This window comes from Hordeum vulgare, chromosome 4H (assembly GCF_904849725.1).
Source record: "Hordeum vulgare subsp. vulgare chromosome 4H, MorexV3_pseudomolecules_assembly, whole genome shotgun sequence".
Taxonomy (NCBI): Eukaryota; Viridiplantae; Streptophyta; class Magnoliopsida; order Poales; family Poaceae; genus Hordeum; species Hordeum vulgare.
The window spans coordinates 506,051,063-506,195,241 of record NC_058521.1 but is presented as its reverse complement, the minus strand read 5'-3'; positions in this window follow the sequence as shown (position 1 = coordinate 506,195,241).

Genomic DNA, 144,179 nt, shown 5'->3' with positions numbered 1-144,179 from the left:
GCCGTCGACGCTACTTGCACATATCTTAGTCATCGCCGCCGTTGTTGATGGTGAGGCAAGAGTAAGTGGTTGTCCTAGAGGTAGTGGTGACCGACTAAATGGGTGGGGGAGGCTAGATTCGACGTCGTGTCGTCGTGTCATATTTCCATCTCCCGCCATCCCCACTCACTTTCGCCATGCTCCCCCGCGTGCGAGCTTGCACTGCACTTAGCGTGGCTCGCTAGAAATTGCCAATTCGACGGTTTCTAGCGAGCCAGGGTGTGGGCTGCTTTAAGCTTAGTGCGGATGTGAGCTAACCCACTGTGTTCGCAACCAAATCACATTTCGTGGCCCAATTGAGCTTGGTTGTGATTTTGTGGGCAACCAAACATGCCCTAATCATTTTGCCTAGCTCGGGGTTAAGTCGTAGTTTAGCAATTTGCCTAGCTTGGGGTTAACTTTGTAGCTTAGTATTTGGCCTAGCTCGAGTTACTTCCAAGTTACGCACATTTATTTTGCTTCATCGGGGCGTGTGGATCGATAATGACTTTGTCTCTTCTCGTTTATCGCATCTCGCCCTTGTGATTTTGCAAAGGTCAGATGTTCACAAAGAACAAAGAAATAACAACATCTAAAGCCGGACCTCGCAACCCGAACTCGTTATACGTCCTCATTCAACACCGTACGACTCCTCATATAGGTTGTCGCATATCCACACATTTGAAATGTGGAATCTTAAATCCATGCAATACATGTACGTCGATCATACGATATATTGTTCAAATTCAGCCATTCGAAACAAAGCAAAACAAATCATGGTTCAACAATACGGCATGACAAAATGAAATCAATGTCCGATCAATCGCTCGTTGGCTAGCCCAATCACTCACCGGGTACGAGCCATGCTCTCTCCTCCAAGGCCATTATCGTGTCCTACTCCGCGTGCATTGAGGCCGCATGCGCAGCTAATGTCAATGCCACCCTCGCCGCCGCATACTCCCTATGGTTTTGATCTCCTTCTTTTTATCCGCAAGACACTTTTTTGTTTGCTCATCGAGGGGCTTTCATCTGCCAACATGATCTTCGCATCCTCCGCATCCCGTGTGATTTGCAAACCTCTTCTTTTCAAGCTCAATCTTCTTCCTCTATATTTCCAACATCGATGGGAAATCATTTAATCAGAAGTGAACAACTACGCCAGCTACTATTCACAAGTGATTGGCCATCCTCAAAGTGAGACGGGAGTCGCAACTAAACCTCAGCATTGGTCGGGCCGGTCAGGTTTGGTCCCGGCTTGGCAAAGCCCGAAGTAAAAATCCCAAGCCTGATCCAAGCCCGGCCCGGACCGAAGAACATGAACACTAGCGTTTCTAATTAAATAAATATTGTTAGGAATATTATATTAATTTAGTATACCTATTGTTAGAACATATTTCTCCATATGTGGTTGTGGTAATTGATGACAATCCCTACAGACCAATGGTTGCCTTGAGTTATATTCGAAGGTTTTGTCCATAGGCACTTCTTGAAGTCCATCTGTTGGTTTCAAGGAGTTTATATGATGGCCAAGCTGGTACTCAAGGTTTTATCCAAAGATTGATCATAAAGACACAAGGTTGTTCAAGACTAAGTCAAAGAGTGAATCAAGTTTATTAACACACAAAGCGTACAAGATGTACCGAAAGGGATCAAGTGATCCCATGGTATGGTAATCATTGTCTATTACGCTTTATGTACTAACCCATGATCTTCATGAGAGTTCTATGTGGGGTTAGGTGTGTGTCCATGGGCTTGCGTCAAGAGGAAGATTTTAGTCAACCCATGCAAGATTGCGGTGTGCAAGTTCAAGTGAAGCATCACAAAGAGATCGTGCTTGATTCTTGCCGTCCATTGTGATGGAAATGGACTTGTGAATATATGCTGAAGAGTGACTTGCCTATAGTGGAGTATGAGGGAGCAATCTACTACTATTCATTGAGCCGCCACAATCAAGAAAGATGGTCCATCTTGAGGAGGACAACATCGTCATCATCTAGCTCAAGTGGACTATGCGCAATACAAAGGTTTGTCCTTGATATGTTTTCTATTTTACCGGTCTCACTATGTTTGTTCGGAGACCGGATTATGGGATAGATTGTTGTACTATCAAGGGGGGCTCTGAAGTGAGTAGCTTGATCGTATATGTTCGTTGAGGGCTCAAACAATCGCATTATTGGCATAATCATCTTTCTTGGTTCTTGGTTGTTTTTTCTCTATGTGGGTTCTTGAGCTTATGGTCATCTTCATGACAAGGTCGAGTTCATCGAAAACGGAGTTGATATGCATCTTCTATGATGTTTTTTATGTTGGAGTTTTTGCCCGCTCTTCATGCACACAGGTTTCACATCTCTATATCATTGGCATTTTCATAATTGCCTTTTCTTAAGATAACCAACAAGCTTGAGTTTGCTCAATTCGGAGCTCGTAAGGAGAAGTTATGGCAGTTGTAGTGCACGGACAGTTTTTCTGTGTTAAGAGGAAGTACCGCTGGGAGCGAATCGGTAGTACCGCTCGGGTGGTACTACCGCCCTCCACTTTCGGTCCCACTTCCGCTAATTTGATCACTCGGGTGTCCTCGGGTGTCCTCGGGTGCCCTTGCCCGTTTTCAACGAAAGTACCGCTCGGGCGTTACTGCAGCCCTCCACTTCCGGCCCCACTTCCGCTTATTTGAGGGCTCTAGTATTGGTTTTGCAACCTTAGCGGTAGTACCGCTTGGTCGGCCGGTAGTACCGCTCCGGTGGCACTACCGCCTCAAGATTTCTGCCGTTTGCATGCTTTTTCATGGAACTACCGCACTAAGCGGTAGTACCGCTCAGCTGAGCGGTAGTATCGCTTGTGCATGACCTATGCACATATCAGTTGGATTTGGGGAGGCCTAGAAAGGGGGTCTTCTTCACCATTGCTCCCTAACTCTTTAGCCCGTGTTCTTCCCCCATTGTTGACATTCTTCGAGCTTGCTAACTCTCAATCCCTCCAATGATTCTTGGTAGTTCTTGAGGGAAAAGAGAGAGGAGATCTAGATCTAAATTTGCACCAGTCACTTTCTCCTCTTTGTGAGGGGAACCCCTTGGATCTAGATCTTGGAGTTCTTCATGTTCTTCTTTGTTGTTCCTCTCATTTTCTTCTATAGCATTAGTTGTTGTGGTGGAATTTGGGAGACAGGACTTGTGCACTCCGCGTGCCCTTGCCATCGCATTTGGTGCATAGGTTTGAGTTTTCCACGGTGATACGTGGAAGTGAAGTTTGAGAAGTTTATTACTCTTGGGTGTGTGGGCACCCTAGAGCTTGTGCCTCTTGGGTTGTTTGGCGCCCTAGACGGTTGGCGGTGCCTCGGAGCTTAATCAGTGGTGCAAAGCTCCGGGCAAGCGTCGAGGTCTCCAATTAGGTTGTGGAGATTTCTCCGAGCATTTGAGATCATCTCGGAACCACAATCCATTGTGGTGATGCTTCGTGGTGTTGTTGGGAACCTTCAATTAAGTTGTGGAGATTGTCCCAACCTTATTTGTACGGATTCGGTGACCACCCTCAAGGGCCCCTTAGTGATATCACGACATCTTGCATTATGCAAGGGCGCGAGGAGATTACGATGGCCTTAGTGGCTTATTAGGGAGCATTGTGCCTCCACACCCCTCCAAACGGAGATTAGCATCCGCAAGGGTGTGAACTTTCAAATACATCGTCGTCTCCATGTACCTCGGTTATCTCTTACCCGAGTCCTTTACTTATGCACTTTACTTTGTGATAGCCATATTGCTTCTTGTTATATATCTTACTATCACTTAATTGTTTATCTTGCTTAACATAAGTTGTTGCTGCATATAGGCGAGCCTAGTTGTTTTAGGTTTTGTGCTTGACTAATTAAACATTAGTTTTATTTTGCATTTGTTCAAGCCTAAATTATCATTATTTTAAAGCACATATTCATCCTCCCTCTAGGCTATGTCTACGTACTTTCACCTATATTTTGAATAAAAATGTTTATACGTACTTTTCTGGCTTCCGGGCCGGGCTTTAGGTGAGAAAGTGGAGCCCAAGACCGGCCCGAATGTCAGGCTTCAGGTTTGGGCCTTCGGTTTGGGTCGTCTATGAACAAGTTTAGACGCAACTCACGTAAGATTTTTGGTTTCACCTTGTCATCATTTGCATATGCATGTTTTTGTGACATTATCAATTTTGCATATTTTGTTTGCTAGACGACGGTGGCGATGACTATGTATCACGAGACAAAGGAGAAGACATTTGGTTTTAGCCATTGTTGGATGATATTTAATGGCAAATCAAAGTGGAGACAACTTCTTGTCGATCTCAACGCCGACAAGGAGAGGAATGACGGCTCAAGCTCCCACCAATCAATTGGGTTGGACTGCAAGTACATGGATGTTATAGTGGAGAATGAAAGAGCCACGGCCAAAACATAACCAACAAGTAATGGGAAACAAATTGGAGGAGGCAAGGTCTTCCTGTGATGCCACGGCTAACAAAATTGTCCTCGAGATGGTAGGTCTTTTTTCGGTGAGGGAGAACAAGAAATAGGAGATGTACAAGCTCATGTTGGATGCATAGAAAGAGAGGATGGATTGGGACCAGAAGAGGGTGGAAAAAAGCTGGAAATTGAGAGGGAGAATATTGAGCTTGAGAAGGAGAGGTTTACAAATCGTACATGACGTGGAGGATGCATAGATCATTTTGGCAGACAAAAGCCTCTTGGATGAGCAAGCAAAGAAGTGGCTTGCAGACAAAAAGAAGGAGAACAACGACTATAGAGAGTACGAGGTGGTGAGGCCGATGTTGGCAGCTACGGCACATGCGGGCAAGGAAGCAAGTGGAGCGTGCGGTCCGGATGCAGGTGGAGAAGTCGGAGCAGGACACAATGATGGCCCTAGAGCAGGTCGCACGGTTGGCGTTCGACGAGTGATCCGGCTAGCGAGCCAATGACTAATCAGGCATTGATTTCATTTTGTCATGTTCGTATTGTTGAACTACAATTTGTTTGCCTTGTTTCGAATTGTTGAATTCATACAATTTATATGTTATGATCGACATGCATGCATTGCATGGATTTGAGGTTCCGCATTTGAGGTGTGAGAATATGGGGGATCCCATACAAGGGGCCGCCTCATGCTCTCCACGGACGCATCCAAAGGCATATAGGGGGTTAGATTTGCCAAGTCCGGTTATAAATGCTCTCACTTTTTTTGGGAGCTTCGAGGAGTCCGAGTGAATAAAAAATTGGATCTCTTTTCTTTTGTGAATACATAGAAAAGTTTTCAGATGTTTACTCTTAGGGAATTCTTATGTGGCTGACGTCAAATATTCGGGAATCTTCAGCGAACTAATCCCTTCATTTCAATGAATACGTTGTGCATGCTTTCCAAAATTCAATTGTGAACATTATTCTGAAAATATATTTTTATGATTTCAAACTAAACCATTGGAAACTCTGTTCATTGTGTATTCAACCATATATTTTTTACCACAAACAATCAACATTTAGTTGGTCTAATTCTGACTTTTTGGATGCGTGCACGTCTTATTCTTTGGAATGATGGGAGCACCTCCTCGCAATGGGATCAAATTCACGAATTTTAAAGCAGTCCAAATGGACACGTCAAAAAATCATACACGTTTGCTGGGTGGGAGGCCGTAGCAAACGCAGACACGTATACGCCTTGGGGAACCTCTCCTCCCTCTTATATTATACCCATTTTTTTTCCTCACCGGACCACACACAGAGTGAGGGAGAGAGGAAAGCAGAGAGACAAGGAAGAGGGTTCAGCGGCCACCCATGCACCGATGGGTGATAATACTCATATGCAAGGAATCGTTCTATTACTTTTCAGAGATGTAGATGGTAAGTATGAAATGTCGAATCCATAAATAACTAAAGATAAGATTGATATTTTCTCATGTCTTATCTAGCACTGATACAACTATGTACATAGAACGTTTGCTTTATTCAAGAAATAAATCTATGCTACGAGTAAAATGTTAAGTTTACTAGATACTAAAGAACATACAAATAAAATTTAGAAGCTACCTAAGTAACGCTACAATACAATACAAATAGCGAGAGTGAAAAAGCAACGGCAGAATTTGCAAATTATCCCTAAACAATTAGCTCAGTTACTAAACCAATTATCATCATTGAGGTCTTATTTGTGGGAGATGATCTGCTAACATATTGTTCGTATTTGAAATTATATATACCCATGATTGGAATTATTGAATTGTTAGCAAGCATCCACAAATACTAACTAGTTCATTAGTGTCACTATTGCACGAAGGTCCTAAGACGACACATGCATCCAAGACCCTTCGACCAAACTATGTGCGATCCATGAATCGCAAATGATATAGTTCTAGCTCCATCACCAGTGACAAGAACTATGTGCAATGGCTGGTCCATTAGGCACGATTCAGATGAGAATTGAGTGTGCGATACGTGGCAAACAATTGTTCCATACAAACTATTTGCGATTAGCCAAGATAACACAAACGGCTATGCAGATCCAGACGTGTGAGATAGAGGGCACACAGTTCACTCGGATGAACTGTGTGAGATGATACAACAGAGCAGAAACAATTTAGCTGGAGAAGGGGTGTGTGATAACCGACAAAGAGGTCAACAATGAGAATCGTGTGGACAGAACAATAATACATAGACGAGTCATCCTAACAAGTTGTGTGTGTTATGGGCAGATGGTTGCTGGTAAACAATTATCAACGATTGACAAAATCATCACCGACGAGTTCCTTAGTTTAATCGTATGAGATGTAATTTTCTCTGTTTGCAAAACATATATACCTTGTGTATACAGAACAACAACATATATACTTATTTGAACATGATTGCATAACAAAAAAAGAACACAATGCTATTTCAAACACTCTATCACAAATACCAGAAATATTACAAGGTTCAAATTCCAGCATTACAAGGCCCAAATTGAAAGGTTAGAAGGTTCAAACTGATATTAGAAATCATATACATCTTCTTCAGAATTTGAGTCATGCAATATTTCTACGAAGGGATCCATCATCGAGAAGTCATATATCAGCTTGATACGGTGACTTTCGAATAATGTGTCGTTTGAAGTTCCAAATGGAATTTCAGCTTCTGTGGATCATTTTTCATTCAGTAGTAGATGCCTTTGGTGATCACCAAACCATTCATTTTGGCCCACTAAATATAGGGCAAACCTCATTACCTTTGCACCCTTACTTTCTAAACAAGAACCAAACAATTAACAGGAAAGGAGCACAACCTCGATGTATAGCTTATCCGCGCACGGAAAGCATCTAAGGAATCTACCTATTTCATCGAGATCGGGGCCGATGGATGATAGTGCCAGGATCTTTACTGTGCGCATAGACAGGGTGAAGCCTGTGGGAATCAATTTTTGCATGAAAACTGAACATAAATCAACAAAAATTAGGTAAAATGTGACATACGGTAATAAGAAGGAGAAGAAGATTATTGTACCTGAACGGGTATGGATCCAACTGTAACAAGTTCGGAGAATTTAGCATCGAAATAGCACAACACTGTCAATTTTGATGCGTTAATGACCCTGATTCATGTTGGACCTTCTTTATCAAGTACAAACAATCTCTCAAGGAAAGGCGCATTCTCAATGACCATATCTTGAAATACCTCAATTGAGCGCATGTTGCGGCACCATCATTGCACATAAATGGTATGGGCATTGGTCATAGTGATGTGGAGGCTACTGAACCCAAACATCACATAAAGACAAAGATACTTGAGCGCAGTACAGCCACCGAGCAGGCGCTGCAAATGCTCCTTCAAGATGATAACGCCAATGAGCTCGAGGTCCTTCAGTTTAGGGAGATGAAGAGCGTACGTGGCATTAATCTGAGGGTAAAAGAACTCCTTGAATGTAGCAGAGCGCGGCATGGACACGAGGCAGAGGGCAAACGGAGGCAGCCAGCGCCGATGTCCAACTTCAAATCTGAGCTCCTTGAGTTTATCTAGGGCGGGGGATAAGAACCACTCATGAAACTTGGGTTTGACATTGCAGTTGGAATGGAACTTGTCGATGGCAAGGTGTTTGAGTGGCCCACTATGTGTGGCGAGGAAGTGGGACAAATGCAATGCGTACGACCAAGCTCAAGGACTCACCGGAAGATATCACAACACAACTCTAGACACAAATAAAACATACAAGCTTCATGTTACCAGCCAGGGGCCTCGTGGGCTAAAATACAAAAGCTCGATAAACACACGAGTGAGCGGAAGCAACAAATATCTGAGTACAGACAAGGAACATGATAATGCCTTAGAGAAGGCTAGCGAGGCCTCCTACCTGGGAACCTCCTAAACTACTCCTGGTCGTGAGTGGCCTCCACGTAGTAGTAGGCACTGTCGGAGTAGGAGTCGTCGTCGGCGGGATACGCCATCTCGTGGGCTCCATCATCCGGTCGCATCAATCGTATCGAGGGGAAAAGGGGAGCAAAGCAACAGTGAGTGCTCATCCAAAGTACTTGCAAGACGGACATCAGAACTAAGCTAAGTATGCATCCGTATCAAAGGAAAGGGGTTTTATGTGGACTGACTGCAACAATGCGAGAATAGAGAGAGGAGACTAGTCCTATTAATGACTAGCATCTTCAGGGATCTTGCATCAATAGACGAGAGTAGAGCAGGTAACACAAATATATAGTCATATTGTTGTAGCAATATTAATTAAGGTCACACCCAGAGATTCTTCCTCGACTCCGTGCGAGGAAGCAATCCTGGAGCAACATTCCAGTTAAGTAACAATTGTAGTTGTATAAGATCGGGACACAACTCTAAGTCGTCTTGTAACCATGGACACGGCTATTCAAATAGTTAATTTTCATCCTTGCACGGGTGCACCATCTTACCTGTCACGTTTGATAAACTCTGGCCGGATACACTTTCCAGGGTCATGCCCGGCCTCGAAACAACAACATGTCGCATCCCTACCTAGGCTCAACAGAGAGGCCAGCCCGTCGGCCTAACTCCTAAATGCGTAGGGTTGATGGGCCCATCAGCCTTTGCGCTCCTGCATGTTGAGTGGGCAGCCGGTGTCAGTCCTAGCACCTCTTATACAAGAACGATGTTTATCAAGACAACTCGGGCGTGCGTCACTACATTGCTGATGTCTGAAGAGCTTCGGATGATACCACGACGTGGAGTACCCACAACTTATCCCACATCGACGGTGAGTGCGAAAATATCTACAACCAACCCAGATCAAATACCCAAATCCATTAGCATTTTAATTAGCTCATCGTCACATCCACGCGGGAATCCACCCGCAATACACCATGCATCAAGTTCCTAGTAACAAGGTCAAGTAGTTGTGCGGCTGTAACATGAGAGGGATCCGAGGCATCACCCCAAAGGTGGCCAAGGAGGAATCACCCTCAATGGACCACGTCTGGTGGGTTGTACAACAGAGTCGTTATCGGAGGTGGTGAAGGAGGAATCACCCTCCGAGAACCACCACTGGTCAACTACACTATAGAGCTAACATCAGGAGTACGTATCGGGGTGTCACCCTCGGTACTCGATAGTACCTCTACAGTGTCGTACAACTAAGGGGGTGTGAGTGCTATGACGGGTCTTGGCTCGTCAATCAGATGATTGAGGCTTGATGAAAAAGCAGGAGCAACTAGATAAATGGTCAAAGGGGATCATCGCTGCACCTATATGAAGCAGTTTAAAGTACGATAGAGTAGAGTAACAGTTCATCAAAAACATGTTATGCATCACATATAGGAGCTAACTAAAACAGTAGCAAAATCTAATTCAAGCATGAAAGAGAAAGAAATAGGCGATATAGGAATGGTCAAGGGGGGTTTTGCTTGCCTTGTTGTCGTGTGTCAAAGGGCTGGTCGTTAGGAGGGTAGTCGTACCCGGTAGCAGCATCAGTCTCGGGGTCTACCGGTAAGAAAAGATGGAAGAAACAATAAATATAATGCAAAGAGCCAACACGATGCATGGCATGACAATATGCAGGTCTAGGCATGAGCTAACGCAATATCACCCGTCATGGAAGGATCGAGAAAATATCTCACAAAATGTCCCGTGTGTGTGGCTACTACTAGAAAAGCCAAACAGGTCGAAAAGTTCCATGTTCGCTATGATAGAGACGCGTGACAAATGAACAGATAGCGTATCCTGGTTCGTCTCATTTTTGTGATCTACTTTCATGTACAAATTATTTTCATCGAGATTACGGATTATTTTATATTAATTTTTAAAGTTTTATTAATATGCATAAATTAAATAAATTTATTTTAATTCAAACAGTCATTAATGACATCAGCATGATGTCATGCTCACATCAACAGTCAAAAGTGAGTTGACTGGTCAACTCTGACAAGTGGTTCCCATATGTCATATTCACATTTTAATTTAGTTTAATTAATAACTAGTCAGATTAATTTAGGGGGATGGGACCCACCTGTCATTCTTTATGATTTAACTAACAAAATTAGCTTAGTTATATTAGGTTTAATTAACCAAATTAATTAGGCAGAGTAATTACCCTAATTAATTACTTTAATTAGTTACTTTAATTAATCTAGAAAAAATTACTTTACGTACTACCTCTGTCACGGTTTAGAAGGCACGGTTAAATTTACGTGCATTTCCACAATAGACAAGGTTTAAGACGTATTGCATTTACTTCTAGCATCGAATTAGTACTCCTTTATACTACTTCTATCTGTATGCATAATGTGAATGCTATTTTTAACTCATTTGACAAACAATCAATAACCATCTAGGTTCTAGAGAATTTCCATGCACGCCTTCTAAACCGTGACAAAGGGAGTATTTAGTTAATCATCTAACTAATCTTGATTAAACTTAATTAACGAATTAACTAATTAATTAATGATTTTACTTATTTTACTTATTATTTTACATATATATATTTTTAATCCTAAACGTTTTTTGAGGTGGCCCCCCATTGTCATTCTCACAGGGGAAAGGGGTTATTGAGGGGGGGGGGTCTAATCCCTCACTAACCAGATCAATGGAGGCTAGCAGTTGCGGGCGGAAGGAACCGAGCCGATGGGGCTACCGGCGGCTGGGCAACGGGGCGGCCCCGACGGGCATGCGAGGGGAGGCCTGAGAGGGCGCGCTGGTGCGGGCGAGCTGGGCACGGGGTGGGGGGGAGGGGAGAGGCGTGTGCTTCGAGGGAAGCTGCGACAAGGGGGAGGCATTCGCTAGAGTTAGGGAAGGAGAGGGAGGAGTGGAGGAGCCCTGTGTGGCTCACCACAATTTGTAGTGGAGCAGCGGCCCGATGGAGTCGGTCGGGGTGGTGGCGAGATGGAGGGAGAGGTGGCCGGCGGTTGGGGCGGTCTGGAGGGGGGCACCGGCGTCGAGTTGGTCGACGGTGGCACTAGCACAGGTCGATGTGGGGGGGGGGCACGAGTCGAGGAGAGGTGGGGAGGGGCAGGCGCGCGAGCCGCGAGGCGAGAGGCACACGGGTTGGGGGAGGGAGAAAGTGTCACAGGGTTAGGGTTTACACGGGAGATGGGGAGGTTTTATACCCTAGCGGGTATAGTGGGCCGGTGAGGGGGGGGGGGGGTGACCAGTTGGGCTGGCAAGGTGGGCCGAGGCCCAGGGGGAGGGGAGGGTCTCCCCTTTTTTCTTTTTCTTTTATAGATTTTATTTAATTAATTCTGTTTTGATTATTTTGTAATAATAACCTTTTGTAAAAATATGGCACTTGGCCCAAAATAATTATAATGCAATAGAAGGCACACACACAAAATGTTTGAAATCTTATTGAAAATATTTGAAATTTTATAACTCAAAAGGGCATCTAATAATTGTTTTGCCGTGTGTTAAATTGTGTTAGAGGCACTAAACACTTTACAAAAATGTGGGTAGGAATTTCAGAAATGACCAGGGATTATCTAAAACATATTCATGATTTATATTTCCTGAATTGCAAAACTTTAAAAACCACCTTTCAATGATTTTGAATTGCAAAGAAATTCGAATTAGGGTTTGATTCCAACCGTGATCATTAAGAGATTAGCAAAATCATTAGCTTAATCATGGTTATTACTGTAGCTTAATTGCAATGATCACTGTAGCATAATCTCGGGATGCCACAACTCTCCCCTACTAACAAGAATTCTCGTCCTTAGAATCAAGAGGTAGAAGGAAAGAGCTCGGGGTATTCATTATGAAGATGATCCTCGCTTTCCTAAGTGGCTCCATCTTTAGAATGATTTGACCACTACACTTTAAGGACCTTGGTGACCTTGCGACGAGTCTGACGTTCAGCTTGATCGAGAATGCGGACAAGATGCTCTTTATAATAGAGGTCTTGTTGCACCTCAAGCATATCATGATCCACTGCTCGAATAGGATCTTTGAAGCAGCGGCGGAGCTGAGACACATGGAAGACATCGTGAACCTGAGAAAGGTTCGTCGACAGTTCCAATTGATAAGCTACTTTTTCACGCCGTTCAAGAACAGTGAATGGACTAATATAGCGAGGAGATAGCTTGCCCTTGATCCCAAAACGGTGTGCACCTCTCATTGGTGTGACACGAAGTTAAGCCTTTTCGCCAGGTAGATAGACCATATCTTTGTGATGACGGTCATACTGACTTTTCTGACGAGACTGAGCAGCCTTCAGATTCTCATGAATAATGCGGACTTGATCTTCATCATGTTGGATAATATCCGGACCGAAGAGTGATCGTTCCCCGGTTTCTGACCCATTCAGAGGAGTTCGACACCTTCGTCCATACAATACTTCGAAAGGGTCCATCTTCAGACTAGCTTGACAGCTATTGTTGTAGGAGAACTTGGCATACGAGAGAGATTCCTCCAATTTCTTACCGAAAGAAATGATACAAGCTCAAAGCATGTCTTCGAGAATTTGGTTGCCTTGTTCAACTTGTACCTAGGATTGAGGGTGAAATGCGGTGCTAAAGGACAGATGAGTCCCCATAGCTTTCTGAAAACTTTCCCAAAATTTTGAACTGAACAAGCTGCCACGGTCCGAGCTGATTACCAATGGAATATAGTGAAGTGAAACAATTCTGGACATATAAAGATCTGCCAACTGACTAGTAGTAATTATTTATTTCACAGCGAGAAAATGTGCAACTTTGGACAGTCGGTCAATGACGACAAGAATAGCATCATTACCTTTCTGAGATCTAGGAAGACGAGTGACAAAGTCCATTTCAACATGTCCCATTTCCATTCGGGAATAGAGATAGGTTGCATAGTTCCAGCAGGCTTTTGATGTTCTGCGTTGATTTGCCGGCAAATATCACATTCTACAACATAGCGTGGAATGTCTTGTCTCATATTTGGCCACCAGAATCTTTGACGGATGTCTTGGTACATCTTGGTACTACCCGGATGAATAGACAATGGTGTGTCATGAGCTTCTTTCATCACCTTCCCAGTCATTCTCAGGTTTCCCCTCTTATGTGGTACGTAAAGAGGACCCTTGAAGTACAAGGCATCATTATCAGCAAGAGTGAAGCAAGAGGGTTTACCTTCTTCAAGGTAGCTCTTAATCTTATTGGCTTTAGGGTCAAATGACCGAATAATTTTGATGCTACTCACGAGTGTGAAGGTTCAGCTTAAGAAATTCCTCTTGAAGACGGTCATGAACCTTATGAACCTGGAGGTGGTTGTAGTATGACTTGCGACTCAAGGCCTCAACCATTATGTTAGCCTTGGCGGCGGTACATGATATACCATCGTCAAAATCTGCTATACGCTCCATCCATCTCTGTTCACGTAGATTCAGATCCGGCTAAGTGAACAGGTACTTCGGGCTTTGATGATTAGTGTAGATCTCACAACAATTACCAAGAAGGTAATGCCGCCACTCTTTCAGTGAATGTACTACTGCAGCAAGTTTGAGGTCATGAACTAGGTAGTTCACTGCATGAGCACGTAGCTGACGAGAGGCATAAGCAATCACCTTGCGATCTTGCATCAGGATACAACCTATCCCTTGACGAGAAGCGTCACAATAAATGACAAAATTCGTCTTAGTATCCGGAGGAGCAAGTAGTGGAGCAGATGTCAGTTTGTCCTTGAGTGCTTGGAAACTTTCCTGACATGTATCAGTCCACTCATACTTAACACCTTTGTGAAGAAGACTGGTTAAGTCTGTGCAATCTTGGAGAAGTTCTCGATGAATCGACGGCAACAGCTGGCGAGTCTGAGAAAACTTCTGACTTTCTTGACATTCTTCGGGGGAGTCCAGTCAATAATAGCTTGAACTCGTTCGGGGGGTGACTGCAATACCATCCTTGGAGATCACATGATCAAGGTACGTCACTTCGTCCAGCGAGAAGTCACATTCGGAATACTTCACATAGAGTTGATGCTCCCGAAGCTTATCCTGTACAAGACGAAGATTTTCGGCATGCTCTTCTTTATTATTCGAATATACGAGAATATCATCCATATATACCACGACGAATTTGTCGAGGTAGTCCATCAATATATAATTCATCAATCGAGAGAAGGTTGTCGGGGCATTGGTTAAGCCGAAGGACATGACGGTGTACTCATATGATCCATAGCGAGTAACAAAGGCGGTCTTGGGGATTCCTCTTCGTGAACACGGATCTGGTTGTATCCCAACCTCAAGTAGAGTTTAAAGAATACTGAGGAACCATCAAGTTGATCATACAAATCATTTATCCGAGGAAGAGGATATTTGTTTTGAATAGTGGCCTGATTGATAGGACGGTAGTCTTGAACCAAACGATTTCTCCCATCCTTCTTCTTAACAAAGAGAGAAGGTACTCCCCAAGCAGAGGAACTTGGATGAATGAAACCCAGATGAAGGGAATTGTCAATTTCTTGCTTAAGTTCAAGAAGTTCATGTGGTGGCATCTTATAAGGACGCTTGGTGATAGGAGTGGTACTGAGTACCAAGTCGATGACAAACTCGACACCTTGAGCAAGGGGAATCCTCGGAAGTTCTTCTTGAAAAACATCTTGCAATTCTTGGACAATTGGAATGTTTTCAATCCCTTCAAGAGGCGACACATTTAATGCATTCAAGGCATATAGCCATGCCTTAGCATCTCGAATGAGATGTGCATGGTAGCTTATTAACTCCTCTGAAGGGTGTAAGAGGTGGACGGTTTTGGTGGCACAAACGATCGAAGCCATATGATCTTTTAGCCAGTCCATTTCCAGTATGAGGTCAACGTTGGAAGACTTCAGTAAAATGGGAGCGGCAAGGAATTCCAATCCTTCGATTTCAAAACGAACATTGCGGCAAACCAGAGAGGTTCGACATTGGCCCCTGGGGGTGTTTACCACTATCGGGATGTCCATCTCTTCGCTTCTAATGTCATGAATGTATGCAAAATTTTCTAACATAAAGGAATGCGATGCTCCGATATCAAACAATATAGAAGCAGTTACTGAGTTAACGAGAAGTATACCCATCATGGTAGCAGGCTGGTCTTGAGCCTGACCCATCTCAATGTTGTTGGCCTGACCATGAACATAAGCAGGTCTCACATTGTTGTTGCGGTTCTGACTATTGCTACTGCGAATTGAGGGAATTGCCGGCTGATTCGAATTCTACCTGCAGTCTTAAGCACGGTGACCTGGACGACCACACTTGAAGCAAAGCCAGTCCTCAGGACGGGAAGGAGGAACTCGAGGTGGTGGAGTTGGAAGCCTCAGATGCTTAGGTGGTGGAGGAGGCAGACGAGGTGCAACATAGGATAACCTTGGAGCAGGAGCAGGTGCATGGTACATGTTGTGGGGGAATCGAGATCTTCTGCTTCTGTGTAGATGAGCCCGAAGATGAACCCGTGTCATAGTTGCGCTTGCTACTATCTTTGTATTCCTGCAGACTAGTTTCAACTTGAATGGCCTTGTTCACCAAGGTGGCGAAATCAGCGTAGTCCTGAACAAGGAGCGCCAGCTTGATGTCAGGGTGGAGGCCATCATGGAACTTCTCCTGTCTGCGAGCATCAGTTGCAATGTCTTCATCAGCATAGCGGGATAAGTCTAGAAACTCCTGCTGATAAGCTTCCACAGTTTTCTTGCCCCGGGCAAGGTTGCGGAACTCATGCTTCTTCCGGTCCATGATTCCCTGAGGAATTTAGCGAGCACAAAAGGCAGCCTTGAACTCCGTCCAAGTGATGACACTTCCAGCGGGCTGAGAGCACCTGTGACTGTCCCACCATTGAGCAGCGGGACCCTTCATAAAGTAAGATGCAGAGTTGACATAGCTCGCCAGGGGCACATTGGCAGACTCCAACTCATAAGCAGTGTCACGGAGCCAGTCATCAACATCAAGAGGCTGAGTTGAGCTGCGGTAGATCACATGGTTGAGGTGGCAGAATTCTTGCAGGGTCACACCTTGCTGTTGATTCATGTTCGGCCTTTGGAATTGGTGCATGAGCCCTTGCATAAACTGGCGGTTCAGTTCAAGTTTTTGGATTATCCCAGCCATATATTCAGGAGGCAGAGTGGTGGATCGTTTGCGAGGCCACGCGGGCGACCACCTGGTCTAACTATCCTGCTAAAACTTAACAGGGATAGTTTAGCATAAACTAATTGCACATGCATTGTAGTCATTCCTCAAGCAATCAAGCATGACGAAAGGAAATGTGATAGATACTTCATAGTAGTCAAGTTCGACATACAGACCCAGATATAAGTTCTATTATAGACCATCGATTACAAATTCGAAATTTGGCAATAACATGGTCTCACTAGACGATAACCTGGACCCACTAGGTGGCACACATGCACGCAGTGAAGGGATACAACAATGAGACATAGCGATAATGCTACATCAACATCGGAGAAAACAGCTAAATCCACGTAGCTGACGGTGACCCTGATAGGAGAACCTAGGGGTGGGATTCTGCATCCCGTGGTGACTCATGTGCTCGTACCACATCGAATCGATGAGCAGAGGTCCAAGTGCAGGGGTACGACCTCCAACAGCAAGCCACTCAAGGCCGGGTGGTAGCTCTGTCCTGCACGGGTGGAGGATGAACGGAGGATGGACCCTCGCGTTGACTGCTGGCTGCAGTTGTGTCAACGCGTCGTAAAGACGGGTACGCATGGCGTACAACTCCATAGTCTGAGCTCGGAAGGCACGATCCATCGCCTCCATGTATTACACCAAAACCTGTGGGTCGTAGCGACGCCTCACGTAGGGGGTACATACATCGACGTAGGGCCGGTCGTTGCGCTCCCGAACGCGAGTAGTGTAGGCAATGAGATCAGATCCAGTCTCATCCCCAGCTGGTGTATACGGGATGTATGTGAAAGTAGTCTCCTCCACGCAAGGGAACGCTCCACGGAGGCGGGTGATAGCGATATGGGCAGCATCATGGACGACTATATGGATCGTCAACCCAACGCCGCAGAAGGTGTGTAACTCGGTGGTCGAGATGTCAGTCCGATGGAAGATGCGAACCTCATCCTGGTACACGTACTGGTTGAACTCGCGGAAGTCCTCATACACAGTGTACTTGGGGTACCAATGATATCCCAGCCTAGGTCAACCAAAATGGCCAGGAACCCAGTTGCATCGATAGCCATAGTCAAGCGTACGAGCTGTCTTGCGGAACATATTTGAAAAGAAAATATCAAGGATGTCAAATGATAACGTGTGTAATATTTTATCAGAAGAGCAGTAGTAGATAATCCAGATCTCTGGGTCGATGTGATTACGAGAACCTAATGTTAGAGTTAGCAAAATCTTTAACCCAAAAGAGAAGAGAGATTAGAACCCAGAGTATAGAAGAGGAGTAAAAGATACTAATACATCCGATTGGGATGTGGGCCCATAAGCCATAGAACAATGTTAGTAAAACTTTTTCAAGTACTAGACTCAACTTTGGCCAAGGAGTTGGAAAGGGGGCTACCAACACGCAGTCGGCTCTGATACCAACTTGTGACACCCTTGATTTGATCGTATGCTAATCATACACGCAAATGCATATGGCCAAGCTCAAGGGCTGACGGAAAGATATCACAACACAACTCTAGACACAAATAAAACATACAAGCTTCATATTACAAGCCAGGGCCTCGTGGGCTAGAATACAAAAGCTCGATAAACACACGAGTGAGCGGAAGCAACAAATATCTGAGTACAGACAAGGAACATGATAATGCCTTAGAGAAGGCTAGCGAGGCCTCCTACCTGGGAACCTCCTTAGAACATGCCTTAGAACATGATAATGCCTTAGAACATGATAAGCAATAGACAAGAGTAGAGCAAGTAACAAAAATATATAGTCATATTGTTGCAGCAATATTAATTAAGGTCACGCCCAGAGATTCTTCCTCGACTCCCTGCGAGGAAGCAATCCTGGAGCAACATTCCAGTTAAGTAACAGTTGAAGTTGTATGAGAACGGGGAATAACTCCAAGTCGTCGTATAACTGTGGACACGGCTATTTGAATAATTAAGTTTCATCCCTACATGGGTGCACCATCTTACCCGTCATGTTTGATAAAATCTAGCCGGACACACTTTGCAAGGTCGTGCCCGGCCTCGGAATATCAACAAGTCGTAGCCCTACCTAGGCTCAACAGAGAGCCCAGCCCGCCGGTCTAACTCCTCAACGCGCAGGGTTCATGGGTCCATCACCCTTTGCGCTCCTGCACGTTGCGTGGGCGGCCAATGTCAGTCCTGGCACCTCTTATACAAGAACGATGTTTATCCAGACCACTCGGGCGCGTGCTACTCCATTGCTCACGTGTGAAGAGCTTCGGATGATACCACGACGAGTACCCATAACTTCTCTCACGTCGACGGTGAGTGCAAAAAGGTCTACAACCAACCTAGATCAAATACCCAAATCCGTTAGCATTTTAATTAGATCAAATACCCAAATCCGTTAGAATTTTAATTAACTCATCATCACATCCATGCGGGAATCCACCCGCAACACACCATTCATCAAGTTCTGAGTAACAAGGTCAAGTAGCTGTGCGACTGTAACATTAGAGGGATCCGAGGTATCACCCTTGATGGATTCTAATTCATGTAACCGTCAAGGTGGCTAAGGAGGAATCACCCTCGATGGATTACGCCTCGTGGGTTGTATGAGAGAGTCGTTATCGAAGGCGGGGAAGGAGGAATCACCCTCCGAGAACCACCGCCGGTCAAATACACTATAAAGCTAACACCAGGAGTACATATCGGGGTGTCACCCTCGGTACTCGATAGTAGCTCTAAAACGTTGTACAACTAAGGGGGGCGTGTGTGCTGTGACGGGTCTGGGCTCGTCGATCAGATGATCGAGGCTTGACGAAAAAGTAGGGGCAACTGGACAAATGGTCAATGGGGATCACCGCTCCACCTATATTAAGTAGTTTAAAGTACGATAGGGTAGAGTAACAGTTCATAAAAAATATGCTATGCATCAGATATAGGAGCTAACTACAACAGTAGCAAAATCTAATGCAAGCATGAGGGAGAAAGGAATAGGATATATAGGAATGATCAAGGGGGGTTTTGCTTGCCTTGTTGCTCTGCGGCAAACGATTGGCCGTCAGGAGGGTATTCGTTCCCGGTAGTAGCGTCAGTTTCGGGGTCTACCGGTAAGAAGGGGGGGGGGAGAAACAATAAATATAATGCACACAACCAACACGATGCATGACATAGCAATATGTAGGGCTAGGCATGAGTTGACGCAGTATCACCCGTCATGGACGGATCGGGAAAATATCTGATGATATTTCTCGGGTCTTTGGCTACTATCGGACAAGCGAAATGGATGGAAAATTTCCATGTTCGCTATGATATAGATGCGTGACAAACGAACACATAGCTTATCCGGGTTCGTCTTGTTTCTGTGGTCAACTTTCATGTACAAATTATTTTCATCCGGATTACGGATTATTTTATATTAATTTTTTAAATTTTATTAATATTCACAAATTCAAATAATCATTAATAGCATCAGCATGATGTCATGGTGACATCAACACTCAACAGTGAGTTGACTAGTCAATCGGACGAGTGGGTCCCATATGTCATACTCACATTTTAATTTAGTTTAATTAATAATTAATGAGATTAATTTAGGGGAATGGGACCCACCTATCATTCTTTATGATTTAACTAACAAAATTAGCTTAGTTATATTAGGTTTAATTAACCAAATTAATTAGGGAGATTAATTACCTAAATTAATTACTATAATTAATTACTTTAATTAATATAGACAAAATTACTTTAGGTATTTAGTTAATCATCTAACTAATCTTGATTAAACTTAATTAACTAATTAAATAATTAATGATTTTACTTATTTTACATATATTATTTTTTATTAATTTTTAAAATCCTAAACGTTTTTAGGGGTGGGCCCCCATTGTCATTCTCACACGGGGGAGGGTTTAGTGTGTGTGTGTGGGGGGGGGGTATTTAAGCCCCCACTAACCAGATCAGCCGAGGCTAGCAGTTGCTGGGGGAAGGAACCGAGCCGATGGGGCAGCCGGTGGCGGGGCCATGGGGCGGCGCCGGCGGGCGTGCGAGGGAAGGCTAGAGGGGGCGCACTGGTGCGGGCGAGCCGACGCACGAAAGGGGGGAGGCATGGCGGGCTAGTGAAGGCGAGCCGGGGCGCGGGGGGGGGGGGGGTGGCGTAGGCTGCGGGGAAGGTTTGACAGGTGGAGGGAGGCATCATTCGCCAGTGTTAGGGAAGGAGAGGGAGGAGAGGAGGATCCCTTGGTGGCTCACCACCGTTTGTAGTGGAGCATCGACCCGATGGAGTTGGTCGGGGTGGTGGTGAGATGGAGGGAGAGGCGGCCGGCGATGGCACCAGGGGAGAGGCACTCGGGTTGGGGGAGGGAGGAAGTGTGAGAGGGTTAGGGTTTACAAGGGAGATGGGGAGGTTTTATACCCTAGGGGGAATAGTGAGCTGGTGGGGGGGGGGTGAGGCTGACCGGTTGGGCTGGCGAGGTGGGCCGAGGTCAAGGGGAGGGCCTTTCCCCCCTTTTTATTTTTTCTTTTATAGGTTTTCTTTAATTAATTTTTTAATTATTTTGTAATAAAAACCTTTTGTAAAAATATGGCATTTGGCCCAAAATAATTATAATACAATAAAAGGCAGAGACACAAAATGTTCAAAAGCTTATTGAAAATATTTGAAATTTTATAATTCAAAAGGGCACGTAACAATTCTTTTGCCCTCTCTTAAATTGTGGTAGAGTCACTAAACACTTCACAAAAATGTGGGTAGGAATTTTACAAATGACTAGGGATTATCTGAAATCTATTCATGATTTTTATTTCCTGAATTGCAAAACTTTTACAACCACCTTTCAATGATATTGAATTGCAAAGAAAGTCGAATTAGGGTTTGATTCGAACCGTGATCATAACAGATTAGCAAAAGCATTATCTTAATCATGGTGATTACTGTAGCTTAATTACAATGATCACTATAGCATAATCCTGGTAGGTATAAACCATCGCGCGATCCTGACTGCCACGCAAAGGATGACAATCAAAAGACTAATCATGCTCAGACTTCATCACATAGCGGTTCACCATACGTGCATGCTACGGGAATCACTAACTTCAACACAAGTATTTCTAGATCCACAACACCTTACTAGCATGACTTTGATATTACCAAAACCACAACTCAAAACTAATTGAGATGAATCAAACTTCTCTAACTATTCAATGCACATGAAGGTGGAAGTTTTCGTATCCCTTTGGATAACTACCCCTTTTGAGACTACTTTCAAAGCATAGATCAACTACCAAGCCACGCAACGCTGCGCTCTAAAAGATATAAGTGAAGAACAAAGAGAAAAAGTATCTAGCTCAAAAGATATAAGTGAAGCACATGTGAGCTGAATTGTCTACCAAAGGATATAAGTGAAGCTCGACAAAATCACGGTGAGTGCATGTCTCTCTCTCTAGGTGTGCAGCAAGGATGATTGTTACACAACAAAAATAAAAGACTCCTACGATACAAGACGCTCCAAGCAAAAACACATAACATGTGGTGAATAAAAATATAGCCGCAAGTAACATTACCGATCGATTGAAGACGAGAGAGGGGATGCCTTCCCGGGGCATCCCCAAGATTAGGCTTTTATGGCATCCTTGAATCTCTTGGGGTGCCTTGGGCATCCGCAAGCTTGAGCTCTTGCCACTCTTTATCTCTTTGTCCATAAGAACTTCACCCAAAACTTGAAAACTTCACAACACGAAACTTAAACAGAAACTCGTGATAACATTAGTATGAGAAAGCAAACCACCACTTCCTTAGGTACTGTAGAAAACTTAAATTCTACTTATCCTGATGTTGGGTTACTGTATTTTCAATCTTCCATGGCTAATACCCTCCGATACTATCCATAGTTTCATCAAAATAAGAAACCAACTCAACAAAAACAGAATCTTTTAACAGCAGACCAGTCGGTAGAAATCTGTATACTTCGTATACTTCTGGTACTTTAACAAATCTGAAAAATTACGACAGTCTGAAGAAATTGCATAGAAATCAGAAGAAAAAAGAATCAATTCAAAATCTCTTACATAATAAAAATGAAAATTCTTTTTGTGAGCAGAAAGTTTCTGTCTTTTTCCAGCATGATCAAACAATCATCACCAAGACTAATCATAACGGTTTTGCTTGGCACAAACACAAAAAGAAACACAAAAGACACAATCATAACATAATTATGTTGGTGTGGAGAAAACAAAACAGGAAGCAAAAACAAAAGAAAAATTTATTCATTGGGTTGCCTCCCAACAAGCGCTGTCGTTTAACGCCCTTGGCTAGGCATTGATTTCAATGATGCTCACATAAAAGGTAAGGATTGAAACACAACGAGAGCATCATGGAGCAAATGGCTAGAAAATTTAAGTCTAACCCACTTCCTATGCATAGGGATTTTGTGATCAAACAATTTATTAGAGCAAGAATCAACTAGCATAGGAAGGCAAAACATGCATAGCTTCAAAAATTTCAACATATGGAGAGGAAGCTTGATACTATTGCAATAAGTAGAAGCATATGATCCTCTCTCATAGTAATTTTCAGTAGCATCATGAATGAATTCAACAATATAACCAGAACCTAAGGCTTCCTTTAATGATCTACAAGCATAGAAATTTTACTACTCTCCACATAAGGAAATCTATTCTCAAGAATAGTAGTGGGAGTATCGTAAAAGACTTGAGCACTACAAATTGTGTCCACAATGAAAAAGAGAGGTTTAGCAAAGGGGTTTTCGAGAGTATGACAAGTTTTATTATCCCTCTTCTTTAAAGCATACTATCCTCACAATAATCATCATAGATAGGGGGCATGCTTTCATCAAAATGATTTTGATCATTCAAAGTGGAAGAACTAAAAAGATCATCTTCATCAAATATAGCATCCCCAAGCTTGTGGCTTTGCATATCATTAGCATCATGGGTATTCAAAGAATTCATGCTAAGAACATTGCAATCGTGCTCATCATTCACATATTCTATGCCAATCATTCTATTAATTCTTCTTTCAGCACTTGAGCACAATTTTCCTTCCCATCATCCTCACGAAAGACATTGAAAAGATGGAGCATATGAGGCATCCTGAATTCCATTTTTTTGTAGTTTTCTAGCGAAAGAACAAGAAACAAAAAGATTCGATTGCAAGATCTAAAGATATACCTTCCAGCGCTAACCTCCCCGGCAACGGCGCCAAAAAAGAGCTTGATGTCTACTACGCAACCTTCTCCTTTTAGACGTTGTTGGGCCTCCAAGCGCAGAGGTTTGTAGGACAGTAGCAATTTTCCCTCAAGTGGGTGACCTAAGGTTTATCAATCCGCGGGAGACGTAGGATGAAGATGGTCTCTCTCAAGCAGCCCTGCAACCAAATAACAAAGAGTATCTTGTGTCCCCAACATACCGAATACAATGGTAAGTTGTATAGGTGCACTAGTTCGGCGAAGAGATGGTGATACAAGTGCAATATGGATGGTAGATATAGGTTTTTGTAATCTGAAATTACAAAAACAGCAAGGTAACAAATGGTAAAAGTGAGCACGAACGGTATTGCAATGCGTGGAAACAAGGCCTAGGGTTCATACTTTCACTAGTGAAGTTCTCTCAACAATGATAACATAATTGGATCATATAACTAGCCCTCAACATGCAACAAAGAGTAACTCCAAAGTCACTAATAGCGGAGAACAAACGAAGAGATTATTGTCGGGTACGAAACCACCACAAAGTCATTCTTTCTAATCGATCTATTCAAGAGTCCATAGTAAAATAACACGAAGCTATTCTTTCCGTTCGATCCATCATAGAGTTCGTACTAGAATAACACCTTAAGATACATATCAACCAAGACTCTAATGTCACCTAGATACTCCGTTGTCACCTCAAGTATCCGTGGGTATGATTATACGATATGCATCACACAATCTCAGAATCATCTATTCAACCAACACATAGAACTTCAAAGAGTTCCCCAAAGTTTCTACCGGAGAGTCAAAACGTGTGCCAACCCCTTGCATAGGTTCCCAATGTCACGAACCCGCAAGTTGATCACCAAAACATACATCGAGTACTCACATGAATCAAACGTGTGCCAACCCATATGCATAGGTTCCCAATGTCACAAACCCGCAAGGTGATCAAAGTAGATAGACACGTGCAAGACATACATCTAGTGTTCTCAAAGACTCAATCCGATAAGATAACTCCAAAGGGGAAACTCAATTCAATACAAGAGGGAGAGGGGGAAGAACATCATAAGATCCAACTATAGTAGCAAAGCCCATGGTACATCGAGATCAAGACATCTCAAGAACATGAGAGAGAGAGAGAGAGATCAAACACATAGCTACTGGTACATACCCTCAGCCCCGAGGGAGAACTAATCCCTCCTCGTCATGGAGATCGCTGGGATGATGAAGATGGCCACCGGAGATGGATTCCCCCTCCGGCAGGGTGTTGAACGGGATCCAGATTGGTTTTTGGTGGCTACACAGGCTTGCGGCGGTGAAACTCCCGACCTTGGTTTCTTTTGGGGGTTTGTGAATTTATAGGAATTTATGGCGGTGGAATTACGCCGGTTGGGCCCATGAGGAGGTCACAAGCCTGCTCTGTGCCACCTAGGGGGGTGGTGGCGGCGTCAGGGCTTGTGACTCCCTCGTGGCTCTTCTGGCCTTCTTCCAAAGCTTCGGGGGTCTCTTTTGGTCCAAAAAAATCACCGTAAAGTTTCATTCCATTTGGGCTCCGTCTGAAAAAGGGTCAAAAACATGGAAAAAACAGAAACTGGCACTTGGCACTGAGTTAATAGGTTAGTCCCAAAAAGATATAAAATAGCATATTCATGCATATAAAACATCCAAATTTGACAAGATAATAGCATGGAACCATCAAAAATTATAGATACGTTGGAGACGTATCAAGACGCAACGAATGTCGCTTCATCCACAAAGGTGACACATTCCCTGTCATAACCATGACGCTTCTAGTGAGAAGCTCTAGTTTATAAGAAGCTTATGCCAAAATATTTTGGTTTGGATTTTTAGGAATTTAAAACCAAGCTTCTCAATGTTTGCGGCCGATCCACGACGCCAAGGCATTTGAAATTCCTTCCCATTTCTTGCATTGGAACTAAACATGCACCGAGGGACATTCATATGATTTTTCAACCCATTTTGGTGTGGTGGACCATGTGTGTGTAGTTCAAATTTCAAATATGCACACTAAATGCCTAGAAAACTCGGCTAATGTAAAAAAATGTCCAAGGAGAGCATGGATAATTCCAAAATTTAATATGCCACTCCTATAATTGCATGTTCATCAAAGAAAAATCTTCTAGCAATTCAAACACCGTCCTTTTAGATGTTGTAACCCGATTTTGTCTTTCAGTTTCAAAATGAAAAATCAAGTACACCGCAAATAGTACGGTAGCAAGAATCGTGTGTGATGCAGTATAAAATATCTTGTGGTGTGGCTTACTCCGTAAGATTGGTTTGCTAGAGTCCATCACCCATGCGTCAACCACACTTGTGTGAAAGTTTTCACCGCACCGAGCAAAAAAATTTGGTAGTCGCAAAAATATCTACCTCGCCCCTACCAAAATTCACATCTCCACTGTTTCCTCCTTTTTCCCAAGTTCAAACATGCAGTGCATGCTTGCAGCGCCACCTCCTCGTTGGTGATGCTCCTTGCTACTACACAACCTCATCGATCTTGTCAGGTAATCCACACCCCACCCACATCCTTCTCCTCCTTCTCCTTCTTCACCCTACATTCCCTGACCACCGACATGACACCTTCCACCCATATCGCCACCCCATCCTCCAAATAAACACCACCCTATTCTATGGTGCATGCAGTATAGCTAGGAGCTCAAGGAGCATCACACAACAGAAAAGCTAATCGTGGCCCCATGCATGGATGAGGTCGTGAGGGTTGCACTTTGTGTCGACTGCGAGATCTTGGAGGAGCACCTTGCCATAGAGGCCACCGCCGATGCCTCGTGCATGGACACCCCCATGCGGTTGGCTTCTTTAAATGATAGTTCGTGCTGTTTTCTCTAGGGCACCGCCAGTGCCTTGTTGTGATGTTAGTAACGCAATATGATCTTCTAGAATATATGCTATATATGATGTGCAATGTGGTGCTCAGTTAAATGTTTGTTTCATTCGTTGTGATGTTCAGTTAACTCTTTGGTTCAATTCTAAAATGCGATGTTCAATTCTTGTGGGTTTAATATTATATTGTTATCTAGTGAGAAATAAGTCAAATTTGGCTATACAGATGATACATTTCCTAGTTCTTAAGCATGCTTGGTTTGGATAACTATCTTTTCCATGTGGCTCGAATTAAGCTGCTGGATCTACAATGTGTTTATTTCTCATCAATATATTCTACTTAAAGTATGCAAACTCTCACTTAAATTGATCAATAACTACCCTATAGTGTTACATGCAAACAGTGGGAGACACCGAGGTTTATCATCGAGGTTTGCACGTGAATGGTCCTTTGGCTAATAGCACATTATTGTGAAATTGTAGCAACCATTCTAATATATAGGTTTTTAACTTTTTGGTCATGCACATGTATGTCCTGTAGTGAGAGGTTTACTGTTCGATCCATTTTTCATATATGGAAAAGAGATGTCCATGAATATCAGTCAAATCAAGAAACTCAGAAAGAGTCTTTGGATAAGGAAACTAGCGATGAATAACAAGAAGATCTATGTTTGTATAATGAAGAAGACATCACTAACTATAGGATGGTACTAACTCTTTTACCTAGTTTCTTTACTATATGCGTGATAAACCACAAGTATATGGGATCAATCGTAGTCCTTTCTGTTGGAAATATGCCCTAGAGGCAATAATAATTAGTTATTATTATATTTCTTTGTTCATGATAATCGTTTATTATCCATGCTATAATTGTATTGATTGGAAACATAATACTTGTGTGGATACATAGACAAAACACTGTCCCTAGTAAGCCTCTAGTTGACTAGCTCGTTGATCAGAAATGGTCAAGGTTTCCTGACCATAGACAAGTGTTGTTACTTGATAACGGGATCACATCATTAGCAGAATCATGTGATGGACTAGACACAAACTAATAAACGTAGCATGTTGATCGTGTCATTTTGTTGCTACTGTTTTCTGCGTGCCAAGTATTTGTTCCTATGACCATGAGATCATATAACTCGCTGACACCGGAGGAATGCTTTGTGTGTATCAAACGTCGCAACGTAACTGGGTGACTATAAAGATGATCTACAGGTATCTCCGAAGGTGTTCGTTGAGTTAGTATGGATCGAGACTGGGATTTGTCACTCCGTGTGACGGAGAGGTATCTCGGGGCCCACTCGGTAAAACAACGTCACCCACAAGCCTTGCAAGCAATGTGACTTAGTGTAAGTTGAGGGATCTTGTATTACGGAACGAGTAAAGAGACTTGCCGGTAAACGAGATTGAAATAGGTATGCGGATACTGAAGATCGAATCTCGGGCAAGTAACATACCGAAGGACAAAGGGAATGACATACGGGATTATATGAATCCTTGGCACTGAGGTTCAAACAATAAGATCTTCGTAGAATATGTGGGATCCAATATGGGCATCCAGGTCCCGCTATTGGATATTGACCGAGGAGTCAATCGGGTCATGTCTGCATAGTTCTCGAACCCGCAGGGTCTGCACACTTAAGGTTTGACGTTGTTTTATGCGTATTTGAGTTATATGGTTGGTTACCGAATGTTATTCGGAGTCCCGGATGAGATCACAGACGTCACGAGGGTTTCCGGAATGGTCCGAAAACGAAGATTGATATATAGGATGACCTCATTTGATTACCGGAAGGTTTTCGGAGTTACCGGGAATGTACCGGGAATAACGAATGGCGTCCGGGTGTTCACCGGGGGGGGGGGGCAACCCACCCCGGGGAAGCCCATAGGCCTTGGGGGTGGCGCACCAGCCCTTAGTGGGCTGGTGGGACAGCCCAAGAAGGCCCTATGCGCCATAGGAAAAAAATCAAAGAGAAAAAAAAAGAGGAGGTGGGAAAAAGGGGAAGGACTCCTCCTTCCAAACCTAGTTGGATTCGGTTTGGAAGGGGAGGACTCCCCCCCTTGGCTCGGCCGAACCCCTTGGGGGTCCTTGGACCCCAAGGCAAGGCTCCCCCTCTTCCCCTTATATATATGGAGGTTTTAGGGCTGATTTGACACAACTTTGCCACGGCAGCCCGACCACATATCTCCACGGTTTTACCTCTAGATCGCGTTTCTGTGGAGCTCGGGCGGAGCCCTGCTGAGATAAGATCATCACCAACCTCCGGAGCGCCGTCACGCTGCCGGAGAACTCATCTACCTCTCCGTCTCTCTTGCTGGATCAAGAAGGCCAAGATTATCGTCGAGCTGTACGTGTGCTGAACGCGGAGGTGCCGTCCGTTCGGCACTAGATCGTGGGACTTATTGCGGGACGGTTCGCGGGGCGGATCGAGGGACGTGAGGATGTTCCACTACATCAACTGCGTTCACTAACGCTTCTGCTGTGCGATCTACAAGGGTACGTAGATCAAATATCCCCTCTCGTAGATGGACATCACCATGATAGTTCTCCGTGCGCGTAGGAAATTTTTTGTTTCCCATGCGACGTTCCCCAACAGTGACATCATGAGCTAGGTTCATGCGTAGATGTCTTCTCGAGTAGAAACAAAAGTTTTTGTGGGCAGTGATGTGCGTTTTGCTGCCCTCCTTAGTCTTTTCTTGATTCCGCGGTATTGTTGGATTGAAGCGGCTTGGACCGACATTACTCGTACGCTTACGAGAGACTGGTTTCATCGCTACGAGTAACCCCGTTGCTCAAAGATGATTGGCAAGTGTTAGTTTCTCCAACTGTAGTTGAATCAGATTTGACCGAGGAGGTCCTTGTATAAGGTTAAATAGCAATTCATATATCTCCATTGTGGTGTTTGCGTAAGTAAGATGCGATCCTACTAGATACCCATGGTCACCACGTAAAACATGCAACAACAAAATTAGAGGATGTCTAACTTGTTTTTGCAGGGTATGCTTGTGATGTGATATGGCCAACGATGTGATGTGATATATTGGATGTATGAGATGATCATGTTGTAATAGATAATATCAACTTGCACGTCGATGGTACGGCAACCGGCAGGAGCCATAGGGTTGTCTTGAAACTAACGTTTGTGCTTGCAGATGCTTTTACTATTTTGCTAGGATGTAGCTTTAGTAGTAATAGCATGAGTAGCACGACAAACCCGATGGCGACGCGTTGATGGAGATCATGGTGTGGCGCCGGTGACAAGAAGATCATGCCGGTGCTTTGGTGATGGAGATCAAGTAGCACGTGATGATGGCCATATCATGTCACTTATGAATTGCATGTGATGTTAATCCTTTTATGCACCTTATTTTGCTTAGAACGACGGTAGCATTATGAGGTGATCTCTCACTAAAATTTCAAGACGAAATTGTGTTCTCCCCGACTGTGCACCATTGCGACAGTTCTTCATTTCGAGACACCACATGATGATCGGGTGTGATAGACTCAACGTTCACATACAACGGGTGCAAAACAGTTGCACACGCGGAACACTCGGGTTAAGCTTGACGAGCCTAGCATGTGCAGACATGGCCTCGGAACACATGAGACCGAAAGGTCGAGCATGACTCGTATAGTTGATATGATTAGCATAGAGATGCTTACCATTGAAACTATTCTCGACTCACGTGATGATCGGACTTGATATAGTGGATTTGGATCATGTACCAGTCAAATGACTAGAGAGATGTACTTTTTGAGCGGTAGTTCTTAAGTAATATGATTAATTGAACTAATTGTCATGAACATAGTCTAATGGTCTTTGCGAATTACGATGTAGCTTGCGCTATAGCTCTACTATTTTTATATGTTCCTAGAGAAAATTTAGTTGAAAGTTTATAGTAGCAAACTTTGCAGAGGATTGTCCTCGTTGCTGCGCAGAAGGCTTATGTCCTTAATGTACCACTCGGTGTGCTGCACCTCGAGCGTCGTCTGTGGATGCTGTGAACATTCGACATACACGTTTCTGATGACTACACGATAGTTCAGTACAAAATACTTAATGGCTTAGAAGCAAGGCGCCGAAGACGTTTTCAAACGTCACGGAACATAAGAGATGTTCTAAAGAGATGAAATTGTGATTTCATGCTTGTTCCCTTGTTAAGAGGTACGAGACCTCTGATAAGATTCTTTGTCCACAAAGTAAGGGAGAAAAGCTCATTCGTTGAGCGTGTGCTCAGATTATCTGAGTACGACAATCGCTTGAATCAAGTGGGAGTTAATCTTCCAGATGAGATAGTGATGGTTCTCCAAGGTCACTGCCACCAAGCTGTGAGAGCTTCGTGATGAATTATAACATATCAGGGATAGATACAATGATCCTTGAGCAATTCGCGATGTTTGACACTACGAAAGTAGAAATCAAGAAGGAGCATCAAGAGTTGATGGTTAGTAAAACCACTAAGTTTCAAGAAAGGCAAGGGCTAGAAGGGATACTTCGTGAAACGGCAAAACAATTGCTGCACTAATGAAGAGACCCAAGATTAAACCCAAACCCGAGACTAAGTGCTTCTGTAATGAGGGGAACAGTCACTGAGGTGGAGCAACTCTAGATACTTGGTAGATAAGAAGGCTGGCAAAAGTCGAAAGAAGTATATTTGATATACATGATGTTGATGTGTACTTTACTAGTACTCCTAGTAGCACGAGGGTATTGGATACCGGTTCGGTTGCTAAGTGATTAGTAACACGAAATGAAAGCTACGGCATAAACGGAGACTAGCTAAAGGCGAGGTGACGATACGTGTTGGAAGTGTTTCCAAGGTTGATATGATCAAACGTCGCACGCTCCCTCTACCATCGGGATTGGTGTTAAACCTAAATAATTGTTATTTGGTGCTTGCGTTAAGCATGAACATGATTGGATCGTGTTTATTGCAATACGATTATTCATTTAAAGAGAATAATGGTTACTCTATTTGCTTGAATAATCACCTTCAATGGTTTATTGAATCTCGATTGTAGTGTTACACATGTTCATGATATTGGTGCCAAAAGATACGAGGTAATGATGATAGTACCAATTACTTGTGGCACTGCCGCTTCAGTCATGTTGGTATAAATTGCATGAAGAGGCTCCATGCTGATGGATCTTTATACTCACTTGATTTTGAATCACTAGTGACATGCAAATCATACCACATGAGCAAAGCCTTGTTTTCATTGAGATGAAACAAGATAGTAACTTGTTGGAAGTGATACATTTTGATGTATGCAGTCCAATGGGTGCTGAGGCACGCAGTGGATATCATTATGCTCTTACTTCAATGACGATTTGAGTAGATACAAGAGTATTTACTTAATGAATCACAAGTCTGAAATATTGAAAAGTTCAATTGTGTTTCAGAGTGAAGTTCGTCGTAACAAGAGGATAAACGATCTACGATATGATCATAGAAATTAATATCTGAGTTACGAGTTTTGGTACGAAGTTAAGACAATGTGGAAATTGTTTTGCAGTTCATGCCACGTGGAACATCATAGTGTGATGATGTGTCTGAACGTCATAGCCACGCACTATTTGGTATGGTGCATGCTATGATGTCTCTTATCGAATTACCACTATCGTTTATGGGTTATGCATTAGAGACAACCGCATTCACTTTAAATAGGGCACCGCGTATTTCCTTTGAGATGACACAGTATAGACTGAGGTTTAGAGAAATCTAGACTGTCGTTTCATGAAAGTTTGGGGCTTCGACACTTATGTGAAAAAGTTTCAGTCTGATAAGCTCGAACCCAAAGCGGATAAATGCATCTTCATAGGATATCCAAAACAGTTGGGTACATCTCCTATCTCAGATCCGAAAGCAAAGTGTTTGTTTCTAGAAACGGATCCTTTCTCGAGGAAAGGTTTCTCTCGAAAGAATTGAGTGGGAGGGTGGTAGAACTTGATGAGGTTATTGAACCATCACTTCAACTAGTGTGTAGCAGGGCGCAGGAAGTTGTTCCTGTGGCGCCTACACCAATTGAAGTGAAAGCTGATGATGGTGATCATCGAGCATCGGATCAAGTTACTACAAACCTCGTAGGTTGACAAGGTCGCGTACTACTGCAGAGTGGTACGGTAACCCTGTCTTGGAGGTCATGTTGTTGAGCAACAGTGAACCTACGAGTTATGAAGAAAGCAATGGTGGGCCCGGATTCCGACAAATGGCTGGAGGCCATGAAATTCGAGAGATGATCCATGTATGAAAACAAAGTGTAGACTTTGGAAGAACTACTTGATGGTCATAGGACTATTGAGTAATGATGGATCTTTAAAAGGAAGACAGTAGATGATGGTGATAAGTCACTATTAAGAAAAGCTCGACTTGTCGCAAAGATGTTTCCGACAAGATCAAACAGTTGACTATGATGAGACTTTCTCACTCGTAGTGATGCTAAAAGTCTGTTAGAATTATGTTAGTAGTTGCTGCATTATTTATGAAATATTGCACATAGGATGTCAAAACATTGTTTCCTCGACGGTTTCCTTGAGCAAACATTGTATGTGATACAACCAGGAGGTTTTGTCGATCCTAAAGATACTAGCAAGTATGCAAGCTCCAGCGATCCTTCAATGGACTGGTGCAAGCATCTCGGAGTTGGAATATACACTTTGATGAGATGATCAAAGATTTTGGGTCTGTACAAGGTTTGTGAGAAACTTGTATTTCCAAAGAAGTGAGTGGGAGCACTATAGAATTTCTGATAAGTATATGTGGTTGACATATTGTTGATCAGAAGTAATGTAGAATTTCTGTAAAGCATACAAGGTTGTTTGAAAGGAGTTTTCAAAGGAGTACCTGGATTGCACTACTTGAACGTTGAGCATCAGAGATCTATGGGGATAGATCGGAAGCGCTTAATAGAAGTTTCAACAAGATGCATGCCTTGACAAGTTCTTGAAGGAGTTCAAAATAGATCAGCGAAGAAGGAGTTCTTGGTTGCATTGTGAGGTGTGAATTTGAGTAAGACTCAAAACCCGACCCCGGCAGAATAAACAGAATAGACGAAGGTCGTCTTCTATGCATTAGCCGTAGACTCTAAAGTATGCCATGCTGAGTACCGCACCTGATGTGTGCCTTGCAGCAAGTCTGTTAAGAGGTACACAGAGTGATCCTGGATTGAATCACCCATCAGCGGTCAAAGTTATCCTTAGTAAATAAATAGACTAAGGAATTTTTCTCGATTATGGAGGTGGTTAAAGAGTTCGTCGTAAAGGGTTACGTCGATGCAAGCTTTGACACTAATCCGAATAACTATGAGTAGTGAAACGGATTCGTATAGTAGAGTAGATATTTGGAGCATTTCCGAATAGCACATAGTAGCAGCATCTATAAGATGACATAAAGATTTGTAAATAACGCACGGATCTGAAAGTTCCAGAACCGTTGACTAAAACCTCTCTCACGAGAAAGACGTGATCAGACCCCATAATTATAAGGGTGCTGGATTCGTTGGAATCACATGGTGATGTGAACTAGATTATTGACTCTAGTGCAAGTGGCAGACTGTTGGAAATATGCCCTAGAGGCAATAATAATTAGTTATTATTATATTTCTTTGTTCATGATAATTGTTTATTATCCATGCTATAATTGTATTGATTGGAAACACAATACTTGTGTGGATACATAGACAAAACACTGTCCCTAGTAAGCCTCTAGTTGACTAGCTCGTTGATCAAAGATGGTCAAGGTTTCCTGACCATAGGCAAGTGTTGTTACTTGATAACGGGATCACATCATTAGGAGAATCATGTGATGGACTAGACCCAAACTAATAAACGTAGCATGTTGATCGTGTCATTTTGTTGCTACTGTTTTCTGCGTGTCAAGTATTTGTTCCTATGACCATGAGATCATATAACTCACTGACACCGAAGGAATGCTTTGTGTGTATCAAACGTCGCAACGTAACTGGGTGACTATAAAGATGCTCTACAGGTATCTCCGAAGGTGTTCGTTGAGTTAGTATGGATCGAGACTGGGATTTGCCACTCCGTGTGACGGAGAGGTATCTCGGGGCCCACTCGGTAATAAAACATCACACACAAGCCTTGCAAGCAATGTGACTTAGTGTAAGTTGCGGGATCTTGTATTACGGAACGAGTAAAGAGACTTGCCGGTAAACGAGATTGAAATAGGTATGCGGATACTGACGATCGAATCTCGGGCAAGTAGCATACCGAAGGACAAAGGGAATGACATACAGGATTATATGAATCCTTGGCACTGAGGTTCAAACGATAAGATCTTCGTAGAATATGTGGGATCCAATATGGGCATCCAGGTCCCGCTATTGGATATTGACCGAGGAGTCACTCGGGTCATGTCTGCATAGTTCTCGAACCCGCAGGGTCTGCACACTTAAGGTTCGACGTTGTTTTATGCGTATTTGAGTTATATGGTTGGTTACCGAATGTTGTTCGGAGTCCCGGATGAGATCACGGACGTCACGAGGGTTTCCGGAATGGTCCGGAAACGAAGATTGATATATAGGATGACCTCATTTGATTACCGGAAGGTTTTCGGAGTTACCGGGAATGTACCGGGAATGACGAATGGGTTCCGGGTGTTCACCGGGGGGGGGGACAACCCACCCCGGGGAAGCCCATAGGCCTTGGGGGTGGCGCACCAGCCCTTAGTGGGCTGGTGGGACAGCCCAGGAAGGCCCTATGCGCCATAGGAAGAAAATCAAAGAGAAAAGAAAAAAAAGAGGAGGTGGGAAAAAGGGGAAGGACTCCTCCTTCCAAACCTAGTTGGATTCGGTTTGGAAGGGGAGGACTCCCCCCCTTGGCTCGGCCGAACCCCTTGGGGGTCCTTGGACCCCAAGGCAAGGCTCCCCCTCTTACCCCTATATATACGGAGGTTTTAGCGCTGATTTGACACAATTTTGCCACGGCAGCCCGACCACATATCTCCACGGTTTTACCTCTAGATCGCGTTTCTGCGGAGCTCGGGCGGAGCCCTGCTGAGATAAGATCATCACCAACCTCCGGAGCGCCGTCACGCTGCCGGAGAACTCATCTACCTCTCCGTCTCTCTTGCTGGATCAAGAAGGCCGAGATCATCGTCGAGCTGTACGTGTGCTGAATGCGGAGGTGCCGTCTGTTCAGCACTAGATCGTGGGACTGATCGCGGGACGGTTCGCGGGGCGGATCGAGGGACGTGAGGACGTTCCACTACATCAACCGCGTTCACTAACGCTTCTGCTGTGCGATCTACAAGGGTACGTAGATCGAATATCCCCTCTCGTAGATGGACATCACCATGATAGGTCTTCGTGCGCGTAGGAATTTTTTTGTTTCCCATGCGACGTTCCCCAACACTTTCAGTAAGTAACAATGTCGAACCCAACAAGGAGGAGAAGGAAATGCTAAGTATTTATCTTCAAGGAATTCTCTACAAGTGCTGCAAGTAAGAGTGATAGATAGTTTTGTAGTAAGATAATTCGTAACAAGTGACAAGTAACAATAGTAGCAAAGGTGCAGCAAGGTAGCCCAATCCTTTTTATAACAAAGGACAGGCCTGAAAGTACTCTTATATAAGGCAAGTGCTCCTGAGGTCACATGGGAATATCAGTCTTGTCATGTTCATCATATTGAGTTGATTCATGTTTCTACTTTGATAATTTGACATGTGGATGGACCGCTGCTAAGGTGTTGTTCTAACTTTTACTAACAACCTACTTATGGTTAACCCCTCTTGCAAGCATTCACAACTACGAAAGAAGAATTAAGATAAATCTAACCATATCATGAAACATGAGGATCCAAATCAGCCCCTTATGAAATAACGCATAAACTATGGTTTAAGCTTCTGTCACTCTCGCAACCCATCATCTATTTGTTACTCCACAATGAATTCCATTAGGCCCATAACATGGTGAAGTGTCATGTAGTCAACGTTTATATGACAGCACTAAATGAAGTAACAACATACATATCATCAAAATATCGAACGCATACCAACTTTATATGATTACTTATAACCAGACTTCTCCCATGTCCTCACGAACAATAGTAACTACTCACACCTCATCAACATGTTCAACATCACAGGTATAATAATAATGATTAATGATTTGAACATAATGTGTTCCACCAAGTAATCCAACTAGCATCAACCACGAGATGTAATTAACACAACTAGCAACCCAGAGGTACTAATGTGAGGTTTTGAGACAAAGATTGAATACATGAGATGAACTAGGGTTGGAGATGAGATGGTGCTGGTGAAGATGTTTATGAAGATTGGTCCTCCCATGAAGGAGGAAGCGTTAGTGATGACGATGGCATCAATTTCCCCCTCCCGGAAAGTAATTCCTCCGGAAAAATCTCTGTGCTGGAGAGAAAAAGGGCCTCTGCCCAGGTTTCTGCTTCAAGACGGCGATGCTTCGTCCCGAAAGTTATCCCTTGGATTTTTCTAGGGTAAAACACACCATATAGGGGAAGAGGGGCGTGGGAGGGCTAGCAGGCGCACCACAAGCCATCATGGTGCGATCTCGAGGGTGTGCCCTATTGGCCTGTGCCCAGTTAGCTGCCCCTCTCCGGTATATTTTTGGCCCAATAGTTCTTATATATTCCACAAAACTCTCTGTGATGTTTGAGGTCATTTGGAGCAACTTGATTTTTCTTCCTTTTTCTCGGTTTCTCGGTCCAAAGTTCCAGTTTCCAGATACTTCCCTCTTCGTGATGTACCTTGCATATTCAGAGAGAAGAGGCATAAGAATTACATAATAACAAGGAATAATGGACAATCGTAAGACAAATATTAATAAAGATTCATTATGCAAAATGGACGTATGAAATCCCCCAAGCTCAAACCTCGATTGTCCTCAAGCAAAAGCCGAGCTCAAGAATGATGGCCACATGATTTGAGAAGGAGAAGTCGATAAAAATAAAATACGAACATGAGAGTATCATGAACATGAGAGCGCCGTGTTGGCTTGTGCCTCTCTCCTGGGTCCCGTGGAATCCTTTTTATTTTTGTATTTTTTCTAAAATACCAAATTTACATAAATTATTTTTTTGGAATTTGTGGAGTCGTTTTACTTACCGTACCACGTAGCTACCCCTTTTCTGGTTTTGGAGTGTTCCGGAAGACTTCTATTATGTGCTCTTCCGGTGTTATGACTTAGATAATATTAGTCTCCTCAATAATGGTTGCACCTAAAATATAATATTTTATTCTTTGCGCATTCATCACTCTCGGGTTTTTACCTTTGAATTTATTAATTTTTATTGAACTGGGGCGATAAACCTCCTCGACAACATAGGGTCCTTCCCTTTTGGAGAGGAGTTTACCCGCAAAGAATCTCAAACGAGAATTGTACAAAAGCACTAGATCTCCTACATTGAATTCTAGTTTTTGGATTATCTTGTCATGCCATCTTTTAACCTTCTCTTTAAATAACTTAGCATTTTCATAAGCACGCGTCCTCCATTCGTCTAATGATCTAATGTCAAATAACCTCTTTTCACCGGCCAGTTTGAAATCAGAGTTCAGTTCTTTAATTGCACAATAAGCTTTATGTTCTAGCTCAAGAGGTAAATTACAAGCCTTTCATATACCATTTTGTATGGGAAATTCCCATAGGATTATTATAAGTAGTCCTATAGGCCCAAAGAGCATCATCTAGTTTCTTAGACCAATTCTTCCTCAATCTATTGACAGTCTTTTGCAAGATTAATTTTATTTTTTGATTGCTCACCTCAACTTGCCCACCATATTGAGGATGATAAGGTGATGCAATCCTATGGTTAACATCATATTTAGCTAGAAGTTTATGGAAAGCACCATGAATAAAATGTGAACCACCATGAGTCATTAAATATCTAGGGACACCAAATCTCAGAAAGATAATATGTTTAAGCATTTTAATAGAAGTGTTATGATCAACACTACTAGTTAGAATAGCTTCTACCCATTTAGTAACGTAATCAAGAACAACTAGAATATGAGTATATCCATTCGAGGAAGGAAAAGATCCCATAAAGTCAAAACCCCACACATCAAATGGTTGAATAGCAAGTGAATAGTTTATAGGAATTTCTTGACGTTTACCAATATTACCTATTCTTTGGCATTCATCACAAGAAAGGACACACTTACGAGCATCTTTAGAAAGAGTAGGCCAATAAAAACCGGATTGTAATACCTTGTGTGTCGTTCTTTCACCAGCATGATGTCCTCCGTAAGCTTCAGAATGGCATTTCCTTAGGATCTCTTTTTGTTCATGCTTAGGTATACAACATCTAATAATACCATCTACTCCTTCTTTATAAAGATATGGGTCATCCCAAAAGTAATGCCATAAGTCATAAAATATATATTTCTTTTGTTGATAGGTGAAGTTAGGTGGAATATATTTGGCCACAATAAAATTAGCATAATCGGCATACCAAGGAGAGCTATGAGAAGTATTAAAAGTAGCCAGTTGCTCATCAGGGAAATTATCATCAATCGATACTGGGTCATGAAGAACATTTTCCATTCTAGACAAGTTAGGAGCTACAGGATTATTAGATCCCTTTCTATCAATGATATGCAAATCAAGCTCTTGAAGTAAAAGCACCCACCTAATGAGTCTAGGTTTAGCGTCTTTATTTTCCATAAGGTACTTAATAGCAGTATGATCAGTGTGTATAGTTACTTTAGAATCAACAATGTAAGGCCTACATATATCACATGCAAACACAACTGATAAAAATTCCTTTTTAGTACTAGCATAATTTCTTTGAGAAATATCTAGGGTCTCACTAGCATAATGAATAACATTCAATTTCTTGTCTATTCTTTGCCCTAGGACTACACCAACAACAAAGTCACTAGCATCACATATAATACCAATGGGTAATTTTCAATAAGGTGGTTGGACGATAGGTGCAGATAGTAAAGCTTTCTTAAGTATTTCAAAGGATTCTACAAAAAAATCATCAAAAACAAAGGGAACATATTTTTGAAGAAGATTAGTTAATGGCCTAGAAATCTTTAATAAAATGCCTATGGAAACAAGCATGACCAAGGAAACTTCTTATACCTTTGATATCTTTTGGGCAAGGCATTTTCTCTGTTGCATCAACTTTTGCTTTATCCACCTCAATGCCTCATTTCGAAATTTTCTGACCAAGCACTATACCTTCGTTCACCATAAAGTGGAACTTCTCCCAATTTAAGACAAGATTAGTTTCTTCACATCTCTACAGCACTCGATCAAGTTTGCTCAAGCAATCATCAAAATAAGTATCATAAACAGAGAAGTCATCCATTAAAACCTGAACAATCTTTTCAAAAAAATTAGAGAAATAGTAGTCATACCTCTTTGAAAGTTAGCACGTGCATTGCATAGACCGAACGACATATGCCTATAATAATAAGTTCCAAAAGGGCAAGTAAAGGTAGTATTCTTTTGGTCCTCTTTTGACACAGGTATTTGAGAAAATCCAGAGTACCCATCAAGGAAACAAAAGTGTGTGTGCTTAGATAATATTTCTAAAATTCGATCAATAAAAGGCAAAGGGTAGTGATCTTTCTGAGTAGCTTTATTCAATTTCCTAAAATCAATCACCGTCCTATAAAGGGTTACTATAATTTGTGGAACGAGTTCATTATTTTTGTTGGGAACAATAGTTATACCACCTTCTTATGTACACAATGAATATGACTTACCCATCTACTATGAGCAATAGGATAATTATACGTGCTTCGAGAAGTTTTAGTATTTTAGTTCTTACCACCTCCTTCATTTTAGGATTGAGGTGGCATTGATGATCAACGACTGGTTTGGCATCTGGTTGCATATTGCTCTTGTGGTCATAGTGAGTAGTGCTTATGCCTTTAAGATCATCAAGAGTATAGCCAATAGTTTCTCTATGCTTCTTTAAGGTTTTGAGTATTTCTTTTCTTCATGCTGTGAAAGGTTAGCACTAATAATAACATGATATATCTTCTTGTCATCAAGATAAGCATATTTTAAAGTATCACGTAAAGCCTTGAGCTCAAACATGGGTTCTCCTTTAGGTGGATGAGGACCACCTAAAATTTCAACTCGTAAGTTGTGCTAAAGAATAGGTTGCTGATCAAGAAGTATCATATCTAATTTATTCCTTTCATTTAAGTGCATACATTCCCATGGTCTAGCAGATACTGTTATAATGGATCTGTAGGACGTACAACAATAGAAGCAAGACCAATTATTTCATCTTTATTAGACATTTTTTACTGCAATTATTTACCAAACTTCGAAAAATTAAACTCATGAGACATATCACCAAAGGTAACTTTGACCTTCTCGGTAGCAGAATTAATTTTAGCATTAACAATATTCAAGAAAGGTATACCGACTATAATGGGGGAACAGTTATCTTATTTTGAACCAAGTACTAAGAAATCAGTGGGGTATTTGACTTTTCAACTGAACACTTCAACATCTTTAACAATCTCAAGTGGCGATATAGTATTTCGGTTCCCAAGTTCAATAGTAACATCTATGTCTCCAATCGAAACGGGTGCTATATCATGCATAATTTCTTGATATAATGTAAAAGTTATAGCATTAATGCTAGCACCTATATCATAGAGGCCATGTTATCAATGTTCTCCAATCTTAACCGAGAGAACAGGTGTGCCTTCTAGTGGTTTATTTTTATAAAGTTCATCATGTTTATTTCTAACAGGCTTTCTAATTCTAGTAGCTTCTTCACAAAGGTAATAACTTCCCCATCAATGTTATCAGCTAAGAGATCTTTAACCATAGCAAACTTAGGATCAACATTTATTTGCTTAGAAGGTTTAGGTGTCCTAACATGACTTTTATTAACCACTGTTGCAGCCCTAGTATGCTCTATGATATTAACAGGAAAAAGGGGGTTTCTCAATGTAAGGAATTTGAACAATTGGATCTACATGGCTAATAATTATTTCATCCTTCTTTATTTCAACAAGTTCATCATGCAATTTTTTAGTAGGAGGATGGAATTTAAACCACTTCTCCTTGGGGAGATCAACGTAAGTGGCAAAAGTTTCACAGAAGGTAGCTACTATCTCAGGATCAAGACCATATTTGTTGCTATACTCATGAAAAAGAGAAGTTTCCATGAAATATTTAACGCAGTCTAAATTGAATTTTATACCTGATGCTTTACCTCTTTCTAGTTCCCAATCTTCGGAATTGTGTTTGTTATTTTCTAGAAGATTCCATGCGAATTCATTAGTCTCCTTCATATAAGAACCGACTGCACAAGCGTCGATCAATGTTTGATCATCATGAGAAAGCCGAGCATAAAAGTTTTGTGCATCATAGGTTTAAGCCTCCCCAAGCTTGAGTGATGCTTTCTCCTTCATGAGGTCACCAATTATAATTGAAATTCTAATCATGATGAATAAAATACATAGGGTAAAACTTCTAAAGAAATACCAATTTGAAACGATTCCAATCCCATGATCCAATATCAGCCAATAGTCTGAACCACAATAGTGCTTTTCTCTCAAACATAAAGGGAAAGCTTTCTTCTTGACTTTCTCTCTGGATAGACCTAAAAGCTTAAGAAATCCGCAAATCTCATTGACATATATTAAATGATAATCAGGATGAGTTGAACCATTATAAGGATTAGCCAATAGTTCCTCTACCATACTTGGAGGAATCTCATAATAGATATTTTCAGTAGGTTCAGCAAGTTGGGGGACAATTTCATCAACCTCCATTCGAGACGAAGATGCCCCGAACAAGGTACTCAAGGCGGTTCACTCCCCGGCAAGGGCACAAGAAATGATTCTTGATAACCCACAAGTATAGGGGATCAATCGTTGTCCTTTAAATAAGCAAGAGTGTCGAACACAACGAGGAGCAGAAGGAAATGATAGGTAGTTTTCAGCAAGGAATTCTCTGCAAGTGCTCCAAGTAACATAGATAGATACTTTTGTAGTAATATAATTAGTAATAAGTGACAAATAAAAATAGTAGAAAAGGTGCAGCAAGGTAGCCCAATCCTTTTTATAGAAAAGGACAGGCCTAAAAGTACATGGGAATATCCGTCTAGTCATGTTCATCACATTGAGTAGATTCGCGTTCGCTACTTTGATAATTTGATATGTGTGTGGAATGGTGCTAAGGTGCTATTCTTACTTGAACTAACAAGATACTTATGATTAACCCCTCTTGCAAGCATTTGCAACTACGAAATAAGAACTTAGATAAATCTGACCATAACATGAAACATGAGGATCCAAATCAACCCCTTATGAAGCAACACATAAACTGGGGTTTAAGCTTCTGTCACTCTCGCAACCCATCATCTACTTGTTACTCCACAATGAATTCCATTAGGCCCATAACATGGTGAAGTGTCATGTAGTCGACGTTCACATGAGACCACTAAAGGAAGTAACAACATACATATCATCAAAATACCGAACGAATACCAACTTTATATGATTACTTATAACTAGACTTCTCCCATGTCCTCCGGAACAATAGTAACTACTCACACCTCATCAACATGTTCAACATCAGAGGTATAATAGTAATGATTAAAGATCCGAACATGATGTCTTCCACCAAGTAATTCAACTAGCTTCAATTACGGGATGTAATTAACACAATTAGCAACCCATAGGTACCAATCTGAGGTTTTGAGACATAGATTGAATAGACAATATGAACTAGGGTTGGAGATGAGATGATGCTGGTGAAGATTGGTCCTCCCACGAAGGAGGAAGCGTTGGTGATGATGATGGCTTCAATTTCCCCCTCCGAGAGAGGAATTCATCCGGCAGAATGTCTGTGCCGGAGGGCAAAAGGGAAAGTGCCCAGGTATTAGCCTCGAGACGGCGATGCTTCGTCACAACAGTTATCTCTTGATTTTTTATAGGGTAAAACACACCATATAGGAGAAGAGGGGCGTCGGAGGGCCAGCACAGGCCCCACAAGCCATCAAGGCGCGCTGGGGGCACCCTGTTGGCTTGTGCCCAGCTGGCTGCTCCCCTGTGGCACTCCCCTCTGGTATATTTATGGCCGAATAATTCTTATATATTCCCGAAAAATACTTCGTGAAGTTTGAGGTCATTGGGAGCAACTTGATTTTTTTTTTGCCTTTTTCTCGGTTTTTTGGTTCAGAATTCCAGTTTCCACACACTTCCCTCTGCGTGATGTACCTTACATATTCAGAGAGAAGAGGCATAAGAATTACATAATAACAGAGAATAATGGACAATAATAAGAAAAATATCAATAAAGATTCATGATGCAAAATGGACGTGTTAATGCCATTTGAAAATTTAGAAGAGATATTTATGCATATATTTGTTCACGGTCCTTTACAAAGTAGTTCACTGATGATTACCTCTCAAAGCACCTGCATGGTCAAGAGATATATTCATTCAACACCCATGGTACAATATTGAAATCTTACTCAAGAGGACGAAGGTTGGCCGGGCAATCATCCACGTCGACTGGCCTAAAGGTGAAAGGACATTCAACATCACTAAAGGCTCAATATTCACCTCAAATTCAACAATTTTCCACATGAGATTCATCTATCTATTTATTGAATATGATGCTACTTTCCACATGTTTTAGATGTTGCATGTGAAACTTGGTGTTGTTGACTAATGTCGTAGCTAGCTACTGCCTCAGTTACTAAATAGAAGTATTTTTAGAGATTCCACTATGGACTACATATGAATGTATAGAGACATATTTAGAGTGTGGATTCACGTATTCTGCACCGAATGTAGTCTGCATTGGAATCTCTAAAAATACTTATATATAGGAATACATGGAGTATATGCCTATATGATGTAACCGAGTGATGAACCTATCTGATGTTTTACACTCATGTAATTGAGTTATGAAATCCTAGATGTTGTGATACGAATGTGAAATATATGGTTTATTTGATTTTAAATGCCAGTTTGATTACTAAATGGATTATCAATAATAGGCCAATTAGCCTGCTTATTGGGGTTTTCTAATGCATACAGTTTCTCACACACCAACGTGGGCAATCACCTCAACAACCCACACAGTTTATAGGAATTAGGCGTGTTGGAAAATGAATAATCACACAAAGCTTGCGCCTGACAAATGTTTGGGTTAGGCCACTTTGCACAAATGTGTCCACATAAGGCACTCTGTGAGATGCTAAGAACATCTCACACGGTTTGTCCCGTTTAATTGTTTGTGATGGCTCACCCGATCAGACACGTGCTCTTTTTTCTGAACGTGTGTGACCACATGACCTATCACCGACAATTTCTGGGTTAGGTGGGATGGACCCCCCTATGACACACACAGTCAAGGCGGTGGCTTAAATATCCATCACAGAAAGGGGGTAAAAACCGTTTGTATAGGATGCGTATGCAGTAGTGTATAAACCCAACATGGCATCATGATATATGGGCATCCCTTCAATATCATGTGATGGGCACCAACTTATCCTCACTAATATATGTCATTCTGGTCAGCCTATGCATAGTACTATCAACATGCTACTAACTGTAAGTTGTGATCCATGCACACTCTCATATGATGGGCACAAAATGATGGTAACATAACCACATGCAAGTCAAACCAATCATAGCAATTCACCAATTATCCCATAGGCCAAAAAAATCTAGTCATGCATATTGAAGATCTAATAAATCATCATATAATAATTAATAGCATCCAACACCATGTTCCATAAGAGGATAATAGCGGGTTGCGAAAGAGTGAACGTTGAATATAGAGGAGAAAGGTGATGCAAATGAAAGTGAAGACAGTGAAGTTTTTCGAGATGATCGTCATGATGGTGGTTCCCTGCTCGCACTCGGACACCATTGGGAGAGAGGACCTATAAAATGTGTTGGGATTTTCCCCCAAGAGGAGGGGAGATGCAACACAGTAGATTTAAGTATTTCCCTCATGGGAACCATGGTTATCGAACCAATAAGATAATCACACAAACCTTCTTTAGCAACACCTACACACACAGAACCAAACACTTGCACCCAATGCAGGCAAGAGGGTTGTGAGGCCCCTTGAAATTGTTACTTTCAAGGATTAAATAATGGTAGATAGATAATATAAACAAATAAAAGTGAATGACATTAAAAAATGGCAGCAAAGTATTTTTGGATTTTTTATTGAACTTAGCATACGGTGAGTTTTCGCTAGAGGCTTGTCTATTGAACATAGCATACGGTGAGTAAACAAATTACTATTGGGAAATTGATAGAATAGCGCATAGTTATGATATGTTTTTCACGACAATGATTCTGTATACATGCATCATGTCCATAAACAAGTAGACTGACTCCTGCCTGCATATACTACTATTACTCCATTAATTGACCGCTACCCAGTATGCATCTAGAGTATTAAGTATGAAGCAGAGTAATGCTTGGAGCAAGATGCCATGATGTAAACAAATTAAACTAAAGCTATATGAATAAACCCCATCTTTTATCCTTAATGGTAGCAATACAACACGTTTCATGCCCCTTTTTGTCACCGGGATTGAGCAAAGCAAGATTGAACCCATCACAACGCACCACTCCCACTAAAGGTAAATCAATCTAGGTGGCCAAACCAAATCGATAGATCGATAAAAATATGAAGCTATAACAATCATGCATAAAATAATTCAAAGAAGACTTGGTATATAACTATGAATAATCTAATCAGAAACCCACAATTCGTTAGATCCAAAAAAACACACCACAAAGAATATTACATCGAATAGATCACTTCGGGAATCGTGTTGACCTTTGTATTGAAGATCAAAGAGAGAGAAGAAGCCATCTATGTACTAGATATGGACCCGTAGGTGTGAGGTGGATGATTTGTCTCTAATGTATCTTTAATTTTTGATTGTTCCATGCTATGATATTATCATTCTAGGATGCTTTTTAGGCATTTACACTTGAGCACTAACCTATTAACCCAGTGCCAAGTGTAGGTTGTTGTTTTGTGCATGTTTTTGGCTTTTTAGGTTATAGTACCAAACGAAGTCCAAATAGCCTAAAATTGTTTTGATGATTTCTTCTACACGAAAAGAAGACCTGTAAGCTTTGGGAGAAGACTAGAGGCCACACGAGGGGCCCACATGCCAACATGGCGCGCCTAGGGGTTGGCCGCATCCTGATGGCTTGTGGCTGCTTCCCTCATCCCATAATGCCCCTTTTGTCCTATAAATTCCAATATATCCTCAAAACTCTAAGGAGCGACCCGAAACACTTTTTTCGCCACCACAAGTATCTGTTTTGTCATGTGCCCATCTCGAGCCTGTTATATTGCCTTGCTTGAGGGGGATCGATCACGGAGGGCCTCCACATCAACCTTGCTGCTCCCACGGTGATGTGTGACTAGTTCACTACTTACCTACGGGTCCATAGCTAGTAACTAGATCTCTCTCTCTCTCTCTATGTTCTTCATTGGCAATATCACCACGATTCTTGTGGTGTTCTATCTTATGTAATCATTTTGTGTGTTGTGTTTGTTGGAATTCGATGAATTGCGGGTTTATGTTTAGATTATTCATGAAGAAGACTTGAGTCTCCTCTGAATTATTATTTGATTCTTATTTTCCTGATTATTATAGCTTCATAATTCTGTTTGATCGATTGATTTGGTTTGGCCAACTAGATTGATCTATCTTCAGTTAGAGAGGTGTGTTGTGGTGGGTTGACATTGTGGTGCTCTATATCTCAGTGATAAAGTAGGGGACAAGACATGTATTTGTATTGGTCCACTAAGGACAAAACAATAGGGTTGATTCATATTAATTGGATTTTCTTTGCCTACATCAGGTCATAGTTCTCCAAGCATTACTCGATTTTAGTTAATACTCTAGATGCATGCTCGATAGCAAACGATGGGTGGAGTAATAGCAGTAGATGCACGCAGGAGTCGGTCTACTTGCTTACGAACACAATGCCTATAAACACATGATCATTCTCGTGTATAAATATTGCATAACTATGCGCTTTTCTATCAATTTCCCAATAGTAATTTGTTTATCCAACGTATGACTTCTTCAAGAGAGAAGCCTCTAGCGAACACCATGGTCACGAGGTCTGTTCACATATATATTTACAAACGCGCTCAATACCTTGCTGCCTTCATTTACTTTTTATTTATTTTCTGTTTTATATTTATCAACTATTGTGACATCCTCAAGTGTTGCTCCAGTAACCTCGGTAATTAATCTACAGTAAACCTATGCAAAGGTTGCCACGTCACCGTGCTTCCTATCGTTGATCTCGCGTTAGTTCAAAATGGTTCGACTTCAAATTAAAAATAAAGTAAAGCGATAAAAGTATTTAAATATAAAAAAATAAAAAATGTTCGATGTTTGTCAAATATTACTTAAGAGAATTTTCTTTTAAGAATTATTAAATTTGAGGGGATTTAGTTTCGCTAAAATAAAATAAAACTAAAACTGCTAATAGATAAATAAAAGAAAAAGAAAGAAACTGAAAAAAAGAACAAGACTCCCACCCCAACTGGGCCGGTCAGCCTACCCAAACGGTCCACCTAATTGGGGGGGGGGGGGTATAAAAACCCCCTCCTAACCCTAGCCCAACTGCAGCCACTCCCCACTTCCCTCCACGGTCGCCAGCCACGAGGGAACCCTCCCCCTCGTCACCCTCTCGCTCACCCTCCCCTGGCCCCGATCTCCCAGGCCTGCGCTCACCTCGCTCTCCCTCCTCCCTGCTCCACCTCGCTAGGGGCCAGGCTCACCCGTCCCTCTCCCCCTTCGAGCTCCACTCTCCCTGGCTCGTGCTCCCCACACCGCACCTCCATCTGCACCCCACCGTCGGCGCTTCCACCAACCCTCGCCACCAGCGCCACCCAACACGCCGGCTGTCGTCGCCCCACCGCCGCGCGGGCCCTCAACCGCCGCTGCTCGCCGGCCCTCCCTCACCCCACCGCGCTCGTGCCACCGTCGCTCCCTCCGCTCCCCCGCTCGGAGTTTCCCCGCACCGGAATCACGCCGTCCCGCGCCGATAGCGCCTGATCCGCCCCGCCGCCGGCCACCTCGACGCCGACACCGCCCCGCGCCACTGCAACCGGTCCCTCGTCGCCTCCTCCACCTCCCCGGATCCACCTCGGCTCTCCACCAACGACCGACGCCCCACACCGAGCCTCAGCATCCCCGGCAACGCCGGTGAGCCTCTGGGCTCTAGCCTCCGCCCGTTTCGCCGCTCCTTCGCCCCTCTGGCTGCGTTTGCATACCCCTGCATGCGGGAAGAACACCCATGATGTTTTGGCAAAGTTGTATGCAGGTGTAGATATATGTTCATGCACATATAAAAGCATATGAAAATACGTATGCATGTATAAAAGATTTGTATGTATGTACCCTTGCATAGGCGTATAGGTGTGTGTGTACAACATGTGGATGTGTGTGTGTGTGTTATGTATGTGTGTGTGTTAGGTCGATGGGCCACTTAGAGGTGGGGCCACCCTGTAAATTGTTTTTAAAATAATAATAGTAATAATAATAAATAATAACATAAATAAATAAATAAGTAATTAATTAGTTAATTAATTAATTAATTTGTGAATTAATTAATTAGATAAATAAGTATTAGTGATAATGATTATGAGTAAATAGATTAATTAGATAATTTGTTAATTAGGATAATTAAATTATCCTATTAGAGTATGGCACGTGGGTCCCCCACTAAATTAATCTGATTAATTATTAATTAAACCTTAATTAATAACTGTGTCAATGACACGTAGAACACACCGGTCAGTTTGACGAGTCAACTGCTGATGTCAGCATGATATCATGCTGATGTCATAATATCATTTAATAATTAATTTAATTTGTTTTTTATTCCTAAATATTAATTAAACTTTGAAAATTAATATAAAATAAACCGTAAGTCAGATCAAAATATTTTCAACATGAAAATTGATCAGTAGAACGAGACGATCGAGGATACATGGTCCATTTGTTTGTCACACGTCCTTAGCATAACAAACATAAAACTTTTCCATTGTTTTCAGTCTGACCGATAGTAGCTAGAGACGCGGGAAATATAATATGATATTGTTCCGACCCGTCAATGACGGATGTTCTGCGTTAGCTCATGCCTAGCCTGCATCCTGCCCTGTCATGCTTAGTGTTGCACCTATTGCTGTTATTTATTGTTTCTCCCCCTCTTCTTATCGGTAGACCCCGAGAATCATGCTGCTGCGGGGTACATCTACGACCCTGCCGACCAACCCTTTTCCGTAGAGCATCAAGGCAAGCAAACTCCCTTGATCATTCCTATATCACCTATTCTTTCTCCCTCATGCTTGCATTATAATTTTGCTACTGTTATAGTTAGCTCCTATATATGATGCATAGCCTGTTTTTGATGCACCGCTACTTTCAGTACCGCACTTTAAAATGTTTAGTATAGGTGGAGCAGTCATCCCCTCTGACCCCGTAGTCCAGTTTCCCCGCTTTGTTTTCAAGTCTCGATCCCTGATCGACGAGCCACACCCATCACAGTACTTACACCCCCTTAGTTGTGCGACGCTACAAAGATACTATTGGGTACCGAGGGTGACAGCTCGCGAAGTACTCCTGATGATATCTCTGTAGTATAGCTAGTCGATCATGGTTATCGAGGGTGATTCCTCTTTCACCATTCCTGACGATGCCTCTGTCATGCAACCCCTCAAGTGTGGGACCCTCAAGGGTGATTCCTCTAGGTCCTCCTTGACGGATACATCGTACAGAATCCAACGAGGATGATACCTCAGATTCCCCATGATGTTTCTACCACACAGTTATTTGACCATGTTACTGGGATCTTTGATGAATAGATGTTACGCAGGTGGATTCCTTCGTGTTTGTGTCGATGACATAATTAAAATGATAATGGATAATGGATTTGGGTATTTGATCTGGGTTGGTCGGATACCTTTTCGCACCAACCGGCTATGCGGGAAGAATTATGGGTACTCAGCGTCGCGGTATCAGCCGAAGCTCTTCAGACGTCAGTGATGGAGCGGCGCGCGCCCGAGTGGTCTCGAGATGCATCACGCTTGTGATTAAGGTGTGCTAGGATTGACATAGGCCGCCCACGCATCGTGCAGGAGTGCGGAGGGCAAGTGGGCCCAAGACCCCTTTGTGCTTAGGAGTTAGACCGGCGGGCTGGCCTCTCTGATGAGCTTAGGTGGGGCTGCGACGTGACGATATTCCGAGGCCGGGCATGACCCAGAAAAGTGTGTCCGGCCAGAGTGTTATCGAGCGTGACGGGAAACTTGGTGCACCCGTGCAGGGATGAAAATTAACTATTCGGATAGCCGTGTCAACGGTTAGAGGACGACTTGGAGTTGTGCCCTGATCTTATACAACTACAACTATTACTTAACTGCAATTAGTTGTCCCGTGATTGCTTCCTCGCAGGGAGTCGAGGGAGGTTCTTTGGGTGTGACGTCATATTAATATTGCTGCAACAATATGACTATAATATTTGGTTACCTATTCTACTCTCGTCTATTGCTGCAAGACCCCTGAAGATGCTAGTCTTCGATAGGACTAGGCCTTCTCTCTCTATTCTCGCATTGCTGCTGTGAGTCCACATATAAACCTTTTCTTTGATACTGATGCATAGTTAGCATAGTTCTGATATAAGTCTTGCGAGTACTTTGGATGAGTACTCACCGTTTCTTTGCTCCCTCTTTGTCCTCTTGATATGTTGCTGCGACCAGATGATGGAGCCCAGGTGATGGCGTTTCCTGCCGACCCCCGATGGTGACTTCTTCGTGGAGGCCGCTGAAGACCAGGAGTAGTTAGGAGGTTCCCAGGCAGGAGGCCTCGCCTCGTTCGATCATGTTTCTTTTGTGCTAGCCTTCTCTAAGGCACCCCATGTTTAATGTCTGTACTCAGATATTTGTTGCTTCCATTGACTCGTGTGTTTATCGAGCTTCTGTATTCTAGCCCTCGAGGCCCCTGGCTTGTAATATGAAGCTTATATGTTCTATTTGTGTCTAGAGTTGTGTTGTGATATCTTCCCATGAGTCCTTGAATTTGATCGTACGCATTTGCATGTATGATTAGCGTACAATTAAATCGAGGGCGTCACAACTATCATCCACACTAATCACTTGCTTGCAAGTAATGATTTCAAGGGTATTGACAACCCTCTTGCCCGTGTTGGATGCAAGTGTGTGCTCTTTTGTCTCTAGGTGCCGAAGACGAGAAGTTGTCTGATCCTCCTATTGATTAGAAAACCTTTGGCTCTAACTAAGGGAAATACTTATCTATATTGTGTTGCATCATCCCCCCTTCTTTGGGGAAAAACCCAACGCAAATCACAAGTATCAAGAAGGATTTCTCGCGCCGTTGCCGGGGAGTATTATCAACTTACTATCAAGTATCTTCTCAATAATTATCATTCACTTCTAATTTTTATTTGTTGTTATATTTTTCTTGATATAAAAATCAAAAATCAAAAATATTCATCCTTTCTAGTTTACTTGTTCGCTTGTTGCTATGGCTAGTTCTTACTTTGTTCCATTTACTCCTGATAATGAAGTGTTTAATTTTAAGCAAAGGGGAGGAGAAAGTTTAAGATATGCTTGGTCTAGGATTCGCAATGCTCAAAATAAATCAACTTGTAAGAAATCTCCCAACGTCTTTCTTGGTAATTTATATGTGGGTATTACTACTTGGTATAGATTTGTACTTGATACTATTACGGCTGGTAATATCTTAATGATTCACACTTCAGATGCTTTTAAAGCCATGTAAAATTTAGTTGGGTCACCACCTATTGTCATTAATTAAACTATTTTGACAATAGATCATGTTATGCAAAGCATTTATGTTATTAAAAGATAACTACCAAGAACAAATTGAGGAGTTGGACAAAAAACTACGTAATCATATCACTCAATTTCGGACACAGGTAGGAATTACTTTGAAAGCATTAAAGGAGAAAGATACAACTATTGATGAGGAGGTAGAGAAAGGTTTGAATAGAATTTATAAAATGGAGGAAGTCATTGATAAAGTTGGTTACTATATTATTCCCTCCAAAACTAATCCTAGTACTTCCCAAAATAAAAATACCAAGGTTATATATGCCCCGAAGAACGCTAGTATCACTCCTACCAAAAGAAACAAAGATCTTAAAATAATTACGTGCATCCCAATTTTATAAACTTGATAAGAGACCCTATTTTCAAGCCTCCTTATTTTCCTAAGAAGCATGTTTTTGTTACTGAGGAGCTTGATAAGAAGGATGACAACACTTGAAACTATGCATTATGCCTAGCTAGGGGCGTAAAACAATAGCGCTAGTTGGGAGGCAACCCAATAGTTATCTTATTTTTGTTCTTCTTTCTTATGTTTGTGTGAGATAATATGATTATTGATACTGCAATGATTGTGTTTTTATATTTAAATTAGTGTTTGTGCCAAGTAAAGCCTTTGGGATGATTCAAATGATAAGTAGAATTGTTACGATGCAAAAACAGAAAAATTTGCGTCCTGTTCAGAATTTCTATGATTTTACAGAATGTAATTTTAATCTGAAATTTACACAATATTTCTATACAAATTCTTCAGATTTTCCTAATATTTCAGAATTTTCTGAATTGACAAGTAGGGTGTCTTTGCTGATCATTATAGATTGTTCTCTTTTAGATAGATTGTGTTTTGTGCTTGCATAGTTTGCTTGTTTTGATGATGTCATGGAGTATATCGGGGGGGGGGGGGTATAATTTAAAATAAATTAACTTATGTAATAATAAAATATGAATCGATTTATAACAATACCTAATGTTTATTATTCGCCTATCCTACTAAGAGATCTCACGAGTTTTTTGTTGAGTTTTGTGTGCTGAAGTTTTTAAGTTTTGGGTGTTATCACGATGGATGAAGGAATAATGGGAGACAAGAGACTAAGCTTGGGGATTCCCAAGGTACCCCAAGTCAAATTCTAGTAATACTCAAGCATCTAAGCTCGGGGATTCCCCGTAAGGCATCCCCTCTTTCATCTCAATCCATCGGTATGTCACTTGGAGGTATATTTTTATTCATCACATGCCTTGAGTTTTGCTTGGAGCATCGTGTATTATAGCTTGATTTTGTTTCTGTTTTCCACAATAATTAATTTCTGGACACACCAACTTGACAGATACACATGTTCATCATGATTTGCTAGAATACTCTTTGTGCTTCACTTATATCTTTTGAGGTAAGCAGTTACTCTAGTACTTCACTTATATCTTTTAGAGCATGGTGGCGTATAGATTATATAGAAATAATTGCATTCTCGTTCCTCACTTAATTTTTTTAAGAGTTAATAAATAGTGATGGTAATTTTCATGGGTTATAAGACTTGCCAAAAAATAGGTATTCAAGGAGTGCATAATAAAAACCACATGTAGCACATAAAACAGAAATTGTGGGTTAATGATATTGATGTGGTAATATGAAAGGGTGTGAGTGCATGGTTTTTGGTTAGTAAAAATATTGTTAGTTAAAGGATATTAATTTGTTTTTCATCTAAATAATGGTTATGACATGGTGATGATGCATGAGCATTCTTATTCCTTGTTGAAATAATGTGCTGATTAGATCGGGGGGAGGGGGCGATGGTAAACTCCCACCAACCTCCCCCATAGGGACATGCTAGTAGTACTTTGCTTTGAGAGAGGTAATAAAACCTTGCGATAAGTATGTGAGTTATTTATGAATAATGTGAATCCATGGATGTACGTATTCTCACCACCTCACATTTACTAGCCTCTTCGGTACTGTGCATTGACCATTCTGACCTTGAGGATCGGTGCAAACTTCGCAAGTGAACTTCGCTAGTGCATCCAAACCCCGCGACATGACACGCTCTGTTGTACATAAGCCACCTAGATATTCCTCAAAACAGCTACTATACCTACCTATCATGGTATGTCCATAGCCATTCCGAGATATATTGCCATACAACTTCCACCACCACATCATATGACTTGCACACTCATTGTCATATTGCTTTGCTCATGTAGGTGACATAGTAATTGTGGCAAAGCCACCGTTCAACATTATCATACATGTTATGCTAGATCATTGCACATTCTAGTACACTGTCAGAGGCATTCATATAAGAGTCATATTGTTTAGTAGTTTTCCACATCGAGTTGTAAGTAAATAGAAGTGTGATGATATTCATTATTAGGGCATTGTCTCAGTGAGGAAAAGATGATGGAGACAATGATTCCCCCACAAGTCGGGATGAGACTCCGGACGACAAAAAAAAAGAGAAAACAAAGAAAAATGGAAAGAAAAAATAAAAAGGAAAAAGGAAAAAAAGAAAAAAATAATAATTGAGAGAAAAGAGAGAAGGGACAGTGCTACTACCTCTTTTTTGACACTTGTGCTTCAAAATAGCACCATATTTTTCATATAGGGAGTCTCAAGTTTTGTCACTTTCATATGCTAGTGGGAATTTTTCATTATAGAACTTGGCTTGTATATTCCAATGATGAGCTTCCTCAAATGCGTGACGTATTCATGAGCAAGCAAGTTGGATGCACCTTTAGTTAGCTTCAGTCGAGTTTACATACACTTATAACTCTAGTGCATCTGTTGCATGGTGATCCCTAATCCTCGTATTGATATATATTGATGGGTATCTCCATAGCCCGTTGATACACCTAGTTGATGCGAGACTTTCTTCTCCATGTTTTACCCGTTTGAAACCTACCACGATATTCTATTCCACCTATATGCTATGTCCATGGTTCACGCACATGTATTGAGTGAGTAATAAAAAGCTAAAGCGCGTTAAAAACTACAATCCAATTTCCTAGCTTAACATCGTGGTGCTTGACATTTTTATTTATGTGATGAAGATGGAGCCATGCCATGCTAATATGAGAAAACAAATGGGGGGTAAACATTCTTTAAAGATTGTATATTTTGAACATTGATGATTATGTTACTTATGTTCATGGATATTACTATGTTGATGTCTATTAATTCATCAATTCTCAATGATAATACCTGCAATAGATTACATATTGGTTAGCATGTCACATCAAAAATTCTATTTTTATCATTTACCTACTCGAGGATGAGTAGGAATTAAGCTTGGGGGTGCTCATACGTCTCCAATGTATCTATATTCTTTATTGTTCCATGCTATAATATTATCATTCTAGGATACTTCTTAGTCATTTACTTGATGTTCTATATTATAGTTGAGCACTAACTTATTAACCCAGTGCCAAGTGCCACTTGTTGGTTTCTGTATGATTTTGGCTTTTCAGGTTTACAGTACCAAACAAAGTTCAAATACCCCGAAACTTTTTGATGTATTTTCTGGACCAAAAGAAGACTTAGAATCTTTGGGAGAAGACCCGAGGCCGTACGAGGGGCCCACAAGAAAAGAGGGCGCACCCAGGGGGGTGGTCGTGTCCTGGTGGCTTGTGGCCTCCTCCCTCGGCCCCAACGCACCTGTCTGTCCTATAAAATCAAATATATCCCAGAAACCCAAAGGAGACACCCGAACCACTTTTTTCAATGCCATAAGTTCCTCCTACTACTTGTAAACTGCGTTGGGATTTTCCCTGAAAAGGGGGGACATGCAACACATTAGAGATACGTATTTTCCTCAGTGAGAACCAATGTTATTAGACCAATAGGAGAATCACACATACCTCTTTTAGGAGCACCTACACATAACCAAACACTTGCACCCAACGCGGGCAAGACGGTTGTTAAGCCCCTTGAACTCGTTACTTGAAAGGACTAAATAATAGTAGCAGATAATAGAAACAAATAAAATAAATAACAATAAATAAATGGAAGCAAAGTATTTTTATGGAGTTTTTTATTTATGTTTGAGTAGACCCCGGGGTCATAGTTTTTGCTAGAGGCTTATCTCTTGAACATAACATACAGTGGGTAAGCAAATTATTGTTGCGCAATTGAGAGAATAGCGCATAGTTATGACATGTTATTCGTGACAATGATCATGTATATAGGGATCACATCCATAAACAAGTCGACCAACTCTTGCTAGCATATACTACTATTACTCCACTCATTGACTGCTATCCAGCATGCATCTAGACTATTAAGTATGAAACACAGTAATGCTTGGAGAAAGATGACATGATGTATACAAAGTAAACTCAAGTAAACCCCATTGGTTTATCCTTAATGGTAGTAATACAATACATGTCATGTCCCTTTGTATCACTCAAATTGAGCAATGCAAGAATGAACCATCACAACACACGAGTCCCAGTGAAGACATATCAATCTAGTTGGCCAAACCAAACTCATATATAAGAGAGAAATACGAAGCTATAACAATCATGCATAAAAGAATTCAGAGAAGACTAAATATATAATTATGAATAATATGATAATAAACCCACAATTCATAGGATCCCAACAAATACACTGGAAATAAGATTGCATCGAATAGATCACTGCGGGAATCGTGATGAACTTTGTATTGAAGACCAAAGAGAGAGAAGAAACCATCTAGGCACTAGCTATGGACTCGTAGTTCTATGGTGGACTACTCACACATCATCATGGAGGTAGCAAGGTTGAGGTAGATGGCCTCCATGATCGTTTCCGCCTCCGACAGGGCATCGAAAAAGGTCTCGAAATGGCCTCCCTGTTGGGGAACGTTGCATGGGAAACAAATTTTTTCCTACGCACATGAAGACCTATCATGGTGATGTTCATCTACGAGAGGGAGATCGGATCCACATACCCTTATAGATCGCTAAGCGGGACGCGTTAAGAAACACGGTTGATGTAGTGGAACAGCTTCGTGATTCAAATCATCGTCGTCCCACGATCCGTCCCGATCTAGCACCGAACAGACGGCACCTCCGCGTTCAACACACGTACAGCTCGATGACGATCTCCGCCTTCTTGATCCAGCAAGAGAGACGGGGAAGTAGATGAGTTCTCCGGCAGCGTGATGGCGCGCCGGTGATGGCAAAGATCTATTCCTGTAGGGCTCCGCCCGAGCCCCACAGAAAACCGATCTAGAGGAAGAACTAAGAAGTAGAGGTTTAGGGTTGCACGTGGCAAAGTTGTGTATCAAAAACACTAAAACCTCTAGTATATATAGGAGGAGGTGAGGATCTAGCCTTGGGGCTCAAGAGAGCCCCTAGGGCGTCGGCTGAGTGGAGGAGGAGAGACTCCCACTCCAATTCGGTTTGGGAAGGAGGAGTCCCTTCCTTCCTTCCCACCAACCTCGTTTTTTTTCTTTTCTCCTTTGATTTTTCCCTTAGCCGAAATAGACCTATTGGGCTGGCCTCACCATCCCACCAGGGGCTGGTGCGCCACCCATGGGCTATTAGGTTCTCTCCCGGGTGGGTGGCCCCCTCCCAGTAAAAACCCGGAACCGATTCGTCACTCCCGGTATAGTGCCGACAATGCCCGAAATCTTTCCGGAGGCCAAATGAAACAATCCTATATATCAATCTTCGTTTCCGGACCATTCCGGAAACCCTCACGATGTCGGTGGTATCATACGGGACTCAGAACAAAACTTCGGTCACCAGCACCTATAACTCAACTATACCAAAACGTCACCGAACCTTAAGTGTGCAGACCCTGCGGGTTCGAGAACTATGCAGACATGACGTGAGACACTCCCTGGTCAATATCCAACTACGGGACCTAGATGTCCATATTGGATCCTACATACTCTACGAAGATCTTATCGGTTGAACCTCTGTGCCAACGATTCATATAATCTTGTATACCATTCCCTTTGTCCTTCGGTATGTTACTTGCCCGAGATTTGATCGTCGGTGACCCTATACCTATTTCAATCTCGTTACCAGCAAGTCTCTTTAATCGTTCCGTAATACAAGATCCCATGAGTAACACTTTAGCCACCTTGCTTGCAAGGCTTATATGTGATGTTGTATTACCGAGTGGGTCCCGAGATACCTCTCCGTCACACGGAGTGACAAATCCCAGTCTTGATCCATGCTAACTCAACGGACACCTTCGGAGATACCTGTAGAGCACCTTTATAGTTACCGAGTAATGTTGCGACGTTTGATACACACAAGGTATTGCTCCGGTGTCAGTGAGTTACATGATCTCATGGTCATAGGAATGAATACTTGACACGTAGAAAACAATAGAAACGAAATGACACGATCACATGCTACGTTTATAGTTTGGGTCTTGACCATCACATCATTCTCCCAATGACGTGATCCAGTCATCAAGTGACAACACTTGCATATGGTCAGAAAACCTTAACCATCCTTGCTCAACTGTCTAGTCAACTAGAGGCTTACTAGGGACATTGTCTTGTCTATATATCCACACATGCATCTATGTTTTCATTCAATGCAATTATAGCATGGATAATAAACGATTATCTTGAAACAGGAAATATAATAATAACTATTTTATCATTGCGTCTAGGGCATATTTCCAACAGTCTCCCACTTGCACTAGAGTCAATAATCTAGTCTCACATCGCTATGCAATTTACATTGGAATGAATATAACACCCATACAGTTCTGGTGTTGATCATGCTTTGCTCGTGGAAGAGGTTTAGTCAGCGGATGTGCAACATTCAGATCCGTGTGCACTTTGCAAATATTTATGTCCTCTCCTTCGACATAGTCGTGGATGAGGTTGAAGCGTCGTTTGATGTGTGTGGTGTTCTTGTGAAACCTTGGTTCCTTGGCAAGAGAAATGGCACCAGAGTTATTGGATTTAGTGCGCTCGGGGCAACTCCAATATCCGTCATGAATTGCTTCATCCAGACACCCTCCTTATCCGCCTCTGAGGCAGCCATGTACTCACCTTCACACGTAGAATCTGCTACGACGCTTTGCTTGGAACTGCACCAGCTTACCGCACCCCCATTGAGAATAAATACGTATCCATTTTGAGACTTAGAGTCATCCAGATCAGTGGCAAAGCTTGCATCGATGTAACCCTTCACAACGAGCTCTTTGTCACATCCATAAACGAGAAACATTTCCTTAGTCCTTTTCACGTACTTCAGAATATTCTTGACCGCCGCCCAGTGTTCCACTCCCGGATCACTTTGAAACCTGCCTACCATACTTATGGCCAAGCTGACGTCTAGTCTTGTGCACAACATTGCATACATGATAGACCTATGGCTGAAGCATAGGGGACGATACTCATCTTTTCTCTATCTTCTGCAGTTACTCGACACTCAGTCTTACTAAACTTTATACCTTGTAACACTGGCAAGAACCCCTTCTTGGATTGCTCCATTTTGAACTTCTTCAAAACTTTATCAAGGTATGTGCTTTGTGAAAGTCCTATTAGGAGCCTTGATCTATCTCTATAGATCTTTATGCCCAATATGTAAGCAGCTTCTCCTAGGTCTTTCATTGAACAACATTTGTTCAAGTAATGCTTTACGCTCTATAAAAACTCCACATTGTTTCCAATCAGCAATATGTCATCCACATATAATATTAGAAATGGTACAGAGCTCCCACTCACTTTCTTGTATATACAAGATTCTCCAACAACTTGTATAAACCCAAACGCCTTGATCACCTCATCAAAACGCTTATTCCAACTCCGAGATGCTTGCACCAGTCCATAAATGGATCGCTGGAGCTTGCATACTTTGTTAGCATTCTTTGGATTGACAAAACCTTCGGGTTGTATCATATACAACTCTTCCTTAAGAAAACCATTAAGGAACGCCATTTTGACATCCATCTGCTAGATTTCATAATCGAAAAATGGAGCTATTGCTAACATGATTCAGACAGACTTAAGCATCACTACCGGTGAGAATGTCTCATCGTAGTCAACTCCTGGAACTTGTGAAAAACCCTTTGCCACAAGTCGAGCTTTATAAACGGTCACATTACCGTTCGTTTCCGTTTTCTTCTTAAAGATCCATTTGTTCTGAATAGCCTTGCGACCTTCAGGTAATACTTCCAAAGTCCACACTTTGTTTTCATACATAGATCCCATCTCGGATTTCATGGCCTCTATCCACTTGTTGGAATCCGGGCCCACCATTGCTTCTTCATAATTCGCAGGCTCATTGTTGTCTAACAACATGATAGATAAGACAGGATTCCCGTACCACTCAGGAGCAGTACGTGATCTTGTCGACCTGCGCGGTCCGATAGTAACTTGATCCGAAGGTTCATGATCATCATCATTAGTTTCCTCCTCAACCAGTGTTGCCTCGATAGAGATTTCCATCTGCCCCGCGCCACCATCCTGTTGGAGCAGAGGTTCCACAACCTCATCAAGTTCTATCTTCCTCCCACTCAATTCTTTCGAGAGAAACTCTTTCTCAAGAAAAGCTCTGTTCTTAGCAACAAACACTTTGCCCTCGGATCTGAGATAGAAGGTGTACCCAACTATCTCTTTTGGGTAACCTATGAAGACACACTTTTCCGCTTTCGGTTCCAGCTTTTCAGGCTGAAGCTTTTTGACATAAGCATCACATCCCCAAACTTTAAGAAACGACAACTTTGGCCTCTTGCCATGCCATAGATCATATGGTGTCGTCTCAACGGATTTTGATGGTGCCCTATTTAAAGTGAATGCAGTTGTCTTTAATGCATAACCCCAAAACGATAATGGAAAATTGGTAAGAGACATCATAGATCACACCACATCTAACAAAGTATGATTACGACGTTCGGACACACCATTACGCTGTGGTGTTCGAGGTGGTGTCAACTGTGAAACGATTCCACATTGTCTTAAGTGAGCACCAAACTCGAAACTCAAATATTCGCCCCCTCGATCAGATGGTAGGAACTTGATCTTCTTCTTACGATGATTTTCAAGTTCACTCTGAAATTGTTTGAACTTTTCAAACGTTTAAGACTTGTGCTTCATCAAGTAGATATATCGATACCTACTCAAATCATCAGTGAAGGTGACAAAATAACGATATCTGCCGCATGCCTCCACACTCATTGGCACACACACATCAGTATGTATGATTTCGAACAAGTTACTTGCATGCTCCTTTGTTCCAGAGAATGGAGTCTTAGTCATCTTGCCCATGAGGCATGGTACGCACGTGTCAAGTGATTCAAAATCAAGTGACTCCAAAAGCCCATCAGCGTGGAGTTTCTTCATGCGCTTTACACCAATATGACCTAAGCGACAGTGCCACAAAAAGGTGGCGCTATCATTGTTAACTCTACATCTTTTGGTCTCAATGTTATGGATATGTGTGTCATCGCAATCAAGATTGAATATGAACAAACCCCTCACTTTGGGTGCATGACCATAAAAGATATTACTCATAAAAATAGAAGAACCATTATTTTCTGACTTAAATGAGTAACTGTCTCGCAATAAACAAGATCAGATATAATGTTCATGCTTAACGATGACACTAAATAACAATTATTTAAGTTCATAACTAATCTTGATGGTAACTAAAGTGAGACTATGCCGACGGCGATTGCATCAACCTTGGAACCATTTCCCACGCGCATCATCACTTCATCCTTCGCCAGCCTTCGTTTATTCCGCAATTCCTGCTTCGAGTTGCAAATGTGGGCAAGAGAACTGGTATCAAATACCCAGGCACTACTACGAGATTTGGTTAGGTACACATCAATAACATGTATATCACATATACCTGGTTTGGCATTGGCCGCCTTCTTATCAGCCAAATACTTGGGGCAATTGCGCTTCCAGTGACCCATCCCCTTGCAATAATAGCACTCTATTTCCGGCTTAGGTCCAGCCTTGGGTTTCTTCATCGGAGGGGCAACAGTTTTGCCGCTCTTCTTGGAGTTACCCTTGCCTTTGCCGTTTCTCTTGAAACCAGTGGTCTTATTGACCATCAACACTTGATGTTCTTTTCGGAGTTCTGACTCTGCGACTTTCAGCATCGCAAATAACTCGCCCGGTGACTTGTTCATCCCTTGCATGTTATAGTTCAACACAAAGCTCTTGTAGCTAGGTGGCAGTGATTGAAGAATTCTTTCAATGATAGCCTCTTGTGGGAGTTCAACTCCCAGCTCAGCTAGACGGTTTGAGTACGCAACAATTTTGAGCACATGTTCACTGACAGACGAATTCTACTCCATTTTGCAAGCATAGAGTTTATCGGTGGTCTCATACCTCTCGATCCGGGCATTCTTCTGAAAGATAAACTTCAACTCCTGGAACATCTCATATGCTCCATGACATTCAAAGCGTCGTTGAAGTCCCGATTCTAAGCCATACAAGACTGCACATTGAACTACTGAGTAGTCCTCCTTACATGCTTGCCAAGCATTCGAAACATCTTGTTCCGACGTAGCGGCTGGTTCATCTCCTAGCGCTGCATCAAGGACATAATTCTTTTTCCCAGCTTGTAGGATGAGCCTCAAATTACGAGCCCAGTCTACAAAGTTGCTACCATCCTCTTTCAGCTTAGCTTTCTCTAGGAACGTATTGAAATTCAGGGTAGCTACTGCGTGATCCATTGATCTACAACATAAAATATTGCAAAGTGTACTGAGACTATGTTCAAGACAATTAGAGTTCAGCTAATCATATTACTAATAAACTCCCACTCAAATAGACACCCCTCTAGTTATTTGAGCGTGGCTTGATCCAAATTCACTAACTCAAGTAGGATCATCACGTGAGTTTAGTGCAGATTCAGTGGTAAACATCTCTATGTTAATCATATCAACTATACAATTCATGCTCAACCTTTCGGTCTCTTGTGTTCCGAGGCCATGTATGTACATTCTAGGCTCGTCAAGTTTAACCCAAGTGTTCCGCGTGTGCAACTGTTTTGCACCTGTTGTATGTGAACGTCGAGTCTATCACACCCGATCATCACATGGTGTCTCGAAACGACGAACTGTCGCAACGGTGCATAGTCGGGGAGAACACAATTTTATCTTGAAATTTAGTGAGGGATCACCTTATAATGCTACCGTCGTTCTAAGAAAGATAAGGTGCATAAAAGGATTAACATCACATGCAATTCATAAGTGACATGATATGGCCATGATCTTGTGCTTCTTGATCTCCATCACCAAAGCACCGACATGATGTTCATCGTCACCGGGGCCACACCATGATCTCCATCATCGTGCCGCCATCGAGGTTGTCGTTCTATCTATGCTATTACTACTAAATCTACAACCTAGCAATATAATAAACGCATCTGCAAACACAAACGTTAGTTTAAAGACAACCCTATGGCTCCTGCCGGTTGCCGTAGCATTGACGTGCAAGTCGATATTTAACTATTACAACATGATCATCTCATACATCCAATATATCACATCATGTCTTTGGCCATATCACATCACATGCATACCCTGCAAAAACAAGTTAGACGTCCTCTAATTTCTTGTTGCATGTCTTACGGGGCTGCTATGGGTACCTAGTATGATCGAGTCGTACCCAACACAGTTAAAAGCAAAGCATAAAAATGACAGCGGTGCTCTCTAATTGGTGCTTTTGTTAGAGGAGGATGACTCAATAGGAACATAAATAGACAGGCCCTTCGCACTGGGAAGCATTGATTTGCAGAGGTGCCAGAGCTCAAGCTTTGGAAACAGAGATAATAATTTTGGGTGGCATGCTTTCATTGTCAATGCAATGACTAAGAGTTCTCAATATCTTCGATGCTACACATGCTATAGGCGGTTCCCAAATAGAAAAGGAAAGTTTTGACTCCCCCACCACCAATCAATCACACTCCACGGGTAGCGGAATCCTCGGGTACCGTCCATACCAACAACAATCCTGAGGGAGTTTTGTTTGCAATTATCTTTTCGATTTGAGCATGGAACTGGGAATTCCAATTACCGGCCCCTTTCTCGTGAATGATAGTGAATAAACACATATCGAGGATAACACGCCTAGCATGGAAGATACCAATAGCCCTCTGTCACGACATGAGCGGTTCGGGCATGCAAAATAGATTATTTCTTGAAGGTTTAGAGAGTGGCACATGCAAAATTACTTGGAACGGCAGGTAGATACCACACATAGGTAGGTATGGTGGACTCACATGGAACAACTTTGGGTTTATGGAAGTGGATGCACAAGTAGTATTCCCACTTAGTACAAGTGAAGGCTAGCAAAAGACTGGGAAGCGACCAACTCGAGAGCGACAACGGTCATCAAAATGCAATGAGATTAACTAACATTGAGTGCAAGCATGAGTAGGACATAAATCACCATGAACATGAATATCGTAGAGGCTATGTTGATTTTGATTCAACTACATGCGTGAACATGCGCCAAGTCAAGCCACTTGAATCATTCAAAGGAGGATACCATCCTATCACAGTACAACACAGTCATCTCAACATTCATGTGGGCATACAATACAAACCATTATAAGCTCCTAGCTAAGTAAGCATGGCATAAGCAACTATGGTCTCTAAGTTGTCATTCAAACGTGTTTCTCTCACAACAAAGCTGAATCAGGCATGATGAGCTAGTCATATTTACAAAAACAAAATAGATCGAGTTCATACCAGCTTTTCCAGGCTCAGTCACTTCATCATATATCATAATTATTGCCTTTCACTTGCATGACCGAACGATGTGAACAATAATAAGCATGCTAGTGCATTGGACTATGCTGGAATCTGCAGGCAAACACAAAGGAGAAGACAAAGTAATATTTCTCTATGAAAGCTAAATAGGTATGCTGCAAGAGCCACTAAACATTGTAACCAATATCTTCTACCTTGACCCAAAGAAAAAGAAAACTAATTACACGGGAAAGCTCCCAACAAGCAAAAGAAGAAAACAAAATATTTTTGGGTTTTCTCAAACTAGACAGACACACGAAAATAAAACGAGAAAAAGAAAATAAACTAGCATGGATGATACAGTGGCAAAGTGTGAACACCGACGAACAAAGTGAAAGCATAAGCAAGAATGTAAAGTCGGTGAGAACACGTACTCCCCCAAGCTTAGGCTTTTGGCCTAAGTTGGTATACTCCGAAGGATGGTCCTGGAGAAACCCAAAATCATAATGGGGGTAATACGGGAGCGCTGCAGCCACTGCCTGAATAGCTGCCTCACGGAGACGAGCAACCTTAGCCTCCCTCTCATACTCCTCTGCCTCTCCTCTGGTTATGTAATATCTCCGTTTTACCTGAAAGTCAAAGAAGGCAGGAGCAGGAAGGGTAATATGGAAAACACACTGCCGGTTAAATATCAAACGGTATAGGAGGAATTCGTCATCCCTCTCAAGAAACTGGTAGAGTGTCAAAGCGACGCGGTCAAGGAAAGCTGTATGGAGCGGGGGATCTCCTTCGCGGATGGGTACTCCAAGAAAATTTGCTATGCGAGTGGCATAGATCCCACCAAAGAAATCCCCTTTATTAGCATTCTTATTCAGCCTCCTTGCTATTATAGCTCCCATGTTGAAGCTTTTGTCACCCGTCACGGCGCTCTTAAGGATACTAAGGTCGGGTGCGCAGAGGTGACAATGCTCAATCTTGCCATTAATGCATCTGCCTATGAAGAGGGAAAAATAATGCAAGGTAGGAAAATGAATACTCCTCATGGTAGCTTGCGTAATGTCTCTAGTTTCTCCAACAGTTATTCCAGAGCAAAAATCTCTAACCGAAGATTTAGGAGGATCATTGATGCTACCCCAAATAGGTATTTTGAAAATTCTATTGAAATCCTCTAAATCCATGGTATACAATTTATCATAGAGATCTAACAGTACCGATGTCTCACGGCCAGCTGAAAATTTGAATCTACGAACGAAAGAGGCAGTGAGAGCAACATACTGTTCACATTTATCGGAGATGAATTCTTCGAGACCGACGTTGCGAACAAGTGCATCAAACTCATCTTTGAAACCTGCCTTAATCATAAATTCATCAGAAGGCCATTCACATGGTTGTACCTGCGCGTCCCTTGGTTGGTAAGGATCAGGCTCCCGAATCGCAAGACGGGGACCTCTCTTGCTGGAGGAACCACCATGATAGTTTCTCCTGAACATCTTCATTTTCTGAAATTTTTAGTGACCCAAAGGAAAAGTGAACAAGGCTCAACTAAACTAGTAGCAACTACTCCCACAAGTGCCTAGAGGCCATATTACGCATCAAAACTACTTGGGACCAGCTAGAATTAGCATGCAAAGCTCAAGAACATGGTCACCAAGGCAGCAAAAATACGCGGAATATAAGGCACTAGAGCAAAAACTAATTGGACCAATGGAGGAGTCACTTACCAAGGAGTAATTTCCCCAAAACAGTTCGGATAACGGTGATTTGAGCAAAGAGATCGAAAATCCCAGCAAGAGGAGCAAGAACACGGGTTTGAGCTGCGAAACGATTTTTTTCTGGAGGTAGGAGAACCAGATGAGAGCAAGAATGAGTGGAGGGGGTGCCTGTGGGCCCCACAAGCCTGGGTGGCACGGCCAGGGGGGTGCCCACGCCCCAAGGGCTTGTGGCCCACTGGTGCAGCCCCCAGACAAGCTCTTCGTCTCAGAATTTTTTTAAAATTCCAGAAAAAATCATACTTGATTTTCACGGCTTTCGGAGAACTTTTCTACCAGACGCTAAAACAGAAAACAGGGAAAACTAAACTAAATCTATCATTTTTCTTCTAAGCAACCTAAAGTGAAAGCTTGGAACAGAGGTCGTGACTCCTCGATTCATCCATCTCATGGTCATCGAAAGAAATCCGTCAGTGAGGTTGATCAAGCCTCTTTGACAAACTTTTTCGAATCGCAAAAGAGAACGGAGAATTCTTGAATAGTCACTAGGTCACCTCAATGGGGATATGTATCTCCCCAACAAGCTAATCATACTTCATCTTGACACGAGGAATAGGGCATTCAAAGCTCCCAATAAGAATCGATGAAGTTTTTTTGATAGCATTGATGCAATGTACTCGATATTGTTTCTTCAGAAAGTGCACCGTATGCTCATTACCGTTGACATGGAAAGTGACATTGCCTTTGTTGCAATCTATAACAGCCCCTGCAGTGATTAAAAAGGGTCTTCTGAGGATGACCGCCATGGCATCGTCCTCGGGAATATCCAAGATAACAAAGTCTGTTAAGATGGTGACGTTAGCAACCACAACTGGCACATCCTTGGAAATGCCGATAGGGAAAGCAGTTGATTTGTCGACCATTTGCTGAGAGATTCCAGTGGGTGTCAACTTATCCAGTTCAAGTCTACGATAAAGAGAGAGAGGCATAACACTAACACCGGCTCCAAGGTCGCATAAAGCAGTTGTAACGTAGTTACCTTTAATGGAGCAAGGTATAGTGGGCACACCGGGATCACCTAGTTTCTTAGGAGTTCCACCCTTGAAGGTATAATTAGCAAGCATGGTGGAAATCTCAACCTCAGGTATCCTCCTCTTATTAGTCACAATATCTTTCATGTACTTAGCATACGGAGACATCTTGAGCATATCTGTCAAACGCATTTGCAGAAAGATAGGTCTGATCATTTCAATGAATCTCTCAAAATCCTCATCATCCTTTTTCTTGGATGGTTTGGGAGGAAAGGGCATGGGTTTCTGAACCCATGGCTCCCTTTATTTACCATGCTTCCTAGCAGCAAAGTCATTCTTATCATATCTCTTAGTCGTAGGCTGTGGGTTATCAAGATCAATAGGTTCAATCTCCACATCCTTATCATTGCTAGGTTGAGCATCTTCATGAACATCACTGTTGATATTATCATTAGGCTCATGTTCATCACCAGATTGCGTTTCAGCATCAGAAACAGAGGCATCATTTGGACTCTCAGGTGGAGCAGCAACAGGGTTGCTAGCGTACATGTTCCTATCATCTTTCTTCTTCTTTATAGGATGCCTAGGTGCATCAGTGCTAACTCCCTGAGAATCTTGTTCAATTCTCTCCGAATGACCCTGAGGATACAAAGGTTCCCGGGTCATTCTACCGCCTCTAGTAACGACTCTAACGGAATTGTCATTCAACTCATTGAGCAAGTCATTTTGAGCTTTAAGTACTTGTTCTACCTGAGTAGTAACCATAGAGGCATGTTTACTCAGAAGCTTAAGATCATTGACATTTCTGTCCACACAAGAACTTAAATGACTAAGCATACGAGCATTCTGTTCCAATTGTCTGCTAACATAATCATTGAAACTCTGTTGTTTGGCAACAAAGTTATCAAATTCATCCATGCATAAGCTAGCAGGTTTATCAAAAGGAATATCACTCTCATCAACCTACGCAGAGAATTTACTTCTACTACCTGTATCGGGTTATCGAGACCATGGATCTCTTCGATAGGTGGTAGATTTTTGACATCTTCAGATTTAATGCCTTTCTCTCGCATAGATTTCTTAGCTTCTTGCATATCTTCAGGACTGGGGAATAGAATACCTCTTTTCTTTGGAGTTGGCTTAGGAGGTGGTTCGGGAATAGTCCAAGCATTCTCATTGCACAAGATGTTATTCAGTAGAATCTCAGGTTGTCCTACGGTTCGTTCCCTAAAAACACAACCAATACAACTATCTAGGTGGTCTCTGGAAGCATCGGTAAGTCCATTATAGAAGATATCAAGTATTTCATTCTTCTCAAGAGGGTGATCAGGCAAAGCATTTAGTAGCTGGATGAGCCTCCCCCAAGCTTGTGGGAGACTCTCTTCTTTAGCTTGAGCAAAGTTGTATATTTCCTGCAAGGCAGCTTGCTTCTTATGGGAAGGGAAATATTTTTCAGAGAAGTAGTAGACCATATCCTGGGGGCTACGCACACAACCAGGAGCAAGAGAAGTGAACCAAGTCTTAGCACCATCCTTTAGCGAGAAAGGAAACAACTTGAGTATATAGTAGTGGCAGATCTTTTCCTCACTAGTGAATAGGGTGGCTATATCATGCAGTTTGGTAAGATGGACTACAACCGTTTTAGACTCATAACTGTGAAAAGGATCAGATTCGACCACAGTGATTAACTCAGGGTCGACAGAGAATTCGTAATCCTTATCGGTCACAAAGATAGGCGAAATAGCAAACTTCGGGTCATATTTCATCCTAGCGTTGAGAGATTTTTCTTTCCACTTGCGCAGTAATTTCTCAACATCATAGCTATCCTTACACGCAAGAAAGTCTTCAACTATCTCTCCCTCCATAACATAGTGTTCAGGCATAACAGGCAATTCAAGCATATCAGGAGAGCTAGTTCTAGCAGGCAAATTAGGAGGTTCTACTTCAATGGCATCAGCAGTTTCAGAAGTATCATCACATCTAGCAGCAACTCTAGCAATTTGTGCATCAAGGGCACCTAGTGGCAAAGTAGTATCAAGCATAGCATCATCAGGCATAGTATCAAGCATAGCATCATCAGGCATAGTATCAAGCATAGCATCATCAGGCACAGTATCAAGCATAGCATCATCAGGCATAGTATCAATCATAGCATCATCATATGCATCATGGGCAGTAGAAGTAGCATCATCAAGCACAGGCGACATATCAAGATTTCTAGCAGGAGGTGATGTCGCAAACTTACTCAAAACGGAAGGTGAATCAAGTGCAGACCTAGCATTTGGACTTCATGTGACATTGATTTTTTGTGAAGGACAAAAATAGAAAAAACACCAACTGGAACTAGGCACTATGTCACAAAAACTGATATAAAGTTGCTATAAAATGATCATAAAACATCCAAGAATGATAATATAACAGAATGGAAAAATAAAAAATTATAGATACATTGGAAACGTATCACACGCTAATTTCCGTGTAGGACCCATTATCAGTGACCGAGGTGGCATAAATAAAGGGTGATTAACAACCAACCTAATCTCTAACTGGAAGGGGCCACATGTCAGTGACCCACCAGCGTTTAAATATGGTGGGGCGTCGGCGGTGATCAAAACCGACGGCGGAGGGTGTGAGGTTTTCAGCAGCGGCGACCATTTGATGCGCCTATGGTGGCTACGTGACCTAGGTGTTGGGGAACGTTGCATTGCAAACAAAAAAAATTCCTAAGCTTCACCTAGATCAATCTAGGAGATGACCTATTACGAGAGGAGAGATTGCATCTACATACCCTTGTCGATCGCTAAGTGGAAGTGTTACAGAACGCGGTTGATGTAGTGGAACATCTTTGCGATCTAATCATGACCCGTCCCGCGAACTCCCGATCAAGCACCAAACGGACGACACCTCCGGATTCAGCACACGTACATCTCGATGACGCCTTCACCTCCTCGATCCAGTGGGCGATGGTGAAGTAGAGGTTGAGTATTCCGGTAGCACGATGGCGTTCTCGCGATGGTGGTGGTGCAATTTCAGCAGGGTTTCGCCAAGCGCTATCGCGATCACTATGGTGGACAATTACTATGAGAGAGAGGTAGGGCGCTTCCAAGCAATTGAGTCTTGGCTACCTCCTTCTCCCTCTCTATATATATTAGGAAGGGGTAGGTAGGGCTCAGCCTTGGCCCATCCTCCAAGGAGGGTGGGTCAACCAAACTAGGGAGGAGTCCACCTCCCACAAGGGAGGTGGACACCCTAGGGAGGACTCCTCCTCCACCAAGGCACATCCTCCCACGTACCCTTGGGCGTATCGGCCCTCTTGGGGTCGGCTGCCCAACCCACTAGGGGCTCGTGCACCACCTCTTAGGACCATGTGCCCCCCGGTGTGGGTGAGCTCCTCTCGGTGGACCCCCAGAACCCTTTCGGCACTCCCGGTACAATACCGGAAAACCCCGAAACTATTCTGGAACTCGGATACCACTTTCCTATACATAAATCTTTACCTCCGGACCATTCCAAAGCTCCTCATGACGTTTGGGATCTCATCTAGGACTCTAAAAGACCTTCCATCACCAACACTATAACTCAACTATCTCTATACTGTCACTGGATGTTAAGTGTGCACACCCTGCGAGTTTGAGAACTATGCAAACATGACCGAGACACCTCTATGGTCAATAAACAATGTGGGACCTGGATGCCCATATCAGTCAAACTTCGATGTCAAGGATTCAGTTAATCCCGTACGTAGTTCCCTTTGTTCATCGGTATGTTACTTTCCCGAGATTCAATCATCAGTATCTCCATACCTAGTTCAACCTCGTTACCGACAAGTCTCTTTACTCGTTCCGAAATACAAGATCCCATGGCTAACTCTTTAGTCACATTGCTTGCAAGATCATTATGATGTTGTATTACGAGTGGGCCCTTATATACCTCTCCGTCACACGAAGTAACAAATCCCAGTCTTGATCCATGCCAAATCAACAAACACCCTTGGAAATACCCGTAGAGCATCTTTATAGTCACCCAGTTAGGTTGCAATGTTTGATACACACAAGGTACTCCTTCGGTGTCAGTGAGTTGCATGATCTCATGGTCATAGGAACACATACTTGACATGCAGAAAACAATAGCAATAAACTGACACAGTCATATGATATGTTCTTAATTTGGGTCTTGTCCGTCACATCATTCTCCTAATGATGTGATCTCATTATCAAAAGACAACTCATGTCTATGGTCAGAAAACCTTGACCATCTTTGATCAACGAGCTAGTCCATTATAGGCTCACTAGGGACACATTGTTGTCTATGTACCCACGCATATATTTGAGTTTCTAATCAATACAATTCTAGCATGCATAATAAATGATTATCATGAATAAGGAAATATAATAATAACCATTTTATTATTGCCTCTCAGGCTTATTTCTAATAGTCTCCCACTTGCACTAGAGTCAATAATCTAGCTCACATCACTATGTGATTTACATTGTAATGTATCTAACACCCATACAGTTCTGGTGTTGATCATGTTTCGCTCGTGGAAGAGGCTTAGTCAATGGGTTCGTGACATTTGGATCCATGTGTACTTTGCTAATATTTATGTTCTCTTCCTTGATGTAATCGCAGATGCAATTGAAGCATCACTTTATGTGTCTGGTCCTCTTGTGAAACCTTGGTTCCTTGGCTAGAGCAATGGCACCAGTGTTGTCACAGAATAGAGTCATTGGATCTAGTGCACTAGGCAGAACTCCAAGATCTGTCATGAACTCCTTCATCCAGACACCTTCCTAGCCACCTCCGAGGCAGCTATGTACTCCGCTTCGCATGTAGAATCAGCTACCACGCTTTGCTTGGAACTGCACTTGCTTATCGCTCCCCCATTGAGAATATATACGTATCAGTGTCAAAGCTTGCGTCGATGTAACCCTTTACGATGAGTTGTTGACCACCACCATAAACGAGAAACATTTCATCAGTCCTTTTTAGGTACTTAAGGATATTATTGACCACCGTCCAGTGTTTCATTCCTGGATCACTTTGAAACCTTCCGGCTATACTTATGGCAAGGCTGCATCTGGTCTCGTGCACAACATTGCATACATGATAGATCCTATGGCATAAGCATAGGGGACAACACTCATCTTTTCTCTATCTTCTGCCGTCACTGGGCATTGAGTCTTACTCAACTTCACACCTTGCAATATAGGCAAGAAACCATTCTTGGACTGATCCATTTTGAACTTCTACAAAACTTTGTCAAGGTACGTGCTCTGTGAAAGTCCTATTAAGCATCTCGATCTATATCTATAGATTTTGATCCTTAATATGAAAGCAACTTCTCCTAGGTCATGCACTGAAAACCTCTTGTTCAAATATTCCTTTACACTTCCCAAAAATTCTATATTCTTTCCAATCAGCAATATGTCATCCACATATAATATTAGAAACGCTATAGAGCTCCCACTCTCTTTCTTGTAAATATAAGCTTCTCCATAAACTTGTATAAACCCAAATGCTTTGGTTACCTCATCAAAGCAATGATTCCTACTCCAAGATGCTTGCACGAGTCCATAAATGCATCGCTCGAGCTTGCATATTCTTTCAGCATTCTTTGGATCGACAAAACATTCTGGTTGCATCATATACAACTCTTCCTTGAGTAAACTGTTAAGGAACGTTGTTTTGACATCCATCAGCCAAATTTCATAATCAAAAAATGTAGCTATTGCTAACATGATCTCGACGGACTTAAGCATCGCTACGGGTGAGAAAGTCTCATCATCGTCAACTCCTTGAACTTGTGAAAACCCTTTTGCCACAGGTCGAGCTTTATAGACCGTGACATTACCGTACATGTCCGTCTTCTTATTAAAGATCCATTTATTCTGAATGGCCTTTATCCCTTCATGCAATACTTCCAAAGTCCATACTTTGTTTTCATGCATCGATCCTATCTCGGATTTCATGGCCTCTAACCATTTGTTGGGATCCAGGCCCATCATCGCTTCTCCATAACTCATAGGTTCATTGTTCTCCAACAACATGACCGTTAAGACAGGGTTACCATACCACTCACGAGTAATACGTGACCTTGTCGACCCATGAGGTTCAATAGTAACTTGATCTGAAGCTCCATGATAACCATCATTAGCTTATTCTTCAACTCATGTAGGCTCCACAGAAACATCTTCCTGCAATGTGCTACTCTCTGGTTGAAGTAAAGGTTCAACAGCCTCATCAAGTTCTATCTTCCTCCCACTCAATTCTTTCAAGAGAAACTCTTTCTCTAGAAATATCCTGTTCTTAGTGACAAACACTTTGTCTTTGGATCTGAGATAGAATATATACCCAACCATCTCTTTTGGGTATCCTATGAAGACACATGTAACATCCCAAAATTATAAATTTTGGAATGTTAATATAATTATTAGATTGATTGTTTGTTTGTTTGAGTGACTGAAACTTGAGTGGAATTTGAAACTTCTCAAAAAAATGAGAGGGAATAAAATGACTTTCCCAAAATTTTCTATTTTGAATCCCTTTTCAATTTTGAGTTTGAATATTTTCAAAACCCTTTGATTAAAAAAAAATCAAACGAGAGGAGGAAAATGAGCCTCCAAAATCAGAGACAATGTCTTGATTCAAATTTTAAGTATTTGCAATTTATTTGAAATTCAAATTCCTTTTCATTTTAAAGTTATTGCAAAAAAATAATTTAAAAAAAATATTTTTTTGATTTTGAAAATATGTTCATGTTTTAGAAAATTTTATTCTGAAAATTTTGATATATAATATGTCTATATAAAATGTTCTCTCTTTTTCATTTATACGTTTTCCTTCTTTGTTTTTAAAAAAAAAATTGTTCGTTCGCAAAAAAAAAAAAAAAACAAAGGCGCCGAGGCCAACCAGCCCAACCATGTGCATGTGTTGTGCGGTGGCCGATTCCTTTGGCCCATGAGGCACCTTTTTACTTCTTTTTTCTAGTTTTCCTACATTACGTATATATTTAGTCCCACGTTGTTTATCTATGGATCTTTACACCTCCCTTTCACCTATAAATGTAGACCTATAGGAGCATCCCAAAATCATCTATTTCGGGTTAAATCAATCTTTTGATTTAACTAGATTTATTAAATAAAAATATTCTTTTCTCTTTGGCGGGATTTCTCGAAGTCGTCTCCTCATTGGAATTAATTCTTACTCTGCATTCTAAAGGTATTTTTCTTCGTATTTTTTTACACCCGTAGTTTATTATTTCTAGACTAGTATTCCTACACTAGTATACGGTAGGGTAATTAGATATATTAATTAGTCTTCCTATTTACACATTAGCACTTTTCTTCCGTAAAACAGCTTGGCCCTCATTTTTCAAATAGCCATAACTTTTTACTCGTTTATCCGAATTAGATGAAACCAACGCCTAGAGTTTCGTCTTGATCCCACCTATCCGGCGAACCTATCCTATCAAATTTTTGAAATTTTCAAATTTCGAAATTTGTTCATATTCATATTCAAACTTCTTTTGATCATATTTTTTTATCCGTAGCTCCTTTTTAGATGAATTCAATTGCGTCGGATTCATATCAAAGTAATCTTTCCGTTTGTATCATTAGTTTTAACTTTTCAACTTATAATTTTGATCAAATCAGATTTATCTATTAGGTCCCAAAAGTGTTCACATCGTTCTAACCCGATTCAATGTTATATTGACGTATTTGTATCTTTTGATCCGCTAGTTCAAATCTAGTAATTCTTTTTTCTACACGCTCATATTGATCTCCTATATCAAGTAGCATCATTAGTTTCGACCTTTGAACCTTACAAATTTGAGCGATTCAAATTTGTATTCGAACATTCATTTGATATTATCTTGCAAATCGTACCACCTTTTCAATTGATTCCTTTTACCCCTAAACACTCATGTCATATATTTTTGTACGTAACCATCGTACATCAGTTCAACTTCTCTTGACCTTTTTACTGAAAATTTAATTCATACTTCAATTCGCTATAACTTGTGTTGTAGTGCTCCATTTCAAAAAATTCTTTCTACAAATAAATTCTTATGCCTTATACTATTTGTCAAACAACATTCATGTTGTTCTCCCAATATTTTTGATCATCTCCCATAGCGTATGCAAGTCGAGCTTATATAGCAATAGTTGATCATCCTTTGACTCTTTTGAGTTGACCCCTTTCACCGTTCCTTTTACAACACCATAAGGCCCTATCTTTTTTTTTATTAAACCTTAGTACGTTGTTATTTTGTACCAAGACATGCTTTGTTCTTATGTTCTCTTGATTCTTCCTTTTTGGCATGAATGTTTATTGAATGCTATTTGTTTATGATAGATTGCTCGGAGTGTGGCGAGTAGAATTATCAGGATTTTGAGAGCGACTATCTTCGTCAAGTAATACCAGGCAAGTCACTTTGATCATACTATCACCTATGTTTTATGCATCGTAGTTCTACCATCCTATGCCCAATTGCATGCTTCTTAGGTACTTGGAAATTTTAGTATAGATTGTAGTATCATGTGGTAGGCACACAACAACCCCGATACTTGGCCCGGGACGACAAATTTCATATTGCTATGCTTGAGTAAACGGGATTTCGGTTGAGTGCATAACACGAGTGATGCAAGGTTGATTAAATAATCAAGACCCGTTAAGACAAGATTTTCAAGACCTCGGACGCAATGCAGCTCTGGGTGAAGGACGGTTGATCGGCTCCCTGGAGAACCCAGTGGATGACCCGAGATGCTCGAGAGGCCATGACATCCTGCGGAAAGCTTCACCCAGGCTCAAAGAGACAGACGGATATTTTCAAGACCCAAGGCTTACCTGCACAGCCACAAGATATTATGGGCTCTGGCTTGGTTGGACAACGCGGCGACTCTGGACAGGCGGTGCTAGCAGATGTAGAAGAACGGTAGGATTGGATGGGCACCGACAGGGATTCAGAGGGACCCGTTGAAAGACCATGTTTTGATCATCCGGTCTTCAAACACCCTGAAGTGCGAGGACATACACGGAGGCGATCAAATCTTGTGGGGAACGTGTGCAAAACTCTGCAGAGTACTCAAACCTAATCGATTAGCCGTGTCCACGGTCATGGACAACTTGAGCCAAAGGAACTGAAGTTATCTGGATTTCTCAACACCATTATATATATTTGATGAGGGTAATATGGATAACTCGGGTATGAGAACTGGTTGGCGGAACCATCTCGTTAACAACTAACAATGTAGTAACATTTTGCTTTTAGCCCTCTCTTGATGTAGGAGAAAACTTGCTTTTCGCTAAAAACTTATAGCCCCACCTGCCATATATGCATATAGTATAGATGATTACTTTTCACCCCTCTCTTATGTGACTTGCCGGCATATTCAATATGCTGACCTACACGGCTGCAACGTCTTATGTTGCAGATATTTTTCTTCGACGAGTAAGAGTACGATTCAGGGTTACGGTCTACACTCAACTTGCCGTTGGTGTTTATTGGGACTCCACTCCCTTGACTGCTTCCGCTGAGATATTTAAGGTATATATCAGTTTTACGCTATTTACATGTGATTGTACTTTGATATATACATTGATGTACTGTGTGTGCCAGCATACTGATCCAGGGATGGCACAGAAACACAGAGGCTTGACTCGTTTTGAGTCGGGTCGCTACAGAAATGGTATCAGAGCACATCTTGACTGTTGGACGTGACCCTAGAAACTGGAAATTCTTAGGAAAGGATCTCGCAAAATTTGTATTTTTCAAGAACACCTTTTACTTCTCATCTCTTCTGATTTCATCAAACGTTCTCTCTCACCTCACATAATTAGACAATGCCCTTTCCCCTTTGACCACGTGAAGGATCAACCGACTCCCACTTCAAAGTAAAGAGGATTTCATCATGTAGTTGAAGCTGCACCAATTGAAGACTCTCAAGACCCGAAGAATTCGAAGACCCTGAATCGTTCGAATATTTATATGACCATTAGAAGTCAAAACCCCTGTTATATACCCACGTTAGATAGGATGATTTGTGAGCCGTCATTGGTGTGTGTTTTCCGACGGCCACAAATAAAACCTATTCTCAAAAATATTGTTTGTATTGTGTGTATCTCCCTCCCTCTCTTACCTGTCTCATCCCCAAAACCTCAACCCTACCAGATGGAGTATGAAGCTGGACTTGTAGTCTCTGGACCAATGACCCAGCTAGAGGCTGAAATATGGATTTAGAACATGGAGAACCACTTCGGGAGCAACTTGATCTCAAGGAAGTATGAAGTGGAACATGCTCTCCGGTACTTTGCCCAAAGTGCTGCTATCTGGTGGAAAATGCACCATGCCATACAAGGATTTAGTGGAGCAGAAACTTGGGACGAATTCAAGAAGACTCTGTTAAGATCCCGACTTATTCAGAAGTGCTATGATAATCCGAAGAAGAAGACTTGTGCATGCAAGATCTATGGAGAAATAGGACACACCCAGGAAGAACACAATGATGGATGCACTCATTGTGAAAAAAATCACCCAGCTGAGGAGTGCCCAAGCAGTCAGGTGACTTGTTTCCTTTGTGAAGGAACCACCCACTACCCAGCGGCGTGTCACATTTACCCCAAGTATGCCTGAAACCCACAGACCCCTGGACTAACAAGGATCAAGTACTATCTTTTTGGAGAAGGAAACTTGTATCAGCAAACATCTTCTTAGGAGCATACGAAAACCTGAGAGTTGTGAAGATACGATAGATGTTTCGTTCAGCTTGCAGAACCAATGGATTATCCGAGCTTCGTTCGTGTACAAGAGAAATTCTGCGACGCTTGTGAGCATGTCCAAGTGTTAGAATACGAGATTCACTAAGCCTTATACAAGGTAATGATTTCAGTGCGACATGGCTTGGCCACCATGACGACTTACTATTGTCATTCTCTTGCTATCCGGAATGGTAAATCTAAGAGACTTACCCATAGTGAGAGACGACGTTCTTTGAAGCTTTTGTTTAAGCCTTAGAATGGTATGATGAAAGCCCCATGTACATGGCAATCGTTGTCACACGTCGCACATTTTACGGTGAGGATGAAGCCAAGACCCTTCTCTCTGCAGGATAACCAAAAATGGTAGACCACCATGAGAATCATCGATAGGTTATTTAGAATTGATCACGAGACTGTCAGTTAAGAAGACCCAGTAAAGGAAGAAGCTTATATCAACAGAAGGACCCTCGTTTTAATGGAAACATTATGAATATAGCGGAAGATATGAAGACTGTGAGGAGTCAGATGCGAAAAACCCCAGAGGTTTGTTAAAGTCTTAAGGGACCACTGTTGGAAATATGCCCTAGAGGCAATAATAAATTAGTTATTATTATATTTCTTAGTTCATGATAATCGTTTATTATCCATGCTATAATTGTATTGATTGGAAACACAATACTTGTGTGGATACATAGACAAAACATTGTCCCTAGTAAGCCTCTAGTTGACTAGCTCGTTGATCAAAGATGGTCAAGGTTTCCTGGCCATAGGCAAGTGTTGTCACTTGATAACGGGATCACATCATTAGGAGAATCATGTGATGGGCTAGACCCAAACTAATAGACGTAGCATGTTGATCGTGTCATTTTGTTGCTACTGTTTTCTGCGTGTCAAGTATTTGTTCCTATGACCATGAGATCATGTAACTCACGGACACCGGAGGAATGCTTTGTGTGTATCAAACATCGCAACGTAACTGGGTGACTATAAAGATGCTCTACAGGTATCTCCGAAGGTGTTCATTGAGTTAGTATGGATCGAGACTGGGATTTGTCACTCCGTGTGACGGAGAGGTATCTCGGGGCCCACTCGGTAATACAACATCACACACAAGCCTTGCAAGCAATGTAACTTAATGTAAGTTGCGGGATCTTGTATTACGGAACGAGTAAAGAGACTTGCCGGTAAACGAGATTGAAATAGGTATGTGGATACTGACGATCGAATCTCGGGCAAGTAACATACCGAAGGACAAAGGGAATGACATACGAGATTATATGAATCCTTGGCACTGAGGCTCACACGATAAGATCTTCGTAGAATATGTAGGATCCAATATGGGCATCCAGGTCCCGCTGTTGGATATTGACCGAGGAGTCTCTCGGGTCATGTCTACATAGTTCTCGAACCCGCAGGGTCTGCACACTTAAGGTTCGACGTTGTTTTATGCGTATTTCAGTTATATGGTTGGTTACCGAATGTTGTTCGGAGTCCCGGATGAGATCACGGACGTCACGAGGGTTTCCGGAATGGTTCGGAAACGAAGATTGATATATAGGATGACCTCATTTGATTACCGGAAGGTTTTCGGAGTTACCGGGAATGTACCGGGAATGACGAATGGGTTCCGGGAGTTCACCGGGGGAGCAACCCACCCAGGGGAAGCCCATAGGCCTTGAGGGTGGCACACCAGCCCTTAGTGGGCTGGTGGGACAGCCCAAAAGGGCCCTATGCGCCTAGGAAAGAAAAAAAAAGAGAAAGAAAAAAAAAGGAGGAGGTGGGAAGGGAAGGAAGGACTCCCACCCACCAAACCAAGTCCAACTCGGTTTGGGGGGGAGCCTTCCCCCTTTGACTCGGCCGACCCCCTTGGGGCTCCTTGAGCCCCAAGGCAAGGTCCCCTCCCTCCCACCTATATATGCGGAGGTTTTAGGGCTGATTTGAGACGACTTTTCCACGGCAGCCCGACCACATACCTCCACGGTTTTTCCTCTAGATCGCGTTTCTGCGGAGCTCGGGCGGAGCCCTGCTGAGACAAGGTCATCACCAACATCCGGAGCGCCGTCACGCTGCCGGAGAACTCTTCTACCTCTCCGTCTCTCTTACTGGATCAAGAAGGCCGAGATCATCGTCGAGTTGTACGTATGCTGAACGCAGAGATGCCGTCCGTTCGGTACTAGATCGTGGGACTGATCGCGGGATTGTTCGCGGGGCGGATCGAGGGACGTGAGGATGTTCCACTACATCAACCGCGTTCACTAACTCTTCTGCTGTACGGTCTACAAGGGTACGTAGATCACTCATCCCCTCTCGTAGATGGACATCACCATGATAGGTCTTCGTGCGCGTAGGAAATTTTTTGTTTCCCATGCGACGTTCCCCAACAGTGGCATCATGAGCTAGGTTCATGCGTAGATGTCTTCTCGAGTAGAACACAAAAGTTTTTGTGGGCGGTGATGTGTGTTTTGCTGCCCTCCTTAGTCTTTTCTTGATTCCGCGGTATTGTTGGATCGAAGCGGCTCGGACCGACATTACTCGTACGCTTACGAGAGACTGGTTTCATCGCTACGAGTAACTCAGTTGCTCAAAGATGACTAGCGTGTGTCAGTTTCTCCAACTTTAGTTGAATCGGATTTGACCGAGGAGGTCCTTGGATGAGGTTAAATAGCAACTCATATATCTCCGTTGTGGTGTTTGCGTAAGTAAGATGCGATCCTACGAGATACCCATGGTCACCACGTAAAACATGCAACATCAAAATTAGAGGACGTCTAACTTGTTTTTGCAGGGTATGCTTGTGATGTGATATGGCCAACGATGTGATGTGATATATTGGATGTATGAGATGATCATGTTGTAATAGTTAATATCGACTTGCACGTCGATGGTACGGCAACCGGCAGGAGCCATAGGGTTGTCTTTAAACTAATGTTTGTGCTTGCAGATGCGTTTACTATTTTGCTAGGATGTAGCTTTAGTAGTAATAGCATGAGTAGCACGACAACCCCGATGGTGACACGTTGATGGAGATCATATTGTGACGCCGGTGACAAGAAGATCGTGCCGGTGCTTTGGTGATGGAGATCAAGAAGCACGTGATGATGGCCATATCATGTCACTTATGAATTGCATGTGATGTTAATCCTTTTATGCACCTTATTTTGCTTAGAACAACGGTAGCATTATGAGGTGATCTCTCACTAAAATTTCAAGACGAAATTGTGTTCTCCCCGACTGTGCACCGTTGCTACAGTTCATCGTTTCGAGACACCACGTGATGATCGGGTGTGATAGACTCAACGTTCACATACAACGGGTGCAAAACGGTTGCGCACGCGGAACACTCGGGTTAAGCTTGACGAGCCTAGCATGTGCAGACATGGCCTCGGAACACATGAGACCGAAAGGTCGAGCATGAATCGTATAGTTGATATGATTAGCATAGAGATGCTTACCACTGAAACTATTCTCGACTCTCGTGATGATCGGACTTGAGATAGTGGATTTGGATCATGTACCACTCAAATGACTAGAGAGATGTACTTTTTGAGTGGGAGTTCTTAAGTAATATGATTAATTGAACTAATTGTCATGAACATAGTCTAATGGTCTTTGCGAATTACGATGTAGCTTGCGCTATAGCTCTACTGTTTTTTATATGATCCTAGAGAAAATTTAGTTGAAAATTGATAGTAGCAAACTTTGCAGACTAAGTCTGTAAAACCGAGGATTGTCCTCGTTGCTGCGCAGAAGGCTTATGTCCTTAATGCACCACTCGGTGTGCTGCACCTCGACTGTCATCTGTGGATGCTGTGAACATCCGACATATACGTTTCTGATGACTACACGATAGTTCAGTGCAAAATACTTAACGGCTTAGAAGCAAGGCACCGAAAACGTTTTGAAACGTCGCGGAACATAAGTGATGTTCTAAAGAGATGAAATTGTGATTTCATGCTTGTGCCCTTGTTAAGAGGTACAAGACCTCCGACAAGATTCTTTGTCCACAAAGTAAAGGAGAAAGGCTCAATCGTTGAGCGTGTGCTCAGATTGTCTGAGTACGACAATTACTTGAATCAAGTGGGAGTTAATCTTCCAGATGAGATAGTGATGGTTCTCCAACGTCACTGCCACCAAGCTGTGAGAGCTTCGTGATGAACTATAACATATCAAGGATAGATACAATGATCCTTGAGCAATTCGCGATGTTTGACACTGCGAAAGTAGAAATAAAGAAGGAGCATCAATAGTTGATGGTTAGTAAAACCACTAAGTTTCAAGAAAGGCGAGGGCTAGAAGGGATACTTCGTGAAACGGCAAAACAGTTGCTGCGCTAATGAAGAGACCCAAGATTTAACCCAAACCCGAGACTAAGTGCTTCTGTAATGAGGGGAACAGTCACTGAGGCGGAGCAACTCTAGATACTTGGTAGATAAGAAGGCTGGCAAAAGTCAAGAGAAGTATATTAGATATACATGATGCCGATGTGTACTTTACTAGTACTCCTAGTAGCATGAGGGTATTGGATACCGGTTCGGTTGCTAAGTGATTAGTAACACGAAATGAAAGCTACGACATAAACGGTGACTAGCTAAAGGCGAGGTGACGATACGTGTTGGAAGTGTTTCCAAGGTTGATATGATCAAACGTCGCACGCTCCCTCTACCATCGGGATTGGTGTTAAACCTAAATAATTGTTATTTGGTGCTTGCGTTAAGCGTGAACATGATTGGATCGTGTTTATTGCAATACGATCATTCATTTAAAGAGAATAATGGTTACTCTATTTTCTTGAATAATCACCTTCAATGGTTTATTGAATCTCGATCGTAGTGTTACACATGTTCATAATATTGGTGCCAAAAAGGTACGAGTTAATGATGATAGTACCACTTACTTGTGGCACTGCCGCTTGAGTCATGTTAGTATAAATTGCATGAAGAGGCTCCATGCTGATGGATCTTTGTACTCACCTGATTTCGAATCACTAGTGACATGCAAACCATACCACATGAGCAAGGCCTTGTTTTCATTGAGATGAAATAAGATAGTAACTTGTTGGAAGTGATACATTTTGATGTATGCAGTCCAATGGGTACTGAGGCACGCAGTGGATATCATTATGTTCTTACTTCACTGACGATTTGAGTAGATACAGGAGTATTTACTTAATGAATCACAAGTCTGAAATGTTGAAAAGTTCAAATCCGTTTCAGAGTGAAGTTCGTCGTAACAAGAGGATAAACTGTCTACGATATGATCATAGAAATGAATACCTGAGTTATGAGTTTTGGTACGCAGTTAAGACAATGTGGAAATTGTTTCGCAGTTCATGCCACCTGGAACATCATAGTGTGATGATGTGTCTGAACGTCATAGCCACGCACTATTTGGTATGGTGCATACTATGATGTCTCTTATCGAATTACCACTATCGTTTATGGGTTATGCATTAGAGACAACCGCACTCACTTTAAATAGGGCACCGCGTATTTCCGTTGGGATGACACAGTATAGACTGAGGTTTAGAGAAATCTAAATTGTCGTTTCTTGAAAGTTTGGGGCTTCGACACTTATGTGAAAAAGTTTCAGTCTGATAAGCTCGAACCCAAAGCGGATAAATGCTTCTTCATAGGGTATCGAAAACAGTTGGGTACATCTCCTATCTCAGATCCGAAAGCAAAGTGTTTGTTTCTAGAAACGGATCCTTTCTCGAGGAAAGGTTTCTCTCGAAAGAATTGAGTGGGAGGGTAGTAGAACTTGATGAGGTTATTGAAACATCACTTCAACCAGTGTGTAGCAGGGCGCAGGAAGTTGTTCCTGTGGTGCCTACACCAATTGAAGTGGAAGCTGATGATGGTGATCATCGAGCATCGGATCAAGTTACTACAAGTCTCGTAGGTTGACAAGGTCGCGTACTACTACAGAGTGGTACGGTAACCCTGTCTTGGAGGTCATGTTGTTGAGCAACAGTGAACCTACGAGTTATGGAGAAAGCGATGGTGGGCCCGGATTCCGACAAATGGCTGGAAGCCATGAAATCCGAGAGAGGATCCATGTATGAAAACAAAGTGTAGACTTTGGAAGAACTACTTGATGGTCAGAGGACTATTGAGTAAAGATGGATCTTTAAAGGAAGACAGACGATGATGGTGATAAATCACTATTAAGAAAAGCTCGACTTGTCACAAAGATGTTTTCGACAAGATCAAACAGTTGACTATGATGAGACTTTCTCACTCGTAGCGATGCTAAAGGTCTGTTAGAATTATGTTAGTTGTTGATGCATTATTTATGAAATATTGCACGTAGGATGTCAAAACATTGTTTTCTCGACGGTTTCCTTGAGCAAACATTGTATGTGATACACCAGAAGGTTTTGTCGATCCTAAAGATACTAGCAAGTATGCAAGCTCCAGTGATCCTTCAATGGACTGGTGCAAGCATCTCGGAGTTGGAATATACACTTTGATGAGATGATCAAAGATTTTGGGTTTGTACAAGGTTTATGAGAAACTTGTATTTCCAAAGAAGTGAGTGGGAGCACTATAGAATTTCTGATAAGTATATGTGGTTGACATATTGTGGATCAGAAGTAATGTAGAATTTCTGTAAAGCATACAAGGTTGTTTGAAAGGAGTTTTTAAAGGAATACCTGGATTGAGCTACTTGAACATTGAGCATCAAAGATCTATGGAGATAGATCGAAAGCGCTTAATGGAAGTTTCAACAAGATACATGCCTTGAAAAGTTTTTGAAGGAGTTCAAAATAGATCAGCAAAGAAGGAGTTCTTGGTTGCGTTGTGAGGTGTGAATTTGAGTAAGACTCAAAACCCGACCACGGCAGAATAAAGAGAATAGACGAAGGTCATCTTCTATGCCTTAGCCGTAGAATCTAAAGTATGCCATGCTGTGTACCGCACCTGATGTGTGCCTTGACTCAAAGTATGTTGAGAGGTACAGAGAGTGATCCATGATTGAATCACTAGCAGCGGTCGAAATTTATCCTTAGTAACTAATGGACTAAGGAATTTTTCTCGATTATGGAGGTGGTTAAAGAGTTTGTCGTAAAGGGTTACGTCAATGCAAGCTTTGAAACTAATCCGAATAACTATGAGTAGTGAAACGGATTCGTATAGTAGAGTAGATATTTGGAGCATTTCCGAATAGCACGTAGTAGCAACATCTATAAGATGACATAAAGATTTGTAAAGAACGCAGGATCTGAAAGTTTCAGAACCGTTGACTAAAACCTCTCTCACGAGCAAGACGTGATCAGACCCCATAACTATATGGGTGTTGGATTCGTTGGAATCACATGGTGATGTGAACTAGATTATTGACTCTAGTGCAAGTGGGAGACTGTTGGAAATATGCCCTAGAGGCAATAATAAATTAGTTATTATTATATTGCTTAGTTCATGATAATCGTTTATTATCCATGCTATAATTGTATTGATTGGAAACACAATACTTGTGTGGATACATAGACAAAACACTGTCCCTAGTAAGCCTCTAGTTGACTAGCTCGTTGATCAAAGATGGTCATGGTTTCCTGGCCATAGGCAAGTGTTGTCACTTGATAACGGGATCACATCATTAGGAGAATCATGTGATGGACTAGACCCAAACTAATAGACGTAGCATGTTGATCGTGTCATTTTGTTGCTACTGTTTTCTGCGTGTCAAGTATTTGTTCCTATGACCATGAGATCATATAACTCACAGACACCGGAGGAATGCTTTGTGTGTATCAAACGTCGCAACGTAACTGGGTGACTATAAAGATGCTCTACAGGTATCTCCGAAGGTGTTCGTTGAGTTAGTATGGATCGAGACTGGGATTTGTCACTCCGTGTGACGGAGAGGTATCTCGGGGCCCACTCGGTAATACAACATCACACACAAGCCTTGCAAGCAACGTAACTTAATGTAAGTTGCGGGATCTTGTATTACGGAACGAGTAAAGAGACTTGCCGGTTAACGAGATTGAAATAGGTATGTGGATACTGACGATCGAATCTCGGGCAAGTAACATACCGAAGGACAAAGGGAATGACATACATGATTATATGAATCCTTGGCACTGAGGTTCAAACGATAAGATCTTCGTAGAATATGTAGGATCCAATATGGGCATCCAGGTCCCGCTGTTGGATATTGACCGAGGAGTCTCTCGGGTCATGTCTACATAGTTCTCGGACCCGCAGGGTCTGCACACTTAAGGTTCGACGTTGTTTTATGCGTATTTGAGTTATATGGTTGGTTACCGAATGTTGTTCGGAGTCCCGGATGAGATCACGAACATCACGAGGGTTTCCGGAATGGTCCGGAAACGAAGATTGATATATAGGATGACCTCATTTGATTACCGGAAGGTTTTCGGAGTTACCGGGAATGTACCGGGAATGACGAATGGGTTCCGGGAGTTCACCGGGGGGGGCAACCCACCCCGGGGAAGCCCATAGGCCTTGAGGGTGGCACACCAGCCCTTAGTGGGCTGGTGGGACAGCCCAAAAGGGCCCTATGCGCCTAGGAAAGAAAAAAAAGAGAAAGAAAAAAAAAGGAGGAGGTGGGAAGGGAAGGAAGGACTCCCACCCACCAAACCAAGTCCAACTCGGTTTGGGGGGGGGACCCTTCCCCCTTGGACTCGGCCGACCCCCTTGGGGCTCCTTGAGCCCCAAGACAACGTCCCCTCCCTCCCACCTATATATGCGGAGGTTTTAGGGCTGATTTGAGACGACTTTTCCACGGCAGCCCGACGACATACCTCCACGGTTTTTCCTCTAGATTGCGTTTCTGCGGAGCTCGGGCGGAGCCCTGCTGAGACAAGGTCATCACCAACCTCCGGAGCGCCGTCACGCTGTCGGAGAACTCTTCTACCTCTCCGTCTCTCTTGCTGGATCAAGAAGGCCGAGATCATCGTCGAGCTGTCCGTATGCTAAACGCGGAGGTGCCGTCCGTTCGGTACTAGATCGTGGGACTGATCGTGGGATTGTTCGCGGGGCGGATCGAGGGACGTGAGGACGTTCCACCACATTAACCGCGTTCACTAACGCTTTTGCTGTACGGTCTACAAGGGTACGTAGATCACTCATCCCCTCTCGTAGATGGACATCACCATGATAGGTCTTCGTGCGCGTAGGAAATTTTTTGTTTCCCATGCGACGTTTCCCAACAGTGGCATCATGAGCTAGGTTCATGCGTAGATGTCTTCTCGAGTAGAACACAAAAGTTTCTGTGGGCGGTGATGTGCGTTTTGCTGCCCCCCTTATAAATTTTGGAATGTTAATATAATTATTAGATTGATTGTTTGTTTGTTTGAGTGATTGAAACTTGAGTGGAATTTGAAACTTCTCAAAAAAATGAGAGGGAATAAAATGACTTTCCCAAAATTTTCTATTTTGAATCCCTTTTCAATTTTGAGTTTGAATATTTTCAAAACCCTTTGATTAAAAAAAATCAAACGAGAGGAGGAAAATGAGCCTCCAAAATCAGAGACAATGTCTTGATTCAAATTTTAAGTATTTGCAATTTATTTAAAATTCAAATTCCTTTTCATTTTAAAGTTATTGCAAAAAAATATTTTTTTTAAAACATATTTTTTTTGTTTTGAAAATATGTTCATGTTTTAGAAAATTTTATTCTGAAAATTTTGATATATAATATGTCTATATTAAATGTTCTCTTTTTTTCATTTATACGTTTTTCTTCTTTGTTTTAAAAAAAAATTGTTCGTTCGCAAAAAAAAAAACAAAGCGCGCCGAGGCCAACCAGCCCAACCATGTGCGTGTGTTGTGCGGTGGCCGATTCCTTTGGCCCATGAGGAACCTTTTTACTTCTTTTTTCTAGTTTCCCTATATTACGTATATGTTTAGTCCCACATTGTTTATCTATGAAACTTTACACCTCCATTTCACCTATAAATATATACCCATAGGAGCATCCAAAAATCATCTATTTCGGGTTAAATCAATCTTTTGGTTTAACTAGATTTATTAAATAAAAATATTCTTTTCTCTTCGGCGGAATTTCTCGAAGTCGTCTCCTCATTGGAATTAATTCTTACTCTGCATTCTAAAGGTATTTTTCTTCGTATTTTTTTTACTCCCGTTGTTTATTATTTCTAGACTAGTATTCCTACACTACTATACGGTAGAGTAATTACATATATTAATTAGTCTTCGTATTTACACATTAGTACTAGAATTTTTTTAGACGTAGCATTTTTCTTCCGTAAAACAGCTTGGCCCTGATTTTTTAAATAGCCATAACTTTTTTACTCGTTTATCCGAATTAGATGAAACCAACGCCTAGAGTTTCGTCTTGATCCCACCTATCCCGTGAACCTATCATATCAACTTTTTGAAATTTTCAAATTTCGAAATTTGTTCATATTCATATTCAAACTTCTTTTGATCATATCTTTTTATCCGTAGCTCCGTTTTAGATGAATTCAATTGCGTCGGATTCGTATCAAAGTAATCTTTCCGTTTGTATCATTAGTTTTAACTTTTCAACTTATAATTTTGATCAAATCAGATTTATCTATTAGTGCCCAAAAGTGTTCACATCGTTCTAAGCCGATTCAATGTTATATTGACGTATTTGTATCTTTTGATCCGCTAGTTCAAATCTAGTAATTCTTTTTTCTACACGCTCATATTGATCTCCTATATCCAGTAGCATCATTAGTTTCGACATTTGAACCTTACAAATTTGAGCGATTCAAATTTTTATTCGAACATTCATTTGATCTTATCTTGCAAATCGTACCACCTTTTCAATTGATTCCTTTTACCCCTAAACACTCATGTCATATATTTTGTACGTAACCATCGTACTTCAGTTCAACTTCTCTTGACCTTTTTAATGCAAATTTAATTCATACTTCAATTCGCTATAACTTGCGTTGTAGTGCTCCATTTCAAGAAATTCTTTCTACAAATAAATTCTTATGCCTTATACTATTTGTCAAACAACATTCATGTTGTTCTCCCAATATTTTTGATCATCTCCCATAGTGTATGCAAGTCGAGCTTATATAGCAATAGTTGATCATCCTTTGACTCTTTTGAGTTGACCCCTTTCACCGTTCCTTTTACAACACCATAAGGCCCTATCTTTTTTTATTAAACCTTAGTACGTTGTTATTTTGTACCAAGACATGCTTTGTTCTTATGTTCTCTTGGTTCTTCCTTTTTGGCATGAATGTTTATTGAATGCTATTTGTTTACGATAGATTGCTCGGAGTGTGGCGAGTAGAATTATCAGGATTTTGAGAGCGACTATCTTCATCAAGTAATACCAGGCAAGTCACTTTGATCATACTATCACCTATGTTTTATGCATCGTAGTTCTACCATCCTATGCCCAATTGCATGCTGCTTAGGTACTTGAAAATTTTAGTATAGATTGTAGTATCATGTGGTAGGCACACAACAACCCCGATACTTGGCCCGGGACGACAAATTTCATATTGCTATGCTTGAGTAGACGGGATTTCGGTTGAGTGCATAACACGAGTGATGCGAGGTTGATTAAATAATCAAGACCGGTTAAGACAAGATTTTCAATACCTCAGACGCAATGCAACTCTGGGTGAAGGACGGTTGATCGGCTCCCTGGAGAACCCAGTGGATGACCCGGGATGCTGGAGAGGCCATGACATCCTGCGGAAAGCTTCACCCAGGCTCAAAGAGACAGACGGATATTTTCAACACCCAAGGCTTACCTGCACAACCACAAGTCATTATGGGCTTTGGCTTGGTTGGACAACGCGGCGACTCTGGACAGGCGGTGCTAGCAGATGTAGAAGAACGGTAGGATTGGATGGGCACTGACAGGGATACAGAGGGACCTGTTGAAAGACCATGTTTTCATCATCCGGTCTTCAAACACCCTGAAGTGCGAGGACATACACGGAGGCGATCAAATCTGTTGGGGAGCGTGTGGAAAACTCTGCAGAGTACTCAAACCTAATCGATTAGCCGTGTCCACGGTCATGGACAACTTGAGCCAAAGGAACTGAAGTTATCTGGATTTCTCAACACCATTATATATATTTGATGAGGGTAATATTGATAACTCGGGGTATGAGAACTGGTTGGCGGAACCATCTCGTTAACAACCAACAATGTAGTAACATTTTGCTTTTAGCCCTCTCTTGATGTAGGAGAAAACTTGCTTTTCGCTAAAAACTTATAGCCCAACCTGCCATATATGCATATAGTATAGATGATTACTTTTCACCCCTCTCTTATGTGACTTGCCGGCATATTCAATATGCAGACCTACACGGCTGCAACGTCTTATGTTACAGATATTTTTCTTCGACGAGTAAGAGTACGATTCAGGGTTACGGTCTACACTCAACTTGCCGTTGGTGTTTATTGGGACTCCACTCCCTTGACTGCTTCCGCTGAGATATTTAGGATATATATCAGTTTTATGCTATTTACATGTGATTGCACTTTGATATATACACTGATGTACTGTGTGTGCCAGCATACTGATCCAGAGATGGCACAGAAACATAGAGGCTTGACTCGTTTTGAGTCGGGTCGCTACAATACATTTCTCCGCTTTGGAGTCGAGCTTTTCTGGCTGAAGCTTTTTGACACAAAGATCGCATCCCCAAACTTTAAGAAATGATAACTTCGGTTTCTTGACAAACCACAGTTCATACGGCGTCGTCTTAATGGATTTAGATGGTGCTGTATTTAAAGTGAATGCAATTGTCTCTAATGCATAGCCCCAAAACGATAATGATGAATCGGCAAGAGACATCATAGAACACACCATCTCCAATAAGGTTCGATTACAAGGTTCACATGCACCATTACGCTGTGGTGTTCCAGGCGGCGTCAATTGTGAAACAATTCCACATTGTCTTAGGTGATTGCCGGACAAACTCATAACTCAGATATCCTCCTCCCCGATTAGATCGTAGGAATTTAATCTTCTTGTTACGGTGATTCTCAACTTCACCCTGAAATTGCTTGAACTTTTCAAATGCTTCAGACTTGTGTTTCATTAATACATATACCCATATATACTTAAGCCATCGGTGAAGGTGAGAAAATATCAATATCCACCACGCGCCTCAATGCTCATTGGGCTACACATATTAGTATGTGTGATTTTCAATAAGTCACTTGCTCGATCCATTATTCCGGAGAACGGAGTCTTAGTCATCTTGCCCATGAGGCATGGTTCACATGTGTCAAGTGATTCAAAATCAAGTGACTCCAAAAGTCCATCAGCATGGAGTTTCTTCATGCGTTTTACACCAATATGGTCTAAGCTGCAGTGCCACATGAAACTGGTACTATCATTATCAACTGTACATATTTTGGCATCAATGTTATGAACATGTGTGTTATCACTATCGAGATTCAATAAGAGTAAAACCCTCACATTGGGTGCATGTCCATAAAACATATTACTCATATAAATAGAATAACCCTTATTATCTAATTTAAATGAGTAACCATCTCACATCAAACAAGATATAGATATATTGTTCATGCTCAATGCAGGCACTAAATAACAATTATTCAAGTTCATCACTAATCCTGATGGTAACTAACGGCGATCACATCAACCTTGTAACCATTTCCCACGTGCATCGTCACTTCCTCCTTTGCCAGGCTCCGTCTATTCCATAATTCCTGCTTTGAGTTGCAAATTTGAGCAAGTGAACATGTATCAAATACCCATGCACTACAACGATGGTTGGTAAGGTACACATCAATAACATGTATAGCATATATACCTTGTTTGGTGTTGGTCGGCTTCTTGTCGGCCACATACTTGGGACAGATTCGTTTGAGTGGCTAGTCCCCTTGCAATGAAAGCACTCAGTTTCTGGCTTGGGTCCAGCCTTGGGTTTCTTCACGAGAGGGGCAACTGGTTTGCCACTCTTCTTGGAGTTACCCTTCTTGACATTGCCATTCTTTTTAAACTAGTGGTTTTATTGATCGTCAACACTTGATGCTCCTTCTGAATTTCGGACTCAATGACTTTCAGCATCGCGAATAGCTCGGTGACTGATTTGTTCATCCCTTGCATGTTATAGTTCATCGCAAAGCTTGTGTAGCTAGGTGGCAGTGATTGAATAACTCTGTCGGTGATCACCTGTGGTGGGAGAACAATTCCCAACTCAGCGAGATGGTTGGAATACCCACAAATTTTGAGTATGTGCTCACTGACACACCCGTTCTCCTCCATCTTGCAAGCATAGAACTTATCGAAGGTTTCACACCTCTCGATCCGGGCATTCTTTTCAAAAATAAACTTCAACCCGTGGAACATCTCATATGCTCCATGATGTTCAAAATGTCTCTGAAGTCCCAATTCTAAGCCATACAAGATTGCACACTGAACTATTGAGTAGTCATCAGAACGCGCCTGCCAGACGTTCACAACGTATTCATGCAACTCCCGAGGGCGTGCCCGACCAAGCGGTGCATCAAGGACATAAGCCTTTTGGGAAATCGTGAGGACAATCCTCAGATTACAGGCCGAGTCTACAAAGTTACTTCCATCATATTTCGGCTTGGCTTTCTCTAGGAATGCATTGAAATTCATGGGTGCTATTGCCCGAGCCATTGATCTGCAACATAATTTTGCAAAGATTACTTAGACTATTGTTCAAGATAATGAGTTTAGTTAATGATATTACTTAAAATTCCCACTCAAAATGACATCCCTCTGGTCATCCGAGTGCTACATGATCCAAATTCACCACCCAAAGTCTGATCATCACATGAGATGAGGTGATTTCAATGGCAAACATATCCATGTTGATCATATCTACTATATGACTCATGTTCGACCTTTCGGTATCTTGTGTTCCAAGGAAATGTCTGTACATGCTAGGTTCGCATGTGCAAAACTGGCTTGCACCCGTTGTATACGAACGTAGAGTCTATCACACCCAATCATCATGTGGTGCTTCGAAACAACGAACTTTTGCAACGGTGCTCACTCGGGGAGAACCCAATTTTTATCTTGAAATTTTAGTGACGGATCACCTTATAATGCTACCATCATCCTAAGAAAAATAAGATGCATAAAAGGGTTAACATCACATGCAAATCATAAGTGGCATGATATGGCCATGAAATTTTGCTTTTGATCTCCATCTCCAAAGCACCGACATGATCTCCATATTCACCGGCATGACACCATGATCTCCATCATTGTGTTGCCGTCAGGGTTGTCGCACAAACCATGCTTCTACTACTATTTCTACCGTTTAGCGATAAAGTAAAGCATTACATAGCGCTTAATGATTGACACGCACGTCATACAATTATTAAAGACAACCCTATGGCTCCTGCCAGTTGTCGTATGCATCGACATGCAAGTCAATAATAACTTTTACAAAACATGATCATCTCATACATCAAGTATATTTCATCATGTCTTTGGCCATATCATATCACAACATACCGTGCAAAAACAAGTTAGACGTCCTCTAATTTGTTGTTGCATGTTTTATGTGGCTGCTATAGGTATCTAGCAAGAATGATTCTTACCTATGCAAAGCCACAACGGTGATATGCAAGTTGCTATTTAACCTTCTACAAGGACCGCCCTTGTCGAATCTGATTCAACTAAGGTGGGAGAGATAGACACCCACCAGCCATCTTATGCAACAAAGTTACATTTAAGTCGATTGAATCGGTCTCTCATACGTGGACGAGTAAAGTTGGTCTGGGATGCTTCATTCCACAATAGCACTGAATCAAGAAAACACTAAGGAAGGAAGCAATCTGAATTTCAACAACCCAAAACTCCTTTGTGTCCTACTCGTGATGTCATCAACGCATAGACCTAGCTCTGATACCAATGTTGGGGAATATTGCATGGGAAACAAAAATTTCTTACGCTTCACCAAGATCAATCTAGGAGATGAACAACTACGAGAGGAGAGATTGCATCTACATACCCTTGTAGATCGCTAAGTGGAAGAGTTAAAGCACACATTTGATGTAGTGGAACGTCTTCGCGATACAATCATAATCTGTCCCACGAACTCCTGATCAAGCGCCGAACGGACGGAACCTCCGCGTTCAGGACACGTACAACTCGATGACGCCTTCACCTCCTTGACCATCGAGAGATGGTGAAGTAGAGGTTGAATACTTCGGCAACACGACGGCGTGGTGACAATAGTGGTGGTGCAATTTCAGCAGGGCTTCGCCAAACGCTGCCGTGATCGCTATGGTGGAGAATTACTATGAGAGAGAGAGGGAGAGCGCTGCCATGCAATTGTATCTTGGTTGCCTCCCTCTCCCGCTCTATTTATAGGAGGAAGGGGTAGGTATGGCTCAGCCTTGGACCCTCCTCCAAGGAGGGTGGGTTAGCCGAACTAGGGAGGAGTCCACCACCCACAAGGAAGGTGGACACCCTAGGGAGGATTCCTCCTCCACCAAGGCACCTCCTCCCACCTACCCTTTGGCGCATGGGAACTCTTGGGGTCGGCTACCTAGCCCACCAGGGACTAGTGCGCCACCTCTTAGGCCCATGTGCCCCCGGGGGTGGGTGGGCCCCTCTCGGTGAACCCTCGTAACCCTTTCGGCACTCCTGGTACAATACTGGAAAACGCCAAAACTATTCCAGAACCCGAATACCACTTTCCTATATATAAATCTTTACTTCCGGACCATTCGGAGCTCCTTCTGATGTCCGAGATCTTATCCAGGACTCTCAACAACCTTCGGTCATCAACACTATAGCTCAACTATCTCTATACTATCACCGAACGTTAAGTGTGCAGACTCTGCGGGTTTGAGAACTATGCATACATCACCAAGACACCTCTACGGTCAATAACCAATAGCGAGACCTGGATGCCCATATTGATTCCCACATATTCTACGAATATCTTTATCGGTCGAACATCGATGTCAAGGATTCAGTTAATCACGTACGTAGTTTCGTGTGTTCATCGGTATGTTACTTGCCCGAGATTCCATCGTCGATATCTCCATACCTAGTTCAGTATCGTTACCGGCAAGTCTCTTTACTTGTTCCGTAATACAAGCTCCCGTGGCTAACTCTTTAGTCACATTACTTGCTAGTTCATTGTGATGTTGTATTACCGAGTGGGCCCTGAGATACCTCTCTGTCACATGGAGTAACAAATCCCAGTCTTGATCCATGCCAACTCAACAGACACCCTTGGACATACTTGTGTAGCATCTTTATAGTCATCCAGTTACATTGCGATGTTTGATACATACAAGGTACTCCTCCGGCGTCAGTGGGTTGCATGATTTCATGGTCATAAGAACAGATACTTGACATGCCGAAAACAATAGCAATAACTGACATGATCATATGCTACGTTCATAGTTTGGGTCTTGTCCATCACATAATTCTCCTAATGATGTGACCCCGTTATCAAATGACAACTCATGTCTATGGTGAGAAAACCTTGACCATCTTTGTTTAACGAGCTAGTCCATTAGAGGCTCACTACGGACACAGTGTTGTTTATGTACCTACCCATGTATTTGAGTTTTCAACCAATACAATTCTAGCATGGATAATAAACGATTATCTTGAACAAGGAAATATAATAATAATCACTCTATTATTGCATCTAGGGAATATTTCCAACAGTAGGAGTGGCCACACATGCCTGAGCAAGGGGGGGGGGGGGGGGGGGGGAGGTCGGGAACTATGCCGACGACGAAGCTTGGCGGTTGGTGGGGCCACGAGCTCGTTATAGACGAATTTGTGGAGCACAAGAAGCCCATATGGCGGTTTCTACGCCTTCCTAGGATCACCACGAACAAGCAGGTGCAGTGAACACAAGCTGAGGAGGTCAGCAATATGGAGGTCACCATGCAAAGCAGCTCCTGAAGCTTAGAGCTCGTGCAATGCCAACTAGAGGAAGATATCGACACCGAGGGCACGGGGGGTTTGGTCAGGGGCTCAAAGCGGATCTCCTGTGGCGGACGGAGAGCTTGAGGACTATCGTGGGCCAGTGAATAAACAACGGTCGCCAGATGCTGATGGGGAAGGTGAGCTCGAAGGCGCCACCACAAGACAGCCGAGGTTGCGTGCGTCTATGAGAAGCTTCAAGGTGTCGAGGATGACCCGGAGGACATGGTGGTGAGGCGTGGGGTGGGTGGTAGCTGAATCGAACAATGACGGTGGTGATGTTGGCGCAGGGTGACGAGCGAAAAAGATTGAGGGCAAGAGTGAGCGAGGTGGAAAGCTCGACCGGGAGGGTTCGGTGAGGTTCGGTGAGGTCATTCACATCGGTGCGCTGGCCGAGAGGGGAGTGGCAGGCAGGTGGCATGGTGCTCCCATGCGCGCGTCGTGCCATCCTTCGCCCATGCCTTCTGGTAGAGGTATGGGATGATTTGCCATCGGGCTAGCCGGCCTGGGCCGGCTGGAGGCGCCAGGTAAGCTCCTTTTTTTATTGTTTTTGTTTTCTATTATTTGCATAAGTTTTTTATTCAGTTTGGGCACTAAATCATTTTATAAAATATGTAACTTTTCCCGGGAACTAAATGAATTAGTCTAGAGGCCCTCACCAAGTTTCAAAAACAATTATCTGCAAGATTTTATAACTCCAATTCAAATACTTATTGGTGCAATTCTGCAACCAAAAACGACATGTAAAACTATGCATCACCTTTGGTTGTTGTTTCCACCTTTTTCTAAAAATGATGAACATTTTAGAAAGCCATTTTGGGTTCATTGAATATATTTTTATTTGAGCCTATCTGAATTAAAGTGATACTAGAGTTTGATCGTCGCCTTTTCAAGTTCATTTAAATTTTAAACATGATGCAACATGGAGATGCAACTATTTACAAGCAAATTCTATGGCTGTGACACGTGATATCCCCTTTGAGACTTGATCTCTCCTCCTTTGTTTCTCACTAATTTTTTTCTCTGTTCCTAGGCTTAGCACTGTTTTTTTAATATGTGAAGATCCATAAATTTAATGAGGATACAATTTTAACATGATTTTTTCCATAAATTAGTGTTCGTGCGACAAAAGAACAGCCCCAACTGACCTTCATAGCATCCACGCGGTACCCTTGTGTGGATGGGGCCTAAGCCGTGTGAAGCCCTCAGGGCACCGCCTTATGATATTCCTTCGCCTAATCAATATTGTCCATACAAATTTTACAAAATATTTTAGCTTGTTTCGTCTTCGTGATTTTTTTACCTATATTTCCAAAACAATAAAAACATGAACTATTCTTTGACACTGGATTAATAGGTTATTCTAAATACATATTATCATAGAAATATAAATAAATAATGTAAATATAGAATACTTCGGAAACTATGGAATGTTGGAGAAGTATCAGCATGGACGAGACTGGTGGCGCCAGCGATGAGGCACGCGCAGGCTAGGACGACCTTAGGCAGCACCGACGAGGTCTCGGAAGAGCTGCTCTACACCGTCATTGCATGCACAGAGATCATCGGAGAGCGTGGGTGGTAGTCAAGGTGAGTAGCGATGGAATTCGCCCTACATGTCAAAATGGCCGGATCCGCCCTCCTCGCTTGTGTACCCAAGCTCCTCCATACGTCCCGCAAGCGCCGAGGTGAGCGGGGTCACAGCCTCACAGGAGGCCACTACGTGCATCATTAGAGGCCAGTTGCATGAGGCGAGCTTGCACGTGGTGCTCCGGCAATGCACGGGAATGATGCGGCCACGATGTCGACATGCGCGACATCTAGCGCAATGATGACCATGGGAGCAGTTGCGTCATAGCCCTCAGCCCGGTAACGAAACCATTGGATTTCTGGTCAGGTGGATACTATTGTTGGTCTTTTTGCAATATACTCACATGCTCATGTTTGTTTTTTTCCATGACATGAAACTGAAATTTCCATGGACTGAAACCGCTAATGGGTTGAAATTGCCATGATTTGTGCTTAAGCTATGTGTGCTATTTGATCTAAGTGATTGAGTTATGTACCATGGACTGGAATTGATGCTCTGTGTGCTCATATTTTTTTGTTGAACTGAAACCCATCCACAGTCTCCTGTTGTAATAGTTAAATTGGGATCATTTGTAGTACCATTTTAATATTTGTTGTTACGTAGAACATGGCATTTTCTATTATTAAAACTATTAAGTTAATTTGAAAAACATGGCAATTTATTGTTGAAAATTGTTTCGTTTTTCGTGTCCATGACATTATTAATAACAAAATGTTCATGGGACATAGATATAGTAATGTTGTACAATATGGGAAAATCACTAATGTACCCCTTTGTGTGCACTTAATCTACTAATTTGTCCCGTGGGTATTGATGGGGTCACCTACTGGTGGTAGGGTCATGGACTACACATCGAGGGCCCACCTAGGACCTCACACGGGCATCAAAGTCTGAGTACTACATATGCGTATGCCAAATCCACTTGGATCAAGAAAGTCACTCAAACGTCCTCCCGCGAGACGGCCAGGCACCAGCACTCGGACAAAGAAGAGGCATGGACGACGTGGGAGCTGCAACGGTCGAGGGACTTAACACCATACATGAAGTGCATGCAAGACTAGCGTTACGTGTATCACCGTAGTTAAGGTTGCAATTTCTTGGAACACCCGTAGATACTCGCATTTAAATCCCTTGTAATGGAGTACGGCGGGTCCTCGCGACTCTATATAAGCTACCCCTCAGCTTCATGGCAAGTGTTCAGGATCCATTGTAATCAAACACACCTAAATTAAACACAAAGCCTCCGGGCACGAGACGTAGGGTCTTTACCTCTCTCAGAGGTGCCCGAACTCGCTAAATCCGAGTAAGACAGCTATGCCATAGCTAGACTCCGCCCTTATTCGTATCCCTAGTACTATTGTCAGGGTCGTTACCTCAACAATTGGCACCCACCATGGGGTTGCGTGTGTAGCAACTTTTGGCATAGTCATCATGACGACCCTCAGCGGAGGGATTATATTCGGTTCCTCAACTTCATTCCCGACGACTCATTGTGGCTGCAAGAAGCTCGCTTTAAACAGACGCGCTGCCCACCCATGGCATAGTGCATTTCCGTGCAATTTCGTTCAAAGTCCTTCTTCGGTTGCCATGATGTCTACTACACAAATATATTGTTGTCGGCGTTGTTGGGACTCCAACTACAGGGTTTTGTAAAATATCATTTTTTTTCTCAAGTGGATGAACTAAGTTTATCAATCCGTGGGAGGTTTAGGATGAAGATGGTCTCTCTCAAGCAACCCTAGAATCGAATACAAGAAATCTCTTGTGTCCCCAACACACCCAATACAATGACAAATTGTATAGGTGCACTAGTTCGGCGAAGAGATGGTGATACAAGTGTAGTATGGAAAGTAGAAACATATTTTTATAAATGCTGGTAACTAAGGCCTAGGGTTCATACTTTCACAGGTTCAATCTCTCAACAATGCTAACATAGTAGAATTATATGGTCATCCCTCAATGTGCAACAAAGAATAACTCCAAAACTCCTATTAGCGAAGAACATAAGAAGTTGTTGTAGGCAGTGAACCACCTCAAATTTATTCTTTTCGATCAATCTTTTGAGCTATTCCTATAAGGGTCACACACATCCCTAGAGTTAGTACTAGAATGACACCTGTGATACATATCAATCAACCATAATGTCACCTAGATACTCCAATGTCACCTGCGTGGGTTAATTATTCGACAAGTGTCAAACAATTTTAGATTCATCATACTAATTAGAACACAAAGAACTTAAAAGAGTACCCCAAGATTTCTATCGAAAAAAGTAGGACAAGAATGTGTATCACCCCTATGCATAGTTTACCCCAATGTCACCTCGGGAATCGGCAAGTTGAGTAGCAAAACATATATCAAGTGAATCAATAGAACACCCCATTTTCACCATGGGTATTGCTACTTATCAAACAACAGCGCCAGAAATTGGCACGTTGACGGAAACTTGGCTTGCGTTCGTTTTTCCCTTGAAGAGGAAAGGGTGATGCAGCACAGGAGCAGTAAGTATTTCCCTCAGTTTGAGAACCAAGGTATCAATCCAGTAGGAGAATCGCGTCAAGTCCAGAGTACATGCGCAAACACAAAAGAGCTTGCACCCAACGCTATAAAGGGGTTATCAATCCCTTCAAGATTGACTGCGAAGTGAGATCTGAAGGCGGAAAGTGCAACGAAGTAAAAGAGTAAGGCTGAAAATATAGTGTGAAGTAGACCTGGGGGCCATAGTGTTCACTAGAGGCTTCTCTCAAAATAGCACATATTACGGTGGGTGAACAAATTACTATCGAGCAATTGATAGAACCGCGCAAAGTCATGAGGATATCTAAGGCAATGATCATACATATAGGCATCACGTCCGAGACAAGTATACCGATACTTTCTGCATCTACTACTATTACTCCACACATCGACCGCTATCCAGCATGCATCTAGTGTATTGAGTTCATGACGAACACAGTAACGCCTTGAGCAAGATGACATGATGTAGAGGGATAAACTCAAACCAATGATGAAAACCCCATCTTTTTACCCTTGATGGAAACAACACGATGCGTGCCTCGCTACCCCTTTTGTCACTGGGTGAGGTCACCGCATAGTATGAACCCAAAACCAAGCACATATGTCAAGTTGGCCAAACAAAACCCACAACTCGAAGAGAATTACAAGTATATGAAATCATGCATAAGAGAGATTAGAAGAAACTCAAATAAGATTCATAGATAATCTGATCATAAATACACAATCCATCGGATCTCGACAAACACACCACAAAAGAAGATTACATCGGATAGATCTCCATGAAGATAATGGAGAACTTTGTATTGAAGATCCAAGAGAGAGAAGAAGCCATCTAGCTACTATCTATGGACCCGTAGGTCTATGGTGAACTACTCACGCAACATCGGAGAGGTCATTGTGTTGATGAAGAAGCCCTCCGTATCCGAATCTCCCCTCCGATAGGGCACCAGAACAAGCCCAAGATGGGATTTTGCGGAGACAGAAGCTTGCAGCGGCGGAAAAGTATTTTCATGGGTCTCTCTTGCAATTTTGGAATTTTTCTAAATTTATAGGCGGAAGAGGTAGGACATACGTGCCATAGGGGGCCACAAGCCTGCTAGGCGCGGGCCCCCTGGCCGCACCTAGGGGGCTTGTGTGGTCCCCTACTGGCGCCTGCCGTGGTTCTCAAGTCTGGCGCGTATCTTCTGTTTCGGAAAAAATCTTTTCGGAAGTTTTATTCCGTTTGGACATCCTTTAAAATCCTCCTCTGAAAAGGGTCAAAAACACGGAAAAAACAGGAACTGGCACTTGGCACTGAGTTAATAAGTTAGTCCCAAAAAAGATATAAAAGGCATACGAAACATCCAAAGTTTGACAAGATAATAGGATGAAACCATTAAAAATTATAGATACGTTGGAGACGTATCAAGCATCCCCAAGCTTAACTCCTGCTCGTCCTCAAGCAGGGAAGTGATAATGAGTGAATTTTTGAGGTGGAATGCTACCTAGCATAGTTGTCCTTTGTAACTTCTTTCATGTGACATGAATGTTCAGATCCGTAAGATTCAAAACAATAGTTTCCTATTGACATGAAAACCATAATACTTCAAGTAAACTAGCAAAGTAATCATGAACTTTTGAAATAACGAGGCCAAAGAAAGTTATCCCTACAAAATCATATAGTCTGGCTATGCTCCATCATCCTCACACAACTAACTTAAATCATGCACAACCCCGGTATTGGCCAAGTAATTGTTTTCGCACTCTTACTTTCCCTAACCTTTTTCAACTCTCACGCAATACATGAGCGTGAGCCATGGATATAGCACTATAGGTGCAATAGAGTGTGGTGGTGGTTGTGACACAAAAAGGATGAGATGGTCACATTGACTCGGCGTATTAAAGGGCTATGGAGATGCCCATTATTAGATATCAATGTGAATGAGTAGGGATTGCCATACAAAGGATGCACTAGAGCTATAAGTATGTGAAAGCTCAAAAGGAGAACTAGTGGGTGTGCATCCAACTTGCTTGCTCACGAAGACCTAGGGCAATTTGAGGAAGCCCATCATTGGAATATACAAGCCAAGTTATATAATAAAGATTCCCACTAGTATATGGTGGTGACAAAGCAAGAAGCTCTCAACCATGAATAACATGGTGTTATTATGAAGCACAAGTGTGGAAAATGATAGTAGCATTGTCCCTTCTCTCTTTTTCTCTCTCTTTTTATTATTTGGGCTCTTTGGCCTCTTTTTTTCTCTTTTTTTATTTGGTCTCTTTGGCCTCTTTTTTTATTTCCTCACATGGGACAATGCTCTAATAATGATTATCATCACACTTTTCTTTACTCACAGCTCAAAGCTTAGAACGATGATGACTCTATAGGAAATGCCTCCGGCAGTGTACCGGGATGTGCAACGATCTAGCTTGGCGTATGACGTTGAGACATCTCGCCAGCTATCTTACGATCATGCAATGGCAATATGAGAGTGACGGCACAATTCATGAGACAGAACGGTGGGAGTTGCATGGCAATATATCTCAGAATGGCTATGGAAATGCCATAGTAGGTAGGTGTGGTGGCTGTTTTGAGGAAGGCATATGGTGGGTTTGTGCACCGGCGAAAATTGCGTGGCACTAGAGAGGCTAGCAATGGTGGAAGGCATCTATACCTTGGACTCACATTAGTCATGAAGAACTGACATACTTGTTGCGAAAGTTTTTATTAGTAATCGAAACAAAGTGCTAAACGCATACTCCTAGGGGAAGGGTTGGTAGGTGTAAACCATCGCGCGATCCCGACCGCAACACAAAGGATGAAAATCAATAGATCAATTATGCTCCGACTTCCTAACATAGCGGTTCACCATACGTGCATGTTACGGGAATCACTAACTTCAACACAAGTATTTCTAGATTCACAACACCCTACTAACATAATTCTTAATATTACCAAATCCACGTCTCAAAACTAATTGAGAGGAATCAAAACTTCTCTTTCTACTCAATGTACATGAAGATGGAGGTTTTTGTATCCTCTTTGGGTACCTATCACCTTTGGGACTACTTTCATAGCACAAACCAACTACCAAGTCATGCACCGCCGTGCTCTAAAAGATCTAAGTGAAGCACATAGAGCAAAATTATCTAGCTCAAAAGATATAAGTGAAGCACGATGAGCATTCTAGCAAAATCACGATGAGTGCATGTCTCTCTAAAAAGGTGTGCAGCAAGGATGATTGTGACACAACAAAAAGAAAAGACTCCTGCGATACAAGATGCGCCAAGCAAAACACATATCATGTGGTGAATAAAAACATAGCTCCAAGTAATGTTACCGATGGATTGAAGACGAAAGAGGGGATGCCTTCCCGGGGCATCCTCAAGCTTAGGTTTTTGGTGTCCTTGAATTTGGCTTGGGATGCCTTGGGCATCCCCAAGCTTGAGCTCTTTCCACTCTTTATCCCTTTGTCCATGAGAACATCACCCAAAACTTGAAAACTTCACAACACAAAACTTAAACAGAAACTCGTGATATCATTAGCACAAGAAAACAAACTACCACCTCTTTAGGTACTGTAGCAAACTTGAATTCTATTCATATTGGTGTTAGATTACTGTATTCTCACTTTTCCATGGCTAGTACCCCCCCCCCCCCCCCGATACTATCCATAGTTTCATCAAAACAAGGAACCAACTCAACAAAAACAGAATGTGTAAAAAACAGACCAGTCTGTAGCAATCTGTATACTTCATATACTTCTGGTACCTCAAAAATTCTGAAAAATTACGACGCGTGGGAAAAAGGCATTTCAACCAGCAACAAAAAGAATCAACTCAAAATATCTTTCTTAATAAAAATGAAAAATAATTTCGTGACAGAAAAGTTTCTGTCTTTTTCCAGCAGGATCAAACAACCATCACCAAACTAGTCATAAAGGTTTTACTTGGCTCAAACACAAAAAGAAACACAAAAGACACAATCATAACAGAATTATGATGGTGTGGACGCAACAAAACAGAAAGCAAAAAAGCAAAGATAAATTCATTGGGTTGCCTCCCAACAAGCGCTATTGTTTAACACCCTTAGCTAGGGAGTGAAAATTCAATGATGCTCACACAAAAGAAAAGAATTGAAGCACAACGAGAGCATCATAAAGCATGTGAAAATCACATCTAAGTATAACATACTTCCTATGCATAGGCATTTTATAGGAAAACAGATTGTCAAGACAACCAATAGTTACCATATGCAAGGAAGAAGAAAGAGACAATGTCAATCTTAACATAGCGAGAGGTGATTTAGTGATATGAAAGTTTCTACCACAATATTTTCCTCTCTTATAACAATTACATGTGGGATCATATTCAAATTCAACAATATAGCTATCACATGGGATATTCTTTTCATGATCCACATGCATGCAAAGTTGACGCTCTTAAAAAATAGTGGGATTATCATCAAGTAAAGTCATGACTTCTCCAATCCCACTTTCAATATTATTGCAAATATCATAATCATCATGAGGCTTAAACAAGTTTTCAAGATCATAAGAAAAATCATCACCCCATTCATGATCATTGCGACAAGTAGAGGACATAGAAAAACTAGCATCCCCAAGCTTAGGGTTTTGCATATTTTTAGCTTGATTGACACTAATAGAATTCATAGTGAAACCATTGCAATCTTGCTTTTCATTCAAGGATCCCTCATGAATCACTTCATAAATTTCTTCATCACGATTTTCAGATTCACGCATCTCAAGCAAAACTCCATAGAGAAAGTCAAGTGCACTCAACTCACTAGCAATTGGTTCAACATAGTTGGACCTCTCGAAAAGATTAGAAAGTGGATGAGGATCCATATCAATAGATTTTCAGCAAGCGAAGATGCAAGCATATTGAAGGCACATAGCACACAAGCAAAGGAAAGGCAAACGAAAAAGGCAAATATTTTTGTTAATTTTTGTTTTTCAGAAGTGCGGGAGAGGAAAACGAGAGGCAAAAAAGTAAATGCAAGAGATGAGTTTGCGACACTTACTTGGATGAGTTCTTGACTTTATCCTCCCCAGCAACGGCGTCAGAAATCCTTCTGCTACTTCTCAAACAACAGCGCCAAAAATTGGCACGTTGACGGAGACTTGGATTGCGTTGGTTTTTTCCCTTGAAGAGGAAAGGGTGATGCAACACAGGAGCAGTAAGTATTCCCCTCAGTTTGAGAACCAAGGTATCAAACCAGTAGGAGAATCGCGTCAAGTCCAGAGTACCTGCGCAAACACAAAAGAGCTTGCACCCAACGCTATAAAGGGGTTGTCAATCCCTTCAAGATTGATTGCAAAGTGAGATCTGAAGGCGGAAAGTGCAACGAGGTAAAAGAGTAAGGCTGAAAATATAGTGTGAAGTAGACCCGGGGGCCATAGTGTTCACTAGATGCTTCTCTCAAAATAGAAATTATTATGGTGGGTGAACAAATTACTGTCGAGTAATTGATAGAACTGTGCAAAGTCATGACGATATCTAAGGCAATGATCATACATATAGGCATCACATCCGAGACAAGTAGACAAATACTTTCTGCATCTACTACTATTACTCCACACATCGACCGCTATCCAGCATGCATCTAGTGTATTGAGTTCATGACGAACAGAATAACACCTTAAGCAAGATGACATGATGTAGAGGGATAAACTCAAACCAATGATGAAAACTCCATCTTTTCACCCTTGATGGCAACAACACGATGCGTGCCTTGCTACCCCTTCTGTCACTGGGTGAGGTCACCGCACGGTATGAACCCAAAACCAAGCACTTCTTCCATTGCAAGAATCATTGATCAAGTTGGCCAAACAAAACCCACATCTCGAAGAGAATTACAAGGGTATGAAATCATGCATAAGAGAGATCAGAAGAAACTCAAATAAGATTCATAGATAATCTGATCATAAATCCACAATTCATCGGATCTCGACAAACACACGGCAAAAGAAGATTACATCGGATAGATCTCCATGAAGATCATGGAGAACTTTGTATTGAAGTTCCAAGAGAGAGAAGAAGCCATCTAGCTACTAGTTATGGACCCGTAGGTCTATGGTGAACTACTCACGCGTCATCGGAGAGGTCATGGTGTTGATGAAGAAGCCCTCTGTATCCAAATCTCCCCTCCGGCAGGGCACCAGAGCGTGCCCCAGATGGGATCTTGCGGAGACAGAAGCTTGCGGCGGCAGAAAAGTATTTTCGTGGGTCTCTCTCGCAGTTTTGGAATTTTTCTGAATTTATAGGCGGAAGAGGTAGTGCAGACGTGCCACATGGGGCCCACAAGCCTGCTAGGCGCGCCCCCCTAGCCGCGCCTAGGGGGCTTGTGGGGTCCCCTGCTAGCCCCTGCCTTGGTTCTCAAGTTTGGCGCGTATCTTCTGTTCCGGAAAAAATCTTTTCTGAAGTTTTACTCCGTTTGGACATCGTTTAAAATCCTCCCCTGAAAAGGGTCAAAACACGAAAAAACTGGAACTGGCACTTGGCACTGAGTTAATAAGTTAGTCCAAAAAAAGATATAAAAGGCATACAAAACATCCAAAGTTTGAAAGATAATAGCATGAAACCATCAAAAATTATAGATACGTTGGAGACGTATCAGGTATCCACATGCAAGACATACATCAAGTGATCTCAAATCCAATATTCAAGCCAACATAACAAAATCTCAAAGGGAAAGATTCAATTCATCACATCAAGATAGCAAGGGATGAACACCATATGATCCAACTATATTAACAAAGCCCGTGATACATCAAGGTCGTGAGATCTCATGAACACGAGAGAGAGAGAGAGAGAGAGAGAGAGATCAAACACATTGGTACATGGTACATACCCTCAGCCCCGAGGGTGAACTACACCCTCCTTGTCATGGTAACCGCCAGGATGATGAAGATGGCCACCGGTGATGATTTTCCCCTCCGACACGGTACCAGAAAGGCTCCAGACACAATTTTCTTCAATATAAAGAGTTGCGGCGGTGAATCGGAAGTTCCAGGTTAACTTTCATAGGCTTATGGATTTATAGGAATTTTTAGCGTTGGAATCACGTCACCCGGAGCCACGTGGGCCCCATAAGCTAACATGGCGCTCCGAGGGGGTGTGCGCGCCCTGTTGGCTTGTGGCCCACAGGTGGCTCCCCTCGGGTTTTTCTTTGCTCCGGTATTTCTTATTTTCTCGAGAAAAAATCATAAAAAAGTTGTGATTTGATAACTTTTATTTCCTTCACAAAAACAACACCACGGTAATTCTGCTGAAAATAGCATCAATCGAGGTTAGTTCTAAATATAATATAAAAGTATTTTAAACATAGACATATATGGCATGAATACTTCATAAATTATTGATACATTGGATACATATTAGCATCCCCAAGCTTAATTCCTACTCGTCCTCGAGTAGGTGAATGATAAAATAAGTAATTTATGAAGTGTGAATGCTAACATAGTGAATAGTTTTGATCAATGATAATTTAAGCTTTTGTAGCATCATGATGAACAACTTTTATCATACAAAATCATCATGATAGAGTAGCAATCAATTCACATGTCATGGTTCGAACAATGCATTCTCATGAAACTTAACAACGTATGTTCTTAGTCATCAAACAATTTCAATGCATCATCAAGTCTAAGTAAGAGCTCCACATACTCAATTATCATATAGTCTTCTATGATTGATAATTATCAAAGCATATTTTTAGAGAAAACAATATCCATAAAACACATAGAAAGATAGGGGCTTAATGTTTTGCCTTCCAACGTACTTATCATGAAGATAATTGTCAACAATAACGAATCATGATCAAATATATTTGATTAGATATATATTTTTGGATCATTCTCCACCACATGGTGCTTGCCAACAAATAGATTGAGGTTGGAGTAAGTAGTTGACTCAACAAGAAAATCAAATAACATGAAAGTAAATAACATAAAGGTAAATGAATTATCCCTTCATAGAGGGAAGGAGGGATTTGGGGAGGTGCCATAGCTCATTGCTTAAAAAAGATATGAATATATTTTGGGTGGTGTACCTTTCATGTCAACGTTACAACAAGGGATTTCGATATCTTCCATGCTAAATTGGAGCCTCCCAAACAGAATTGAAATTTTACTCCCCCTCAACCATTCAAACACTTTCCATGTCTAGCCATATCCACGGGTGCCCTCCAAACAATCAACTTTCTAGGGTGGGTTCTTGTTTATTTATTTTTGTATTATGCGGGACTTGGAATCCTTTTTACTATCCTCTCTCATGCAATGACATGTGAATAAATAGTCATCATGAGAATAACCCGCTTAGCATGAGTCATTGACCGCCATGACCGCTCCATGAGCGGTGCGGGCACACAATACATATATCTCATGGAAGAAACTTGGAATGGTAGTGAAATACCTAAGTGAAACTTGCGGGCACACAATCGATGTTTATTTGAAGGTTTTAGAGGCGGCACATGCAAATTCACTTGGAATGGGAGTGAAATACCATATATAGGTAGGTATGGTGGACTCTCATGGATGAAACTTGGCTCAAGGATGTGGATGCACAACTAGTATCTCTACTTAGTACGAAGTTTTGGCTAGCAAAAGGTTCTATACAAGCACCATGTGTTGGTGGATCCATAACAATATAACTTCTATGCAAATATACGCAAACACAACCATTACATTGTCTTCCTTCTCCAACTTCAACAATCTAATCAAGGTTGAAAATAATTAATGGGTATTCACAATCATAAAATATGTCCAAGATTGTATATTTGTATGTGAAAGTTGTCTTAGTTATACTAATCATAGTTGAATTGCTTGTATGACTAATATTGCGAGTGTAAACATTCGATGGATTTTACTTTCTAAACCAAATGTGAAATTACTACTAAGAATATAGAACATTGATAATTGTATATTTATGATATTTCATTCATTCAAAATTTCCTCTTAGGATATAAGTGAAGAACAAGAGTAAACATGAAACTACTCTCAAAAGATATAAGTGAAGATCAATGAGTAGTCAAACATTTAACTAGCTATGTGAGGACTCTCTCTCAAGAAATATTTTATGATCTAATAATTTCATTAAAACAGAAAATTAAACAAATTTCACTCCAATAATAGCACATATAATGTGGACAAATAAAATTTAGGCTCAACATAGGTTAACCGATACTTGTTGACGAAGAGAGGTGGAATGCGTAGCATACCCATGCTTAGATGCTTGAGACTTCTTGAAATATTTACTTGGGTACCTTGGGCATCCCCAATGTTGTGCTTTTGTATCTCTTTCAATCCTCTAATGTCTCGGTTTCACCTAAGTCTCAAAAATTTCATCCACACAAACTCAAAAAGAACTCGTGAGATAGGTTAGTACACATAAGAAGAAATCAACACTTCATGTACTGCCGAGAAAAGTTGCATAATAATTTTTAAACATTAGGTATTGTATACTATAATTTCCAAGATTGTGTATCTACCAATATAAGTCATGAAAACTCTAGAATAAGCAGATAACAAAACTATGACACCAATTTGTCCAAACGCAACAATGTGTAGCAATCTATTTAAGAAGTGTAATTATGTATATGCAAAATTTGTGACAATTTAGGAAATGATGAATAATTTGTATTACAGTATTGTGTAAAAACTTCAGAAACTTTTCACATTCGAGTAACATCACATCATTCAAATACTACAACAAAATTTTATGTTTTATACATCACACATCACACCTGCAATTCTTGGAACTTTTATGTCACATCCCTGACACCTTAAGCAAGTTAGTCTTGTGCTCATGTCTTCTTTGCATTTGCATCTAATAATTCTCCAACAAGAACAAGAAAGTGGCAAAGGAAAAACTCAAAACCCTAGCCACTACTTTAAATAAAGGAAATCTCAAAGTAGTTAAAATCTATGAACCCAAAATGGCTTCAAGAAATGTTCAAACTTTCTGATAAATCATGAAAGTAAATGAGCATTGGAGAAAACTATTTTCTTGACACTTTAAGCATTTTAAATAAATGCAAAAAGCTACTGGTTTCAAGTTTTAAATTTGAAATCAGAAACTTTAAATCTTCAAAATTGTTGAAAACCTTGGAAATGGTTGGGAATATTATAACAAATATTCAGGTGTGTTTAAAATAGTTTTACAACCCATTTTTGAGCTGAAATAAATAGCAAAACATTAGTTAGAAAAACAGAACAAAACAGAAAAGAAATAAGAGGAAGAAAAACCTTACCTGTCGCCCGAGGAGGCCCAGCCCACCAGGGGCACGGCTGTCTTCTTCCTCCTACCAGGACGAGAAGCAGCTGCGTGCCGACACGCCGGCAAGCGTGGCCACGTCCCCTGGCCACCTCCTGCTTGCCCGAGCCATGCAGACGGCGGGGATAAGCTCCCCGAGGCCTCCCCTATCCATTCCCAGCGTCAGCTCTCTCCCTCCTCCCGGATCTCTCCTTCCCCTTCTGCCGCCATTGGAGCCGAGCAAAGCTCGAGCTGCCCGTGCCCCTAGCCATAGGATCCTCTTGCTGAACACGCCGTTAGCTCCGCCTCGTCGGTCTGGTCCTCCCTGCAGAAGCCAAAGCCACCCCGAGCCCTGCAACGCCCACGGCACCGTCGTCTTCAACCTCCGGCCGCCGGACCTCTTCCGTCGATTCGCTCCCTCCGGCGCACCCCCGAGCCCTACAACAACACCATCGGAACCGCCGTGAGCTCATCATCATTTCCCTTCTCGCCCCACGCTCTTCCGTGCACCGTAGCCCCGTTCCCCACCAAGGCCGAGAGCTCCTCGCCGCCGGTCATGTCGTCGCCGTCGCTGTGGTGTCTGTTCCACGCGCTCGAGCTAGGGATCGAGCTCCTGGAGCCTCCAGGAGTGTGATGAGCCCATCAGCTGTCCTCCCCGTGCCCTAGAGCCATCAACCGCGGGAGGCCGAGCTTCGACCGCCGCTTCGGCTCGTCACCGGCGCCTCTCCCGGCGACCCTAGCCTCCCCTGATGCCCCTGCTAGATGCGGCGTTGCACCAGCTACCCGTAGCTCCTTTCTGCGCCCAAAACCGACGGCCGATGCGCTGTCTAGCTCTCTCCGGCGAGCCCTCCGCCGCGCCCGTGGTCGCCGCCGGCCATACTCCGGTGGGGGCCGACGTGGCCAAGTTAACCCAGCAGCTTAGCGGCTTAAACACTCGCTGACAGTGGGCCCAAGGCCAAGTCAACGTAGTTAAGGGACTGGTCAGCGCGGGATTAATCCCAGAGAGACTGACCAGTGGGTCCCCCCTGTCAGGTTTGACCTGAACAGTTCGGCTGACCTGCTGACGTCAGGCTGATGCAATAAAGAGAATTTCCAGTATAGAAATAATTCCAGGAAATTGCTAAAACTTGTAAAAATCATAGAAATTAATCTGTAACTCCAATGAAAATAATTTAGATATGAAAAAGCATCAGAAAAATTCAAGGATTTTGAATATGCTATTTTAAACCATGTTTGAAAAAGTTACAGAACCCTAACATGTAGAATAAGGAATAATTCAATTCTTATAATTACTTTTTGAATGGAATTTGGAAAATATTCAAATTTCATTATGAATGCCATGATCACACACTGTCCTAATTACAAATCAGTTCCCTAACATGACATCTCATGCATGTTAACATCAAGTTGATCTGAGCATCAGGTTGAATCAATTAAATCGGTATTCGAGAATACCTCGTTTGAATTGATTTTGAATGTGATTCAAATCAACTTCAAACCTAACACATGTTGATTATAATAATATATCACCTTGCATTCTCATGCCATGATCATGCATCATTTTGATTGCATATGATTGTTATTGAATGTTGCCATTCATTTCGGTAGGCTCCGCACCCCCGGATTCCACCGAATATCCGTCTGACGGATATCGTCCCTCCTCTGAGCAACAAGGCAAGCAACCCTTTTGATCATCCCGATAATTCCCATGTTCTTGCTCCTACACTTATTTATTGCATTAGGATCAAATGCTACCACTGCTTTTGCCACGTTAGTTGAACCCACTTCCTTTGCATGACCTAACCTTGTCACAGTAAATAGCCGAACCTTGCAACCTAGCATACCTGGTAGTTGCCTGAGCTATGATGTGCCTTATCCTGCTATGCATGCTATGCTTAGAGTTGTGTATGGTCTGTCATCTGGGAGATGAACAGAATTGTGAGAATGTGTTCGGTAAGTAAAGGTTGTGTGTTGAACCTGATTTGGTAAAGGTACCGGTGAAAGGCTGTGTAGGAGTACATGGCGGGTTGTTTCATTGGAACCGTCCTTAGAAACTGAGTTCCGTGTATGTAATACAAGACTAGATACTATCACATGCTGGGCCCTGAAATATGACCCCGCTCGGCCTATTAATCGCGTAGTACTCGGTCCAGGAGTTGCAAGTAGTTTCTGGTGTTTATAGTAATGCTGGAGGCCGTGCATGGTGCTGACGTGAGAGGTGGGCCGTGATGCGGTAGGCAGTGGCACGGTGTACCAAGTGGCACCCGGATGGTGGGCTTGGGAACCCTGCGCACATCGTTTGAGGCCGTGGCGGAAACCTCGGCCGGACTTCCGTACGGGTTACTCTCAGATAGGCGATAAACCTGGACTAGGTACTAGCGCGGTTAACGGTCGTGGCCGACTCCCTCGCTGGGCTTCCGCTTGAAGGTTGCCGAGGTGCATGACGTGCACATGGCGATAAGTGGCGAGAGCGTGTGTGACGAAGTACACCCCTGCAGGGTTATGATCTATTCGAATAGTCGCGTCCGCGGATATGGACTACTTGGAGACATATGTTGTTCATAGATAACTTAAATGGCTACTCATAAAATTGCCAAGATAAGCGTGAGTGTCGTGGACGGCATTTCCGTATGGAGACCGAATGATTCCACGATAGTGTATTGTTGTGGTGTTAGTGGACTCGTGTGCGAGAAATCAAGTTGTCAAAATTATTTAAAAATGCAAGTTGTCTAGCCACGAGTCAAATGCTGGCTTCCCGCATGAAACCCCACAATACCTTCTTGATACCTTGCATGAGTAGTTAGTCATCCTAAAGTCTTGCTGAGTACCTTCGTACTCATGTTTGTTAATAAATGTTGCAGAGGTTGCTAATGACCCTAATGGAGGGTTCTTCGTAGACATCGACAACGACGAGTAGCTGGTGTCCCAGCTACGATCTGGCCCTACGCTGGGTCTGTAGTATAGTCAGGCCATGTGCCTTCTAGTTGCCTTGTCTGTACTCAGACAGTTTAAACTCTTCCGCTGGCTTGTAACTGAATGACTGCTATTATGGGTCGTGAGACCCTTAATGTGTAATATTATATGTGTGGCTCTTCCGAGCCTCTTGAATAAAGCTTGTATGTTTATGGTTATGTTGTGATGCCATCGATGTATCTATACATATTGGTATGCCATGCGTACGTGTGTCCTACTTGATATGTATGGGGTTCGATTACCTAGTCGTGAACTTTAGTAGCACTCCTTACAAGGAAATGCCCCTTTGTGATCCAATGAGCCTTGGTAGTTCGCTACTGTTCCGGACACATTGGTTGACCGGCATGTGTCCTTCTTAGCTGATGTGTCTGTCCCCTTCGGGGAAATGTCACGCGACGTAATGGAGTCCTTGTAGCTTGCTACGACTCGTCTACGATCGCTGATGACCGACACCTGCTTTGTTGGGTCATGTATGCCTGTCCTTGTGCGGTACTGCCACTTTGGTTTATGACTAGACATGTCGATCCGGGTTCTTTGACATTGGAATGCTAGCAACACTATTGCATACGTGAGTCAAAAGACGCAAACGGTTCCGGCTAAGGTAAGGCTGCAGCCGTGGAGTTAACCGTGCGTGAGACCGCAAAGGGATGCGATGTGTTACAGGCTGGATTCCTATGGCTTAGGATCGGGGTCCCGACAGCGTTGGTATCAGAGCCTGACTGACTGTAGGATTACCAAGCCAAACTGGTCGAAGTTGAGTCTAGAATTGCTTTAGTTATATATAAGGGAATTGTTTGTGGAAGGGAACGTAAGACTCTTGTTCCCTTCTCAAGTTATTCTATTCTGGTCATCCTCGTCTTTTCTACGGGAATTAAGGACTAGGTTACTCATCTTCTTCTAGGCTCGTGTTCTGATCGGTAGATTATAGAACTACGGGTCAAGAGATATGTGGTTTCTGTCATTCCTAGGAAAAGGAAGTAGGTTTGATGATCAGAGAGTTGAACTTGATAGTTGAGTGGTTACACTATTCCATTTTGGGTTGTCTCAAAATTTGTTTTTGAGCATTTACAGCCGTTATGCTGCCCAATTTTTCATTCGGAGCTCTAATGCTTTTGCATTACTCTCTATTTACAGATGCCTGGCCGTCCTTCTCGTCAGGTGGTACGTCTGACCAGGTGCATTGATGTGCCGGGTCATACGGCCATGCTGGTCAGGGTGATGTCGGTGTGCGGTTACCGCTGGTACCCCGAGTACACAGTAGAGGAAAAGTACCGAGACTTCAACCAGAGCCAGTACATCTGCACTGTTAGGGTATTTCCAGACTACCCTCGAGCGGAGAAGCCAATCTATTGGTCCTATGGGTTGGGGGTCACTGTTCACATGGCAGTACAGGATGCTGCCTACTTAATGCTGACCATTATGAGAGCGAGACATGCACTGCTGCAGAATTCAGAGTTCTGCTATGTTCCGGCCTCTCAGCCTGGTGAAGAGGGATACCTTAGCGGAGTCTATTTTGATTCTTCTATGGAGGATCCACTACTGCAGTCCACTGTTGAGATGCTAGAGAACAGAGACAGGGATGCTCGTGCTCTCCGCATGGAGCTTTATGCTACCCGTGCCCGTCTGTGGACGGCTTTGACGCAGCTGGCACCGGTAGTCCAGACAGGGTATGGAGAGATGGAGATGCTGAACCCTGTTAGGACCCATCTTCCGGCCCACGTTGACTGGCCAGCTATAGGAGGAGTCACACCTCTTCGGGGACCCCTCCTACCACCAGTCAGGGGACCAAGGCCACATCCGTGTCCTTATGGAACCCAGGGATCTCAGGCTAGAGTGTTTCCTGATCCACAGGTTGAGCTTCCAGATTATGGAGGTAATCTCTATGAGATGTTCTTTGCGGATGCCTAAGCTATGAGCGGAAGGATAGTATGGTAGTAGCCGTACGTTCACAGTCCTGCGTGACTTGTGAAGTATGCCGGTGAGGTGAAATGAATTCCGGAGGCCTAGATAAATAATGTATAGGAAGCTTCTAAGCCTCTGATGAGTAGTTTCATAATTTCAGTAGTTTGCTCTTCGGTTAAGGTTGTACTGAACTATGTAAGGGTGTGTATGAACCATTGTGTACATATAGCAGTTGCTTGTTACCATGCTGTTCGGATATTCATTTCCGCATTCCGTGTGTTCAGTACATTCTTAATCCCTAGCTAGTATTGATATGATATTGGTCTAAGCTATGAGTTTGTTTGTCAGGATGGTGTTCACCAGGTTGAACCGTGCCCCTGCTCATGAGCAAGGTGAGGGTCATCAAGCGTCGCAGGAAGACCTGCCTCACCCGCCTTCTCTGGTGGAAGTGATGCTTGAGGCAGAAAGAAATAAAAGGGAGACCAACCGACTGCTAGAGCGTATTGAGCAGAATACGGCTCGACAACCTAGGAATGCTGCATTGTCCCTCAATGACTTTGTGAAGCTGAATCCTCCAAAGTTTCATCATTCCGTCGATCCCCTTGACGCTGATGACTGGCTGTGCAGCATCTCACGCAAGATTCGCTCTGCGAATGTGTCTGAGGCCGACAAGGTGACCTTTGCGGCATATTTCCTCGAAGGACCCGCCAATCTGTGGTGGGAGAACTTTGAAGCTATGCGTCCCGCTGAACCAGTGGCCACATGGGCAGACTTCAGTGCAGCTTTTCGTTTGCACCATATTCCAGAGGGCCTGATGGACAGAAAGAGAGAGGAATTATGTGCCTTCACTCAGGGCAAGTTGTCTGTGGATGCCTATAGCCGCGAGTTCGGTAATCTCGCCCGCTATGCAACAGAGGAGGTGTCTACTGACGCCAAGAAGCAAGCAAGATTCCGTAAGGGTCTGAACCCTGAGCTTCGTCGTGATCTGCGCCTCCATGAGTGTGCAAGCTTTCAAGCCCTGGTCAACAAAGCGATCAGTGCCGAGACTGGTCATACTGACTTCGAAGCCACAAGGAAGCACTCCCGTGACTTTGGCTCGTCTTCTGGTTCTACGTTTCGAAAATGCAGGTTGTGGGTTCCAAACAGTTCTCTGCCGCCAAGATACACTCCGAGGCCATCCTACGTGGCGCCTCAGACGAATCAGGCCAACCCTCCAGCAAAAGCTTATGGTGGTCCAGCTAGCAATGCTACACCACGTGCCAACCAAGTGATATGCTACAAGTGTGGAGAACCAGGGCACTATTCCCATGAGTGTCCTCAGAATGTGGGTGCCAAGCAACCCGGAAAGTCCGTCGGTCAAGCCAAGTCGGGCAAAGCTTACTATGTGAAGCCAACTCCTGCACGTGGCCGTGTGAACTATGTGTCAGCAGAAGAAGCTGCAGAGGATCCCGACGTCATGCTGGGTACGCTTCTTCTTAATCATCACCCAGCGTCCGTTCTCTTTGACACTGGGTCTTCTCATTCCTTCATTTCAGAAAGTTATGCACAGTTGCATAACATGTCTTTTTGTGATATGCCAATCCCATTGGTTGTCCAAACCCCTGGTAGTAAATGGCAAACCTCTAGGATCACCTATGACAATGAAATTCTAGTAGATAGGCTAGTTTTTCTAGCCTCATTGATAGCATTGAAATCTTCGGATATTAATATCATCTTGGGCATGGACTGGATGTCAACTCACTATGCCAAGATCAATACTCATTCTACAAATGTCCAGCTTACCCATCCCTCGGGTGAGATAGTAAATGTCTCTACTCGAGTTGCCAAATGCCAACTCTATTCCCTAAATGTCAACCCTCTTCCGGAACTTGAAGACATTCCGGTAGTCCGTGACTTCCCGGATGTTTTTCCAGAGGAACTGCCAGGAATTCCACCTGACAGAGATGTAGAGTTTGTGATAGATCTTGTTCCGGGAACTGTTCCAATAGCCAGAAGACCTTATAAGATGGCACCCCTGGAGCTAGCCAAACTTAAGAAGCAACTAGATGAGGCCTTGAACAAGGGTTTCATTCGTCCTAGCTCTTCTCCTTGGGCTTGCCCCGTCCTCTTCGTCAAGAAGAAAGACGGAACGGATCGGATGGTTGTAGATTACCGACCAGTTAATCTGGTCACCATAAAGAACAAGTATCCGCTCCCCAGGATCAACGATCTGTACGATCAGCTCGTTGGATCCTCAGTCTTCTCCAAAATGGATTTGAGGTTGGGATACCATCAAATCAATATTAAGAACGGGGACATCCCCAAAACGGCTTTTGTTACCCGTTATGGCCAATACGAGTACACCGTCATGTCCTTCGGTTTGACCAATGCCCCAGCCACCTTCTCTCGATTGATGAATTAAATCTTCATGGAGTATTTGGATAAATTCGTCGTGGTATACCTCGATGATATTCTCATCTACTCGAAGAATGAACAAGAACATGCCGAGCATCTAAGGCTGATATTGATGAAACTTCGAGAGCATCGCCTTTATGCCAAGTTTTCAAAATGTGAATTTTGGTTACCAGAAGTGACCTTTCTGGGTCACGTAATCTCTGGTAAGGGTATTGCTGTCAATCCCGAGAGAGTTCAAGCTGTCCTTGATTGGACTCAACCTGAATCGGTTAAGCAAGTTAGGAGTTTTCTTGGTCTAGCGAGCTATTGTCGCCGCTTCGTCGAGAATTTCTCCAAGGTTGCAAAGCCTCTAACTTAACTCCTCAAGAAAGATAAAAAGTTCGAGTGGACACCACAGTGTGAGCATAGTTTTCAGGAACTGAAAAGACGCCTGACTTCCGCACCTGTGTTGCTACCACCAGATTTTTCTAAGGACTTTGTTATCTATTGCGACGCCTCGCGACAAGGATTAGGTTGCATTCTCATGCAAGATCTTCATGTGATCGCATACGCATGTCGACAGTTGCGTCCACATGAGGATAATTATCCCACACATGACCTTGAGCTTGCAGCTGTGGTCCATGCACTAAAAACCTAGCGACATTACCTTCTGGGTAATCGTTGCGACATATTCACTGATCACCAAAGTCTGAAATATATTTTCACCCAGCCGGATTTGAATCTCAGGCAAAGACGGTGGGTTGAGTTTATCTCGGATTACGACTTAGGGATAACTTACACCCCGGGGAAGGCCAATGTTATGGCCGATGCGCTAAGTTGTAAATCTTATTGTAACAATTTGATGCTACAACAAGGTCAACCACATCTCCATGAGGACTTTCGGAAGTTGAATCTTCATATTGTTCCTCAAGGATTCCTTTCTACCCTGGTGGCGAAGCCTAGTCTTAGGGATCAAATCGTAGCTGGCCAAAAGCGTGACAAGGGTATATCACGGATCAAGGAGAATATTTTTAGCGGAAACGCTAAAGAATTTTCCATGAACGATCAAGGTGTTGTTTTCTTCCAGAATCGTTTAGTGGTTCCTAAGAACCCACATCTAAGGCAGTTAATCCTTAAGGAGGCTCATGATTCTCCTCTCACCATTCATCCCGGTAGTACTAAGATGTATCAGGACCTACGCCAGAGGTTCTGGTGGACTAGGATGAAGAGAGAAATTGCTGAGTTCGTTGCTAACTGCGACGTTTGTCGTCGAGTTAAGGTAGAACATCAAAGGCCTGCTCGCACCCTTCAACCCCTAGCTATTCCTGAATGGAAATGGGATAAAGTTAGCATGTATTTCATTACCGGATTTCCCAAGACCAAGAAAGGGAATAATGCTATCTTTGTGGTCATTGACCGTCTTTCCAAAGTGGCTCATTTTCTTCCGGTTCGTGAGAGTATAAAAGCTAGCCAGCTAGCAGAGTTATATATCTCCCGAATAGTGTCTCTTCATGGTGTTCCCCTAGAGATTAACTCGGACCGTGGAAGTATCTTTACTTCCCGCTTCTGGGAAAGTTTTCAAAATGCCATGGGGACTCACTTATCTTTTAGCACTGCTTTCCATCCCCAATCAAGTGGTCAAGTAGAAAGAGTGAATCAAATTCTAGAAGATATGCTCCGAGATTGTGTTATATCGTTCGGTATGAATTGGGAGAAGTGTCTTCCATTCGCCGAATTCGCTTATAACAATAGTTAACAATAGTTACCAATGGACGAAGATGTCGAACACCTCTTAATTGGTCAGAAACCGGAGAGAGGCAACTCTTTGGCCCGGATATGATCCAGGATGCAGAAGAGCAGGTTTGCATTATTCGTGAAAAGTTGAAAACAGCCCAGTCTCGTCAAAAGAGCCAATATGATCGTCATCATAAGGCTGTGACCTTTGAAGTTGACGAGAAGGCTTACCTTCGGGTTACACCTTTGAAGGGTACCCATCGTTTCGGTATCAAGGGCAAGTTGGTCCTCGTTACATTGGTCCTTTTCACATTCTTGCCAAACGAGGAGAAGTTGCCTACCAGTTGGAACTTCCTCCACATCTTTCCAAGGTTCATGATGTTTTCCACGTCTCGCAACTCAGGCGTTGCTTTTCGGATCCTATCCGTGAAGTGGACCACGAAACCCTTGATCTCCAAGATAACCTTTCATACGGAGAATACCCCGTGCGTATTCTTGATCAAGCTGAGCGTACCACTCGACGTCGAAACCTCAAGTTTCTTAAAGTTCAATGGTCAAATCATTCTGAAAAGGAGGCAACTTGGGAAAGAGAGGATCGTCTCCCACTTGAGTATCCTGCGTTATTCCCGACGATTTCTAAATCTCGGGACGAGATTCCTTTGAGTGGGGGTGAGTTGTCACATCCCTGACACCTTAAGCAAGTTAGTCTTGTGCTCATGTCTTCTTTGCATTTGCATCTAATAATTCTCCAATAAGAACAAGAAAGTGGCAAAGGAAAAACTCAAAACCCTAGCCACTACTTTAAATAAAGGAAATCTCAAAGTAGTTAAAATCAATGAACCCAAAATGGCCTCAAGAAATGTTCAAACTTTCTGATAAATCATGAAAGTAAATGAGCATTGGAGAAAACTATTTTCTTGACACTTTAAGCATTTTAAATAAATGCAAAAAGCAACTGGTTTCAAGTTTTAAATTTGAAATCAGAAACTTTAAATTTTCAAAATTGTTGAAAACTTTGGAAATGGTTGGGAATATTATAACAAATATTCAGGTGTGTTTAAAATAGTTTTACAACCCATTTTTGAGCTGAAATAAATAGCAAAACATTAGTTAGAAAAACAGAACAAAACAGAAAAGAAATAAGAGGAAGAAAAACCTTACCTGTCGCCCGAGGAGTCCCAGCCCACCAGGGGCACGACTGTCTTCTTCCTCCTGCCAGGAGGAGAAGCAGCTGCGTGCCGACGCGCCAGCGAGCGTGGCCACGTCCCCTGGCCACCTCCTGCTTGCCCGAGCCACGCAGACAGCGGGGATAAGCTCCCGAGGCCTCCCCTATCCATTCCCAGCGTCAGCTCTCTCCCTCCTCCCAGATCTCTCCTTCCCCTTCTGCCGCCATTGGAGCCGAGCAAAGCTCGAGCTGCCCTTGCCCCTAGCCATAGGATCCTCTTGCTGAGCACGCCGTTAGCTCCGCCTCGTCGGTCTGGTCCTCCCTGTAGAAGCCAAAGCCACCCCGAGCCCTGCAACGCCCACGGCACCGTCGTCTTCAACCTCCGGCCGCCGGACCTCTTCCGTCGATTCGCTCCCTCCGGCGCACCCCCGAGCCCTACAACAACACCATCGGAACCACCGTGAGCTCATCATCATTTCCCCTCTCGCCCCACGCTCTTCCGTGCACCGTAGCCCCGTTCCCCACCAAGTCCGAGAGCTCCTCGCCGCCGGTCATGTCGTCGCCGTCGCTGTGGTGTCTGTTCCACGCGCTCGAGCTAGGGATCGAGCTCCTGGAGCCTCCAGGAGTGTGATGAGCCCATCAGCTGTCCTCCCCGTGCCCTAGAGCCATCAACCGCGGGAGGCCGAGCTTCGGCCGCCGCTTCGGCTCGTCACCGGCGCCTCTCCCGGCGACGCTAGCCTCTCCTGATGCCCCCGCTAGATGCGGCGTTGCACCAGCTACCCGTAGCTCCTTTCTGCGCCCAAAACCGACGGCCGATGCGCTGTCTAGCTCTCTCCGGCGAGCCCTCCGCCGCGCCCGTGGTCGCCGCCGGCCATACTCCGGTGGGGGCCGACGTGGCCAAGTTAACCCAGCAGCTTAGCGGCTTAAACACTCGCTGACAGTGGGCCCAAGGCCAAGTCAACGTAGTTAAGGGACTGGTCAGCGCGGAATTAATCCCAAAGAGGCTGACCAGTGGGTCCCCCCTGTCAGGTTTGACCTGAACAGGTCGGCTGAACTGCTGACCTCAGGCTGATGCAATAAAGAGAATTTCCAGTATAGAAATAATTCCAGGAAATTGCTAAAACTTTTAAAAATCATAGAAATTAATCTGTAACTCCAATGAAAATAATTTAGATATGAAAAAGCATCAGAAAAATTCAAGGATTCTGAATATGCTATTTTCAACCATGTTTGAAAAAGTTACAGAACCCTAACATGTAGAATAAGGAATAATTGAATTCTTATAATTACCGTTTAAATGGAATTTGGAAAATATTCAAATTTCATTATGAATGTCATGATCACACACTGTCCTAATTACAAATCAGTACCCTAACATGACATCTCATGCATGTTAACATCAAGTTGATCTGAGCATCAGGTCGAATCAATTAAATCGGTATTCGAGAATACCTCGTTTGAATTGATTTTGAATGTGATTCAAATCAACTTCAAACCTAACACATGTTGATTATAATAATATATCACCTTGCATTCTCATGCCATGCTCAAGCATCATTTTGATTGCATATGATTGTTATTGAATGTTGCCATTCATTTCGGTAGGCTCCGCACCCCCGGATTCCACCGAATATCCGTCTGACGGATATCGTCCCTCCTCTGAGCAACAAGGCAAGCAACCCTTTTGATCATCCCGATAATTCCCATGTTCTTGCTCCTGCACTTATTTATTGCATTAGGATCAAATGCTACCACTGCTTTTGCCATGTTAGTTGAACCCACTTCCTTTGCATGACCTAACCTTGTCACAGTAAATAGTCGAACCTTGCAACCTAGCATACCTGGTAGTTGCCTGAGCTATGATGTGCCTTATCCTGCTATGCATGCTATGCTTAGAGTTGTGTATGGTCTGTCATCTGGGAGATGAACAGAATTGTGAGAATGTGTTCGGTAAGTAAAGGTTGTGTGTTGAACCTGATTTGGTAAAGGTACCGGTGAAAGGCTGTGTAGGAGTACATGGCGGGTTGTTTCATTGGAACCGTCCTTAGGAACTGAGTTCCGTGTATGTAATACAAGACTAGATACTACCACATGCTGGGCCCTGAAATATGACCCCGCTCGGCCTATTAATCGCGTAGTACTCGGTCCAGGAGTTGCAAGTAGTTTCTGGTGTTTATAGTAATGCTGGAGGCCGTGCATGGTGCTGACGTGAGAGGTGGGCCGTGATGCGGTAGGCAGTGGCACGGTGTACCAAGTGGCACCCGGATGGTGGGCTTGGGAACCCTGCGCACATCGTTTGAGGCCGTGGCGGAAACCTCGGCCGGACTTCCGTACGGGTTACTCTCAGATAGGCGATAAACCTGGACTAGGTACTAGCGCGGTTAACGGTCGTGGCCGACTCCCTCGCTGGGCTTCCGCTTGAAGGTTGCCGAGGTGCATGACGTGCACATGGCGATAAGTGGCGAGAGCGTGTGTGACAAAGTACACCCCTGCAGGGTTATGATCTCTTCGAATAGCCGTGTCCGCGGATATGGACTACTTGGAGACATATGTTGTTCATAGATAACTTAAATGGCTACTCATAAAATTGCCAAGATAAGCGTGAGTGTCATGGACGGCATTTCCGTATGGAGACCGAATGATTCCACGATAGTGTATTGTTGTGGTGTTAGTGGACTCGTGTGCGAGAAATCAAGTTGTCAAAATTATTTAAAAATGCAAGTTGTCTAGCCACGAGTCAAATGCTGGCTTCCCGCATGAAACCCCACAATACCTTCTTGATACCTTGCATGAGTAGTTAGTCATCCTAAAGTCTTGCTGAGTACCTTCGTACTCATGTTTGTTAATAAATGTTGCAGAGGTTGCTAATGACCCTAATGGAGGGTTCTTCGTAGACATCGACAACGACGAGTAGCTGGTGTCCCAGCTATGATCTGGCCCTACGCTGGGTCTGTAGTATAGTCAGGCCATGTGCCTTCTAGTTGCCCTGTCTGTACTCAGACAGTTTAAACTCTTCCGCTGGCTTGTAACTAAATGACTGCTATTATGGGTCGTGAGACCCTTAATGTGTAATATTATATGTGTGGCTCTTCCGAGCCTCTTGAATAAATCTTGTATGTTTATGGTTATGTTGTGATGCCATCGATGTATCTATACATATCGGTATGCCATGCGTACGTGTGTCCTACTTGATATGTATGGGGTTCGATTACCTAGTCGTGAACTTTAGTAGCACTCCTTACAAGGAAATGCCCCTTTGTGATGCAACGAGCCTTGGTAGTTCGCTACTGTTCCGGACACATTGGTTGACCGGCATGTGTCCTTCTTAGCTGCTGTGTCTCTCCCCTTCGGGGAAATGTCACGCGACGTAATGGAGTCCTTGTAGCTTGCTACGACTCGTCTACGATCGCTGATGACCGACACCTGCTTTGTTGGGTCATGTATGCCTGTCCTTGTGCGGTACTGCCACTTTGGTTTATGACTAGACATGTCGATCCGGGTTCTTTGACATTGGAATGCTAGCAACACTATTGCATACGTGAGTCAAAAGACGCAAACGGTTCCGGCTAAGGTAAGGCTGCAGCCGTGGAGTTAACCGTGCGTGAGACCGCAAAGGGATGCGATGTGTTACATGCTGGATTCCTATGGCTTAGGATCGGGGTCCCGACATTTTATTTGAAAAACAAGGTTATAAAAAATATCTAACAGATAAAAACAAAGTAAAATGAAACTCCAAGCAAAACACATTATATTTGATGAATAAAAAATATAGCTCCAAATAAGATATACCGATAGTGTTGAAGATGAAAGAAGGGTTGCCTTTCGAGGCATCCCCAAGCTTAGACGCTCGAGTCTTCCTCGGATATAACCTTTGAGATGCCTTGGGAATCCACAATCTTAGTTTATTGCCGCTCCTTATTTTCCTCATATTGGTATCTCACCCAAAACTTGAAAACTTCAATCACGTAAAACTTAACGGAACTTCGTGAGATGGGTTAGTGTAATATAGATAGATCATTCACTTAGGTACTGCTAAGACAAGATCTATAATTGTTCTAACATAATACCTACTGTATTATATCATTCCCATAATTCATATCGCTATATATAGGGTATGGAAACTCTAAAACAAGCAAACTATGCATGAAAAATAGGATCTGTCAAAAAACAGAACAGCCTGAGAAGATCAGAATGAACACCATACTAACCTGACTCTAAAAATTCTGATAAATTAGTAAAAGGCACAGAATTTGTATATCAAAACTGTGTAAAAGGTTCAGAATCTTTTGACGCTCCAGTAAAATCACATAATTCATATACTAGACTCAAAAGTTTCTATTTTTGCATAGAAGCAAATTAACAAGTATCCACACTATCCCAAACGATTTACTTTGGCACATTACTAAAATAGAAGACGCAAAACATGATGAATACAGTAGATTAATCATGTGAACACACAAAAACAGAAAGTAAAAGTGTTGGGTTTTCTCCCAACAAGTGCTTTTCTTTAATGCCTTTTAGCTAGGCACGATGTTTTCAGTGATGCTCGCATAAAAGTAATAATTGAAACATGAAAAAGAGCATCATAAATATCAGGACAAGCACATTTACATATAACACACTGCATATGAATAGATATTTTGCAAGAAAACAAATTATTGTAGCAAGAATCAACTTGCATAGGAAGATAAAACAAGCATATCTTCAACATTTTCAACACATAGGGAGGTAACTTGATATTATTGCAATTCATACGAGCATATGTTCCTCCCTCATAATAATTTTCAGTAGAATCATGAAGGAATTAAACAATATAACTATCACGTAAATCATTATGTTCATGATCCTCCTGCATACAAAATTTATTACTCTCCCCACAAGAGAACTTTTCATACATAATAGTGCGAGTATCATAGGAGACTTGAATGCTATAAATTGTTTCGACATTAAAAGAATAATGTTAAGAAAAAGGGTATTCACAATTGTGAGAAATTTTATAATAATAGTCGTCACTAATCTTTATAACATAAGTATCATCACAATAATCATCATAAGTAGCGACTTGGTTCCCATCGTAATCAATCGAAACCTCTTCCAAGATAGTGGAATCATTACTAAACAAAGTCATGACCTCTCCAAATCCACTTTTATCATTCTGAAAAGGTTCAACACCCTCCAAAATAGAGGGATAATAATCATCTGAAGTTGACACTCTTCCAAACCTACTTTCACAAAAATTGCAATAATCATAGATAGGAGGAATGCAATCATCATAAAAAATTTGATCATTGAACGTAGGGGAACTAAAAAGATCGTATTCATGCAACATTGTATGCACAAGCTTGGGACAAACATTATTTTTAACAAATAAATTATAAAATATGTCATTATCATCAAACATAGCATTCTCAAAGCTTGTGGGTTTTCATATCATTAGCATAATCATCAATACCATGAATGTCATTAATAGTATAACAATTATTATCATCATTATTATCCAAGTTAGTGCCATTTTTTTAATATTATAGGGAGTTTCATTATCTTCCCAGTCATCCTCATCACAAAAAGTAGTAGGCATAAAAAAATCATCAAGTGTACCATCGTCCATACTACTTCCGGATTCCTTCTCAACAATCATAGGAGCAAAATTACTTGGTGGAGATACATTTTAATCTCTACATTTCCTTCTTTTCTTCTTCTTCACCACCTCATGTGTGGGTTTAAGTAATTTATCCGAGCTTCTTATTGATGAGATTTTTTGTATAGAAATCTCCTCCTTGCAACCTGATTCATTATGAGAAACAATAGGAGGTTATTGGGAGACCTTTACCCTTTCATTAATATTCCATTTATATTCTATTGGTTTTATCGACTTTCTACAGTTGGCAATATAAGCATTATCTTTGCAATTTACTAAGCAAAACATGTAGATTTCTTGTAGATTAGTTTCATTATCATTATTGATAAGGAATGTATCGAACTAATCATTTTTATGTAACAATTCTCCACACCCCAAAAATAAACAAAGTTCATTATAGAGTTCACCAGAGATCAAATTATCACAATATTCGGACACAGTTTGATCATGAAAATGCATCCATTGGAAATTAAGGTGACCAACCCTATTGTGAAGTTCACGAGTAATGGGATGAAGGGATCATAATATTGTGGAAAATTCATCTATAACTTTGACCCACCAATTGGCTTTCTCATGTGTATGCTTCTTACAAAATCTATCATCCCTATATGACAAGTCTTCACAAATTTTATTAACTCCACAAAATTGACATGCTTATAGGAAACCTTTTAATCATGACTAGTTCAATCATCATTAGCATCATGAATATTTAGATAATTAATACCAACAATATTGCTATCATGCTCATAATTCAAGGATTTCACATTAACATTTTTACAAATTCTCCCTCTAACAATTGAGCACAATTTTCTGAACCATCAATTTCACGAAAGCCATTAAAAGGAGAATCAATTGAGGCAACCTAAATTCCATTTTTGGTAGTTTTATTTTATAAAACCAAACTAGTGAAAAACAAGAAACTAAAAGATTTAATTACAAGATCTAAAAATATACCTTCAAGAACTCACCTCCCCGGCAAGGACGCGAGAAAATAGCTTGATGTCTATGATGCAACTTTATTCTTGTAGACTTTGTTGGGCCTCCAAGTGCAGGGTTTTGTAGGAAAGAAAAAAAATTCCATCAAGTGGATGACTTAAGGTTTATAATTCCATGACATATGTAGGATGAAGTTGGTCTCTATCAAGCAAACCCGCAATCAAATACAAGAAATATCTTGTGTTCCCAACACACCAATACAATGGCAAATTGTATAGGTGCACTAGATCGGCGAAGAGATGGTGGTGCAAGTGTAGTATGGAAAGTAGAAATATTTTTTTTATAATATGAATAAATAAAAATAGTTAGGTAACAAGTAGTAAACAACCAGCAAAACTGTATATCGAAGCTTAGAAACAAGGCCTAGGGTTCATACTTTCACTAGTGCAATTTCTCAACAATGCTAACATGGTAGAATCATATGATCATCCCTCAGCGTGCAACAAAGAATCACTCCAAAGTTACAATTACCGCGGAACATATGAATAAGTTGTTGTAGGAAGCGAACGACCTCAAGGTTATTCTTGCGGATCAATCTTTTGAGTTATTCCTATAAGTGTCACAAAGGGACCTAGAGTTCGTACTAGAATAACACCTTTGATACATATCAATCAACCCTAATGTCACCTAGATACTCCAATGTCACCTCAAGTATGTGTGGGTTAATTACTTGACATGTAAGATTCGACATATTTAATCCAACACAAAGAACTTCAAGAGTACCCAAAGATTTCTATCGAAGAAACTAGGACAATAACGTGTATCAATCCCTATGCATAAATTACCCTAATGTCACCTCGGTAATCCGCAAGTTGAGTACCAAAACATATATGAAGTGAATCAATAGAACACCCCATTGCCACCACGGGTATACACATGCAAGACATACATCAAGTGATCTCGAATCCAATATTCAATCCAAAATCACAAAATATCAAAGGGAAAGATTCAATTCGTCACATCAAGATTGCAAGGGACGAACACCATATGATCCAACTATATTAACACAGCCCGTGATACATCAAGATCGTGACATCTCAATAACACAAGAGCAAAATACCATACACATAACTACTGGTACATACCCTCAGCCCCGAGGTTGAACTACTCGCTCCTTGTCATGGTGGCTGTCGGGATGATGAAGATGGTCACCGGTTTTGATTTCCCCTCCGGCAGGCTACCGAAAGGGCTCCAGATGGGTTTTCTTTGATACAAAGAGTTGCGGCGGCGGGGTGGAAGCTCTAGGTTAACTTTCGGGGGTTTCTGGATTTATAGCAATTTTCTGCATTGGAATCACGTTAGTCGGAGCCACGTGGGCCCCACAAGCTAACAGGACGTCCCACGGTGGCTCCCCTTCGGTGTTTCTTCGCTCCAGTATTTCTTATTTTCCGTAGAAAAAATCATAAAAAAGTTTTGGGCGATTACGAGAAGTTCTATTTTGTGCACAAAAACAACACCATGGTAATTTTGCTAAAAACAACATTAGTCTGGGTTAGTTATAAATAAATCATATAAAGTGCATCAGAACCATATAAAAGCATTGTAAACATTGGCAAATATGGCTTGAATACTTCAGAAAATATCGGTACATTGGAGACATATTGAGCTGTCGACACAGTACTGCTCGTCACCCCTTTATTGTGCTGAACATCATCGCAAGCGCTCCGGTGCTCACGGCTCCAGCCTTGGATCAAGCACATTGTGGCTCTGCATATCAGAGTTGAGCAGGTGGCCATGCTTGACTTTGATGTGCCCACTCTCAACTTGTTCCCCTCCTTGCATGATGGCTCCTCCGACGAGTCCGAGTGTGAAAGTAGCAGACCCGCTACGGAGATTCTAATGGCCGGCAAGGCCGAGGGAACTGGTAAGTACTCCTTGGGGAATTCCTGCGGGCAAGGAGAAGATGACCAGATGACAACACCGATGAAGCCAACATTCCCCAAACTCTCACTCAGGAGCAACAAGAGGAACTCCGGTATAGGAATGATCACGCCTTGCTCACCCCTTTCACCGGCACGACCCTAGAAGAAGTTGCCCTAGAAGCCTCGTGTTGGACCACTCTTGCTGAGCACGAGCGATTTTAGTGGCGGGAGAATTCACTCGATGATCAAGCGACTAGGACGCATCCTAGCTCCAATCGGCATCGCAAGTGGTTGTTTCTGAACGACCGTCCAGAAAATTACCAAGTGATGTGCACTCCACTGTAGAACTTGGCTACCATGACCCGGATTGCAAATTCCATCCAGTCGTGTGACTCGGCGGCGAGAGAAGGCATTCAACAGATCCAGGCCCTGTTGAAGATGCCCCTAGAGGAAAAATAGCGGTTTCCCAATCGCACAATAGCATCTACATCAAGTCCGTCCGAGCAGACACGGTGCGGTCGGCTTATAGTCCGCTCGCACCGAGGAGGCACCGGTGTTCTATGCCTCCGAGAGATCAATATCAATAGTAGAAAACAGGGTTATAGTCCCGGTTGGTAAGGGCCTTTAGTCCCGAGACACCAACCGAGATTAATAACTTGGGACTAAAGCCCCCCCCCTTTAGTCCCGGTTTGCCACGACCCAGGACTAATTCCCTTCCACGTGGCTTGCAGCGCGCACCGGGGGGCGAGGACCTTTAGTCCCGGTTGATAACACCAACAGGTACTAAAATATTTGGCTATTTGGGGTTTGGGGGTTTATTGTTTATTTTTTATTTTCATTTTATGTTTTCCATTTAATTCTTTTTCATTTCAAACATATCTTACGCTACTACATACCATACACATTATATATGCATATATCATAGGATTTCTTGTAGGAGCAATCATATATATCATAGAATTTCTCATAGGACCATGCATATATACACGCATTTATACAATTTGTTATATATAATTTCTCCTACAACTTTCATATCAATTACATGCATGCATTAATTGGTGAAGTGGTATTCTCCTTGGGGATCTATGACCTGCTGAAGCAAAAATCCCGAAATTTCCTCTTGAAGTGCTCGTATGCGTTCCTTTGGTAGGAGCCTATCCCACATCTCATGCATCTTTAAAGAGGGAGGCCAATATGAATATATTAGTTATGTTATATATATTAGACCATGATAAAAAAATTGTGAATAGTGTTTACGTACCCCAAGAGATCTTGCATCTTTGCTCCTTCGTTCGGTCATAAAGCGAATGTTCTTGCAAACATAGTACGCACATAGATTAGTCCCCTATACGTGATGCATGCAGAACTTTACGAGAATAGAATTCAGTCAGATAATAATCAAGCATTATAATGCTATTCAAACTAGAACTAAAGAGATGCACGAATGTAGCTAGTACTACTTAATTACCTTGGACGTTGACCATTCCATCTTTGGTTTCCATTCACTCGGAATCTTCTTGATGAACCGTGTCCAAGCCCTGGCCAGCAAAGAAAAAGAATAAACGAGTCATTGATTACTTGATATTAGGAAATGAACTAAAGAGGCCGACATAGTGCGATAATGATTGAAATTACCTGTCGAGCATCAACCTCAGGTTCATGTACTCTTTAGGGCCTTTTCTTAGTGAGTCCAATACATGAACTTTTCCCTCGTCAACCGTAATGATTAGCAGGATAAAGTGGAAACTGTGTTGTATAAGCGGGCATGCATGCATAACTCATCGAGTACCATACATATACTTAACTTAGAGTAATCAAAATAGAATTTATAGTACAAGACAGTAACGCTCACGTGAAGTTGTAAGGAAATAATATTGTTGGTTGGGTCTTTAGTATATCCAAAAACTGGAACAAGTTCACCTATGTTTCGTCTTTGTTTCTTATTAACGTCTCATCACAAATGGTATTTGGGTCAATGAAGCCAATGCCAAAGACTCCATCTCTTTTCATTTCAAACATCTTCATTCTGCATAACACCATACAAAAAAATATAGTGTGGATAATTATAGGCGAATGAACGAGCTGATGAGAGCTAGAGACTTAAATTATAGAAAGAAATCACTTACACACAATAGCAATTGACGAGAGATTTGTCGAGTGCGTCTTGATTGAATAACTCCCAGAATTCTAGATTTTCAATCCACACATCTTTTTCATTGAAGTAATGTTTTGGCTTGACTTTCACCATGAGGCTTTCTCGCCCGAGTTTTTCTTCCCTCATTTACGAGGTATGCAATTTATACATTTGCGTTGGTAGCTCCTCAACAAGTTCAAGCCCGACGAGAGCTTGCCCGGGGCAACCGTCCATGTTAGTTTATCCCCTCCCACCGTGGGAATTTTCTCGTCGCCTAGGAGTTGTTCGATAGTGACACTGGCCTCTCTAGCCATCTCTTCAGCATCAGAGGGATCGATTATGACCTCGGTACCCACGTTGAGCGGCAGGATCGATTGCACTGACTGTTCTCCCAGTCGGGGAATGGTTTTCCTACTATTTTTACTACGGACCGACTCCTCCGTTACCCCTTTATGATATGATTTGCTAATAGAGTGTTCATAGTCTGATCGTCAATTCTTTTGGAGGCAGTTTAGCAAGATTCACCAGAACACATCCTGCGGTTTCCACAGGTACTATCTCCTTTGGCGGCGGGTGCGGTTTCGGTCCAAAATGGGCCTTCAATTCCTTAGCCGCTTGGGCGTCTCTTTCCTCCATGCTCTTCTCGTAAGGCAACTTCTTTTTGGCACGAGGGGAGGGTTTATTCCTTGGTGATCTTGTCGGCTTTGGACTTTGGTTCCTCATCATAAAATGAAATGACCACGTACTCTCCGTGGGCTCCATCTCGGGGTGGTGGGTTGGATCGGCTCACGTGGTGGCAGACTCGCGCTGGGCTCCATGTCGGGGTGGGATGGAGTCGGCTGACGCGATGGCAGACTAGTGCTGCGCTCCATGTCGGGGTGGTGGGGTGGAGTCAGCTGACGTGGTGGACTTGGAGGAGGAGTCGGTGGCCTTGGAAAGACGGTGCAGTGCTTTCTCCATCAGCAGAGACCACGTAAGCCTTATTGCAGTGTCTGCTGCCCTTCACCTCCTGGAATGTCGAGCTCTAGTGACTCATATCCCGGCATCACTTCATCCACCCCGACACGAGCATAGCTAGCTGGAATCGGATTGGAATGGAAGGTTGCATTAGGGGGATTTGTTAAAGCATAGTTGTCTGCTGCCTTCATGGATATGTTCTTTAGTTTCATGTGTAGCTCACAACTTCTCGCCTGTGTGATTGCATCCACGTCGTAATGAGCCAGCAGTGCATCATCGACAATGACCCCCATGGAACCCATGCTACTTTTCAGCATCACTAGGACGGTGCTATCCAATGTTGGATCTGATTGCTCCATCCTGTGAGATGCCCTTTGTTGGCTAAGTTTGTCGATCTTCTCCTTCTGCCGCAAGTAATTGCGTTCCAACTCCACAAGCCGGTCAGCATCCTGCTTCTTCTTGGCTGCCTCCAGATTCTTCTTTATTGAACGGCTTTTGTAAGAGTCGTTCCAGTCCATAAATCCCTCAACCAACGGAACAACGCCTTTGCCTCATGTTCGTCCCGGGTGTTCAGGAATCTTGAGGGCGCGTGTAAGCTCGTCGTTCTCTCTCTCGGGCTGGAACACCCCTGTTCGAGCATCTTCTATTGCAGAAAGTATAGCGTCAGAGACATTTTGAAGACTTCCATGCTCTAGAATCACCCCTGTGTTTCGCTCCAACTTTCCCCCATGCCCATAAAACCAATTTGTGCACCTTTTAGGCCTAGTAATTGTTTGCGGAGTGACCCCTGCATCAATCATCTTTGTCTCATATTCATCCCACTTAGGGATGCCACTCTTGAGCCACCTGTCCCTAGAGAATGGTGATACTCTTTTTCTGAGCATTTTTCTTGTTTATCCTCACCCGATACTTAGTTGTTTGTGATTTCTTAAACTGCACAAATAATTCCAAGTGATCTTGTAACTTCTCCTATTGTCCAGTGAATTCTGGAGTCTTGTCTTGTTTGCCGAAGTCGAATCATAACATTTTCTTCCAGTTGCAGAATTGTGTGGCCATCTTCTTAACAGCATACTTCTTGACTTTCTCCCGTTGTGCATCTGACAAATGCGCTCGTAGGATGAAATGTGTCATGAGCGTATCCCAAAGCATAGTTTTTGCTCTTTCGTCCATAAAACTAACTTCTCGGTCTTTCTTTATACTATGCCACTCTTGAATGGAGATCGGGATTTGGTTCTTGACAATAACTCCGCATTGATGGAAAAATTTGTCCACATTAGGTTTGGGACCACTTGGTTCACCACCTTATGTTATGTCGTCGATGTTGTACTTTGTGCCCTCGGCCAACTTCTTGGCCGGGCCTTGTACTGCCCTGCTTGTAGACGATTTGCTCAATCCGGAGGGCTAAAAGAAGGGATTCATTAATATATATATATATATATAAATTAATACATCTAACGATCACCTGAGTCCAAATTAATATATAGCTCGCCGGATTTTGTTGATTCGAGAAAAAGTTATTCGTCACCATTCTCTCGTTCTCCTTCGTCTCTTGGTTGTTCTTCCTCAATTCCCTCACTGGATGGGTTGAGATATTGTGAGCCATCACCTAGTTCTTCATTCTCTTGGTTTCCCGAGCATATTATGTCGTACAAGACATACTGTTGATCATGGTATCTGTCACGACCAGTTTCCAAATAAAAGAATTAATTGGAAATCATCCATGTGCGCCCCAAGTGAGGAAAAATATTTCTCACTGATAGACTCATCTTGATACAGAAAATCAGTAGTACTTAGTATTATACAAGTAGAGCAAGGGTTGCTCTACAATTATTACAACATATCCAAGTCTCAAGAAAATGGAATGTTACAGTGGTCTTAGGTTGACTCTACTGCTCGTAAAAATAAAAGGGGCACATCACATCAGAGTAATGTAACATGAGAAGAACTACTACGCGTCAAGCATCAAAGTGAAGCTCGATGATTTATTCGAGGTGGCGGAAGCGCAGAATTAAAACAGCGCCAGACTCCAGGATCGCAAGACTGGCTGGGACTCCTCTAGACATCGGACTCGCTATCCAACTCTTCATCCATGAGGTCTCCTTCATCCATATCTGGCCACATCAACAAGCTAGTGAGTTTTTCGAAAAGTACTCGCAAATAGTTTGCACAAAATATGAGATGCATGCAGTTGATTTTGATATGCATTATTAGAATCAGGTCATATTCAAAATATAAGTATTGAAAGTAAATTATGTTAGTGGATAAATTAGGCAGTAGTCCTCCCGAGATATCCTTAACAGAAAAGAAAATACATCGATCAGCTATCTGGAGCGACACCTCGAAAGGTTAATAGGGGTTAGTAGAAGCACCGTCGGGCATCTGAGAGACACCACACACAGGGCATGGCGTAAATGAAATAAATAACAAGCCACAAACGGACGTCTTTGTGACACCACGGTAAGGGCGAAAAATAAATAACAGGCCAGAGTTGGGCGTCTTGTCGACACCAGAGAAAGGGCATAATAAATAAATAAAAAGTCGTAGTCGGGCGTCTCACCGACACCACATAAAGGGCATAATAAATAAATAACAAGCCGCAGTCGGGCGTCTCAGCGACACCACAGAAAGGGCATAATAAATAAATAGCAAGCCGAAGTCGGGCGTCTCAGCGACACCACAGAGAGGGCATAATAAAAACAAGAAGTATCCGGGTGGTACAACCAACCTTCAGGATAATTCTTGAACCAATAAAAATATTAGGTCATGTTCCACGGTATAATACGATTATCCACAACCATTATTAGTACCATCACTTATACTCCAAAGACCAACTCTAGGACCGACACTTGACTCGTCAAACAACGCCCTTGATCGGGGACACGGCTACTCGAATAGTTTTGACTCTATAGAGGGTGTACTCTTTACCCATAGCTCACGGTTTTCGATATTCATCATGACTAATTCCACGCACGACAATTTAGAAGCGGGCACTCAGAACCAGCACACACCCATTTTACCTCCACGAAGCCCGGCTTCACCCGGACTACGCTGCCAAGGCAAAACCATAAGACGGGGAGGCTCCGACCTCGACTAGCATGGGATCAAAAATTTATACCTCGCGCTCACGGGGAGTGCCCTCCCGTCTGGTCCAAGACCGTAAACACCCATGCCCCCTGACCGGATGACTAGATTTAGTCCGGGGCCATGGATACCTTCATACCGGCCCCTCTACTTGGTGTGTGTCTAATAATAGGTGTACAACTGACTATACCGAATCCATTATCCAGGAAACTGTGGTAGCACGATATAGAAGTATGACACGGGCATGACTCGATCTAGGTCGATACTGGAGTTTAACCAAGTTTTACCGGCACCATCGTGTACATGTCATGACCAGGCCATAACCTATCACGTCCACGTGACTAGGCTATTCCACGACCTTTCATAACTGTCACATGCCATCGCCATATTTTACCATCGTTGAAATGTATGTAGAATATAAGAAATATGCAAGGTGATGAATATGAAATATGAGTTAGGTTAGCAAACAACACATCAAGAGTTCAAACATGCTTGCCTGGTTCCACATAGTCGGGATCTAGCTCGATGCAGTTAACGTCGGTGTTCTCGGTGTTGGAATCTACGGTATAAAGAAAACAATTGCGTAAGTGGTACAGCCTAGCTACTAGTTCCAAAATATTTTTAGAAAAGTATTAAAATAAACTAGGCATTATAAGGATCATTTTGCAAAAAGAAACACTGAAAAGAAGTTGTGGATCAAAAGTTATAGCTAAAACAGTTTCAGGGACTAATCTATAATAAAAATAAATAGAAACACGAGATAGCTTGAGATAAGTCAAAGCACCCGAGGGGAAAGACGTTTCCCCGCAAGGAAAACAACTCCTAACTGAATATGTTTCCTGTGAAAACGCTTCGGAGGAGGGGGCGACACTGACAAGGGGGGTCGCCCTGTCATGTTCGAAGGCCTCACCGGCGCCAGAAGCACACGGTGGTCGCCATCGACTCGGAGGGAGGAGAGGGTGACTGAGGGTGCAGATGCACTCACCTTTGAGCCGCCTGTCTGATGGAGGAGGATTTGGTCGAAGGGGAAGCTTCATGTCGACGGCAGCAAGACTCCGGCGGACGGCAGCTCCGGTGAGATGTGGAGATCGATGACAGAGAGCTCCTGTGACCAAATTGGACAATGGGTAAGAAGGGGAGGAGCTCCTGGATGCAAACGTAGGTCTCTGGAGGTCCTACTGAAGCTAACACAGCTCAGGAATGGCCGGATCCCGAAGCGGATCGGGGCAGCCGGAGTTGGGGAAGAAGGCCCCTATGAGGACCCTCTCTGGTTCTGGCAGTGCTGAGGGTGAAGGATAGGAGTGTGGAGAGGTGGGGATGAACTCCGAAGCTCGGGGGAGAGGCTCTATATATAGGCGCCATGGGGGGAGCTTCGGCATTTACTCTGGTGAGCGATTCCGGTGAAGCAGGGCTCGGGCTGGCGATTAAGTGGTGCGGGTCGAACCTAACCACCATGGGGAACTCATTTTTGACCACAAACTGGTTGGTCATTGACGGAGAATGCACGACGACGACGGGGGTCTTGCTGAGTGTTGCGGCGGCAGAAAAAGTGCTCTATGCAGACCAGGGTGCGGCGACGGCTCTTACGGCGAGCACAGGAGCAGGAGGACACGCGGAGGCTCCAGAGGCATTGGGCGGTGCCGGGCGGTGCAGGATCGCAGCACAGGAGCGCTGTGGCTGATGCAGGGCCGCTGCCGGAGCTTTGGTCGGCTCTGCCATCTTGCCACCGATGAGGGGAAGAGTCCAAGATGCGGGCGGCGCTTCGGATAGGCTCGACCACAGGATCGACGACGCGCGCGATGACACTGGCGAGATCGACGAGGGGAGGGAGCTTCTACTCTGACTGAAGTTTGTCTGAAGATATAAATTCAGACATGCACAGTTCAGAGTGTAGGTGGGGTGTTTGATGATTTGAAAGGGGTAGCTGCTGAATGAATTTTGAGCTGAAATTTCTTGGGTCGCACTCTCATTAGGAGAGATGGCATTGGAGAAATTATCAGAATTTTTGGAGAAGTTTAAGGAAGGTTTGAAATAAAAAAAAGATTATGTGGTCAAACTTCAGTCAAACAAAATTAGAAAATTTTAAACTTGGGGACTCAAGGTTTTTGGTGGAAACGAGAGAAGATACTAAGGGCTGCAAACTGCCAGAGTTTGGGGTCAAGACTCCAAAGGAATATAGGAGTTCCTTTGTAAAATGGTAGGGGTTCAAACTGATTACAGAAAATCCCTTTTTATTAAAAAAATACTAAGGGTGATCCATCCCTTCTAAAGTTTTGGAAAATATTCAAAATAAAACCTTAGGTCTAGGGAAGGTGTAAAAATATTTAAAACAAAATGGTGATGAGTAAATCTTTTTTAAAGAAGCATAAAAGGTTTAGGGAAAAAATTCCAAAGTTGCAAAACAAAGAATATCTTTCAAACCAATTCATTTTGAGAAGTGGCTAAAAAGAATATATTTAAAACTTATTTGGTGGAGAAAGAAGGCTCCAAAAAGTTTTGCCAAGAAGGTTTGCAAGAGAGCTTCAAAGTTTTTGTCAAGCCAAAATTTAAAAATCCAAGGAAATCCAAATTTAAAAATCTTTGGTGTTACAATCTGTGTCTCTCCCGTCCATAGCTTACCTAATCGAGAAGAAAGATAAAACAATTTAGTATTCACTTTAGCTAGCAAGATCATAATATATATAATATCACTAATACATCAAATAATCCACTTACTTAATGCATCATCGAATTAATATTATTGAATATAATCTCGAATACATCTCTCGAATATTATCATTAATACATCCCTTGATTAATATTATTAAACCGATCACCCAAAGAGATGGCGTTGTAGTGAGGCGCGGGCGATGGACACCCAAAGTGAAGGAACCATCACAGGATCATAGCTCGGGTGAGATCCCTAAAGAACCTGCTAGGTATTGGAGAACCTAACGTCCAACGCCTCCATGTAGCGACGGATGTGCTCATCCTCCTCCTTGACACGGCAACGTACCTCGTCCTCGGGGGCTGGCTGCCTCCGCACCGGAAGTGTCCCGCGCGACCGCCACCGAAGAAGCTCCGGCTCGACGATGGGAACCCAGTTGCTCAGCAAGATGGGCGCCCCGAAAGGTAGCACCTCCGAGTGCCAGCTTGACGGAGCCCGTTCCCGAACATGGCGCCTCTCACGCAGGTTATCCCCACCGAGTCGACTACGAGGATGTCGGTCGGGCATTGTTGACATAGAGAAAAAATTCTACAACTATATAAATTCCTAATATTTAATAAAATTTATGATGAGATGGATCTAGCTTAGGGTCAATTTCCAAAAATATCATGAAAAGTGTACGAATAAATATAGAAATAATCACATTGCTAAATTCCTATATGAAATGAACAAGTGCATAATGATCATCGTACCAAAGCAACCATTCTTTGGAGATATTTCAAAGACATGCTTTGGAGATATTTCAAGATGTCTTGGGATAATTCAGAGCCAACTAAGATGTTTTAGTTTCTAGCACACATGTTATATATGTTTTTACATATAACATTGACACAAAATATAGTACAAAATGAATTAGGATCCCGATAAACCCCGAACGTTCAGTTTTTAAGCATGTCATCTTGAACGCTTTTTTGTGATAGCTTTAGTTGATGTGAGATGACAACTTTAGTTGTTAAAACATGATAACTTTGTCCTAGTTTGTTTTGTTAGAAAATTGTCTTGTTTGTCAACCTTGCAAGAATTAAAGTTGCCATGAAAAGTCAGGTTAGGAATAATTATGGTGTTAAGGCAGTCACTATGAGTGGTCTCATAAGTCGTGTGTGCTACCATACACATCAAGATTACAAGTTGGCTAAAGTAAAATCTATTTGGTTTATGGAACTATCCTTTGAAGATGGTTAAGTCTAGAGGAGTAAGTTCATTACTTTGTGTAGATGAAATCTCATTGAGAAATCTCTTGGTTATGACATAAAGAATTTTTGTGATTCCTCACTCATTACATGTATTGAGAATAATCATAACACATATGTCCTATTATAACTACATAATTCAATGAAATAAATTATGTACTAGTACTCCGCTTCATCTGCTCCTAGAGTTTAGGAACTCCATACTAATCATCTAGTTTACCAATCATCTAATAGACCGCAAAAAATAGGAAATGCAGAGAGGTGTGGAGGCTCACCGTGGGAGGAGGAGCTGCAACAGGAGCTCGTCGTAGCAACGTAGGAGGAAGACGACGGCGGCGTGGTCGGGCGGCAGCGCGGAAGGAAGATGATGACGACGCGCGGTGGCGTGGTGACGGCGGTGGGGGTCGATCCGATGAAATGGCGAGTAGCCTGGCGGTGGGAACGGTGAGCAGCCTCGCGTCGTGGGCGGCGTCGGGGCTCTTGGAGGAGGCGCGGGCGACCAACGTTGGCGCCGGGGATGATGAAAACGGATTCGGGGGCGGCGGCGAGCTCCGGCAACCTCGCGGCATCAGGGCAGGGCGTCGGCGTGGGGGGAATTGGAGAGAACGCTGACGAAACCGATTGCCGTTATATGTATAGAGACCGTTAGTCCCGGTTGGTCGCTCCAACCGGGACTAAAGACCCCCTTTAGTCCCAGTTGGAGGCACCAACCGGGACTAAAGGTGAATTTCACTAGGCCAAGAGGCGGGAATCCCAGGCCTTTAGTCTCGGTTGGTGCCACGCACCGGGATTAAAGGGGGCCTTTAGTCCCGGTTGGTGCGACAAACCGGGACTAAAGGTCTTTTTCGAGTTTTTTTGTTTTGTTTTTTTGCTTTATTTATATTCTTTTCTTTCTACTTAAAGCCAAATGCGTAGAGTTTTTGAGTGAATCTTTTTTCTTTAGGTCACAAAAATTATAAACTTTCTCTTAGTGCGAGTAGTTTTCAAATATTAATAGTTTAAATTTGAATTCTTTGAAATTTATGTGAATCACTAGTTTGTGAATAACTTTACTTTAAAAATAGATTTTTAGTCATTATTTTTCCTGATGTTTAATATTAGTTTGTTTTATCATTATATTCAATTTGGTAATTTTTAGGTTATTTGAAAAATGAAATGCCTTTGTAAGTGTTGAGTATTCGTCCGAAACCCTCATACTACGAAACAGATTGTCCCTTTTGTACACGAAGTGCATCCAGTTTTTGCCGTAACCCTCTCAACTTTTTAGCACATGCTATGAGGGTGAAATGATGATACCATGCCAAGTTTCAGCCTTTTCAGAGTTCATTTGTAGTGCTTTTCAATTTCAGGGTCATTTAGCTGAAAAAATCATTAAATGCATGAAAAATAGCAAATGAAGTGAGAAAGGGTTGAAAATTGATGATGTGGCTTTGAATGGTGCATATTGAGTGCACAATTTTTTTGCAGTTGAAATAAGTTTGTAAAATAAAATGCCTTTGTAAGAGATGAGTATTCGTCCGAAACCGTGATACTTCGAAAGAGATTGTCTACTTTGTACACGAAGTGCATCCAGTTTTTGCCATAACCCTACCAACTATTTAGCACATGTTAGGTGGGCGAAATGATGATACCATGCCAAGTTTCAGCCTTTTGAGAGTTCATTTGTACCGCTTTTCAATTTTAGGGTCATTTATCTCAAAGAAATCATTAAATGCATGAAAAAAGTAAATGAAGCGAGAAAGGGTTGAAATTTTATGACGTGGCTTGGAATGATGCATATCGAGCATACAAAAAGTTTGGAGTTGAAATAAGTTTAAAAATATGAAATGCCTTTGTAAGAGATGAGTATTCGTTCGAAATCATGAACTTCGAAAGAGATTGTCCAGTTTGTACACGAAGTGCAACCAGTCTTTGCCGTAAACCTCCCAACTTTTTAGCACATGCTATGTGGGTGAAATGATAATACCATGTCAAGTTTCAGATTTTTTAGAGTTCATTTGTATTTGTTAGAGCATATATCTCCATATGTGGTTTTGGTAATTGATGACAATTCCTTTGGACTAACGGTTGCCTTAAGTTACATTTATAGGATTTGTCCATAGGCACTTCTTGAAGTCCACCTGTTGGGTTCAAGGACTTTATATGATGACCAAGATGGTATTCAAGGCATTATCCAAAGAATGGTCATAGAGACACAAGGTTGATCAAGATCTCAGACAAAGAGTAAATCAAGATGATCAACACACAAAGCGTACAAGATGTACCGAGAGGGATCAAGTGATCCCATGGTATAGTAAGCATTGTCCATTACGTGTTTGTGTACTAACCGATGGTCTTCGTGAGAGTTCTATGTGGGGGTTAGGTGTGTTTCCTTGGGCTTGCGTCAAAAGGACGATCTCATACAACCCATGAAGGATGACGTCAAGTGGTGATCGTCATCAAGATTGCTGTGTGCAAGTTCACGTGGATCAGCACGAATATATCATGCTTGAAGCTTGCCGTCCATTGTGGTGGCAATGGACTTGTGAAGTTATGCTAAAGAGTGGCTCACCCATAGTGAGTATGGGGGAGGAATCAACTAGTCTTCATCAAGACAACGCAATCAAGAAAGGTGGTCCATCTTGAGGAAGCCAAGATCATCATCATCTAGCTCAAGAGGACGAGGTGCAAGGTATAGGTTTGCCCTTGATAGGTTTTCTGTTTTAGGGTAGATTGCCGTTCTCTCAAGGGGGGCTCTCAAGTGAGTAGCTCAATCGTATCGTTCGTTGAGAGCTCAACCCATTTCCATCCTTGCATCATACTTCTTGGTTCTTATTTGGTGTTTCTCCTTGTGAGTTTTAGAGCTTATGGTCATCTTCATGACAAGCTCGAGTTCATCGAAAACGGAGTCCATAAGCATCTACTATGATGTTTTCGATGTTGGAGTTTTTGTCGGTTCTTCATTCATAGAGGACTCACATCTCTATGCTTGGGTTTGCTCGATTCGGAGCTCGTATGCGAAAGTTATGGCTGTTTCACTGGTGAGCGGTAGTACCGCTAGAGCTGGCGGTAGTACCGCTGGCCTAGCGGTAGTACCGCCCCTGGTCAGCGATAGTACCGCTCCAGGACTTTAGTACCGTCATCTTTGCGGTTGTACTACGTCGGACTTTTTGCGAAGACTTTCTTGGCGGTGGTTGGCCCGGTAGTATCTTTGCGCTACCATGGGCTCAGCGGTAGTACCGCTGGAGTGTCAGAAGTAGTACCGTTGCAGCCAGTGGTAGTACCGCTGGAGGGTCAGCGGTAGTACCGCTGGAGCGAGCGGTAGTACCGTCGGGCTTGGGCTGTAAGTGGGGGTAACGGTCTGATTCCTTCCCCCACTATATAGAGGGTGTCTTCTTCCCCCTTGGTTGGATCTATCCGTTGAGCTCGTGTTCTTCCCCCATTGTTGACCTTCTTAGAGATTGCTAACTCTCAATCCCTCCAATGATTCTTTCTTGTTCTTGAGGGAAAAGAGAGAGGATATCTAGATCCACATCTCCACCAATCACTTTCTCCTCTATGTGAGGGGAACCCCTTGTATCTAGATCTTGGAGTTCTTTGTGAGCTCCTTGTTCTTCCTCTCATATTTCTCCATAGCTTTTGTTGTTGTGGAGGGATTTGAGTATGAGGGACTTGACCACTTCGTGTGTTCTTGCCATTGCATTAGTTGCATCGGTTTGAGTTCTCCACGGTGATACGTGGAAGTGAGAAGTTGAGAAGCTTATTACCCTTTGGTACCTAGTACCCTAGAGATTGTTCTTCGTGGATGCTTTGACGTCCTAGAAGCTTGGTGGTGTCTTGGAGCTCAATCATTGTGGTGTAAAGCTCCGGGCAAGCGTCGGGGTCTCCAATTAGGTTGTGGAGATTGCCCCGAGCAATTTGTAAGGGTATCGGTGACCGCCCCCAAGGTTTGCCATTTGTACGGGTTCGGTGACCGCCCTCAAGGGTCCCTTAGTGGAATCACGGCATCTTGCATTGTGCGAGAGCGTGAGGAGATTACGGTGGCCTTAGTGGCATCTTGGGGAGCATTGTGCCTCCACACTGCTCCAACGGAGATTAGCATCCGCAAGGGTGTGAACTTCGGGATACATCATCGTCTCCGCGTGCCTCGGTTATCTCTTACCCGAACCCTTTACTTGTGCACTTTACTTTGTGATAGCCATATTGTTTATTGTCATATATCTTGCTATCACTTAGTTTTTTATCTTGCTTAGCATAAGTTGTTGGTGCACATAGGTGAGCCTAGTTGTTGTAGGTTTTGTGCTTGACAAATTAAACGTTAGTTTTATTCCGCATTTGTTCAAGCCTAAACCGTAATTATTTTAAAGCTCCTATTCACCCCCCTCTAGGCGACATCCACGTCCTTTCAGTAGTGCTTTTCAATTTCACGGACATTTAGCTCAAAAAATCATTAAATGCATGAAAAATAGCAAATAAAGTGAGAAAGGTTGAAAATCGATGAGTGTCTTTGAATGGTGCATACTGAGTGCACAACAAGTCTGGAGTTGAAATAAGTTCTAAAAAATTAAATGCCTTTATAAGATAGGAGTATTCGTCCAAAACCCAGCAACTTTTTTTTGACAAGCGAAACCCAGCTACT